This window comes from Eretmochelys imbricata, chromosome 3 (assembly GCF_965152235.1).
Source record: "Eretmochelys imbricata isolate rEreImb1 chromosome 3, rEreImb1.hap1, whole genome shotgun sequence".
In the NCBI taxonomy this organism is placed as follows: Eukaryota; Metazoa; Chordata; order Testudines; family Cheloniidae; genus Eretmochelys; species Eretmochelys imbricata.
Genome location: NC_135574.1, coordinates 101,037,600 through 101,157,387, shown reverse-complemented (window position 1 = coordinate 101,157,387; position 119,788 = coordinate 101,037,600). Strand labels below are relative to the sequence as shown.

General features: G+C 41.4%; 1 protein-coding gene across 1 annotated transcript; it reads left to right on the top strand.

The window, feature by feature from the left end:
- Positions 1-21,440: 21,440 nt before the first annotated feature.
- MOXD1 (monooxygenase DBH like 1) lies at positions 21,441-106,629 on the top strand. Its single transcript, XM_077811745.1, has 12 exons — positions 21,441-21,695; positions 41,630-41,776; positions 43,936-44,103; positions 44,232-44,315; positions 68,843-69,022; positions 72,283-72,385; positions 75,835-76,001; positions 77,617-77,808; positions 83,898-83,957; positions 93,803-93,945; positions 99,760-99,928; positions 106,465-106,629. The coding sequence occupies exons 1-12, from the start codon at positions 21,441-21,443 to the stop codon at positions 106,627-106,629; spliced, it is 1,833 nt and encodes a 610-aa protein (XP_077667871.1).
- The last annotated feature ends 13,159 nt before the right edge of the window (positions 106,630-119,788 follow it).

The window sequence follows — 119,788 nt, the reverse complement described above, 5'->3', positions numbered from 1 at the left end:
GTGCAAACAAAGGCAGGCGCAGTGCAAACAAAGGCAGGCACAGTGCCTCCTCAGTGAGCTTGAAATTGAATCTTAATATCTGTCACTTAAAGTGTAACACCTTGTCTCCATGGGGAAATTGACCAATATAGCTATTACAGAATATGTAATTACTCCAGAGATAGTGAGTTTTATTCTGAAATAGAATGCCCACACAGGGAGCTCTTCTGGAAGAGCTATTGCAGAATAGCTTAATTATCAATAGCTATGCCACTCAATTTCCTTGAAAACAATGCCCAAGACATACCACAAAAGCAAACTGTGCCTTAGAAACTGCAACCGTTTTCAGAGTGTAAGCATGCAAATAATTAAGTTTTCTTCTCTACTTTCTTTTCATTGAAGATGGGTAGGTCATACTTTTATTCAAACATTGTAAGTGTACAAAAGCTGTAACTAGAGATGTCCATAACTGTAACAAAATTCTGACTTAAAAGGTGGAGAGGAACATGTAATGTCTTCAAATAGGTCATCATAAAAGGACCAAATTTTGTCATAGGTTTTCTTCTTTATACCATTGGTTAGAAGCTTGTCCATTAGTGAGGTGCTGTCTATTTGTGTCCATTTCAGGGTGTACAGAGTCACTCCTTTGGTGCTTTCCCATCTTGCAATACTATTTCTAGCTGCTGTTAAAATAATGTGAAGGTGCTGGGGTTGGAAATGCAGCAAGATGTGTTCTGATCTCCATATGCAAGGGTGCAATGTTTTGCATAGGGGACAGTAGAGTGATGGTGACTGTCAGTCATATATATAATATATAAAACTTGCCTCTGTGCAAAAATTCAGTAGAGGAAGCAATTTGTGTGGGAGAGGTTGGAATCTCTGATAAAATCGGGGAATCTGTCTAGCGTCAAAGGCTTGTTAGTGCAAGAAAGTATTACACATTTGCCTTTTTTTTTTTCTTAATTCGCATATTGCTTTAACCCATCTTTGCAGGTGGAAAAACCAAGGCAATTCAATTTTGAAAATGGCCAGCAGCATTTTATTTTTCTTTACTCCATCGTTTCTCCACTCAAAGCATAGTGATTTACAGTCATGGTTTTCCCCCATTTCATCCAAGCCCTGGTGGTATTCGATAAGGAGTGTAACAAGTGTTTTTATAAGTGCCTCAAGAATAATTGCATTGCTGTGATTTAGCTATTTGGCTATTCTGGTGTGTCATTCTCTCATTTTGACCAGTATTTCCATTCAAAAGAATTCCCAACCAACTGTACATGGAAGCCCTGTCAGGACTTGCCCATGATTGAGCAGAAGAAGAGGTGGAAAGCATTCTCTTCTCTGATTTCAGAGCCTGGTCAGTTGCTCAGTCCACAAAAAAGGATAGTTATTCCAGCCCTAAAGTCACTGCAACTCTTGCCTACTAAGTGGTCCTAAATGAGAATACTGGGAGAGACTGAATGTCCTGGAGTTTGGGTGCAGGGAAGTAAACAGCTGATTAGCTTGAGCTGCTGCCTAGCTCTAAAATGTGCAAGCCAGCAAAGTATTATTGAAATAGCTTTCATAGGAGACTGAGGCTTCCTCTGTATCTGTTGCCTCCCAGGGTTTTTGCAACTCCCAATGCCAAGGATATCTTGAGATGGGTTGGGCCCTTAAGAGTTTCTTCTTAATCATTTTCCAATATTTTTCCTCTCTTTGATGTATATGTGACAGGAATTGCTTCCCATACAGTGTTTTAGCGTCTCTTAAAATTCCAGCTTCAGCCAAAGATGAAACTTGTTTTAACTAGCTTGGGAATTTTGTGTTTATACATCTTTAGGGTTTAACAGATTTTTTTAAATTGGCCTCTTTAATCTCAGTTCAGTCTGTAAGTGGAGTGTTATGTATTGGAGGGAAGAGCTATCTGGGGAATTCGTATGAATTTGGTTTGTAAAACACTCTGGAGGTTCTCCCCTATCGCCAGATAAAACGGAGTATTAATACCTGAATAGAAACTAGGCCTCAATACTTTCTTCTCTTCCACCGCCCCACCCCTCCACCCAACTTTTATAATAACTCTAGTTGATTTAAAGGAGCTTGAAAGATTCAAGCAGAACATATTTCATAAGGAAAAAGCTAGTGGATTAATTTTGTGATTCACCCACTTACAAACCCAGCTTTAGATAAAAATGTTCAAATAATATTTTTTAACCATATGCCTAAACCAGGAGGGCTCTTAAACCCCAGAAATATTCAATAAAGACCACAAGACTAAATGAAAGAGGACAATTATTTGGGGAGGAGATGACGCGGGGGAAGGAGGAAGCAATCTTCTAGTAGTTTCTACTTTAAAGAAAAGTGGAAACAAACAAAAAGTGTCTAGAAACTGCATGTGGCTCCAGAAGCTTCTGTATAACACTAAGGGATGTTGATTACTGCACAAAACAGTGACTGACTGTTGTCCATTAGAGGTGAGTCAAATGTTGAAAATTGCCCTTTCTGGATGGTCTCAAAAGGCCACCCTTTTCTGCAGCCAGAAAATGTACTTGCGGTTTTATTTTTATGGTTCGGGGAGGAAAACTACAATAGCATTTCTGCATATTGTATTTCATGTATATCTGAAAAGGCTTTAGTTTTCTGGTGTAATCATTTCTGTTATGATCACAGAAGAGGGCTCAGTTCCCTGAACTCTTCCTGACTTCTCTCTTGCTTATGTCCTTGCTGTATGACAGACATACCTTCTAATTGAAAAGATTAAAATGTTATAAGGACTTTAATAGTGCTGGGGACATGTGGCAGCATTAAGAGGACTGCGCTAATGACAACCATTTCAACTTCAAGAAACCAATTTATTTCAGAATCTGATTACCCAATGAATGAACATAAGGCAAAATATATTGGTCCCAAAATCTATTCACTTAACCTAACCAAATTACATTAAAAAAAAAAAAATCATGGACCCCTTATTTATTTGTTAAGCTCAGACAGCATCCTTGGTGTGGCACAAAATACAGAAGTAATGGTTTGTACTCCTTTATTTTTGTTTGTTTCCTAATCACCTTTCTTATATCTCCCTCTTGGCCCTCCAATTCTGCCTCTGTCTCTCTTTCCACAAGCGATTGTCAGATGGGTTTGATGAAGGAAATTGACTGAACCTGTTCCTGTCCTGTGCTTTCCTTGTGTTATTGCAACAGTGTAAAAATTGTGATTACAATCCTAGTAGCACCCTGCTATGACTGCCCAGAAGGGTAGGGCAAATCAACTTCACATGGTGCCATAGCAGTCTGCTGGCCCCTGAAGGTTTACTTTAGGGTACAGATGAGAGATTTTTCTTCCCCAACAAAATGTCCTAAGATGAATTCACCACTTAGTCACAAAGGGTCTAATTAGTGGAAGTAAAAGAACAGCATTATCAAACACCATTGGCTAGAAAATATTGTTTAATTCCTGAATAGGGTTCTGGAAAATAATTTGAGTCTTGCAAATTCCAAGTTGAGCATGCAAATTCATAGAGAAGTTTTCAACATAGCTATTTCAAGAGTCACTCTATTTATCCAGAGTTTAACTCTTCTCTGTGAATTTGTACTAGGGAATAACTTCATACTGTTCTGAACAGTACTATAAGAGCTTGCAAGTTGTCAAAGTACTAATTTGCTCTTAATAGATGCTAGAGTGTATGCTGTGAGCAATGGAATAAAATAGACTAACTGGGTGAAGCAAAGATATGAACCAGTCTGGGTTGGTGTGCAGGTGTCATGGCAGTACAGAGCCAGTTATCCAAAGCTGCAGCCCAAAAACATCACTTCTGCCAAGGTGGGGAAAACCTCCTCTACTGAAACAGTTGAAGTACCAGTGCCCAACTTGAGCAACCAACTGGTATCAGCTCTGGAGTGTGGGGGAGGGCAAGGAATCCATCTAGTCCATATCTAGGCCTTCTTTTTCCTCAGGGAGAGCTGGACACCAAATGGTCAGTCTGTTGATGGACCCTTCCATCCTCCAGGAAAGCACCTTGTCCTGCTTGCTGACTCTGGTCCCCAGGCCTTTGAATCAAACACTCTCTAGTGATGTGTGTTCTCCGGGATAGGGCAGCCACCTCCAAGGCTTGCCTTTCTCCCTTCCTGATTAATAACTGCAGCTGGGTGGACCTTCCTCCAGGACTGACACTTCTGGTAGGTGTTGTAGGACAAGGCAGATGTAAGTGCATGGGTGAAATCCTGGTCCCACTGAAATCAGTTGCAAAACTCTCATTGCCTTCAATGGGGCCAAGAATTTACCCTCCTGTCTCTGTTTTGTTGCCAAAAGCCAGTTTTTGCCAACAAAGCTTGCCACTGTAGACAAGCCCTAAGCCGCTACCTTCTCCTGCACTGGCCCAGTGTAGGGTCTATGCACCCCATTGCAACTGGTTTCTAAATGCTGTAGCTAGGCTGACTCTGTCATTTCTCTCATGCTGTGACAGATTCTGCTCTGTCCACCGTGTACTGCATGAACTACTTTTCTTACAGAGTCTGTTGTCTCCAAGATACTTCACAAGCTATATTATCACACATGGCCAATGAAATGCAGCCTCTCTGGACTGTAAACAGGCTTGGAAGGATTAGATTTTTATCTGTAAATGTTGATAAATGTAATTTCCCCCCACGCACACAAACAAATCAACAAAAAAAATTTCCATGAATAATTATCTAAATTTACAGACAGGCCAAGTTTAAAAAAAAAAAAAAAAGTATTCGTTTGAATTAAGGATATTTACTTTGTATATTTTGACGTGATGTTGACAATTCATGTTTCAATAGTTTAAAGCTTTAACTTTTGGAATCTCAACATCTATCGTCATTAAATCGTCTTCCCCCCATTTCCCATAACTGAGAATATATATCAATAAAAAAATCTTTAAAAATCTTTAATAATAAACATCAATATTACTTGTATGCAGTGGTGGTGTAGCTGTGTCAGTCCCAGGATAAATGCGAGACAAGGTGGGTGAGGGATTATCTTTTATTGGACCAACTTCTGTTGGTGAGAGAGACAAACTTTCAAGCCACACAGAGCTCTTTTACTGGATCAGCTGAAGAGCTCTGTGTAAGCCCGAAAACTTTTCTCTCTCTCCAACAGAAGTCGGTCCAATTAAAAAATGTTTTCTCAGCCACCTTGTCTCATCAATATTATCTGTGAAAATTATCAAAAAAATCAAATCCAACTCTGCCAAGCCTGGGCATAAGCTAAAGAAGTGAAAACATTACACAGGAATGAGAGAAGCAGACACTTTGGTCTAGGACAATGGAAAGCCCTTTTGAAAAATGTTCATACAGTTTTTAGGGATTTTTTTTTCCAGTGGATAGAGGCCCACTTACACATGCCCACTCTCTTTCGCATTTTCATGCCTACATCTGCATGCACAATGGATATTTTGAAATTGAAATACCCGTTTGCATGTGCAGTTGTAGTGACTGTGCGTGCAGCTGAACGTGCATTTTTTGGAGTGCCTCCCTGAAGTTTCTGGCTGTGTAAAGGGAGCATTTCACTACTATGCCCACAAGGGCCAGGGGGAAGATATCAGCGAAAGGAGGACGCTCAGGCCTAAGAATAGTAAACTACGCTTTATTGAAGGAAGGAAGAACTTACGCTCCAATCTGTGTGGGGAGCCCCTAGGCAGCGTAGAGGGGCTGCAGGGGACTCTGGCCATTCGGGACACCTGACCAGGCAGGACTCCGCCGGGGGGAGTCCTCTGCAGCGCTATATTCTCCGTGCTTATCTCGGGGTTACATGGGGTCACAGCTGGTTACATTCTTATATGTATGATTTATGCTTATTACATAAACTGACTTATTTACGGGCAAAAATATGCTGAGCTATGCTACAATATCTTTTGGCAAGGTCTGTTGGACAAAGTTGGTTGAAACTGCCTGCATCCTCCGCTTACATCCAGTCAGGTACTCAGTCCACCACTTAGCTCCTCGCCAATCTTCCGCAACCTTGCTCCTACAACTACTTTTGTAGGGTGCAGATTCTTTCCACTACAAGGAGGGCCTGCTCCACTGGCAGGTGCACAGAGGGAAGGGGATGGGAACCATATGCCTTCTGTGTGTGTGTCTCTCTCTCTCTTTCTCATTTTTGCAGTGTTGGGGAATGGGAGATACAAGTTCCCATACTGCCCTAAGCAAGGACAGTCCCCACACTCGATCCTCATGTAAGAGAGCAGGAGTGGAGAGGTTCCTAGTTTCATTTGCCTCAGTCCCCATTACCAATCATGTAGGGACCATGCAGACTCTGACCTGAAGCCATAACTTCTTGATACGCATTTTTTAAAGTGAATATCCTCTTGGAAAATAAATATTCAATCTTTATTTTTATTTGTTGGCTTCTTATATAAAAGAACTGCAGGCCCTGGCACTTCTAAGTCAGAACCACCTCTTCCCAGAACAGAATTTTCTCCACAACCTTGCAGTATTTTGGCAAAATAAGATATCTCTGTTAATGTTATGACTAATATATGAAGAATTTAAAGCCTTGGTTACAACAGCAGCCAGCAAAATAGTCAATTTCCTCTGTATGATCTTTTCTTCCCCCTGCAATTCTCTGTGGTTAGTCATCTGATGGGTTATACAATGGACATGGACCTAAATCAACTCACATCTCCACCACAAAGTATTAAATACGGGCTCAACTCAGCACTCCCTACAAATATAAGTATCCCCAGATGGATTTCAATAGGCATATGCACTGTCGTAGCTGTGTCAGTCCCAGGATATTCGAGACACAAAGTGGGTGAGGTAATATCTCTTATTTTACCAACTTCTGTGGGTGAAAGATACAAGCTTTTGAGCCACACAACAGAGCTCCCTTCAGGTCAGACCTGAAGTTGGTCCAATAAAAGATATTTCCTTATGCACCTTATCTCTTCAATAGGTATAGTCACATAGGGAAGGATACCTGTGTGAGGTTGCAAGATTCTACTCAACGGTTAAACCAGAAAATCTGTCCTTGATGAAAAATGAAATAGCATGTATTCATGCTTTGGACTGATATTGTGTGCCTACAAGCAATCATTTTTTTTTAGTTTTGCTGGGAAGATTCTGGCTTTGGCTGAGCCCTGACTGAAAAATATTTGTGCTTGTGAACATTAAAGATGTGCAACTGCCTCCTCAGTGCTCTTATTGCAACATTAGACAGCTGCTTTTCTTCTGATTTTAGCAAAATGTTGTCACATCCCTGGTCAAGCTCCTCCTGTTGGACAGGCACCAGGCTGCTCTGTTTGGACTTATGCTGGGTCCACGTACTTTTGGTTTTTTGTTTTGGTTGGGTTTTTTTAACAGCTCCCCTGCACCTCAGTGGGCTCCAGGCACTGTTGTTGGCTTTTCTGACATACTTCTTGGGCACAGATTCTGCCCCGTGTCCCTTTTTGGAAGTGGGACCCCTCAATCCCAAGACCAGTGCTGAGCCTCCTAAAAGCTTAAACATACCCTTTCCCAGAGCCCCAGTCTTGTGGGCACTCTGGTTTATAGTTTATCCCTTCAAGGACACATGATAATTGAAGTAAATAGACAAAGACTTTGCAAATAGATTTCTAAAACAATCACTTTTTACTTTATAAAGCATGAGATATATAGATCCATGCAAAACGAACATGTGTACCCATTTCCCTTCCTCCGTTTCCTGCAGCCAAATGTCCTTCAGCCCAGATAGTCCAGCATTCAGAAAGTTCCTTCTCCCTCAGGAAATATGCCCCTTTTTATTCCTCCCCCAAACTTCTCAGCCTCTGTGGGTTTAAAGGGCTGTATGAACACCAGTTCCTTTGTTCCCCTCTTGGGGATTTTCCACTTTTCCTCTACAGATGAACAGAGATCCAGTTTCACAGAGGCTGCAGCCTTCTTATTGTTCCGTCAGAGCCCAGCCTATTGACTTGTTGATAGTCTGTAATGACTCTCTTTCAAAGATAAACACTCAGTAGCCCCTCCCTGGTCTTAGCACAAGGAGTCTCTGTGGAAAAGAGAGGGGTAAACTGAGTCACTCATCTTTTTCATAAAATTTAGAATTTTCTCCTATTCTCCACAAATGTCTAAATTTTGTTGTTTAGATTTTTGATTAATTTTCCTGATAGTGTTTCAGATCATTCCCTGCATAGCATCTCTATTAATATTCTTGCTACAGGACCTCAAAATATTATATAGATTCTTAAAATAGTGTATACAAATTTGTCAGTACATTTATCAAAATTGTAGCATAAAATATTAAGAATAAAAACATATCACCAATATTTGTGTTAGGTTCTTCTGTGCCACCCTAGATGAGATTGGAGCCCTCTCTCAATCACATGGTGAGAACAGTCCCTGTGCTGAGGAGCTTACAGTCTAAACAAACAAAACAGATAAAGGGTAGGAGGGGAGAAAGAGAAAGGGACTTGGCTGTGGTCACATGGCAGGTGAGGGCAGAGCTGGTAGCAGAACGCAAGTCTCCTGCCTCCTTAGTCAGTGCCCTACCCCCTGTACTACAGTGCCTTCCTGCTAGGAAAATATAATCTAAAGCGAAGTGTAAATTGACAATTTTTGTATTGATAAACATGTTTTGTAACGATGAAGTTGATATATCAACTTGCATTCAGCTTTCAATTAAGGATTCTGAATTAAATATTGAAGTCTTCATATCATTCACAGATTTAACGGCCAGAAGGGACTATGAGAGCAATAGATTACCACCCATTAATTCCTGCATCTAGCACACAACTTCTGACTGAACTAGTTTTGAACTGTATCGCCTCAGTTTCCAGCCATTGGATTTTGTTATGTTTTTACTAGAGTAAAGAGCACTGTACTATGAGAAATTTTCTTCCCTTGTAGGTATTTACAGCCTATGATCAACTCATCTCTTAGACCTTTTACTGGCAAAATAAATTGAGCTTCCTTAGCCTCTCATGGTAGTTTCTTTAGTCTCTTAGTATAAGAGTTTTACAGAATTTGAATAATTCTTGTAGCTCTCTTCTGAACTTTTTTCAATATCCTTTCTAAAGTATGGACACAGTGCTCCAGTAATGGTCTCACTCATAATGCCTTCAGCCTTATACACATTAGTAATACGGTCACCACCTCCCTGCTTCTACTTTATTTTCCTGTGTTGCTACATCCAAAGACTGTGTTGACTCTCTTTGCTGCCACCTTACCCAGGGAGCTCATGTTTAGTTGGTTGTCTGTCACAACCCCTAAGTCCCTTTTTGAGTCACTGCTTTCCAGGTTGCAGTCCCTATCTTCCTACATTCTTTTTCCTTTAGATGTATGACCTCATGTTTAGCTATGTTAAAATGCATGTGTTCAGATGAGCCCAGTTTACCAGTCCTGAAGTTAGAGATGTTATTTATGTCAGTCAAAGTCACTTTTTTATTTAATTTTAGGGATTTTAACTTGTTTGACTGTTTTCTTCTTTTGCCTTATTTTTACCGTTTTAATAGTCATGCTTAGGATTTTAATCATCCACATGCTAATGAAACCTCTCTGCATAGGCGCCGACTTCCCCTCTTTTCCGTGGGTGCTCGACCCCTCCACCCCCACTCCACCCCTTCCATGAGGCCCTGCTTCTTCCCCCCTTTCCCTGCCCCTATTCCAACTCCTTCCACAAATCCCTGGCCCTGCCTCTTCCCCGCCTCCTCCCCTGAGCATGCCATGTTCCAGTTTTTCATAGATTCATAGATATTTAGGTCAGAAGGGACCATTATGATCATCTAGTCTGACCTCCTGCACAACGCAGGCCACAGAATTTCACCCACCACTCTTACAAAAAAAACCTCACACCTATATCTGTGCTATTGAAGTCCTCAAATTGTAGTTTAAAGACCTCAAGGAGCAGAGAATCCTCCAGCAAGTGACCCGTGCCCCATGCTACAGAGGAAGGCGAAAAACCTCCAGGGCCTCTTCCAATCTGCCCTGGAGGAAAATTCCTTCCCGACCCCAAATATGGCGATCAGCTAAACCCTGAGCATATGGGCAAGATTCATCAGCCAGATACTACAGAAAATTCTTTCCCAGGTAACTTGGACCTTAACAGTTCCTCCCCTGCGCCCCCCCAGAGCTTGCTAACGCCTCCAAACAGCTGTTTGGCAGTGGCTGGGTGGGAAACGTTGGGAGGTAGGCAGATGAGCAGGGTCGCAGCACGCTCATGGGGGGAGGAGAAGGTGGGGAGGAGGGGAGTTTGGCTGCCGGTGGGTGCAGAGCACCCACTAATTTTTCCCCATGGGTGCTCTAGCCCCAGAGCACCCATAGAGTCAGCACCTATGCCTCTCCGCAGTTCCAGCTGTCTGAGGCCAGTAACTAATATTGTCCCCATTTTACACATGGGGAAACTGACATAAGAAGGATAAGTGAGTTCCCCGGCTTCACAGAAGGGCTCAGTGTCAGATCCAGAATTTGTAATGGATGCAGATTACTAGACACCCCCAGCCACTCACTCATTTTCTTTCTATCTTATCTGTTGTTGTTCAAACACCCTATTTTCCTTCTTGCATTGATAGGTTTGCCGGCTGTCTGCTTAGATTCTCTTGTTGTTCAGTTTCTAACTCTTCAGAACCCGCTGTCACTTTTAGTGTTTCTCTTCTACTCTACTTTCTCTTGCAGAAGTGGGTGAACAGTTTGGCTTGAAACAGGAACCTGTCAGAACCACCTATGACCATGTGCCTCCTGAAAATTTCAAGTTACTGCAAGTACTTGGGACAGTGAACGTTGACTTTTTAGGGATGAACACTGCATGTGGGCCTATACCACCTTTCGGATATGTTAAAGTAAGCATGCCTTCAAGCCAGCAGACAAATGTCTCTCATGAACATGTATACACTTCTATATAATTCTCCTTTAAACCCATATTTCCTTATTTCCTTCCTTCCTTCCATAAATGTAATCTGTCCCCCAATTGTCCTTTTATCAAGAAGGCAAAATGTACTGTATAAATTTTTTTGGAGGAAAAAAGTGCTTAGTGCAACAGATACTGAAAGTTTAAAAAAAAACAAAATATTCTAGAATGTTGTTGTCCTCAAAGATAAAAGGAAGTTCCATACTTGCTTGCACTGGAAGATTTACCATTGATTTAGTTGGAAGCAGGATTGTGAGCAATGCTACCTTCTTTTAAAATAATCTGGAAACTTTTATGTGACAGACTAATTATATGTTAGTCTTCTTAACTTGTCAGTAAGACAGGTGCTGCCAGTTTTGTCCAAGGGATACAATAACGTATGATTCCTCCTTTCAAACAATTTTACAGGCGTATTCACAGCTCTTGCGTAATAAAGCATATAATTTCCTCTGGCTTCTCCAGAAGAGAATATATACCTAAATTCAACCTCCCTTACTGTTTGTTTAACCTTACTAACTGTAGTGTGTAAATAAGACATGGAAACTCAAATCCAGAGGAAATCTGTAGCTAACAGTCCATATGTTTTTTTATTAGTAAACACAAGAATCACTGATTGTCCATTTTTTTAAAAAAAAGTAGATGTTCATAAAACCGTGTGATGGCCACAGCCTGAAAAGATGTCCTCCTCCATCACCTTAAAGTTACACACCTTCATGTTCAGTAAAGCCATTCATCAATTCACTGCAGTACAGCATCATCAGAGAGCACTGGGAGAGACTTCTGACAACTACTGTCTCGGGCCTTGAGCCAGCAAAGTATTTAAGCATGGGTTTAAGAGCTTTGCTGGATTGAGACCTTGGCCAGCAACCTGTAGAGTGAGCATCTGAAGAAGACAAGGAATGTGAATGACTCTAAGGCAGTAGGTTTCTCTGTAGGCACAAACCGACAATCTTTCTGGGTTCAATAATATACCCTAGGTGATCCTGGATTTGGTCTTTGTCTGCTCATCCAACAATGTCTCTGCTAGTTCCCACCACCAGAAGAGGGGAAGAAACGGTGTCTAACAAATGGAGCTTACTTCTGATCCAGCTTTCCAACTTGATCTCAGGTAAACTAGAGATCTGCCTGCCCAAGGAATAAACTACGCCTCTATCATGAATCTGACTACAACCAACCTGCATTTTTAAAAAAATTAAGACAGAGGTTTTAATATTGTGTCATTAGTAAGCAGTTAAAGCCTTAGATCATGAGAGAACCTTAAAGGACAGCACTACCTGTGAGCAGCAATAAATAACATTTAATTAATCATGACAAGTCCCCTATAGTGATTTGGCTCTCCTCTCTCCCCAGTCTCATTTTGAGGAAAACCGACCTGGCGGCCAACTCTTCTTCCTACCCTGCCTGGCTTCCTTTACTCAGAATTTTATGTTGAAAATGAACATCTCTCACTGCACAGAAGTGATAGTACAGGAATCAAATTTTATATGTAGGAATGGAACAATGGCAGGGACATCTTCATAGTGTTTCACACAGAGATTAAGCATTTTCCATGGACATTTTTATTGCTACTTAAAGTTATGTGGCCTACATTTTCAAATGTGACTAGTGATTTTGGATACACAACTTACAGAGGTCTAAATTTTCAGAAAACACCGAGTCACCCTCTAAAATCAGTTGCACACCCAAAATTTGCGGTACCCAGAATCACTAGTTACTTTTGAAAATTTAAAGCATGTGGTTCTAACGTTAAAATATAGGCATTATGAGTGTGGTGAAAATTTTCACCTAATTTTGTGTGTGCTTTTAAAACTAAATATTTTAGAAATTTCCTCTAAACTGCAAACTTTCAGTTCCTTTTATAGGATCATAGAAATGTAGGGCTGGCAGGGACCTTGAGAGGTCATTTAATCCAGCCACCTCCGTCGAGGCAGGACCAAGTGTACCCAGACCATCTCAGATAGGTATTTGTCTAACCTGCTCTTAAAGACCTCCAATGATGGGGATTCTACAACCTCCCTTGGAAGCCTATTTCATTACTTCACTATTCTTATAATTGGAAAGGTTTTTTTCCTTCATATCTAACCTAAATTTTCCTTGCTACAGATTAATCCCATTACTTCTTGTCCTATCGCCAGTGAACATGGAGAACAATTGATCCACATCCCTTAACATATTTAAGACTTCTTTTCTTAAGACTAAACATGCCTAGTTTTTTAAACCTTTCCTCATAGGTCAGGTTTTCTAAACCTTTTGTCAGGTTTTCTAAGCCTTTTATCATTTATGCTACTCTTGTCTGGACACTCTCCAATTTGCCCATATCTTTCTCAAAAGTGCGGTACCCTGAATTGGACACAGTATTCCAGCTGCGGCCTCACTGGTGCTGAGTACAGCAGGACAGTTATCTCCTCTTACGTATGACACTCCTGTTAATATGAAGTTTTCGTTAACCTTGCGTATTACATCTGCAGCTGCCAGGGCTGGATTTAGGGGCTGGTGACCCAGGCTTGGGGGGTGCTGGGCTTGGGGTGTTGTTTTTGTTAACGACAAAAGGGAAAATAGAATGTTTGAAGTAAAATGTTTCAGGTATTCCGTATGTGAATTCATTTTTCACAAACCTCCTAGAATGTTCTGGACCTTTGTAGAATCTCACGGAACCTTCCAGACTTTGAGAACTACATTTGCCTCAAACCTCCTAGAATTTTCTCAGCCACGCCCTCGCCAGTCAGTCAGTGAGATATAAGAACGAATTGAAATGAAGTGAGAGCGCAGCTGCAATATTGTGAGCCTTATTTTACTGTGTAATTGTGAAAGTATACTTGTGTTTTGAGACTTGAAGGTGAGAAAAGCTACTTTTTGAACCAAAGGACTAGAGCTAACATTCTAAGGTTGTCACCTACTGTAACACTATTTAATACTGGTCCCAGGGCTGGCTCTAGGCACCAGCAAAACAAGCAGGTGCTTGGGGTGGCACATTTCTAGGGGCGGCATTCCGGCGCCGGCCATGCCGCCCCTAGAAATGTGTCCCCGCTGCCCCAGCTCGCCTCCGCCTGCTCCCCTGAGTGCGCTGCCACTGCTCCGCTTCTCCCCCCTCCCTCCCAGGCTTGCCGCGTATGAAACAGCTGTTTCGCGTGGCAAGCCTGGGTGGGAGGGAGGGAGGGAGGGAGGAGAAGCCAAGCGGCGGCGTGCTCGGGGGAGGCGGCGGTGGTGGAGCAGAGGTGAGCTAAGGCGGGAAGCTGTTCCTCTAACCCCCCCCGTTACTTCCTGCGCTCCCCCCCACACTCACCTCCGCTCCACCTGCTCCCCTGAGTGCGCTGCCTCTCCCTCACCTGAGAGGGAGGGGGGAGAAGCAGAGCGGCGGCATGTTCAGGAGAGCAGGCGGAGTGGAGAGGAGCTAGGGCAGCGGTTGCCGCAGGAAGCAATGGGAGCGGGGAATGCGGCACGCCTGGGGGAAGAGGTGGGGCCGGGGATTTGGGGAAGGGGTTGAGAAGGGGCGGAGTTGGGGCGGAGCTGGGGGCAGGAGGGGCATGAAAAAAAAGCGGGAGCGACCAAACGTTTTTTTGCTTGGGGAGGCAAAAATCCTAGAGCCGGCCCTGACTGGTCCACCCAATGTTGATGCACAGTTCAATTTCTTGATGTTAGTACGCTTCAGTTATTCTTAGAATTAAAAAGTTTCTATAAGCCTAGAGGAAACAATTTTTTATTTGATTATATACGGCATGAATAAATACAGATTTACAGATCCTGGCAAATGTATCATCTTATATGAAAAGGGCAAATTGTGCATCAAAGTGGTGAAATGCAAATGCAATAAAAAAAAAAAGGTATTCAAAATTTTAACAAATGGAGGGGGGTGCCATTTGGTCTAGGGCCAGCGCTGGCAGCTGCCATACGTAAACTAAATTTGGCAAATATTTAGTGCTGTGTGGAATACTTCCTGGAATATTTTAATTTAGTTTTAACAGTTAATATGAAAGTTTGAAAAATAAAAACTCTTCCAACTCTGATGCTAGCTGTTTTGCATGCTAATAAGCACATTCTGGCTGCTCTTGTATGTTGTTACAAAAGGGGGAGAGGATGCACTTATGTCTTCCCTCCTTGCTCAATCACAGAGAGGGCAGCTAGAACTCTGGTGCTTGAGTATCCTGACTACAAGGCACAGGAGACTAATAATGCTGTTTGGAGCACTAGTGTGCCCCAAGGAGAGGTGGCTGGATGTACTTAAGTGAGGTCATGGCAGTGACAGGGTGGTCTGCTCCTTTAAGGGTCAGAGGGCCTGTGGCCAGCCAGTCCTGTATGAATATTTAGACCCAGCTGGGAAGAGGTCATGTGATTCCTGTAACTCACTGAGACACCTCAGCTGGAGGGGAACTGCAGGTGCAAGTTTTACTCCTATAACTGGCCTTGGAGCAGAGACAGAGGTGGGGGTCTGGGCAGCCAGCCTGTCTCTGTGCCCTGCAGCCTGTGTTGTTGAGGGTAATAGATTTGTTTTGTGTAACTTTGGAGTTATTTTGTTTCAATGAATAAAACTTGCACTAAGGGGAGAGCCTGAAAGAGTTCTGGGTGTGGGGTTTAATCCTTCCTGGGCTCGGGAAACAGGCCTGCAGCCCTATCATCCTACTCATTTTCTGCATTCTGTACTATCTTGGACTCTGAGATACCCATTTAATAAGTGTAGCACTTGCCTATGCTTCCACAGAACACTGGATGCATTTCATTTGCCTCTCTCCTCCTTGGGCAAAATGCCTCCAGCTGCTGCCACTGGCCTGATGGCCCTCTAGGCACATACCACTGGTTGCACGCAGTAGCTGGTACAACCACAAGCTAGCTATAATATATACATATTAGCATGAATAGTTCAAGAAAAATAAAATATCGAAGCACATTGATTTAACCAAATAACTGTATTGCTCTAGCAGTGATGTGACCCTAGATTATTACGGTAAACATTTTTCAAAATACTATATTACACCTTTCATTACCCTTTTAACTTTATACACTTAGTCTCCCCCAACAAAATTAGCTATATCAAGCCAGATTTTGATGCTTGTGCACCACTTTGGTGATGCAAAGGGGATAAAGAACCATCTTAAAAATCCTGCTGGATATTTATGTTGCACAGAGGAGCCCTTGGGTGGAGTAAAGCCAACATAGCTAACTCTATAATACTTACTCCTGGCCCTCACCAACATAAAGGAGCTGCCAAGGATATCACAAGAGGAGGAAGGGATATGGCTGGACATTGCTCTACTTTCCAACAATGCTGGGCCAGCAGGAAGTCTCCTCGAGGCTGTTACTACCAGAGGAGGCCTAAGACTATTTTAATTTACACCATCACCAAATTAGCTCCCAGCTGCCTTGGGAATAGGAATTAGGAAATTTGTCAGAAAATTGTTTAAGCTATTTAATATTAAAGAAAATCTCCTGCAGTTTGGAACAACTTACCAAAAAATTCTGCCTGGCTAGGGGAATGGAAAAGGGTGTGACATTGATTTATAACAGAGCTTATTAAAACTAAACATGGAAAAACTACATTGCCACATTATTATATGTTGTATGTAATCAACTTTATTTATATATATTACATTCCCATTAGCTGCTACCTTTGTTCTGAAGAGGGCACTGACTAGCTCTGAGAGGAGAAATATTTGGCTTCTTTAAGTTTGTGGAGAAAAGATTCCATCTAAAAGCAGAAACAGCAATGTACTTGAGATACAGGATACCATAAATTTCATTTGTTAATCTGTTCTGTTTTAAATTTGCTCTGCTGTTTCATCTTTTAGTCTCTGATAATTTTTTATAGTCTGTTTGGTTTTATTTTCCCTGTTGGTAAGTGAAAATAGGCTCCCACCCCTAATCTTACATTGGAAAAATCATACAATTTGATTTATCCCTGTGAAGAGAAATGTTTTCACTTTCAAAATATGAAAACAACTTCAAAGATTGGCTAATATGAAGGAATTTTTTTTTAAGGATTTTAAATTGCTCCTGTTGACATTGTTTTTTGTCAAAAAAAAAAAAAAAAATTTGGCACTTGTATAGGGCCTGATCCAAAGCCCATTTAAGTCAGTTGAAAGAGTCATTGGATTTTGGATCAGGCCCATAGTATCTTCTATCCAATGAGTTTGAGTGCTTTATTAACATTAGTCAAGGTGGTGAGATAAAGTCTTTTACTGAACCAATTTCTGTTGATCAGAGAGACAAGGTTTTGAGCTACACAGAACTCTTCTTAATGTTACCAACATTAACTAATTTAGCCTCTCAATACTACTGGGTAGAGGGCAAACAATGTTATACTTAATTTACAGCCCCTAATTTACCTAATTATTCTATTCTGTTTGTTTGAATTAGTTTGTATCTGAGTTTAGATAGCAGTGAAATCATGACTGGTGTGGAGAAAGTAAATAAGGAAGTGTTATTTACACCTCATAACACAAGAACTAGTCGTCACCAAATGAAATTAATAGGCAGCAGGTTTAAAACAAACAAAAGGAAGTATTTCTTCACACAACGCACAGTCAACCTCTGGAACTTTTTGCCAAACAATGTTGTGAAGGCCAAGACTATAACAGGGTTCAAAAAAGAACTAGATAAATTAATGGAGCATAATAATAATAGCCAGGATGGGCAGGGATGGTTGCCAGAAGCTGGGAATGAGTGACAGAGAATGGATCACTTAATGATTACCTGCTCTGTTCATTCCCTCTGGGGCACCTGGCATTGGCCACTGTTGGAAGACAGAATACTGGGCTAGATGGACCTTTGGTCTGACCCAGTATGGCTGTTCTTATGTTCTTATGAATTTGGACATTTTGTCTCAGGCTCCAGATGCTGCAGCAGTGTTGGCTGAGTCTATTGAGATGACCTGAGAGGGCCCAGTTCTTTGGTTCATTGGAGTTGTGGTGAGCGCTGTGACTGTTTTCATTTGTTCTGGCTTGACTGGGGAGTCAAACAGAGGTGTAGACAGTGATTTCATGTTTTCTACAGCCATGTGATTGTACATGGAGCTTTGTATAGAGATTCTAAGAGTCCAGTCCTGTTCCCATTAAAGTCAGTGAATAATCTCACACTAACTTCAAGATCTGACCCCTAAAGTTCTGAAAAAGGATTCCCTCATTTCACTGGTTACCTAAAAAGATTTTGAAATCTTACATATATACTCACTGTGTTGCACAGGATTACCTGTACTGTCTTGTGTCTCTCTACAGTAATATCCTATCCTCTGTTCTGGGTTTTCAGAATTTGTCATTTTCAGATACAAACTATTTCGAACAAACAAAATAGAATAATTCAATTTTTAAATTTATTTTCTAGCAACAGAAAATTAAAGGCCAGATGGGACTATATGGCTGACTAAGACCTGGTCTACACTAAAAAGTTAGGTCTACCAGCTATGTCACTCAGAGGTGTGAAAAATCCACATCCCTGAGCTACACAGGTAAATTTACCTAATTCCCGGTGTAGATAGCACTACTGCCTATTAGGGAGATCGATTACCCTATGCTGAAAGGAGAACTCTTTCCCTCAGCATAGGTAGGGTATACACTGAAGCTCTACAGTGACGCAGCTGCAGCATTTCAAGTGTAGACTTTGCCATATCTGAGCTTTTGTATTTTTTCTTTTCTGTTTAATTCTGCCTTTATGTGGGTGTAACACGTCTCCAAGAGAAATGTAGACTTTGCAATCTCTGAGACATTTCTAACCGTAGAGGGATGGAAGTTGATCTACCAGTACTCTATTCTGATTGCAATTTGTGAAGTAATTAAAGCATCCAGGTTCACCTGACAGCGTTGGGATCGGGATTTTTATTAGGGAGAAAGGATGGCTTTGTGGGTAAAGGTACTGGCCTGGGATTCAAAATATTGGGGTTCAGTTTCTGGCTCTGCAACAGACTTTCAGTTTTACCTTGCGCAAGTCACACAATCTCTGTGTCTCATCAGTTTCCCACCAGTTAAATGGGGATAATGATGCACCCTGGTGTGCTGTATGGATAAATCCAGTAATATATGTGTAAGCTGCACAGATATTAGACAATGGAGAGTAGTGGTGGAGTGAAAGTAGAATATAGTTATCTTTTCTTAATTTTTTTAAACTGCTGCCCATCATCCTGGTATCTGAGCTCTTAGAATGTTTAAAATCAATAGCAGTAGTGAAGTCCCTAGTGAACCTCATGGAGTCTCAGGCTCTTCTCCCTTTTTGGAGTAAAACTGGGGTAGGGTTTGGGTTTTTTTAAATTAATTTTCTTTGTTATTGTCTGGTTGTATAGAAAAGGAGTACTAGTGGCACCTTAGAGACTAACAAATTTATTTGAGCATAAGCTTTCATGAGCTACAGCTCACTTCATCAGATGCATTCAGTGGAAAATACAGTGGGGAGATTTATATACATAGAGAACATGAAACAATGGGTGTTACCATACACACTGTAACCAGAGTGATCTAAAATCTGGTTGTATAGGTATTCTTGGACTCATACCCTGGATAGTCAAGTCATGGCTGTTGTATATCTCCTCAACACCTCTATGTGAGTGGATCTGGAATGTTGCTGAGGAAAGACAGAAGAAAAAGATAAAACACTGAGAATGAATAAGTATATTACCTTCCTGTACTAGCATGCCAGCCCAGTTCTGATGCGATCTTTCAATTTTTTCCTCCCCCTACGGCCTGAAATTACCAGTCTCCTCTTTTAAGAGGTCTCTTTGCCGCATCTCTGGATACCTCTCTGCATGATAATTGACTTCCAAACGAATTAACACACATGGCCAGTGAAGGATATGGAGTTTTAAAAGTGAGCGCAAGCCTGGTAGCTTGGAGGCAATGCTCTTCACAGCCTCATGGGACTTCCATTTGAGAACATCTGCCCTGTGTGATGAACCTACCAGAAGCCGCGAGAAAAGGGAGCCTGCACTATCGCTTTCAGATAAAGACCGCTGAAGATGAGCTGCCCTGGAACAGGAACGTTTCCTATATGGGAATATGTATTTGGGCAGCTTTTGAAAAACAAGACGAACTCAAAAACTTAGACTCTGCGTTAAAGGGGCACATGACAACGTGACTTCAGGCATTCCTATTGCTCATGTCTCATTTTAGCCATAAATAAGAAAGGGGCATAAGGTTGGCCGGTGGAGGGGGTTAGGTCCTAGGTACATTCCCTGTAAGAGTACCCACCGATTTCCTCCCCGGTGGAGAAGAACGATTTCCCTGCTTCTGCCACTTCGTCAAGTCATGCTATTCTTCAAGCTGCGCACCTTTCCAAAGGCGTGTCACGTTGTCTTTGGGTTTCCTTGACTAATCGGGCGTCAAATGTGTACATGGTAGTAGGGGCATGTGTTTTCCATTCAAACACAGAAGCCTTCACCTTGTGCATAAGAGTCGTGTTCTCCACCTTGCTTACATGTTCGCTACTGTCTCCGTACAAGCTTTTCCTGGGGGGAGAGGCGGCACTATGGAGATATTTAGATGCACATTTTAAGCAGGCGTTGCATGCAGGCGACCGCACCCGCTGAGCACCAGCCGCTATGTAGCTTCGCGGGGCCCCTTTAGAATCCACCTTCCTCCCAGCTGCTCGGTCACTCTGTCGCAGCCCTGAACAGTGACCAGTAAGCATCCGAACTCGAACAGCGTTCCCATTTACACGGGCTGGTGGCCTTATACCGGAGTCTCGGGGCAGTGCCTGGAGCTTCGCCGCTGTTACCCCAGTGTATCAGATGAGCTTACACACAAGCTATTAGCAGGAGCAGGGGAAAGTGTGTGGCCGGCCGAGGGGCTGCTCTGAGGCTGGGACTGTGTAAACCAGGTTGGTTTCAAGCGGAGAGCGCGTGTCTTGGTAAACGAGAGCGCAAACACTCACAGGATCACCCATCCGCTCCGCTGCAGGGAGGCTCCAGCCCCGGAGGGCCTGGGCAGGCGCCGGGGCTGAGGGAGGCTGGGATCTGTCCTGTCAGGCCGGGGCTGGTAGCTAGCCGGGCAAGGCGGCTCACGCACGTGTGTTGCCTGCGGGCTGCCCCGGCACTGGCAAGACTGTCTTGGCCGCCCGGCCTCTCCCAAAGGAGGAGAAGCCGCAGCCGGCCGGCCAGGGGCTCATGCGCTGGGCGTGTGTGTGTTGTTGGGGGGGGGGGGGGCGGGATAGGGCTCCTGACTCACCGACTCAAAGGGTGGGGGGACAAAACTCCACGTGGGTCCCCAGCCGCTTCTTCCCTGAACCCCTCTCTCCCCCATTCCTATCCTCCAGGACCCTTCCCTTCCCCCCGAGTGCCAGCCCCTCCCTTTCCCTGACCCCTTTCCCTGACCCCTTCCCCCCGGCCCTGCCTCTTACCCCTGCGTCCCGCCCCCACCAGCCCCACCTTCGTCCGTCCAGCCCCTGCCCTCCCCTCAGTGACCCGCCTCCGCCCCCCGCCCTTCCTTCCCTCCCTGCAGCCCACCCGCCCCATCACCTCGCCGCTCCAGGGGGGGACAAAGCCCGCCCCCTGCTCCCAGCCAGGGCTGGTGCCGCCCGCTGCGGGGGCGGGCTGAGCAGGACACCACCCCCCCCCCCCAGTGCAGTGCGCGGCGGCGGCTGCAGCAGTAGCAGAGCCCAGCGCCGGCTGAGAGGGGCTGGCTGGAGCCCGGCGACGTCCCCGCACCGAGCCCCTCCTGTGCCCGAGCGAGCGGCGCCCGGGAAGGATGCTCCGCTGGCCGCTGCTGCTGTGGGGGCTGCTGCTCCCCGCCACCGCGGCCGCCGGGCGCTACCCGCACAGCGCCGTGCTGGACGGGGCGGCCGGATACCGGCTGCTGTGGGGCCACCAGGGCAGCAGCATCTCCTTCCGCCTGGAGGTGCGCACTCTGGGCTACGTGGGCTTCGGGCTCTCCCCCACAGGGGCCATGGCGTCCGCGGACATCGTGGTGGGAGGCGTGGCCAGGGGCAAGCCCTATCTGCAGGTAAGGACCGCGCCGCCCCCAGCACCTGGCCGACGGCCCCAGCTCCAGCCAGCCTGCGAGCTGCGCCTGCCTTCGCGGGGCGCCCCGCACCACCGCCCGCTGCTGCGGCGCTGGGAGCAGCCCGAGGCAGCGGGAGAGGACGGAGCGCTGCGGACCGAGTCACGCTCTGCCCTTGCCTGTGCCCGCTCTAGTTCTCTCGCCTCTGCGTCTCTCCCCTTCCCTCCACACACCCTGCTTGCTCTGCGAGCCTCTGCCCTTCCCTTCCCTTCGCTGAGCTCCCTTTCCGCTCCGTCTTTCCCTCCCCTTCCAGCCTTTCCGTCTCTCCGGGTCTCTCCTCTTCCCCCCTCCTCTGCTTTAGGCTTTCCAGGCTTTCCTTTCGCTAGAACTAACTTTCTTTCTTTCTTTCTTTCTTTCTTTCTTTCTTTCTTTCTTTCTTTCTTCTGTCCCTCTGTCAACTTTTCCTTTATTAAAGCTGTCAGGGTCCTCCTCCTCCCGCCCCCCCCGCCCCAGGATCAAGAATAGGTAACAATCCTTTTTTTCTCCCCCTTTCCTACTTTCTCCGCGTTGCGTTTCGGGGCTGAGCTCTGTGCTTGGAGAAGTGAAGTGCAAAGGCGGGGCCTCTTCCAGCGGGATGCGCTTTCCTTGGCACACTGCTGCCCATGAACAGTTAACTGAGCGACAGTTAACTATGCTTCCTGCGGGTGGCGCAGCCTCCGTGTATTATAATCTTCCTGCCTTTAGAGTTTCTCCTTTCTAGTCAATCTAGGGGACCCCACCGACATTATGACCTCTTTATAATCGGGATGTAACTTCCCCAACTTTTAGTCCCAGATCCAGCCTCATCAACTGGAGCATAAACTGTCTCTGCCCATCTCTGTTCCTGCCATTATGTGCTGGAAGCAGACAGTAATGTTTTGACCTTGTTCTCACAACGGGGTTCAACAGCAGCAACTTTATGTTATATGAGTATTTGTACTTGTGAAATGTACCTCCTGGTAAGACAAGCTCCGAAGATGGTTTCAGTGAATCTCTCCAGTCCACTTGTTTTAATATAAGCCTGGTGGAAACATTTGCTAGGTAATGCTAAGAGGCCTAGCTTTGAAACAGAAGTCCAGGACCACATCCCCCTAACATAACTGGTGTTTGCAAACTAATAGAAGTGTACCAAAAATTACTGCAAAACAGTCATCTGATCAATTTATAATGCAAACAACAATCCATTCACAACAGTGTAAATCTGAAGGAACTATTTTGAACCCAGTGAAGTTAGATGATGTAAAATTGGGGTGAGAGAGAATCAAGCCTGGTATCTACAAATGATGAGCCAGATTCTGCCGCTCTTACTTGCCTTGAATAGTAATTTATACTCCCTGTAACTTCATTGATTTTAAAGGGACTACTCATAAAGTAAAGTACTAGCCAAAGCAAATAGGAGTGGAAGAATCAAGCCCTATAATATACTCCTGATGGCATCCTGTGCCAAAAAATTAAAAATTCTGTGCATAATATTTTAAAATTCTGCAAAATTCTGCAAATTTTATTTGTCAAATAAATGTGGAGGTTTCAGCATGGCATTGGGGAGCACAGGCCACTGGCTGCACAAAGGTGGGAGAACACTGTGCAGTACCCCACACCCCCCGGGACACAGACTCAGTGGTGAGGCTGCACCCAACCCTGACACATTGCAAAGACTGGGCCTGCCCCAGAAACACCCAAAGGCCCTACCCCTCTATGCCAGGTGCACCTGATGTGAGCAGGCAGGGTCAGGAAGGCAGGATCCAAGTATGGAGGGGCTTAGTGTGGGGGGATCCACATGTGGGTTGAGAGGGTTTTGTGTGGGGCAATCTGGGTGCGGGCAGCTCAGTGGGGGATCTGGGTGAGGAGGGGATGTGGATGCAGAGGAGATTGTTGGGGGTTTTTTGGATGTAGTGGTAATGGGAATCTGCAGGGGGGTCTAGGTGAAGGTGGTTGAGGCTCAGCGAGAGGTGGGGGAGTCTGGGGGTGAGTGGGGTCCAGATGCTAGGGGAGTGGGACTCAGTGGGGTGTGGGGATCCAGGTGCAACTGGTTGGGGCTTGGTGGGGTGCGGATCCAGGTGCGGGTGGCTCGTCAGGGTGGTCCAGGTGCAGGGTCTCCTCGGGGGGGTTCTGAGTGTATGTGGGGGTGAGGCTCAATGGGAGGGTCTGAGTATGAGCGGGTCTGGATGCATGGGGGTTGGGCAATGGGGGAGCAGCTCCCTGTACAGGGATTCCTCCCCTGCAGCTGAGGAGCGATGGGTGCAGGAAGCAGTGGGGGAGGAAGGAGTTTGCAGAGCTTCCTGCAGCTGCGGGGAGAAATCTGGGGATGGGTCTGATCCGGCCCAGGATATCATGCTGGGGAAGACTGGACTTCTCATGCAGGGGAAGAGGAAGTCCCATCTTCTCCAGCCCAGACTAGCAGCTGAGCCTGGCACAGGGTAGGAGCTACCAGCCGGTTCTTCCCCAGTCTTGCCGCCTGCCCCACAGTGATTTGCCTCTCTGCTGGCTGCCCTGGGCACCCGAAACATACTGCTGGGGAGGGTCACATGACTGCTCTTGTGGCTTCCCATTGCTTCCCTGTCAGAAAGTCATTTTTCTGCAGGGAAGCAAAGAAATCTACAGGGGACATAAATTCTGTGCATGCACAGTGGTGCAGAATTCCCCTAGGAGTAATAATCGTAGCCTTTCTTTTCTCCTCCAGGATTTACTAGAAGCATTTGATCATTGAAGTGACTTCATACAAATCGGAGGTGCTTTTATTTTAAGCATATGGCATCTCTAAAACTTCAGCAGTAGAAACCAAGTTATAAAATTTCTCTGTTGCATCAACTCAATAATCCAATAATAATCAGATTTTCTAAAATTAAACTAAATTTTGGAATATTAGTAACATGTTTAACATTAGGAATATTTTGTTATTTTACTGCATGAAGTACAGGCATATATTAATTGATAATTTCAGGTAAAAAGGGATTTTCTTTGCTCTTTCAAACTGAAGATAGATTTACATAAAATCTGTCTCTGAATAAAACACAAAACCAAAAGAGACCAGTTTAGTTATCTGGAAATGTATGTCCTAGGTTCATAGAGTTTTAGGGCCAGAAGGAACCATTGGATCACCTAGACCAGAGGTGGGCAAACTACGGACGACCCTCCTACCTGGGTCCTGAGCTCCTGGCTCGGGAGGTTAGCCCCCAGCTCTTTCCCTGTTGTCTCCCCTCTCCCACAGCCTCACCTCGCCGCGCCGCCGGCACAATGCTCTGCGCGGCGGGGCAGCAAGCTCCTGGGGCAGTGCTGGTGCTCCAGACAGAACGGTAAGGGAACGGTGTGGGGGGGTTTGGATAGAGGGCAGGGGAGTTCGGGGGCAGGGGTGTGGATGGGGTTGGGGTGGTCAGAGGGCAGGGAACGGGGGGGGTTGAATGGGAACAGTCAGGAAGGAGAGGGGGGTTGGATGGGGTGGCGGGGGGCAGTCAGGGACAAGGGTTCCGGGGGCGGTCGGGGAGAAGGGGTGGTTGGATTGGGCAGGGGTTCTGGGGGGGAAGTCAGGAAGGAGAGGAGGGGTTGGATGGGGTGGTCAGGGGCAGGGGGTCCGGGGGCAGTCAGGGAACAGGGATTGGTGGATGGGGCAGGGATCCGGGGGGGGGCTGTCAAGAAGCAGGGGGGGGTCAGATAGGGGGCAGGGGCCGGGCCATGCCTGTCTGTTTGGAGAGGCACAACCTCTCCTAACCAGCCCTCCATGCAATTTTGGAAACCTGATGTGGCCCTCAGGCCAAAAAGTTTGCCTGCCCCTGACCTAGACAGACCTGTATAACGCAGGCCATTGAATTTCATCCAGTTGCCCCTGAATTGAACCCAATAACTTGTGTTTGACTAAAGCATATCTTCCAGAAAGGCATCCAGTAGTCTTGATTTCAAGACCACTTCCTTGGCAGTCTGTTCCAATGGTTAATCATAGAATATCAGGGTTGGAAGGGACCTCAGGAGGTCATCTAGTCCAACCCCCTGCTCAAAGCTGGACCAATCCCCAATTTTTGCCCCAGATCCCTAAATGGCCCCCTCAAGGATTGAACTCTCAACCCTGGGTTTAGCAGGCCAATGCTCAACCTACTGAGCTATCCCTCCCCCCGTTAATAATAATAATTAATAATAATAATATAATCCTCCCTGTTAAAAATGTGTGCTTTATTTTTACTTTGAATTTGTCAGGCTTCAGTTTTCAGTCAGTGGTTCTTGTTATATCTTTCTTTAGTAGATTAAAGAGCCCTTTAGTACAAGGTGTTTTCTCCCCATGAAGGTGTTTATATACTGTTATCAAGTCATTGGTCAAACTTCTTTCCGATAGGCTAAACAGATCGAGCTCTTCAAGTCTTTAACTGTAAGGCATTTTCTCCAGTTTTGAAATAATTTATGTGGCTCTTTTCTACATCCTTTCTAATTTTTCAACATCCATTTTAAAATGTAGACACCAGAACTATATGCAGTATTCCAGTAAACCTTAAAAGAGTGTGCTCGCTGTCATGCACAATAAATTACAACTGAGATGAAAAAATGATATAAGCAACTTCCTAATATTTTTCGGAACTGCACATTTTATTCATAAACCTAGGCTAAGCCAAGTGGAATGACTTATTCTGTTGCAGTATGAAACAGAGTCTTGCTGAAATGCCAGTATCTATTTAGCTTGCTGACATCATCTCTTTTTCTCCATCATCCTTTCCCCAGTGCTGCATCCTATAACCTTTCTGTAAAATGGGGCAGAGTCTTATATAAGAATGGCCATACTGGGTCAGACCAATGGTTCCCTCTAGTCCAGTATCCTGTCTTCCGACAGTGGCCAATGCCAGGTGTTTTTACAGGGAATGAATAGAACAGGGCAATTATTGAGTGATCCATTCCATGTCACTCAGCACCAGGATCCAACAGTTGGAGGCTTCGGGGCATCCAGAGCATGGGATTGCATCCCTGACCCTTTGGCTAATAGCCATTAATAAACTTATCCTCCATGAACTTATCTAATGATTTTTTTCAATCCACTTATGGTTTTGGCCTTCACAACAACCCCTGGCAATGAGTGGACTGTCTTTAGGTTGACTGTGTCTTTTGTGTGAAGAAGCACTTCCTTATGATCTGGCAATGAGTTCTTTAGGTTGACTGTGTCTTTTGTGTGAAGAAGCACTTCCTTATGATTGTTTAAAACCTGCTGCCTATTAATTTGATTGGGTGACCCCTTGTTTTTGTGTTCTGTGAAGGGGTAAATAGCACTTCCTTATTCACTTTCTCCACACCATTCATGATTTTATAGACCTCTATTAGATCCGCTCTGAGTCGTCTCTTTTTGAAGCTGAACAGACCAGTCTTTAAATCTTTCCTTATATGGAAGCTGGTCCACCCCCCTAATCATTTTTGTTGCCCTTTTCTGTACTTTTTCCCAATTCTATCTTTTTTGAGGTGAGGCAACCAGAACTGCATGTAGTATTCAAGGTGTGGGCATACCATAAATTTACATATTAGTATTATTATGATATTGTCTGTCTTATTATATATACATTTCCTAACAGTCTGTTAGATTTTTTGACTGCTCTGGCACATTGAGTGGATGTTATCAAGGAACTACCCTGATGACTCCAAGATCTCTTTCTTGAGTGTTAACAGCTAATTTAGTTCTCATCATTTTGTATGTATAGTTGGGATTATGTTTTCCAATGTGCATTACTTTGCACATATCAACACCAAATTTCATTTATCATTTTCTTGCCCAGTCACTCTGTTTTGTGTGACTCTTCACAGTCAGCACTGAACTTAACTACCTTGACTAATTTTGTATATTCTTCAGACTTTGTCACTTCACTGTTTACCCCCTTTTCCAGATCATTTATGAATACATTGAACAGCACTGGTCCCAATTCAGATCATTTTGGGGAGCCTGCTATTCACCTCTCTCCACTGTGAAAACTGGACCTTTTTTCCTACCCTTTGTTTCTTATCTTTTAACTAAATATTGATCTATGAGAGGATTTTCCCTCTTATCCCAGGACAGCTTACTTTACTTAAGAGCCTTTGGTGAGGGACCTTGTCAAAGGCTGTCTGAAAGTCTGAGTGTACTATATCATAGAACATCAGGGTTGGAAGGGACCTCAGGAGGTCATCTAGTCCACCCCCCTGCTCAAAGCAGGACCAATCCCCAATTTTTGCCCTGATCCCTAAATGGCCCCCTCAAGGATTGAACTCACAACCCTGGGTTTAGCAGGCCAATGCTCAAACCACTGAGTATATCCCCTGGATCATCCTTGTCCACATGCTTGCTGACTCCCTCAAATAATTCTAATAGATTGATGAGGCATGATTTCCCTTTACAAAAGCCGTGTTGACTCTTCCCCAATATATCGTGGTCATCTCTGTGTCTGATGATTCCATTCTTTACAATAGTTTCAACCAATTTGCCTAACACTGAAGTTAGGCTTACTGGCCTGTAATTGGCAGGATCACCTCTGCAGCTTTTTAAAAAACTGACTTTTCATTAGCTGTCCTCTAGTCCTCTGGTAAAGAGGCTGATTTAAGCAATGGGTTATGTACCACAGTTAGTTGTGCTGCAATTTCATATTTGAATTCCTTCAGAACTTTTGAGTGAATACGATCTGGTCCTGGTGACTTAATACTGATTTATTTATCAATTTGTTCCAAAATCTTCTCCAATGACCCCTCAATCTAGGACAGTTCCTCAAATTTAATGTGGGCACTCAGAATCACTGGTCCCTTGTGAAATTTTTGGTGCTTATCTTTTTTTCCCTTAACCCTCTTTGCTCTCCCTTCTATTTTTAAAGAAAGTGTTTCAGGAAGAGAGAGGTCATTGTTTGAGAACAGACATTAGAAGCATAGCAAAATGACTGTAGTCAATAAGTGTAAAACCAGGTTCTGTTTATTGCCATGTGAAAGATCAATTCATTGGGGTGGAAGAAGACTGCAGAGGGTTTCCAGAGAGCAGAAAAAAATCTTTTGCCTGCCATACAATCTTCATCCCTACATGTGCACTCCACAGGCACCACCCCACCACTGGGAAGCATTTTCCTTAAATATATATATATATATTTTGAAAAATAGCATTTCAAATCCTGGCTATTCAACATAGATTTTACTTTGTATATTTTTAAATGTCTCTTGGACTTTGACGTTACAACTTTTGTTTCACCTGAGCCTTAATGCAACAGAAGGGATTTATGGTGGGGTAGCGCTAAAAGGACTTGAAAGACAATTCTGTTAACTCTCTCTAAGTACTGTAGATCAATCAGGCTGAAGAGTATAATTATATCATAGAAGGAAACATGATTTGAAAAAGTGTGGCTACGTGATTTGAATGATGGGGCAATAATACATTAGTGGCCAAGCATTTCAGGAGTTCAGCTATTGGAGTGGGAGCCTAGTAAACAATTTTGGGAAGGTGCAGAGAACAAGTCTCATGGCATGGTCACTTTAGCATACTCAATAGTATACTTGTATGAGGGACTGGAAAACTAGAAAGGGGAGAGATACAGAGAAGGCAGGAGAAGAGGCGGGGAACTGTGGTTATCAATAAGAATGTTACAGCCCGTATTCTGCCATGTTGCAGAGAGCATTGCAGTGGCATAGCTGCAGATTGCACAGGACTACAATGAACATGCTTGTTTTAAAAAACAGCAAACAGCAAAATAAAGCAATGGTGCCTGATGTAGGAAGGCTGGGAGCTCCTTATGACTCCATTGGAGAAACTGTTGAACCTGTAAAAATGTTACCCCAGTAATATTGCCAAGATCACTTTCAACCTGGATTATATGCCATGAAAGTGCTTGGGGCAGCCTTAACTTTTGGATCTAGCTATATTTTAAAAAAAGCGCCTCTCTCATTTGTGCTCATGAATTGACACAGCATGGATTTTCATGCTAAATCCAAGCCTTCTCCTTTGGTCTCCACCCCTGTCTGGAATTGTGCATCCTGACCCACAGCACGTAGCAGCTTAGAGCCCCATTTTGAGTAATCCTCCTTGATGAATGCCTATTTTATGCAAGTTATACAAGAGGGTTGCATTGTAAGATTCATCTGTTGAACTTACACAAAAATAGTCCTTACTCAGGGTGTAAATCATTAGTGAATAGTGGCTATGTGTCACTAAAAAGTACTTCATTATTCATTACAGAGTTGCTTGTTAACTCTCACCCAAACTAAAGAATATCTGTTATCAAATGTATCCCATAGAGTTAGCTTATTTGCTTATAGGAAAGTTCTTGGAATGGATTTTAAAAGACAAAAACAGTGAGCATTCTCTGTGCTTAACGATATGCTGCTTTTAAGTCCACTTATGCTAACAGCAACAAAAATGTGTTTAGAAAACAAGTTGAAAGGCAGCAAAAGAGATGCAAATTGTGTACCACCCTGACATATTTCAGTTGTTGCTTTGTTGAAGGTATTTCTTGCAACGTGGAAAAATCTCCAGATGATTATTAAGCCCCTCTTAGCTTGAGTTTGGGACATAAGGAGACACTGCACCATAATTAGCCAGGCCAAAAAATAATTTGAAGAGCAACTAGCAAAAGACACAAAAACTAACTGCAAAAAAAAAAAAAAAAATTAAATACATCAGAAACATGAAGCCTACCAAACAGTTAATGGGGCCACTAGATGATCGAGGTACTAAAGGAGAACTCAAGGAAGATTAGGCCATTGTGGAGAAGCTACATGAATTCCTTGCATCGGTCTTCACTGCAGAGGATGAGAGAGATTCTCATACCTGAGCCATTCTTTTTAAATCTGAGGAACTGTCCCCGGTGTGTCAATAGCGGAGGTTTTGGAACAAATTGATAAATTAAAGAGTAGTAAATCACCAGGACCAGAGGGTATTCACCCAGGAGTTCTGAAGGAACTCAAATATAAAATTGCAGCACTACTAACTGTGGTATGTAACCAATCACTTAAATCAGCTTCTGTACCAGATGACTAGGGATAGCCAATGTGACACCAATTTTTTAAAAAAGGGTCCAGAGGCAGTCCTGGCAATTACAGGCCTGTAAGCCTAACTTCAGGGCCAGGCAAATTGGTTGAAACTATAGTAAAGAACAGAATTATCAGACACATAGATTAACACAGTTTTTTGGGGAATAGTCAACATGGCTTTTGGGAAGGGAAATCATGTCTCCCTGATCTATTAGAATTCTTTGAGGGGGTCAACAAATATGTGGGCAAAGGTGATCCAGTGGATGTAGTGTATTGGACTTTCAGAAAGCCTTTGACAAGGTCCCATACCAAAGGCTCTTAAGTAAAGTAAGCAGTCGTGGATTGGATCAGTAACTGATTAGGACAGGAAACAAATGGTAGGAATAAATGGTCTTTTTTCAGAATGGCAAGAGTTAAACAGAGCTGTCCCTCAGGGATCTGTACTGGGACCAGTGCTGTTCAACATATTCACAAATAATCTGGAAAAGGGATAAACAGTGAAATGGCAAAATTTGCAGAAATTACTGAAATAGAAATAGAAAATTACTCAGGATAGTGAAATCCAAAGCAGACTGCAAGGATTTACAAAGGGATCTCATAAAACTGAGTGACTGGGCAAGAGAATGACAATTGAAATTCAAAGTTGATAAATGCAAAGTAATGAACATTGGAAAACATAATCTCAACTATACACACAAAATTATGGGGGCTAAATTAGCTGTTACTTCTCAGGAAAGGGATCTTGGAATCATTGTGAATAGTTCTCAGAAAACATCTGCTCAGTGTGCAGCAGCAGTCAAAAAAGCTAAGAGAATGTAAGGAACAAGATAGATAATAAGACAGTAGATATCATAATGCCACTATATAATCAATGGCATGCCGACATCTTGAATACTGCATTCAGATCTGGTTGCCCTATCTCAAAGAAGATATACTGAAATTGCAAAAGGCACAGAGCAGGCAACAAAAATGGTTAGGGATATGGAACAGCTTCCATATAAGGAGAGATAAAAAGACTGGGACTTTTCAGCTTGGAAAAGAGACAGCTGAGGGGTGGGGGATGATAGAGGTCTATAAAATCATGAATAAGTGGAGAAAGTGAATAATGAAGTGTTTCAGAGTAACAGCTGTGTTAGTCTGTATTCGCAAAAAGAAAAGGAGTACTTGTGGCACCTTAGAGACTAACCAATTTATTTGAGCATAAGCTTTCATGAGCTACAGCTCACTTCATCGGATGCATAACATCCGATGAAGTGAGCTGTAGCTCACGAAAGCTTATGCTCAAATAAATTGGTTAGTCTCTAAGGTGCCACAAGTACTCCTTTTAATGAAGTGTTTTTTACTTCTTCAAAAACCAGAGGTCACCCAATGAAATTAATAGGGAGCAGCTTTAAAACAAAGAAAAAGAAGTACTACTTCACACAACAGACAGTCAACCTGTGGAACTCATTGCCAGGGGTGCTGTGAAAGCCAAAACTATAAGTGGATTAAAAAAAAGAATTAGGTAAATTCATGGAGGATGCACCCGTCAATGGCTATTAAGCAAGATGGTCAGGGATGCAACCCCATTCTCCTCCTTGCAGACCTAGATTATTTTGTTATTTATAATGAAGGGTAAGGTTCTGTCATGGGTATTTTTAGTAGAAGTCAGGGACAGATCGCGGGCAATAAACAAAAACTGGTGGAAGCCTGCTGACTTTTAGTAAAAACTAAAGAGAAGAAGAGGGGAAGAGAAGAGGGCTAACAACCACAATGCTGCCAGGGGCTGACCTCTGTCAGCTGCTCCGCACCTGCTGCTGCTCTTGCAGCAGGGGCTGACCCAACCTGAGTTTCTGCTTCAGCCCTGGGGCCACTGATCCAGTGGCCCGGGGACCACTACTCCGGCAGTCAGCCTACTGGCCAGCTGCTCCAGCAGCCCTAAGGACCACTGCTTTGGCGGCCCCAGGGCCAACTCCCAGCCATCTGCACCAGTGCTCCGGGGCTGATTGCCTGCACTTGCTCCAGCCCCGCCACTGCTCCTGTGGCAGGGGCTGACCACCACTGCTACAATCCCGGAGGGGGCTGACCTAACCTCAGCCGCAGCTTTAGCTTTGGGGCTGATCCAGGGCTGACAGCTGCTTCAGTCCTGCCGCAGTGGAAGAAGTCCTGGAGGTCCCGGAAAGTTACAGAATTAGTGACCTCCATATCCTCTGTGATCAAATTGTATCCTTATTTATAGTACTTTTGTTGTCTTTATGAAACAAGGAGGAGATGAGATTTTTCTTACAGTTCCTTATTAACCCATACAGTTTCATACGTAGGACACAATGTGAACAAAAACACTTAAGTGGGAACACAAGAAATATAGTTATATGATATCATATATATATAATATGATTTAGTTAGCATTAAAAATAAGGATTTTAGATATATGGAGGAGATTTTCAAAAGCACCTAAGGAGTTTTGGAGCACAAGTCTCATTGACAGCTGTGCTCCAAAATCCCTCGGGTGCTTTTGAAAGTCTTCCTCATAATAATTTCAAGTAATTAAAAACAATACAACATCTACCTGTATAAACCTGGATCCAGAATGAGGGATATTCCTAATGATAAGGGACAGCTGAGAGGTATGCATAAATCTCCACCCTTAAGTCCACCTGAAAGATAGTCACTTCAGATGCTATTTGACTAGCATTTACTTCATCTGCAGACTAAAGAATCCTAGGTTGTTGTGCATCCCCACCCAGTGAAGTTTTTCCCCCTAAAGCATATTGTCACATGCTTTGTCTAGTCTAGTTTTTTTTAATGACAGTCCTGCATCCAGCTCTATAACTTACGGTTGAACAAGATGATATCTTTTAGACAGATAGCTAATCATGATGAAAAGACTCTAGGTGATGGAGAATTTACCAAATACCTTGGGAACCTGTTCTGGTGGTTAAGTATCCTCAATGTTAAAAAATTGTCTTATTTCAACTTCCAAACACTGAATCTTATTATGCCTTTGTATGCTAAATCAAAGAGCCCTCCAGTATCCAATATCTTCCCTCTCTGCAGATAATAATCAAAATATCTAAGTCTGATGCAAAATTTCATCAACTGCCACAGGGTTCCACAGAAACCAAGGAGTGTCTGCAGAATTTAGGCCCATCTTGCTGCAGAGCATGCAGATCCCTGACAGAACTTACCTCGATAAAAGAAATTGGATTTAGAATGAAAATTATTGACACCTTCCAGTTTGTAGGTTTATTTGACATATAAGAATGGTTTGTTTATATTTTGTTTGTGTTTGTGTCTGTGTGTACACACACACATACATATTATAAACATCCTTCTAATATGTCAAATAACCCTAAAAACTGGAAGAAGTTCATGTATCTCTTTTTCTCTCTTTCTTTTTTAAAAAAATATTTATTTGCGGGAAAATCTTTCCTTACCCAAATGATAGTTCCGCTGAAGTAGGTGGGCCACATTCACTTTGGTATACTTCCACTAACTTAATCAGAGTTATACCAGTAATGAATGTAGCCTGCTGGGACTGCTCATATGAATAAGATTTGGCTTTTGTAGTAGTGAAGCATAGTTTATTTAATCTAGTGTTTCTGTAAACAGCCATCGATAATTAATCATGAACGAACTGGTTATAGGTGGCAAATGAACTGGCTATTGGACAGTTACTTTGGACACCTCCTACAGTTGCTTGATTCTTGTCAGTCTAGGCTTTCTATGGAATATTCTTTTTCATTTGGGACCCGTTACATCATTGTCAGTCAACCAGAATGATCTCATAATGTTCTTACTGTGATTGAGGCTTGCAGACTTTTCCTTCTTGTTAGCTCTCTCTTGGTCACTCTACTTTATTTTTAATAAAATAAGAACTGAGTAGAGTCATTGCTCTAAATTCAAGCTGGAACTCATGTGAGATTGAAAAAAGTTTGTTTTGCTTATTTGTAAAATTATGTTCTATCTGGTTCCTGTCAGATACCATGTGAAAACAGCTTTTCTTGTGATATTATCCACTGGCTGCTGGAACCAAGAACTCCAGGATTCCATTTGAATGAAAAATAATATTAATAATAGTAATTAATAATAAAAAGATTAACCATGTGATTTAGAATTCCAAAAAAAGGGCTGGTTTGTTGCAGATTTAAGACAAAAGTTTTGGTCAGTTCTTACTTTTTCAAGAGCAGTTTGTCGTTCCTAGATATTCTGAGCCAGATTCTGTGCTGTACTTACTTCCTGCTAGGTTATAGCTCCCTGCTTCTCTCCCCAGCTCATCTCCAACTCTGTCCCAAGATAAAGCAATCTCTAATTAACAATGGTCTCTAAGATGGGAATAGCAGGAGTGCATCTAGCTCTGTCCATGCCTCTTTCCTATCGCTTGACCCTGACATGCCCCCTTATGCTAGTCTAATGAACATTGAAATTTGGTGATCTTTGAGGAAGAACATGGCAACTTTTATAAATGGTGCAGTCTGCTCACACATTGAACCCGTGGATAGGGCCATAGTCTGTAAATTGTTTTCTGATCCTTTGGATTGAAAGGTGCTATGTAAAATTTATTATAGGAAATGGATATCATAAACAAAACAGTCTTGGACATTGTAAAGATGTTGAGGGTTGCTTTTTTCTTTATAAACACCTGTTCAAGTGTGTGATGACAGCTGGTAATATTTTTTTCTCAAGATTCCTTGTGCAGCTGTGCTTACATTCTTCAAGGATAAAACAGCCTATTTGCAGCTTTTATTACATCTATAAGAAATTACTCTCCATACTGTTTTGTATAGTGCCAATCAGAAACATGTCTGTTGCAAAGCTCTTATACGAAAGTGATACAGGTCAATAGAATGTGAGAACCAATTTAACATCATTGCCTTCATCTGTTGTAAATGATACACAACAACTTGTATAATCTGTGTGATTGTTAACTTTCCATAAACTGTTTTAATTTCTAAACAGCATATTGTGATAATGCTATCTAAGTATTCAACTGATGTAAAGTCTGTGCTAAGGTTTGCTTAGACTGATTTATGCAATATTACTATAGAAAATGCAGGAAAATTGTGTTATGTTTAAGATACTTTAAATTATTTTAAAGGGTATAAAATATCCCAAAGAAGAAAAGTCTGTGCTATCGTATCAAGACTAATAATATTTAATTCCGAAGGATTCATCTATAGTACTGCAAGTTTTCAACAGAAATTCTATAAAGAACCAAAACTTGGTTTACCATTGGGCAAGGGAGCTAGACTTCACAGAAGAAATAAAGGGCCTGATTCTCCACTTGCTTCCTCCTTCTACAATCATTTACACTTAGTAAAGTGGGTATAAAACACTACCAGTCTGATTTGATAGCGTCTTTATATGCACTTTTCACTTATTTTGCATGGCAATATCCCCAGAGGTGCAAAGAAATAGAGACTCAGGCCTTAAGCCCTTATTATAATGGATGAATAGTAAGTGTAGAATCAGCAAACCAGACCATATCTTTTCCATGCTGTTAAGATTGATACAGAAATTTTATACTGAGAGCTTGATTCTGACTACAGATCTGTGCTTCAGCTCTCTAAAATTTAGAATAGCATGTACCAATATGGGCTTGTCAACAATAGAAAGTTTAGCTGCTTTAACTATAGCTGTATAGGTTAAGTGGTAAAACCCCGTTACTGTGGACACAATTATACTGGCATAAAACTGCTTATATCGGTATACTTATTCTAGTTTGGGAACTAGAATGAGCTATATCAGTATAAGACATCCTTTTACAACTATAACTGTGTCCACACCAGGGGTAGGTACAAATCACGCCCCTTTAACTGACATAATTTTACCAGTAAACTTGTAAGTGTGGACAAATCCTGTGCTACAGAGCAGTCTCCACACTAGTAACCTGAGAAGCCAATGGGAATTTTGATTCTGGTGGTAATGTGGGAACAGGCCTTAGATTGTTTATTCTTATTCTCCCACCCTAAAGAGGTGTATCTTCAGATCCATATGTCCTCCATGTTTGTGATGGCAGATCTTCCAAAGACTAAAACAGTGGTTTTTAACCAGGGGTACATGAGATCTGGGGGTACACAGAGATCTTCCAGGGGGTATATCACCTCATCTAGATATTTGCCTAGTTTGACAAGAAGCTACATAAAAAGCACTAGCAAAGGCAGTACAAACTAACATCTCATATAGACAATGACTTGTTTATACTGCTTTATATACTATCCACTGAAATGTATGTACAATATTTGTATTCCAATTGGTTTATTTTATAATTATATGGTAAAATGAGAAGGCAAGCAATTTTTCAGTAATAGTGTGCTGTCAAGGTTCCTTCCCCACTCTGAACTCTAGGGTACAGATATGGGGACCTGCATGAAAACCTCCTAAGTTTACTTTTACCAGCTTAGGTTAAAACTTCCCCAAGGTACAAACTATTTTACCCTTGGACTTCCACTGCGACCACCAAACTTTATCTGGGTTCCCGAGAAAACGTAGTTTGGACACGTCTTTCCCCCCCAAATCCTCCCAACCCTTGCACCCCACTTCCTGGGGAAGGTTTGGTAAAAATCCTCACCAACTTGCATAGGTGACCACAGATCCAAACCCTTGGATCTTAGAACAATGAAAAAGCATTCAGTTTCCTTACAAGAAGACTTTTAATAGAAATAAAAAAGAATCATCTCTGTAAAATCAGGATGGTAAATACCTTACAGGGTAATTAGATTCAAAACATAGAGACTGGGAGTGGCTAAGTCATTATGCAAGGTAGCCTATTTCCTCTTGTTTTTTCCTACCCCCCCCCCCCAGATGTTCTGGTTTAACTTGGTTTTAAACTTGGAGAGTGGTCAGTTTGGATGAGCTATTACCAGCAGGAGAGTGAGTCTGTGTGTGTATGGGGGTGGGTTTTTGGAGGGGGGTGAGGGAGTGAGAGAACCTGGATTTGTGCAGGAAATGGCCTAACTTCATTATCATGCACATTGTGTAAAGAGTTGTCACTTTGGATGGGCTATCACCAGCAGGAGAGTGAATTTGTGTGGGGGGTGGAGGGTGAGAAAACCTGGATTTGTGCTGGAAATGGCCTAACCTGTTGCTCACTTTAGATAAGCTATTACCAGCAGGACAGTGGGGTGGGAGGAGGTATTGTTTCATATTCTCTGTGTATATATAAAGTCTGCTGCAGTTTCCACGGTATGCATCTGATGAAGTGAGCTGTAGCTCACGAAAGCTCATGCTCAAATAAATTGGTTAGTCTCTAAGGTGCCACAAGGACTCCTTTTCTTTTTGCGAAAACATAGAGAATCCCTCTAGGCAAAACCTTAAGTTACAAAAAAGACACACTGACAGGAATATTCATTCTATTCAGCACAGCTATTTTCTCAGCCATTTCAAGGAATCATAATCTAACACATACCTAGCTAGATTACTTACTAAGTTCTAAGACTCCATTCCTGTTCTGTCCCCGGCTAAAGCATCATATAGACAGACACAGACCCTTTGTTTTTCTCCCTCCTCCCAGCTTTTGAAAATATCTTGTCTCCTCATTGGTCATTTTGGTCAGGTGCCAGCGAGGTTACCTTTAGCTTCTTAACCCTTTACAGGTGAGAGGATTTTTCCTCTGGCCAGGAGGAATTTTGAGGGGGTTTACCCTTCCCTTTATATTTATGACATGTGCTGTGACACTTGTATTTTTATGTCTGATTTTGTAAGCAAGTAGTTTTTAAGTGAAGTGAAACTTGTGGGTATGCAAGACAAATCAGACTCCTGAAAGGGGTACAGTAGTTTGGAAAGGTAAGAGCCATGGGACTAAAAGATTAAGCCAAAAATATAAATTGTTCCCAAGCTAATGGCTGGATACATTTGTTTAGTAAATACTGGGCTTTTTACATGCCAAAAGTGGTAAATGAGTGAATGGATTTGTAGAGGTAATGACTGAAACCAGCTTTTCTCTCCTTTGCTAGATGCTGAAAAAGACATTGATGTGGTGGTTTCAGAGTAGTAGCTGTGTTAGTCTGTATCTGCAAAAAGAAAAGGAGTACTTGGGGCACCTCAGAGACTAACCCAATCACCATTCCCCTGTAGAATCAAACTGAGACATCACTCACTGTAAATTGCGCAGATCTGTGACCATCCCTCTCCATTCATATAGGGTGAATGAAATAGTTAGGCTGATATTTAAATTGTCATCATTTATCCTTATTGGCATATTTTATGCCTAATTCAGTGATGCAGAGGACAGGATTTTAATATTTGGATGGGACTCAAGCAAAACTTGGAAGTGGGACCTCCACCCCGCTGCAAATCCATCTAATCCCTTGTGACTGTCTCAATGGAAAAAAATACATAGTTTCCACTCAACAAAAATATATTAATCACTGAACACAACACCCCAATTCCTCAAGCAAACCTCCACACAACACTCACCCACCCATCTGTTCCCCCAATACAGACCCCAAAGCAGGTCCATTAATTCCACCTTGTAAAACAAATCCCGTAATTCTGCCCCACCACACAACCCAACCCAACCCAACCCATCCATCTATTCCCTTCCTCTCAGCACATGTATATAGGCCCCAGGTTTCTCAGCTGAATCCTCTGCTCCTCTTCTCAGCTCACGATCGTTCTGATTCTGTGACTTTTCTCATCCACACACACTCACATACCCGTTTTTGAACATATACTCGTTCACTTGCACCTAGCCATGCATAGGGCTGGCCGGAAAACTATTTCATTTTGTGACAATGTATGAGGTTTTAACATTTGTTTTTATTGTGGATTGCACCCTGGCCTCATTCAGTGCACAGGACGGACAGTGGTCAGTGAAAAAGCAGCTATTCCATAATTTGTGTTTTCCCCATTGTTCAACGTGTGGCTCCAGGCCTTATTTCTGCACACCATTCAAACCTTGCTGTGCATACAGAACTGTGAATTTCTTCATGGACTTATCTGTGGTGCTCATCACTATAGTATCTGAATGCTTTCCAAACATTAATTAATTAATCTTCACAATATCCCTGTGAGGTTAGGGGAACATTATTATCTCCATTATCAAACACTTTAATTTGAAAGCACAGATATGCTGACTTCAGTTGCAATTGCAAGTTGTCAACCTCAGGGACTCAACTTGGACACCATAAAATAAAAAACAATGTCCATGTGCGAATAGTTTGGTGTAACTGACTTGCCAAGCATCACATGGAAACTCTGTGGCACGTGCAAGGATAGAATCCAGTTCTCCAGGGAAGATTCAACTTCCTTAACCAAGAGACCATCCTTTCTCTTCCTGCTGCCCTCTTCCACATTTGCTATACACCATCCAACTTCTGTAACAAATGAAGCAGGGTTCCTACGAGCAACACTATGCAGACTTGATTCATCCCCATAATGTGGTCCATCCTGTGCACTGAATGAGGCAAGGGTCCTGTGGAAAAAATAATATGCTCCTGTAATTAATAGCATAGTGAATACACACAAGAGGGACCAGTTAAGTTTTCACAAACAACGTTAAATCTGGCATGTCCTAACTTTGGAGTGCTCCACATTCAAGATCTATAGATGCATACATATTTATGCATATCAATCTATAACATGCATAATAAGCCAAATTCCACTCTCGGATGCTATGATGATAATGAGAGAAAAAGGGACACTTCAGAAATGAGTGGTGAAATCCTGGCCTCATTAATTAAATGTGAGTTTTTCTGAGGCCAAGATTTCACTTAAGATTTTGATTTAGTTGCTGTTGACCAGGAGCCAAATTTTCAAAGGGATTTCAAGTTCAGCCTCAAATTTTACACTGAATATAATTTCTAAACACTTGCATGTGCACTTTTAAAACTCTCTCAATTGCATATTCAGGTGAGAGATTCTGCCTCTGGAGACTGGAGAATGCAAGTCATAGAAACCACATAAAACTCATTTAGCCCCAGAAGCACATCTACTAGTTAAAAAATTTTGCTTCAAACAAAATCCTTTGGTAACAGAGAGAACACTAGCATGTGCTGGGAAAGCAGTTTTCTCTTGATGTTTTCCTAACCACAGACCAGCTGCTCCCCTCCAAGGTTCAGTGCACAGAGTAGCAAAAAACAAAAAATCTGCACAGAACAGGCCTAAAACTCAAAGAAGGGCATCTAAGAATATCCTGCTCCCCTTGTTCCTGAGCCTACGGAAGGCCTTTTTTATGAACACCACATGGTTGGGGCTCTGTCAATATGAGAGGTTGTGTCATCTTGAGGGAATGAGGCACAGCTAGCAAGCAGCTGCACATGGCAGCAAAGAAGTCAGGGGTGACGAGGTTAATGATGTGACATTATTGAAGCGATTTCTGCAATTATATGATATAGCTGTTACACTGAAGACTGTGATCTTTCTTTCTTTTAAAATAGTCACTACAAACATTAGAGTGGGCTTTTTAAACTGATAGATGTGTAAACAAGACTATGCCATTGTAAGATGAATTTTGCTGTTTAATGATAATTTTCCAAAAAACCCTACACTAGTTAAAGCTAGAGTGGCTGGTTCCTTTAGATTTTTAGATTTCTTTTAGATTTTTTTTCCAATTATTTTTTGTAAGAAAAAATAGTAAATACTAAAATGTGGGGAGAGAGGAAAAGGAAGTGCTTTTGATATAAACATTAAGTGAAATTAACTCTTGCTGTACTGAAATCGGTAGAGTTACAGTAAAGATGAATTTGCTCATTATCTTTTAAGTATCCTATTTGTTTTTTCTAGGTGTCTGGGCACAAGCAGTAAATTTATACCATTGTTAAAGAAGGATCTGCTTTAAGTTTCTGAGCCTCAGCTGTCTACTAGTAAGACTTAGGTGACTTTTTACTCAGAAAATTACCCAATTTCATTTACAATAAATCCTTTAGCAAACAATTGTTGTAGTTTCAATATTTTACATAAAGACATGTTTTGGATTTAATACCAGATCATTTTATAATGAATTATAGCAAGTTGGTTTTATTTTGTATTTTCAACAGGATTATTTTACAGATGCAAACAGAGCATTGAAGAAAGATTCTCAACAGGATTACCATCTTGAGTATGCTATGGAAAATAGTACACATACAATATTGGCTTTTAGCAGAGAGCTGCACACTTGTGACACAAATGATAAGAGTATAACGGTAAGGTGTTTTCCTTTTATATAGAGAGACACACATAGATCAAGTACATAAAAATATACCATGACATTGAAGCCAGTTATCAAAAACTCCTCAGATTATAAAAAAGAAAAAGAACTACAGAAATTAATCTACCAAATGTGTTTATCCAGCTATTTGACTTTCCAAACTTTCCAAACTTTCCATTTTGGGGCTTCAATTAATCATGTAAAATTTCAATATTTGGATGTATTTTAGAAGGCATGGGCAGTTAAAGTCAAATTCGAATTTCTTTCCCTCCCCTTCTATCTGTTTCTCAGACCTTTCCCAAATTCCTTTTGTACTGAGTCTTACATGCTTGACGTCAGTACAGAAAGATGAGTTTCTGGAAAATTTGTGCATATAGCAGGATAAACATATTTTATATTTGATTTTCTGTATTTTCTCTTTTTTTAAGCAGAGCAGTTTTTTTTAATATGTTTATTGTCCAAGTTAAGTTCTTTTATTTACTGCATGGTAGCTGCAATAGTCTATTTATTTCTTTTTATGTAGTTTTAAAATATGTACTCACTGACAATAGCATTAAAGATGACTGAACAAGCAAAAGACTTGCATCAAGTCATTCACTTTGGTATGTTAATCTTCTAACTCTAGAAAGTTTGCTATGATAGGAAATGCTTTTTTAATCAGTGTTGTAGAGTTTAAGGCCAGAAGGGACCATGGGATCATCTAGTCTGACATCATATATCACAGACCACTAAACACCACCCAGTCATCCCCACACTGAGCCCAACAACCAGAATTAGAACAAAGTATTACAGCCTGCAGGACACTAAACTATTGTGTGCCACAAGCAGAGAACAGGAGGGACCGAGATGCATTGTCTGGGTATACCGAAAGAAGGACAGGAGACACTTGATGTGGATTTAATCAGGCTGCAACTTTATTATATAGATGTCTGGGACTACCCGGCAGATAAGGTGTACGGTGCAGGCAAATCCATATTTATTAAAATCATTACCCAGGGCTTCCACCAGCCCCCCTTCATTTTCCATCCAGGTCCCCCCAGCCAACCCGTGGCTTGGATCTTACCATCCACCCATTCATAGGAGGGTTAAGGTGGCTATGAGAAGGGAGTTGTGGGAGCGTGGCTCCCTGATGTACCAATCATAGGAGTTCCCCAACTACCCTCCCCTCTCTGTTCCTTTATCCAGCACCTCCTTTTAAGTCCTTTACCAGGCCATTTATCTGGGGTCACTGGATGCCTTCCCTATGGGGTAACTGCACTGGACATCTGCCCCACACTTACAAAATAAATTACGACATATAGCCTACTTACCTTTTCTTCTTACCAGAAAAGGTCATCCCTGATGTCCACTGTGGGGAAGGCCAAAAAACCTGACTCCACCAAAGCCAATCTGGTAGTGTGGGGAAAATTCCTTCCCAGCCCCCCTTAAAAAGGAGTGACTAGCACAATGCCCAAAGCAGGTCCTAACCCACCTGATATTTGACAGTAGAGGATGGAGGATGGGTGGGTGCTGCCTTGCCTGCTGCATGGAACAAACGGGCTTCCCACGCCCAGGGCTTGCACCTTTATGTCCTTCAGACCTTACATTCCTGGGGGGCGAGTCAGCGCCCGCAAAGCTGACCACCATTCACGTTTTGCAGCAGTCTCTGACCGAACTCCCCCCCCCCCCCACACACACACAGCTGCCCTTCTTTGGCAAACCCAGCCAACATTTGCCCTGCTTTAAGTGCGGTGCAGACATTCTCATTCTAGCAGCTGATCGCAGGAGAAGCACTGGTAACCCCTCTAAAAAAAGACTTGCCTTCTTTACTTGTTTGTTTGCTGTTTAGGGATCTATTCTGCTTCCTGTGGCAGTGCATAAAACTTACTAACCTTCGTGGGAAAGACACATATACCTTGATGGCACTCATTTCTCAGTGGCAGAGTAAACCTCCAACTGAGACCAGCTGAGCCCTGCAAGGAGATCTCTGTGAAACATGTTTGGAGGACAGCCGTTGTAGATACATGGGGGTGGATTATAAAAACAGGGAAAGGGTGGCACCAGCAGAGCAATGACAAGTCACTACAGCTCTGGATCTGCCTTGGGAATGTTGTGAACTAAACTGTGAGGAAGGACTTCTTCCTATACCTAATCAGAAAAGATTTTGTTTTCAAGGAGAGCACAGTAAGGGTGATATGGGCCTATCACCACAAAGACATAGGAGAAGCAGGCCAAAATTATCATGGATCAAATCGCGGCTCAAAGAGTCTACGTTTACTGAACCCTGAGAAAAAGAATGTTATATCTGCCTCTTTGCCATACTTTGACTTGACAAACCAAGACGTAAGTTACTTTGGGTTTTGTTTTTATTTGGAGATACGTAGTGGTGGGGGTGAGAGGCGGGGACTGAAGCAACATGAAAAAAGTTTGACTTTTATATTAGTGTTTTCTTTCCCTTTTTATTAAGACAGGTGCCTATACCGGACAAAGACACAACATATTGGTGCCAAATGTTTAAGATACCTATACATCATGAAAAGCATCATGTGATAAAGGTATGTGACTCAGTCTGAAGAGTCTAATTTATACCCTCCTGTTTAGAGATGTCCAGAGGACAGCAATTCTGTTTCACAGCAACTTTCAAGGTTTGTTCTGCACTTGGACAAAAACAAAGAAACAAACAAGATCTTTCAACTGGTTTTGTGAAAACAGGAGTAAGGAAGGGTGGGTGTGTGTGTCTGTGTGTGTGTGTGTGACAGAGAGAGAGAAAGAATGGGTAAACCAGTTTGGGTAAAAAAAACAAAAAGCCACAGGCTTTTTTCCAAAGCTCACAGCAAATTCAAACTGATTTCAAAACTGCAACCAGTTAGCATTATTTCTTATATTATATATTTTTTAGCCTCTGTAACTTCTGGTTCAGGCTGAACCCAGAAGCACAAAAACACTTTGAGAAAGATGGTGCTTACACTCTTCCTCACAAAACCAATAATGTGATGTACCTTACATGTCACAAAAGAGCCCACTCTCATAATAATTCTGTTCTACTTTGCCAGACCAAAGTGAAGTAGATAGTTCAAATAAATATCCATCTGTTTGGGTGCCTATCTGAATCAACAAACACTTTTTAGATTCACTCCTCATTAATTTAAGGTATGTAATATGTAATCATAAAATTATTGTGTCAGTGTGAATAGATGTTAAAAGAACAAAGTAAGAATTATTTGAGAGAAATTTCAGTCTTGAGAAACAAAATTAGATGGTGCTAGTTAAAAGGAGCATGATCCTGCAGTTAGTAGTCCTTGACTTGAGTGGCACTATACAATTATTATGTATGAATGAGGGTTGCAGGATCAGGCCCAAGGTTTTAATTTTTCCTAAAGCCCATTGATGTTTCAAGTAAAAACATGAAGATGTTACTACTATTGTTGGGCTTCTCTGTTATGTTCATGCATCTCCAATAAGCTCGGTGAGATTGTAAGGGTCTAAAAACAAAAGGTACATCTACACTGCAAAAAACACCCCCAGCAGAGAGTCTCAGAGCCCAGGTCAGGCTGTGGACTTGTGCTACAGGGCTAAAAATTACAGTGCAGACATTCCTGCTTCGGCTGGAGTCCAGGCTCTGAAACCCAGCGACAGGCGTGGATCTCAGAGCCTAGGCTCCAGCCCAAGGCAGAATGTCTACACTTCTATATTTATCTCGGTAATGCAATCCCAAGTAAGTTGACCTGGGTTCAGAGACTTGCTGCTGTGGGGTTCTTTTTCAGTGTATACATACCCTAAGAGAACTTGACCCATTATCTCAAATGTGTATATGAGACATGGTTATTCTGCGGTACCATGGGTTTAATCAATTTTCCAGTGGATAAATCGTTAGGTCCAAATGATGCTGCCAGTTACTTGCATGTAAATCCCATTGAAGTAGGTGGTAACCAGTCATACAGGGGTATATGTAAAACAGAATTTGGCCTGCAATATTAATGTGTGAAAACTCCTTGCTATGTGTTTTCAAATGATATAGGCTCAGAATATTAAGCACCTATGCATGTCTTTCAATGCTGATCTTAATAGCAACTGTACACATGTATGCTTCACTGAAAAGACTGTGTAACTTGCCTTAAGATGCTTTGGATGACAGCTACTATAGGTGCACCATGTGAATGTAGTATGTGGCCGGTTGAAGTTTGAGAACTTAAGCTGAAATTCACTTATTGGTTGATTTTTTTTCACAGAAGTGTGGTGTTTCATATTCTGTATTTATGCTGTGATTTATAATGAATATTAGAATCTCATAAACTTTGAAAGTCTCCTGTTTGATATTTTATTATAAATAGCTGACAATTTTAATATTATTTTCAATGTTTTTCTGACTTGGGGAAGAAAGCAATGTTGTAATTTAAATGTTGTAGTACTCACTGACAGCTAAACTGATTACAGAGAGAAGGAGAGAAAAGGAATTGTGAAAATCCTGTTTTAGCATTTCTTTCTAAGGGTAGAACTTGAATTTTCAGATATGTCACACAGCTATATAGCTGACTTATACAGGCTTGTTGTGGATTTATACAGATGTATTCTTGCAAACACATTGTGCATTTCCAAATGCTTATTGATTACACAAAGGAATGGGATTATGGATCTCCAAAAAGGACATGGGCCATGCAAACAAAGATAGAAATGGACAAAGGACAAGCCAAATGCATTATCTGCTTTCAACAAACTGATTGGGCTATTTGGATGCATAAGTAGATGTTGATTCATGGTTTCTTCTGTTGTATACATTCAGCACAAACAAGGCATGCCACTTTTAGAAAGAGAAAAAGCCATGTGCATAACTTTAAGTACATAAGCAGTCTCATCAGCTTCAGAAGGACTAAACAATTAGTTATGTACAAATGCTTAAGTACTTTACTGGTTTAAGTCCTTAAGGTGGTCCAGCTCCAAGTTAAGTAGAATTTGGTTCATATAGCACACCTTTTCTTTCTCTCTTTCATTTCTTTTTGTTAATTATTATTATCCTCTGACTAATTTATTTTCAGATATATTAATTTTCATTGTAAAGTACAATATTTTCTCTAGACAAGACCTTAGGGAAATAGAGATAAAAGTAAAGCTAGGTAGTGAAGAATGTCAAGATTCTCTGATTGTAGACGGTTGAGTTGAAAGAGGTGAAGAAAGGGAAGTGATTATTGTAAAAAAAACCCTGTGAAGTGGTTCTAGTTACCCACAGTAGGAGACATCAGCCCCCCGTTCTCACACACAGAACAGTCCAACTCTGCTGGTGGTGAGTAGGCTCCATCTTTCTAAAAGATGCAGTGTTCATTCTCCCTGCATTCCCCGGAGAAGCTATGTGCTTCACGAGTTCCTTCCAGGCAGTGCAGTTCTGCTTCACCCCCACTGTAGGCCTGAAAGCCACAATCTACCCCAACCTCTTTTAGGAAATATGGTTTTCTCTGGGTGAAGAGCCTGCCAAATTGAATGGTGTTGGCTGTTAGTTCAAAGGCATTTAAGACTGCATTAGGTGCTGTTTTGGAGACTTGCATGTTAAGGAAGTTAGGGCCCAATCCTACAAACCTTTACTCATCCAAGTATCTACACTGGCATCCATTGAAGCCAGTGGGACTGTTTGTCTGGGTAAGGTGTTGCAGGATTGGGCCATTATTCCTACTACAAGGTACGGTAATGAAATAACATATGTTAGTGAACTAACAGTTCTTTCTATTAGTTCAGGATTTCACACACAATGTAAAATGCCACCTGCACTATTTTCATTATCTGGTACTTTGCCATATGTAGAAAAAACCCCCATAACATTCACTTTGTTTTCTGTGGGCCAGATCCTCAGAAATCAGCATTTCTCCACTGCCTCTATATCTTAGAACAAGATGCACCAAGTGACAGGTAAATTACGTGAGAGACAAGGTTGGTGAGGTAATATCTTTTATTGGACCATCTTCTGTTGGTGAGAAAGACAAGCTTTCGAGCTACACAGAACATTTCTTCAGGTCTGGGAAAGGTACTCTGAGTGTCACAGCTAAATGCAAGGTGGAACAGATTTAGGATAAGTAGGTAGCACATATTTTAAGGGACCATTCAAGGTAGAGTGACCTGTTAACACCTCTGCAGTCATAGGACAAAAAGAGGGAGTTAGTGGGTTACGGATGGTTGTAATAAGCCATAAATCCAGTGTTCAGTCCATGACTTTTAGTGTCTAGCAGAGTTATGAATTTAAGCTCCCAGGAATCGACATGGCTACAATTGCACTGCATACAACAGGTAAATTATGTAGCAGATAAGACTACTTCTGTATTCAACACTTAGCTACAATGAGGACAGGAGCAAGTAACTATGCCTTACACCATATCTGCTAACAGAGAAGAGAACATAAGTACGATAAAGGGTCACTGAATCAGGGTTAAAAGAAAAGAAGTACTTGTGGCACCTTAAAAAGAAAAGGAGTACTTGTGGCACTTTAGAGACTAACCAATTTATTTGAGCATAAGCTTTCGTGAGCTACAGCTCACTTCATCGGATGCATGCAGTGGAAAATACAGTGGGAGGATTTTATGTACACAGAGAACATGAAACAATGGGTGTTACCATACACATTGTAACGAGAGTGATCAGGTAAGGTGAGCTATTAGCAGCAGGAGAGGAAAAAACCAAACCAAACAAACAAAAAACCTTTTGTAATGATAATCGAAGTGATAAGGTGGGCCATTTCCAGCAGTTGACCAGAATGTGTGAGGAACAGTGGGGGGTAGGTGGGGGAGGGGAGGGGAATAAACATGGGGAAATAGTTTTACTTTGTGTAATGACACATCCACTCCCAGTCTTTATTCAAGCCTAATGTAATGGTGTCCAGTTTGCAAATTAATTCCAATTCAGCAGTCTCTTGTTGGAGTCTGTTTCTGAAGTTTTTTTATTGAAGAATTGTGACTTTTAGGTCTGTAAACGAGTGACCAGAGAGACTGAAGTGTTCTCCGACTGGTTTTTGAATGTTATAATTCTTGACGTCTGATTTGTGTCCATTTATTCTTTTACATAGAGACTGTCCGGTTTGGCCAGTGTACATGGCAGAGGGGCATTGCTGGCACATGATGGCATATATCACATTGGTAGATGCGCAGGTGAACGAGCCTGTGATAGTGTGGCTGATGTGATTAGGCCCTATGATGGTGTCCCCTGAATAGATATGTGGACACAGTTGGCAAGGGGCTTTGTTGCAAGGATAGGTTCCTGGGTTCGTGTTTTTGTTGTGTGGTGTGTGGTTGCTGGTGAGTATTTGCTTCAGGTTGGGGGGCTGTCTGTAAGCAAGGACTGGCCTGTCTCCTAAGATCTGTGAGAGTGTTGGGTCATCCTTCAGGATAGGTTGTAGATCCTTGATGATGCGCTGGAGAGGTTTCAGTTTGGGGGCTGAAGGTGATGGCTAGTGGCGTTCTGTTATTTCCTTTGTTGGGCCTGTCCTGTAGTAGGTAACTTCTGGGTATAATCAGGGTTATGATTTCTCATTTTAATTTTCCTTTATTTTATATTTCTTGGAACTTTAAGTTCCTTGAGATAGGGACTGTGTCTGCCTATATATTTGTGCAGGCTCTACTAAACCCTCCTGTTTGAAGGCTGTAGGAGCTACTGCAATACAAATAATATAATAATAAATAATAATAAATGAGCAATTTACCTGTCATAAATACAAAGTATACTTTCAACAACATAGAGAGGAAGCTATTTGAACCAGAGTCAGTACCAGGCACTAAACTGTATTTGTATACAGCTTCAAACAGTAGAACAGTATCTCCTCCTCTTGTTTCACTAAACTTCTAAGCGTTTGTTCAGGCTTCATCTATACCCACTCGATCCCATTATGAACTTTCTGGCTGCAGAACCAAATATCAGTGCAAGAGGCCAATTTTAAAAATCGCAATAGGTAGAACTGAAGAAGGGGACATGTTGGGGATAGAGTATGTCAGGCATCATCTAATCCACACGCTGGACCTGTAAGATGGCTGTACAGTAGCTCTGAAACCCCAAGATGAAACTGTCTTTGTTTATCAGAGCAGTGTACATCACCTCTGCAAAAACCTCCCACAGCTAGATGTGCATTTGCCTGTCTTGTTGCTTGCAGCTCCAAGATGTGGCATATGCTTGGGGCTTGCGGCCATGTAGTATGTTTTTATTTTTCCTATACATAGAAATTAGCCCTGAGTTTTCTCAAATGCAGGGGCTCAGGCTTTGTGTTGTATTTGTTACTCAAGACTTTCTAAAATATAAGTTTAAGTCTGTTGATTATTCAGATTCTTGCACTGCTCTAGATAATTATTAACTAGCCATTCTTGAAAATGAAAGTTTGTCTCACTTCTTTTTCTAAATGTGCTTTTATTGGAATGAGTACACAAAGAGTATCATATTCATAAGGCAAAGTCCTCTGCACCACATAAGCTTCTCACAGGGAATGAGTGGGGTGGGGGGGGTATCTGCAGATTGGGTAGTCCCACTGCCCTATGAAAAGGTCTCTGCATCGGTCTTGCATAAACCACATTGAGCATGGATTTTGTGTGCATGGATAATTGGCCTAGAGGGGCCACTGGTGCTATGCCAACCCTTAGATTGGGGTAGGAACTATGTCAGTAAGAGAGAGAGAGAGCAGTTCCACTCCCCCATTGCTCTGTATGCCACCTGCCTGGTGCCTGAATACTCAGGTTTTCTGCGGGTAATGAAAGGGTTAGTTTAGGTTATGCCATTTTATCTGGTCAAAGATTACATTTTTAAAAAATTCTTTTTATTATTTCTCATTCTATGTAAGAGTTCTCCCCTGGAGGCACATTGAAACTTCTGAAATCCATTTAAGTACCATCGTGTACTCTGATTTCCATTGCTTATCTACATCGTGTGACAACACATCTCTTTTGTCACGTCAGGTCTCAGCATTTCTCCCTATGGTGTTGAGGAGGCCTGGGGTAAAACAGGCTGACACTGGAGGTTTAATATTTCACATGGTTTATTTACAATATTTACAGAGTTGGCCCCAAAGCATCTTTAAACAAAAACAAAAAAATTACATTTCCTAACACCAGCTGGAGTACTGCCTCTTTTTATGTCACTACCAGTTGCCAGCCACCCTCTCTGGGTCCAGCTACATTGAGAACCAAGGCCCCCACCCCAAACAAAAGATTTCCGCTTATAGAGGAAAACAGCTCTTCACTACAAGAAACCTTTTCCCTTCACTGCATGCAACCCTTCTGCAGCGTGTTTGTCATCCATCCTCTCTTATCCCTCTCAATGGAAGAGATTTTTAAAGGTCACAGGCTGCCCTTCATTAAACTCAGGTGTCGATAATTAACTTGAGGATAACCTCTTTCAGTTCATAGGAAAAAGTGCTTTAATCATTTTAAGACTACTATACCTACCTTCAACCACCCTTCCAGAACTGCCAGGTCTGACTTTGTCACAATATATAAAAATGTTACCAGATCGCTTTCACTATTAATGCTTCGTATATCTATTATTTTTTGTCTTATTTTTCAATTTATCTGGTGACCTTATTTCTTGATTCTTTTTCTGAGCTTGCACCATACAGATGTTTGCCATACATATGTCATAAAAATGACAGTTTCAAATTCATTAGAAACGCTTCTACAGAAACTATATTTTTGAAGCGTGTTTTAGTGCTTTTATCTCTTTCTGTTCATGATTCTTCAGTAACATTTTTTTTTTTTTTTACAGTTTTTAGCTTAGGCCTCGGTGCTTTCTTTCTCCCTAAGACTTATTTTAAGTGGATTACTTACTAATTTAACTGCATCAGCCAAAATTATATTATACATTACTTTGGACCTGTGCTTCTTAGGTATAAATGCTGACCTCAGATCTCCCAAATGCAGCATTGTATTTCCTACTGCAATTAAAAAACTTAAATACAATATTACCTGCTTTATACAAATGTTCTCCCAACACACCTGGCATACCTCTGTTTCCCTTCACGTACTTGAGTGGTGTATACACACTTCTGTCAATTTATAACATCTGTTGATGAAAGAATGTATGTTTTAGAAGCCAGGAACTCCATAATCACTTTGCTTGAAGGTTTTTCAGCACTAAGTGTAACATGACCATACTAGTTTCAACACCCAATCCATTTTTCCTTCTTATTTGCTTAACCTCCTTAAAGTATCTTTTTTAAAATTTGTGGAACCAATCTTGCAACTCCTAGTAATAATAATCTCTACATGAATAGTAGTAATAGGCAGAAAAAAGTTGTCTGAGACTGAATATTGGTATTAAGGATATCTTCCATGGCTTGCAGTGTTGTAGTCATGTTGGTACCTGGATATTAGGGAGACAAGGTGGGTGAGGTAATATCTTTTATTGGAACAACTTCAGTTTGTGAAAGAAAAGCTTTCAAGCTTACAAAGTTGGTCCAATACCCACCTTGTCTCTCTAGTATTAAGGATAGTCAAAGCAAGTAGTATAAAATAAGAACTAACTTACCCAGAATTTGGAACCTTCACCCAGAACTTTGAACCAGCCTTGCTGAAGATACAAAGAAATCAGCCAATGTGTTTCTTACCCACCCCCCCGCCATTATTTTTAATATTCATGCTGCTTGGAGGTTCTGTCTGGGACCAGAAGCAGAATAGCCAAAATACTGGAAGAAAGGCTGCGCTATTTCCATGACCAAATGGCACCAGAAAGTATTACAAATCCCATCAGAGAGCCTGCTTTTATGAGATTTGCAGCACAATTTTGCAGACTCTGCAGAGATTCAGAGAGTATGGATGATATTTGGATACGTACTCAGACCATCTCTTTCATGTGTCTCCATTCATTGTGCAGTATCACTCATGAGAATGGAGCAAACATGTTGACCAGTGATGGAATGGGAGAAAGTACAATGTTTAGGGTTTATATGGGTAGACACATAAGACACAATCAAAAATACATCTGGTTGGTCAAATATCAAGTATCTCTGAGTGTCTCTTATAGCATATTGACACAAATAAACCTTTTTCATCATTATTAATATGTTGGGTGATAGAGAAGGTAGTGATAAAGGATTTTTAACTCAAATTTCTTAGGGAAGTAAATCACTTTGAGTCCCATTGATGTATCCTACTTCAAAATAAAAAAAAAACTGTTGTTTTTTTTAAGTCTGCTTTGAGGAGGTTTGGATTTTTTGCATAGGCAATTATTTTTTCTTTTAATCATCAAAGGATAAGTGAGAGGATAATCAAATCAGGCCATATATTTCACCAGGAAAAGCCTAGTTATAGAACACTGAAAAATGTTGAAGTACACTGTTGCATAACATATGTAACCAGTTTTCCAATACTGGTCTTACAACTAGAAGGGAATGCCTTTTAAACTAAGATTTATCTGCATTGGAGCTGGCTGGCAGCTGCTGGTTAAACTTCATTTTCAGATTCATAGTAATCTCTTATTAGAAAGCAGAATCCCTCAAAAATCTTGTTGCCAAGAGAGACTGGGCTTTTGGACATGGGAATGCTTTAGTAATACCAAAGACTCCAGTGTGAAAAACACAAAGGGACTCCAGTTTAAGAGACTGATTGATTAAAAGCCAGAGAGGCGGCTTGTAGCCTTTGGTACCTAAATGGGGGCACTGATTTTTATGTTGAATGATACCAGACAGTAACTTCTTGTTGTTCTCTGGCCTGAACTTTTACGTTTTGCTTAATGTCATAACTCTGGAAAATTGCATCAGACAGTCTGAAACAAAAAAGTTCTGTATTTTACATGTACATTGCATGTGCACAACAATTTCAACCCTATAAAATTAGATTGTCTGCAAAGTGTTCATCCTGTGCCACAAAGCTTGCAAGCTATCTGGCCTTTGACCTGGTGGGCTCTCGCTTCATTGCAAGCCTGAACAGGCACATTAGATTATGCAATGTCAAAAATCACTCCACTGAACTGGCAGAAGATTCAAACTTTTCCAAGAAAACCCCCTTAAATGTACACCTGGCACATTTCAAGCACTGTCCCTTCATGCTGTAGGTGATTGTGTGCCTCAGACTTGTGAGCAAAAATAGTAGTATCTATAGCCACATCAGAGTTGGTTGTGCAGCCAAACTCCACATTTCTCAGTGGAGTGTAATCCTCCCCTGAAGTTTTGTCTGTATTCCTTTCTAATAAGAAATATGTAAAGGGTACAGCTCCTTCTATTTAGCCCCATATTACACTGTACACTGATACCCCATTCCATTGTGGCTAGCTGCAGAACATGAACATCTGAATTCACCCACTCCTATCACCTTGGTCTTCTTTTCTAACTAAATTATCACCCAAGCTCTATACTGATGCACTCACAATGTGATCATGCAGTAGGCAACTACATACTCTATACAGGCCTTCTGGTTCACATGGACCACAACTTCTTCTTAAGAAGAAGACCAGTATCTTATGACCAGTATCATAACTTAAACTTTTTCTTAAAATCCAGCATAGTGAAGGGACACAAGTATGTGTGCCCTGATCCTCTGGGATTCAGCTCCCTAATCCCCAAATCTTCTAACTGCCCCTTTCCATGATGGAAGAATTTGTCTGCTTTGTGGGGTCATCATCTATCTATGCTTGATATTAAGGCTCCATTCCCACATTTGATCTCCTACTCCATCTGTTTCCCCTCCTCCCCCCACTCTCTGTTCTGTGTATGGTTTTGGGGATGTGGAAGTAGATAAAGGGAATTTGGATTCAGGCCTCTGAAATGAGCAGGAGTCAGGCTAACTCTAGCTTTAATAATGCGAGATTTGTAGAAGCGGGGATAGTGCAAAGCGAGTGGAAAAGAACTGTGAAAGAGGCTGTTGTGACCTTGTATTAAGAATAGAATGTAGACTATAAGAGAAATTGGTGAGAAAAATAAGATATCATGAAGGAATATGTATAAACAATATGCAGCTGTTATTATTGTCTGTAATAAAGATATAAATGCTTGCTCGAATTGTTTATCTTTAGAGATACCTGCCTAGGTGGGGGAAACCCTGAGTCCTAGTGCACTCTCTCCCTTTGTGCAATTGCTTGAGATAATAAAGTGCATCTGTCTTGCTGCATCCAACCTGAGAGGGAGAACTGTGTTTTTCTCCAACCGGGATATGGTAGTGACTAACCAATGCAGTAGTGTAGTTGAGGGTAAACAGAATTTACCCACTTCTTACTGGGAGAATATGGAGTTTAGTTTAGGGGTTTACCCATGTCTTTTTTTACTACTACATCACTGAACCAATGCACCAAAGATGCAAGGAAATCCTGTTATAGGAATGTCTGCAATTAGTCTGACTATTCTCCCCATCATGGTAGGTAATAAAACATTCCTGTAACCTGTAAATATATAGTCTGTAAATATATATCTGCCAAAATAATGCTGCAGTGGTCAGGTGTATACCACTCTTTGTGTAAATACCAGCATTGCTAGGCTATAAGTAGGTAATAAAATACCAATGAATGAGACAACTGAGCATGAGTAAGGATGGTTGTATCTGGACCATACTGAATAGCATGCCCACCTAAGTCCTAATAATACTGTGCCTATTTCCCTGGTGATCAATTTTCTAGATCAGGCAAGCCAGGTAGGTTTAGCATCCTTGCCAGAGCCTCCTTAGAAGCACTTTTGAGTACTACAGGTTTATAGGTACCACAACCTGGGGAATTCTAGTTGGTGTCAAATCCTAGTTATCTGGTTATTCTCCACAGAGTGAACAATTATGATTGGAGGATACCCATCTATCCATCAGGTAATGAGATGGGAACCGCTGCTTCCAGAGTATCCTGTGAATGATGTGTCATAGTGACCCCAAAATCCAGTTGTAAACTCATCTTTCCAATGACTGCTTATTTCAGGGGCCAGTGAATGAAACTGCTACTGAAATGCGGATCCATATGTTCCAATGAACTCTTAAAGTTGAACAAACAAAATTACATTAATATAACCATGGGAAAAAACTCAGGCAAAACCACTCTGCCACATCAGTCAAATTCCTGCTGAGGTCACACAAATATAACATCTCAATACACATTAGGTGACAGCTGGATCACTGTTGGCTGCTGAGTGTCCTTTGCACCAGGACCCAAGGGAAATTATACCTGGCTAAGTATACTCTAGCTCATAACATATTTAAAAATATAAAAACAAAAACTATCTCTGGCCCAATGAAACATACAAAGACAAAGTTGCTATAAAGCTTCTGATGCACCCTTCATCATTACATCCTCTGCCCCATCCCTCTCTTTCATTTCCCTTCTTATTATGTATGGACTAATTTTAGATGTTAAGATATTTAGGCATGGGCTGTGTCTTCCTCTTTGTTTAATGAGGTGCCTATCACAATTTTGGGTGCTGGAAAAGTTATGAATGATAGTAACAATATTCAAATAGTACTAATTACTTTGAAAGAGTAGTATTATCTGAAGCTGACCCTTATTATGTTTCCACTGATGCTGAATAGTACTTTATTCCACTGAAGTCAATGGGACTACTTATGGAGCAAGGAGCTACCCTATGCAAGGGTATCAGAATCTGGTCTAATATTAGAGAATGTGAATTTCATGGAATTAATTAACATTAATTAACTTTAACATGCTTTACCACACTACTGAGCCACATACAATTTGCGCCCTTTCTCTTTTCTATATGTTACTTCTTTAAGCCTTTGGAGGGCAGGGACCATGGGTAAAATGTTCAAAAGTGTTTGAGTGACTGAGGATAGAGTTTAAGTCCCATGTTCAAGAACCCAAGTGCTTTTGAAAATTGTATCCCATGTCTTTATTTTTTACTTGCAACAGTATCTAGTAAATGTTTAGTGTTACAGAAAGATTAGAGATGGGTGAAACTTTTTAAGTGAATAGTTTACTTACCAAAAAATGCTGTTTCAGGACAACTGAAATGGTTCATGAATTCACTTTGATTTGGGAAATAGTTTTGGCTTAGAGAACAGAAAAAATACCATGTGCCTAAACAGACTGATCACAGAGAACTGTCAGCAGTCATTCCAGAAAGTTTTTTTTTTTTAAAAAAAAAAGTTTCCCCCCAACAAAAAAGTCAAATATTGTTTAGCAGCAAACATAAATTACAGTACTGGTTTTTGGATCTGAAACATAAGAAGTTTATTGCTTCATTATTTTCACAGATTAATTTTGTGTGGTGTGTGTGAGCTGCACTGAAATCTAAGATTCTGTGGTCGTACTGTGTGTGTATCACAGCTACCAAGCCAATATGCCTCATGCTTGAGAAAGAAATGACAGGATGGCAAAGTAAGATAACTGAATGAAACATGTATTTTCTTGACCCAAACATTTTATCAGTTTACTCCTCAGGGTTGCATTTTTTACTCTGTTACTGCAATCTGTTATCTTAACAGTCTGAGGACATACCTGAGGGGGAAACAAGTCTTTGTGAGTGCTCATTGTGATGTATGTTTCTTTTGGATTGAGATGACTTTTAAGTTCTGAAACTCTTCCTAGGTAGTAAGTTCAAACTGGTTAGTTGGAACTAAAAGCAGAAATTTAGGAGTGGACTGGGTGACAGTTGTAATTGTTGTCCACCTGTGCTTATTTTGAAATCTTTGCTGTTACTATTTTGTTTTTGTTTGTTTCTTCTTACCCAATTAAAGTTATTTAGTTTATGGTTGCATGGCTGCTAATTGGGTATATGGAGGTGTAACAGTTATTCAGATTTTTTACTTTAATTATGATGATTTGGGGGGGATTGCATGAATTTAGAATCATTTAATTTAATTATGATAATCTTTGAGGAAATGGGGGGAACAGCATGAATTTAGAAATGCAAAATACAGAGCAGCATTTAGCTGCAACTGCATATTTATTCAAGTGAAAATCCTACAGTTTCAAGCTACAGTACAGTAATCAAGTCTTAATGAGGTATAATAGTGAAATTTAAATAAGTGTCTCTTATTACATTAAGCAGCATGGTCAATCAGCAAACAAATGTCTCCTTTTTAACCATAAACAGGAAATGTCAATGCTCTGAATAATATTTTCCATTCAGACGGTAAGGACATTGTTCCCCACAGTGATGACAGAATTTGTGTTCAGTAACCTTGCTAGATGGTTTAAATTACCCTCAGAAGCAGTTAAACCCAGACTCAACAACAGTTTATAAAATAAATAAACAAACAACACTGTTATTTCAATTCAGGATTATGTTCTTCATTTGAAACTGTCACTGAATACACTCTGCATGCACTAAGAAGGAATCATTCAAGTTTAAATGTCTGGAGTTGTCGTATGGAAAGTTTCCCATCCTCCAAGGGAAATTTACCTAATCTCATCATTTGGCTCTTTCTCCTGCAGGCTGGGCCTTTTCCTATTTAAGCGATCTTTGAATTAAATTGTTGTAAGAAGCAATTTATTTCAGTAACAACAAAATGTAATTGATATTTTCCCCACATCCAGGGTATGGCTAATGTAAGAAAATATTTAATCTGAAAAAATATCAAGATACATAGCGGTGCTCAGTGTCATATATAAATAGGTCTGAGTGGAACTATAACAGTGACTTTGTTATGCCTAGCACTGTTGACTCCAAAAATCACACACTTTTTAAAGATGCCTATATATTTGGTACCTCATAAATTCTGGAACTCTTTCTGGAGGGCAGAGTTCAGAACTGATTAGTTAGAAATAAGGACTGAATTTAACGTGGACTGCATGACAGTGTCACCAAAACATATGCACATGCTTAACTTTACACACAGTGATTAATCCATTGAACTACTCACAGTGTGTAAAATTAACATGTGTTTTAAGTCTATGCAGAATTCAGACCTATGTAAAAATTCAGTATTGAAGCATGTTTTTCAGCATACCACATGGGACATGGACAGATGCCCTGGCTATTCTGTGAGTTTAATTTCACAGCTTCTGACAAATGCTCTCCACAGGGTGGAGGTGTTTGCAGGGCTACAATGGGGACAGGAGTGTGGTCCCCAAAATCCTTGAATTCCTAGGAACTGCCATGAAAATAGATTTCAGGGGTGAAATCCTGGCCCTATTGAAATCAATGATAAAACTCCCATTGACTTCAGTAGAGTCAGGATTCCACCTCAGCTCTGCAGATCCAGCTACATAGGGCTTCTGCTCATTTGACCTGCTCTGGCTTGCATGGTGCTTTACATATGTGTATAAGAAGTGGAGCTGATCAGAAAATGAGGAAGGGGGTGTTGTGTAGAAAAATTAGACCAAAACAACAAAATACATTTAACCAAAATTTTCAGCAGAAAATGTCAACTTTTTGTCAAAAAACCCCTAAAACATTTCAGTTTTAATTTTCTGAAGACAAATCTAGAACTTTCAAGGGAAGCAGATACTTTCCATCAAAATTATTATTTACTTAAAACCCCCAATTTTTGGTTGAAAAAAGTTTCAACAAAAATATCTTCAATCAACTCTAATGAGAAAACATGGACCTTACCTTGAGGAGCTTATTATCTAAGTTGGACAGGCAGATCAACAGATAATGAAAAAAATATTGTTGATATTTGAGAAGGTAAAAGTAAACAAGAAAGTAATACTAGATGTCAAAAGCAAGAGGAGAGCAAAACATCTGTACGTCTCTCATTGAAACTGTCTGGTGAAAATTAGCCAGAGCTCATTTTCAAAAAGCATTCATGGGTTTGGTGAACCTGATTAGATAAAATAACTATCCTAAACCATCCTGAACACCAACAGTAAGTACACAAAATCTCATGTCACTTTTTCTAATCCAATTTTTCAGACGGTAGAATAGTATTCTGGACACTGAGCTGAACACTATGGGCAGCTGATGGTACCACATTCAAATGACTGTACCTATCCACTGCAGAGCTTTTGTGCAAGGCCATCGCCTTGCTAAGTGCCATTTACCATGGAGAGTACATCCTCCTATAGTGCCTTGCTAGCAGTGGTTCTGGGTATTACATGGTTTAATGAGATGTGGGTGATTTATACAGCTATGTACTCCATGGAGTAATGGGTCTCTTGTCAATCTTGATGCTGTAGAGGGACTGTTACTCCAGGAAAGTACCTGAATTCATTTTTCTATGTTGAAGAATCGCTGTACACATTTTCACAATGGTGCATGGTTCATGGTTCGTAAGACACAGGACACACCTATTCTGTGCAAGTGTGGCAGGGTGCTGCTTGAGAAGTCCTTCATCAGCTCCTGCCACTTCAGCCACAATCAAGGGGAATGGATTGGGGCTGGGTGAATAGCCCTGTGCTTCCCTGGTAACTGGCTGCATCTGCCAGTCTTATTAGCCCAGAGCTATAAAGGCTATGAGGAAGCCAAAGAAAGAGGGGAAGGTAAAGAGAAAGGTCAGGTATAGAAGGAGTTGGGAGCCCCTGAGTCTGTTGCTGGCCAAGCCTGTTGTAGGCAAAGTAGCTGTGGCACCTGTATATAGTTGTGAACTGGTGGTGGGAAACCTTTAGAGAATAAAGAGCATAGGTGTTGCACCAGACTGAAGTGTCCTTGACTCATTGAGGAGGGAGGAACAGGGGCTGAATACCCGGGGGTGCAGCGTGGACTCCATTACAGCAAAAAGAAAAGCCCCTTTTTGAAGCCTGCATTGTCAAGATCACTTGCTTTAGTGCAGGGAGTGTGGAGGTGCTTCTGCATCTGGCTAATGAATGTGGAGTCCCATGCAAGTCTGGTGCTTTAGGAACACTACTATGCCCGTGAGGGCGGGGCGGGGGTGTGTGTGGAGAGATACCAGCAAAAGGAGGACACTCAGGCCTAAGAATAGTAAACTACGCTTTATTGAAGGAAGAAAGGAAGAACTTATATTCCAATCTGTGCAGGGAGCCCCTAGGATGCGCAGCGGGGCTGCAGGGGACTCTGGCCGTTCGGGACAGCTGACCAGGGAGTCCTCTGTGGCGCTATATTCTCCGCACTTATCTCGGGGTTACATGGGGTCAACAGCTGGTTATATTCTTACATGTATGATTTATGCTTGTTATACAAACTAACTTGTTTACAAGCAAACATATGCTGAGCTATGCTAAGATATATCTTTTGGCAGGGTCTGTTGGACAAAGTTTGTTGGAACTGCCTGCATCCTCCGCTTACATCCAGTCAGGTACTCAGTCCACCACTTAGCTCCTCGCCAATTGGGCCAGAAGTGACTACAGAAATATGCAATAATGACAACATTTTATCTCAAGAATTTAAAACATCAAAATTAAATGGAAACCAGCTTTTGAATCTGAAGAAATGAATAGACTAGCTTTAGTTTTTGTTGATGTTGTTTTCATGTTCGTGTGAAGACACCACTGGAACAAAAACAAAAACTGATTGACATTTCTTTACACAACAAAGAAATTCAAAACTTGTTTTGCTAAATTTGGTTGACCAGATTTGCTAGTGAGACATTTCTGAGGTGGAGGATGGGATACAGTTTTCTGGCTTGGATCATTTGGAGAAACAGCCATTAATAACAAGCTACAGCTGTAACTTCAAGGAAGCAAAGCAAACAAAAAGAGACAGAAAATAGTTATAAACAAGGGTAAGCTTTCTTGTGAGATTTCTTCCTAGTAGGAGTCCTGACATCTTGGCACATTAGATCAATTTGAAAATTCATCCTGTTTAATGTTAATCCCATCAGTACCTTGAAGCCGGTTTGCAACAGAGTTGAATCCAAAACCCCTGTTAATAATGCTATGTTAAAAAAAATCAGGATATAGAAAGAAAAACAGTATGGTTGTGTTTGTAATATGTGAGTGGATAATTATGCAAAAAAGAACAAGAATTTATCTGAATAATTATCGGGCCCTGATGAGTAGAAAATCAAAAGGCCAGATTCTGGTCTCAGTTATTCCTTTGTAAACATAGAGTAACTCCATTCATTTTAATTAAGTGACTGTGGATTTGCACAGGTGTGACTGAGGTCAGAATCTGGCCCCAAATTCTAGTTTCATATTACACTGACAGTTCTTTAGAGTTAGTCTTGTGGCCATTGCTAAGAGGATACATTATGATGAAAGATGCTATAAAGAGGTGTAATGGCTCCCTAGTTAAAGAAGTTTGCTACTAGAGGAGGTTTCTAAGGGGTTTGAAGTGAATTATTAATAAACTCTAATAAGAATATAACAGTAGGGATCTATTATCGACCACCTGACCAGGACAGTGATAGTGATGATGAAATGCTAACTATCAAAATAAAAAACTCAATAATAGTAGCGGATTTCAGTTATCCCCATATTGCCTGCCTTTCCTGTCACCTCAAGACGAAATGCAGAGACAAAATTTCTCGATGCTTTAAATGACTGCTTCTTGGAGCAGCTGGTACAGGAACCCATAAGGGGAGAGGCAACTCTCAATCTAGTCCTGAGTGGAGTGCAGGATCTGGTCCAAGAGGTAACTATAACAGGACCGCTTGGAAATAGTGACCATAATATAACAACATTTAACATTTCTGTGGTGGGAAGAACACCTCAACAGCCCAACACTGCGGCATTTAATTTCAGAAAGGGGAACTATGCAAAAATGAGGAGGTTAGTTAAACAGAAATTAAAAGGTACAGTGACTAGAGTGAAATCCCTGCAAGCTGCATGGACACTTTTCAAAGACACCATAATAGAGGCTCAACTTAAATGTATACCCCCAAATTAAAAAACACAGTAAAAGAACTAAAAAAGAGCCACCATGGCTTAACAACCATGTAAAAGAAGAAGTGAGAGGTAAAAAGGCATCTTTTAAAAAGTGGAAGTCAGATCCTAGTGAGGCAAATAGAAAGGAGCATAAACACTGCCAAATTAAATGTAATAAGAAAAGCCAAAAAGGAGTTTGAAGAACAGCTAACCAAAAACTCAAAAGGTGATAACAAAATGTTTTTTAAGTACATCAGAAGCAGGAAGCCTGCTAAACAACCAGTGGGGTCCCTGGACAATTGAGATACAAAAGGAGCACTTAAAGATGATAAAGTCATCACAGAGAAACTAAATTAATTCTTTGCTTCAGTCTTCACAGCTGAGGATGTTAGGGAGATTCCCAAACCCGAGACGTCTTTTATAGGTGACAGATCTGAGGAATTGTCACAGATTGAAGTGTCACGAGAAGAGGTTTTGGAATTAATTGACAAACTTAACAGTAACAAGTCACCGGGACCAGATGGCATTCACCCAAGAGTTCTGAAAGAACTCAAATGTGAAATTGCGGAACTATTAACTATGGTTTGTAACCTGTCCTTTAAATCAGATACTGTACCCAGTGACTGGAAGATAGCTAATGTAATGCCAATATTTAAGAAGGGCTCTAGAGGTGATCCTGGCAATTACAGACTGGTAAGTCTAACGTCAGTACCGGGCAAATTAGTTGAAACAATAGTAAAGAATAAAATTGTCAGATACATAGAAGAACATAAATTGTTGCTCAAAATTCAACATGGTTTCTATAAAGGGAGATCATGTCTAACTAATCTATTAGAGTTCTTTGATGGGGTCAACACACGTGGACAAGGGGGATCCAGTGGACATAGTGTACTTAGATTTCCAGAAAGCCTTTGACAAAGTCCCTCACCAAAGGCTCTTACATAAATTAAGTTGTCATGGGATAAGAGGGAAGATCCTTTCATGGATTGAGAACTGGTTAAAAGACAGGGAACAAAGGGTAGGAATAAATGGTAAATTTTCAGAATGGAGAGGGGTAACTAGTGGTGTTCCCCAAGTGTCAGTCCTAGGACCAATCCTATTCAACTTATTAATAAATGATCTGGAGAAAGGGGTAAACAGTGAAGTGGTGAAGTTTGCAGATGATACTAAACTGCTCAAGATAGTTAAGACCAAAGCAGACTGTGAAGAACTTCAAAAAGATCTCACAAAACTAAATGATTGGGCAACAAAATGGCAAATGAAATTTAATGTGGATAAATGTAAAGTAATGCACACTGGAAAAAATAACCTCAACTATACATACATGATGGGGGCTATACATACATAATGGGGGCTGATTTAGCTACAGCTAATCAGGAGAAAGATCTTGGAGTCATCGTGGATAGTTCTCTGAAGATGTCCACGCAGTGTGCAGCGGCAGTCAAACAAGCAAATGGGATGTTAGGAATCATTAAAAAAGGGATAGAGAATAAGACAGAGAATATCTTATTACCCTTGTATAAATCTATGGTATGCCCACATCTTGAATATTGCGTACAGATGTGGTCCCCACATTTCAAAAAAGATATACTGGCAGTAGAAAAGGTTCAGAAAAGGGCAACTAAAATGATTAGGGGTTTGGAACAGGTCCCATATGAGAAGAGATTAAAGAGGCTAGGATTTTTCAGCTTGGAAAAGAGGAGACTAAGGGGGGATATTGTAGAGGTATATTATAAAATCATGAGTGGTATGGAGAAAGTGAATAAGGAAAAGTTATTTACTTGTTCCCATAATATAAGAACTAGGGGCCACCAAATGAAATGAATGGGTAGCAGGTTTAAAACAAATAAAAGGAAGTTCTTCTTCACTCAGTGCACAGTCAACCTGTGGAACACCTTGCCTGAGGAGGTTGTGAAGGCTAGGACTATAACAGGGTTTAAAAGAGAACTGGATAAGTTCATGGAGGTTAAATCCATTAATGGCTAGTAGCCAGGATGGGTAAGGAATGGTGTCCCTAGCCTCTGTTTGTCAGAGGGTGGAGATGGATGGCAGGAGAGAGATCACTTCATCATGACCTGTTAGGTTCACTCCCTCTGGGGCACCTGGCATTGGCCACTGTCGGTAGACAAGATACTGGGCTGGATGGACTTTTGTTCTGACCCAGGATGGCCATTCTTATGTTCTTATGTTCTTATTAAATCCTGTAACAAAGATGGACTTTTACAAAGTTCAGATGTGTGGCTATGTGAACAATTTAGAAAAACTTCATTTACCCAATCAAGGCAGGTCATGCAAGTCAAACATCATAACCCAACTATTTAGAGTAAATAGAATGCTCTGGGCATTCACTTGAAATACTTTAATCTTCAAGACTTGATCATCCCACAGAAAAGCTCCCAAGAAAGAGATAAGCCTTTTTTTTCCGCAGTATAAACAAAATTTGCTACAAACCATTATCAAGAAATTTTAGTGAAATGTTGAAAATGTGAGATTCAAAAAAGCTACCTTGTGGCATGTAAAGAGCTCATCACTAAAGCATTTTTTGAAGCTTAATAAATGTAATTATACTGATACGTACTGTGTAATTTTCTGAAGATGTATTGATTTACAGTAGTAGCTGGCATAAATCCATCCAGAGCCTTAAACTTCCCATGGTTTATTGTAGAAAAAAATCAGAACAATTGAAAAACCACTGCAATATCAAATAATATTTGTAATGGGTGGTAAAAGGAAGCACTTAATTGTGTATATATACTTACTATTTTATACAAAGTTAACCATTTTTTAAAAATCTCCTTCTTTCATTTGTGTGTGTGTGTGTGTGTGTGTGTGTTCATCCGGTGGCAGGGGAGATTACATATCCCTCTAATGAAAGGAATTCCTTCCATTTCAGGTAGTGGGGTATAAAACATGTACATGGGTATTAGTGTGGTCGTTCAGAAAAACCTTGTGCCCAAACATGCATGCTACAGGGGGGAGAAGGGGAGAAAGGAAGTGAGCATGAACGAGTGGCAGCAATAAGGAAGTGGCAGTTAATTTTTTTTAATTCTTGTGAAAAGTAGGCGTGATTAAGGACTTTTTAAAATACTTTATACACTCCTAAGGGTTTTAGGCATTTTGATTTGGGGTAAATGTGAGACTCTCATTCCCCAAGCCTCTGGTGGTAGGGTATGTGAAGCAGAAAATTCCTCTGCCTTGGGGGAGAGAACTGACTGACATGCTCTGATAGTACAATATCTCCTGCGGGCCTATTCGTGACGCAGTTTACAGATCAATTCTGACAGCTGCTTCTCACTTGCATTTCAGCAACTGCTAAAATACCACAGATAAACAACTAAAGAATAGGCAAAGTGGGGATGGTAACATTGTAGGTAACTAAAAATGAATTCCCCCTCTATCTCGTCTTTCTCTTTCAATAATAATGACTAATGGATGGCCAAATCTTGCTACAAGAATCGGGTAAGAATCAGCAAGGAAAGGTGAAGGAACCAAATAGCCAAGTCGAGTTGTGCCTAAAATGTTACAAATAAATGCCCAGAGTCTCATTTATGCTACAGCCCCTTCACATGGCTCTGGCAGTGCATATGTACCAGGAAGTGGGGCCTAAATGCAATTTTAAGGCTCATTTACAGTCTGAGAGCACAGTAAAAGGACTTTTGTGTAAATGAAAATCAGATCTAAAATTAATTAGTGACATAGGTCTGCAAAGATTGTTTAGTCATCACAGAATATGACTGACTTTTCATAAGTTTTCGCAGGACTTTACTCCTCTACCCAAATTTACTATGACAAATTAAAACCCCTTTTTCCTAAATTATTCCAAAATTTGGATTTCTCCTTTCTCATATTCACCATAATGAATTAGTAGCCTTCGACACTCATGAGCATAACACTTTTGCTGGAGTAATTGTTTTGTTTCTGTGACCGGTGTTTTGTAAAGGTAGAACTGAACCTAAGTAGCTTAGTTTCAGGTTCTTTGGCTTTTGGATTAAAAGGCATAGAACCAAATTTTAACTTTATACTTTAAAAAGTTCAAACAATTGGGAAATCAGAATTTATAAATTAATTGGTCCAAAGTTTCAAGTGTGTGTGCCTAAAATTAGGCATTATAGTCCATTTTTAGTCATCTAAATAAACATGGCCCCATTTTCAAAGGTGCTGAGCACCAAAGTTAACACTGATGTTCATGGGAGCTACAAGTACTCAGCAGGCCATTCTTATTTAGTGCCTAATTACGGTTTCAGCTGCCTAACTTTATGTACCTACTATAGCAAAGCACTTAAGCACATGCTTAAACTTCAAACACATGGGACTGTTTACATGCTTACATGCTTTGCTGGATTTGGGGTCCAAATCTGAAAATTTTGGTCATCAGTGTTTATGTCCTATTTCTCCATAACTGACTTTAAATGACATCCACCTCATGCTCATCCTTATTTTTTTATTTATCTAAATTGTAATGAGAAAAGCATATAATTATCATTGCACTGACACTTTTAATAATGTACAGTATATTCATAATTCTGTCTGAGGAGTACAAAACCTCTCACAAAATGAACTGCAGAGACACAACTGAAGGATTTTTAAATGGTTTGTTTTTGAAAGATTTTTTTAAAAAAGCTCAAAGCTGAACCAAAAATATCTATTTGAAATAATGTTATTGTTTAGATAACAAGATGTCAGTGACAGGATGTGGATTTCTAACGTTAGTGATGTCCTATTGCTTTGAAGAGAAATAGTTTTTGAAGTAGTGAGTGTAAGCACAGCAGGTGCTGGGGTCCTGCAGCAGCAGGCGGACGTATCACATGTTTGGACAAGTACCTTTATTTTCGTGGCATATACAGAGAAAACATTTCCCATAAGCTTTTCACTGAATCCATTCATAATTTATATAGAGATTCTGAATGCTGGAGGCACCTACTCTTCTGTAACTTCTGAGCCACAGTGGTGTGGGCAGTTTTGGGTTTTTGCACTTCTTGACAGGTATGCAGGTACTCTGCATGGAGCTGGGGCCGGGAAACATCAGGTTGAGGTAGAATTCTCATAATATAATCATTTAGTCCTGGAAAGATAATGGGGTGAAAATCTCATCACTGTGGGAAAACTGCTTGCATTACCGTCACTCCTTTTCCAATACATACATTTTGTATTTGTACAGTGGTTTGGGGAAGTGGCAAAGTGGAGAGAAAAGGGGAAAATAATGCAGAAGATGCTTCCACCCCAGGAAGACTTTAAGGCTTGCCGTCAATAGTAAACTCTCATACACTACCTGAAGATCCGGTGTAAATCAGTATAGTGCCATTGACTTCAATAGAACTGTGCTAATTTACATCAACAGGGGACTTGGCTTTGGTATATGCAGACTCTGTGTGGCCTGGTTTGTATGCGTTCATTTCAATAGTTTGAATAAGGGCCAGTGACATACATTTCTGGAGACTGGCTCCAAATATTTTAACAAGACGCTCTGACAAAAAATGTTCTCAGCCAGTTATGAGCCAGCTGTAACAAGGAGGCATATGTTTGCAAGGTGAAATTGCAGGACTTGGGAATGTGTTCACTTGTTTTCCCATTTGAAAAAAAAAAAGTATTCTCATAACTATTAAAAGGAGACAACACTACTAGGCAAACAAACATATTAAGCACTACATGCCAGAAGTGATTATATTTTTGCCCCTGAAATATATATACAGTATATTGATAGCATGGCACAGGGCTTCTCTTGTGTAATTTGAAAAAGGCTTGGACGGAGTGGGGTGTATACCTTGAAAGGGTAGTGTTGGGGAGGTTCTCTCCCTTTTAATATTTCTGGATAGCCTGACTTTTAGTGGAATCTGGTCTATTCAAAAAGCAAAAAAAATTGCTCTTCAGAAACGTTCATATTTTCCGCAGGGATGTCATCTCTGAGAGAGATGATTTAATAGCACCCAGATAGAGGAAGAACTCCATTAGACAGCAGTGAAATCACTCTAGCCTTCTCTTAAGTTCAGTGGCAGAATTTTAACCAAGGGCTCCCAGGCACTCCTGAGAACCCTCCAGCACATCACTGCAGCAAACATACTGCAGCATCTATTCTGTGATGGGTGACTTCATGTAAAACATTGTGGGTAACAAATACCGTGGTAACTGGAAAGTGTTTGGTTACACGCTGAAAGATGTTGGGTTTATTTCATGGTAATCAGCTTCCAAGACTCTCACTCTAGAAGTATGCAAATTATGGAAGATTCTGTTTCAAAGCTGACCAGTCATGGGTCTAGTGTTCCATGGATACTGTTGAGCGATCATGTTCTTTATCCTACCAGCAGTGCCTCTTGGAGTTGCACAGCACTGAAGTAGCTCTTCAAACACTATAACCAGGCTATATTTTATGACAAAGCCTTCTCCATTAAAATAAGAATCCACCATATTTTTGGATGCAGTCTACATATCTATATTAGTTGTTTCCTGTTACTGAAAATGATTCCATCCAAAATGTCATCTTTTTGTGTGTGTGTGTTAACAGGTCGAACCATTGATACAGAAGGACCATGGGAATCTGGTGCACCATATCCTACTTTATCAGTGTAGCAGCAGTTTGAATGACAGTGTGTTGGACTACGGCCATGAATGCTACCACCCCAACATGCCAGATTCTTTTCTCACTTGTGAGACAGTCATTTTTGCCTGGGCCATTGGAGGAGAGGTAGGATGAATGGCTCCTGGGATGATTTATCAATAAAGCTTTAAAGGAATGTGCATCACAGTGAAGGTTTTTCCATGCTGCCAATTAGTAAATTGGATTTCATATTACAGAATTTTGATCACGAGGACTTTTACCATATTTGCAAATTGTGTGAGATTGTGTTCTGCCATTACACACCTGCATAGTGGTGTAATAGGTAGTGAGAACGTGTGTTCCCCCCTTACATGCAGTGCAGCCTTGGCACTCAAGGATGTGCAGGGGCTTTGCCTTGAATGCCACCTCCAGGAAGCAACTGGTAGAGAGTGGGGATTAGGTGGAGTATGGCTCCCTCTTGGGAGCAGCTGTTGGGAGAGTGGGGATGGGGAGCAAGCGGAATCATGGCTCTCTCATAAAGTCATTAAATGATTGTTATAAACAACACCCCTCACAACAGAACATGAGCCCCGTGGTTCTTATTTTGATAGCCAAGATGTAAATACAGTTTTTCGGGAAGAAGTTACATATTATCTTAGCTGGTCACTTAGGCCTAAAACTACAAAGTTACTTAGGATCCTCCCCACCTAGAGTGGAGGCCATTTTGGGGAGCCCATTCTTAGTCGCCTATCTCTCCCCATGCATTGGATAGGGAGTCTAGGCACCTAACTCAGGATTTGTGGATTGCTGTGCATACCAGTGATTTTCTAGGCACCCTAAAAGTTAGGTGTTGCGATGCTCAGTGTCAGAAGGCCTAAGTTCCTATATGGATCCAGACCTTAAGCTCTTTTCCTTAAAGCATATATAGCCGTAATAGCAAGTGTCTCACCATACAATGTTAAATTGTATTGACCTTTTCTGTAAAGAACATGATAGGGATATTAAGTGCTAAGTTTAAAAGTAGTGAAAATAATGTAGAAAGTGCCAACGCTTGTGGAAAAAATGATTTGGGAATGTCGGCTTTGCCATATCAGACTGTCCCATCTAATCTGGAATCCTGCCTCCAGCAATGGCCACCACCTAATGCTTCAGAAGAAGATGGAGAAAACCAAACTGCCCATAGTTAGTGATGAAGACTAGGTAAGGACAGGAGGATTCTCTCCAAATAAACATAGAGATTAATTTCACACTGGCACAGATCCTTGTGTGCACTGCTGTTACTTTGCACCACATGGCAGGTGTAATTTGGCCGTAATTCTGGTATACCCAGACCAGGGCGTATCACAGAGAGGGTGATCCTGCACGAGTGTAAAGCCAAGATAGGGTCTTATATGCCACACACCTTTTCTACTGCAAGCATATTGATCATGTTTAGTCTTGAGAAAAAAGAGGGAAGATATGTTCATTTTTCAGATATGTTAAGGGTTGTTCTAAAGAGGATAGTGATCAGTTGTTCTCCATGTCCACTGAAGATAGGACAAGAAGTAATTGGCTTAATCTGCAGCAAGGGAGATTTAGGTTAGATATTAGGAAAAACTTTCTTACTATAGGGTTAGTTAAGTATTGGCATAGGCTTCCAAGGGAGGTTGTGGAATCCCCGTCATTGGAGGTTTTTGGACAAACACCTGTCAGGAATAGTCTAGGTTTACCTGGTTCTGCCTGAGAGCAGGGGGCTGGACTTGGTGACCTATAATAGCTGTGGAAATTGGATGTGACTTTTCAGCTTGGAAAAGAGATGACTAAGGGGGGATATGATAGAGGTCTGGGGTAGAAAAAGTGAATAAGGAAATGTAATTTACTCATTCACCTAACCCAAGAACTAGAGGTCACCCAATGAAATTAATAGGCAGCAGCTTTAAAGCAAACATAAGGAAGTACTTCTTCACACAATGCACAACCAGTGGAACTGCTTGCCAGGGGATGTTGTGAAGGCCAAAACTATAACAGGGTTCAGAAAAGAACTAGATAAGTTCATGGAGGATAGGTTCATCAATGACTATTAGCCAGGATACGCAGGGATGCAACACCATACTCTGAGTGTCCCTAGCTTCTGTTGGCCAGAAGCTGGGAATGAGTGACAGGGAATGGATCACTTGAGGATTGCCTGTTCTGTTCCTTCTCTCTGGGGCACCTGGAATTGGCCACTATTGGAAGACAGGATACTGGGCTAGATGGACCATTAGTCTGACCCAATATGGCTGTTCATTTGTTCTTATGACTATGGAAAAGAGGACACAATCCTGATGTCATATCAGTCCTAGGCTATGTTTTCAGTCCCTTGCAAATGTTAAAGTTAGGGCAGTCCTAATGGTACTGTCACACTGTGCAGCTGGAACTTCCAAGCCCACTCTAGCACCAGAATCAGAGCAGTCCAATGGACAACTTTAGGCCACTTTTCCACATCACCCCTGACATGTGCTTTGTGCATTTTGGCCATAACTCTACACTCTAGCATCATATTTGTAACTTTCCTCTACCTTGGTCCAAGTGAAGTAAGAAGACCATATAAATAAAATCTAGTTTAACAAGGTTTATCACAGTCTTTGCAAGGATAATCCTGTTAATGCACTGGAGTAGGAAAGGGAAGATCTGGGTTCTATTCTGGCTTTGCCACTGAACCCCTTAGTGCCTCAATTTCCTCATATGCAACATAAGGATGGTAATATTTATTGCTACCCATAGAAGTGTTGTGAGGTTTAGTTCATTAATGTAAACCACTAGAATGCTGAGATCCTAGAATGCGAAGTGCAAAAATACTATTTGTATATGAGAAACAGTGTAACTTGGCTTCCGACAGGTCTGAAGTTTGATAAATGACCTCTTCTAGTTGGTGTAGGATCAGTTTTAAGGCTCAAATAATTTTACTGAGAATGCAGCAGTTTGTCTAAGAACAGTCTAAACTCATATAGCCAACATATTATCTGGAAATTGTTGCTTTTAAAAACTGGGAACATTTTTACTTTAGATTCAAATGTTCATAAAAAATGTATTTTCCAACTAACCCACTTGATGGTGCAATACTGACACTTTTTTATTTAATTTCCTTTTGCAGCTCAGTCAACAAATGTAGGATGAATAATCTGCTAGTGAGCAACAGAGCTGAATATTTTATATAGGTTTAGTGGTTTGGTTTATGCATTCATTATTATTTAATGGGATATATCATTCCATGATGCCATGTCCAGTAAGATTTTAAAAAGAATTGTTGTTTGTCCATAGTTCACATAATTCTTATTTACATTGTTATATCATTGTTTTTAAATCAGTAGGTATATTGATCAAAACAAAACTGACATGTGGTCAGGACCGGAACCCTATTAACCAGATGTGCATGTTTGAAATTACAGGCCTTTACATACCCTCCTCATGTTGGTTTATCCATTGGCACATCAACAGACCCTCAGTATGTGCTTATGGAAGTCCATTATGACAATCCATCATATCTAGAAGGTATGTTCATTCACCCTAACCATAATATTCAGGATTTCAGAATGTACTGCATGTTGATATATCTCATCCTTTCACCAGAAGAGGAGAACCAAATTAACAGCAAAACAGAAATCCATTTTCCTCTGATATTGTCCCTATTCATTATCAGATCCAATCCTTCATTCCTTGCACACCAGAAGTCTCGATCGAAATTAATGGAAGTTTTGGATGCACAAAGAATTCTGAATCAGGCCCATCATGAACAATAAATAACTGTTTTATCACTAAATACTTCATATTATGTCTGTTTGTATCCTGTTCCTTACATTGATAAGTTTAGCCTTACTGAAAGATGACTAGCATTAATTCACTTGCGTCGAGTGACCTTGAAGCATACATAATGTAAAAGCAAACAAAAATTCAGTAGAGGAATCAGGGAACAAGATTAAAAAAAGAGTAAGTCAGCAACCACAACTGAAGGCAGTTTCTGAAAACTGAATATTCAGGATGCTAGACAAATCACAGATTAAAGGATGCATATCTTGAAAGATTTACTCTCCTTTTGTAATATTATTTTTTGTATTTTTTTCAAAAAGTTGAAGAAAGTTACTTAAGTTAAATAGAAGCAAAGGGAATTTTTGCTGTGAAACCAGAGACATTCCAGAATAATCTAAGACATTTCAAAGCTAACTTCTGACAAGATTAGTAATTCATTTTGGATCTTAAAAAAATATGTGCTGAGTTACCTGAGAATTTACTGTAACTGGCAAAATGCTAACTGGGTAAAATGTACCACAGCCCCTTTTAATTCTCTTAAGATGAATCATCATTAGTAAACTCATGTCCCTATTAAATCCTCTGCTCATAGCTTAAGAGACCCTCTCTCTCGTATTTTTGTATTAATACAGTCAAGTCCACCTAAAATACATTTATTTAACTGAGCAATTTCTCCATTCTGCAAACCTCTGCAAATCTCTCAGATATTGTGAAAACCAGTTTGCACTGAATACAAGAGTCCACATTAATATCATTGACATTTAATGATTTTCCATTAAATATCAGCTGAAAATCAGAGATTTCAGGCTCCAAGGAGAGCACTTAATGTTAATTATTCCTCACAGAACCATTGTTTTGTTTTAATTAACCACACTGTGTAATTTTATGTTTTTATTCTAAATGACTTGTTAAAAAAAAAAAAAAAAAAGGACATGGGCAGACTGGAATGATGATTTAACTTTGGAAGCCATGGGAAGGATTTTGCCTCCTGCTTTGGCCCCTATATGTTGCCATAAACAGCCAGCAAAGGACAAGGGAAAATTTGCCCAGTGGAGGCACAGTATGGATACCACCAAAGGTGGCCCTGTGCTGCCACCACCACCCCTCCCCCCGTCCGCCCATCACTACTGCATGCCCTGCTGCAGGAGGCATGCAAAGAGCAAAGGGGTGAGGGCCTATAGTGCACGATGCTATGGGAAGGATGCTGTCAATTAGAACAACTCCTGGCTACCGGACCAGACTAGAATCTTGAGGGCACAGAGTTGTCATAAAGTCACGTCTGTCCTCCCTCTTTCTATACTATATCTTCTGTGCAGTTCCTGCTGGCATTGCAGAACAGAATCTTAGCCAATGCCTTCACTGAGTGATTGAGGCCCCTGCAGTGGCAGGGAAATGATTAACTGAGATATACCCGGATAATCCTGGCAAGTGACTTGCACTCTATGCTGCAGAGGAAGGGAACCTGCCTCCCAACCCCCCGAAAGGTCACTGCCAATCTGACTTGGGGAGAAAATTCCTTCCTGTCCCCACATATGGCAATCAGTTAGACCCTGAGCATGTGATCAAGAACCAGCGAGCTAAGCCCCTGAGAGAGAGAATGCTCAGACCCACCTCTGAGCATTGGGCCACCCTATCCAGTGTCCCATTTCCAGCCACAGCCATCTCTGATGCTTCAGAAGAAGGAGGCCAAAAAAACCCAACCAAACCCAGAATACATTGGTGCTCCAAAGAGATGAGATCCTACAAGTAGCTCAGAAAGAAAAATCAATTTAGAGTCCCAAGTCCTAGAAGTATTAAAAATCAATATGTTGCTGGGTCCCTTGTTATCTCTGATGAGGTCGTAAGTCATGCACTGTACTGTAGATCAACAATAGTAACTGGTTATGTATAACATAGAAATTGAGAAATCAGTACATATCTTATACTCAGTTTGCTAACTCAAACTTGTCAGAACTGGTGCCCAAGATGATACCCCAGGTCCCCAAATAATTACACAGTTTAGATCTTGCATACTTTGGTGAATGAGCACTTTAGAAAAACTATTGGTAGATAGGGAAAGATCTGTCTTAACATATCCAGCTAATAATATTGTATTGACGTAATATATGGTTGCAGTCATCATGTCTGTTATGTTTCTTAGAAGAACTGTACAAGTCCCTGGAAAGTTTCTTGCCTTCTTTGACGTTCTTGTTAATTTACTTGGATTTTTAATTTTCTAAAGCAAATATTTCAAAAGGGGGGAGAAATCAAAGAAGGAAGTGACAGAAATGATCATAAAAAATACATAAATGTGACTATACATTTTGATGTATGAAATGGCCTTGGACAAATATCAATTTGACTCTTATAAATTGTCAGTCTTTATACATAAGGCTTAGCTTCCTTCCGTGACTTCATATTTATGTAGACATGTGCCAGGCTAGAAAAACAACATGTCCCTAGCACTTCCAGAGAAAGCTCAACACACACAGTACATTCACTACCAGAAAACAATGGTGTACACAGAGTATAGCGAAAATCTAGAAACGTCCCTGATTATAGCACCAAAAAATCCTTATCTAGTTCTCCCTCCTCTCTCTGGGATTTATACAGTGGATAAGCACGTTCATCATTAAAGGCTCCCTGAGGTGACAGGGATCAGAGAGGTTGCGAAAGAGGCTTGCTTGGTCTCCAATGACATGCTGCAATCTTAAAAGGCTTCTTTACAGTCAAACCAACACAGAGGAAAAATACCACTGGTGTTGTGAAGGGATAAAGAAACTTATAACTGGAGGAAAATAGATGTCTGTTACCTAAAAAAACCCAAAATGAGTTTAACTGCTTTTCAAATATTTTATTTTAAAATCACACATCCTGCCTTTTGAGATTTTATTATTCACTTTCATAGATTTCCCATAATCTGCCTTTGTGCCCTCCAATTTCCATGTAAACGACTAAGAGGAGCATGACAAACATTTTTCATACTGGTTAACTTGATTCAGATATCAACATACCTTATTTAACAACTTTCTTGTAAGTTACCTTTATTTATTGCTTCCCTGATTCCTGTAAAATATTTAACCCATTTCCAATTTAAAACTTCCCTTGCATTATTTTCATGTAAATATTATGAACAAATCTGAGAGAAACTCTGTGATTGACCTTTTTTAAAATCCTGATTTATAGCCACAGTTGACAGTGCTCTTTTGTTGCAGGTTTGATAGATAACTCTGGACTGAGGCTATTTTATACTACAGATTTACGGAAATATGATGCTGGTGTTATTGAAGCCGGTCTTTGGGTTAGCCTCTTCCACAATATCCCACCAGGCATGCCTGAATTCATGTCAGAAGGTCACTGCACTCTGGAATGTCTGGAAGAAGTATGTGTCCTGTCTAATACTATTAGGTTTCGGTCTCAATATTAATTTGTGATGGCATTTTTAAATTAACTTCTTGGGAAGAATAACAAATATTAGTTAAAGTCACTTGAGCAAAGGCACTAGGCACCAAAACTTTGGATCTTTTTGGATATTAGTACCTCCTTTTCAAACAATATAATTTTTAGTATTTTTTAAATTATGATTTTCTCTGTGCTGAGATTATTCTATGAAGTTGATATTGTAATATTCAATATTCCAGTTGTATATATTGATACATATAATGAAGTATTATATAAAATATTAAATTATTTTATACACTTTTTAATATAATACTAGATAAAACATTTCACTCTGCAGAGCAAAGACATCATTGTATAGAAAGCTAACCATGAAGAATTGTGGACAGAGATTAACTAAGATCTTTGCAAAAGCTAAAGGTTCTATGTATTGAAGTCACAGTCTGAAAAACAGTGTTAGGTTGATCAATGAAGACTGGTTAAGATACAGGTACTGAGGTTTTGCTGTGTGTCCCAAAGTATTAAATTGTTCAGTCTCAGTTTCATTAAAAGACCTTTAATGTAGTTTTGAGGAGAGGATTCTGTTCCACTTTGTGTTATTGAGATGTGGTATGAAACCAGTGATTAAGGTATTATATCATACTCTTGTTGATATTTTGTCCTATCTAAAGTTGGGACAAGTTTGAATGTATAGTTAATTTAAGCTATGGTTTGGGTTTAAGGCCAAACTAGAGCTAGGATTTGGGTGTGCAACTGACAGTACCAAGATGGGGTGGTGGTGGTGGGGGTGGTTGTAGCAAATTTCAACCTAAAACCGATAAGATCTGTTCTTGCGAGGTTGCTGCCATCTAAGGCCACGTCTGAAACGAATCTGGAAAACATGTGCTTTCCAGTTTTGGATCTAAACCAAAATCAGAACTACAGGGTAGGTTTGGATCTGTGTTTGAAACACTCACACCACTTGGAATTTGGGGATGTGTGTGCCAGATTTGTAAAATCTGATTCAGTCCTATCTTCTGTGCTAATCTGTCAAAGAATTCCTTAAAATTGTTTTGGCCTGGAATGAAAACTTTAGACTTAATTCTGCAGTATTCTGGTATCAGCTCACCTGCAGTTTGGCAGAAGAACGTCTTAAGCAGTATTTCCAAACTTTCATCTTAAACTGCCTGTCTATGCATGTCCTTTCTAGTAATGCGGTAAAACACCGCAAATCATTTGTCACAAAAAAGACACACTCATATGCAGCAGCAGCAGCCCATAGCCATGAAATGACTATACCATTTAAAAAACTGTATTTTTAAAGGTCAGATTCTATTGGCTGTGTACTCCATTAGATGTGGCACTCCAGTTAATTTTAATGAGAGCTACATGTGCACATCAGACTAATAAATATTGCTTAAATAATTGTTTTTATTGTACAATGGCAATTTGGTTATCATTTGGTGTTTTAGATTTGCTGTTTCTCCATATTGCACAGTGCTTATATTATTATAAACTGAGGAAACATACAGTGCATTTATATATTTAACATTCTCACTCATCTGTTTACCTTTTGTGCTTGTGATGTACTGACAGTTTTGTTGGTTTCCCTTTGTCAGGCCTTGGATGCTGAGAGGCCAAGTGGGATTCATGTGTTTGCTGTTCTTCTCCATGCCCATCTTGCTGGCAGAGCCATCAGGATGCGTCACTTCCGCAAGGGTGAAGAACAGAAGCTGCTTGCTTATGACGATGAGTTTGACTTCAATTTTCAGGAGTTTCAGTATCTAAAGGAAGAAAGAACTATCTTGCCTGTATGAATCTCTTCGTTCTTCCCCTTACCATAGTTTGTGAGCCACAGTGACTAATATTTTGTTCATAGTTAGGACTAATTTTGCTTGTGAAATGACTTTGCTGTCTTACTCACTTCCCGCCTTTCAAAAATCACATTAGAGTTGGGAAAATACTCTAAACAATATCCCATGAATATGTACCTAAATTTTTAAATAATTTTCTTTGACCATATTCTGATCTCTTTTGTGTTTGGTTTCCACAAACATTTGAGCAATTGAGTTTTACTGTCACAAATGTTTGTGGAAAGCACATTTTAAACTCTCATATGTGAGTGTCCCAGTTTTTTTGCACATTAATCCAGTCAGGGAAAGGAAACAATACCATATGGCTTTTATGACCAATTGTAACTAACACAACACATCTTGACTATCAAGTACTTGCAAAGAGCTGTTTATATTCAACCTCACACACCAGACAGGAAATCAGTCAACTAAGTCTTCCATTTATTTTAAATTTTTTATTTGTTGCTAAAGGGGAAAAACTTCATTACTCCATCATGCTCTGTATTGACCTTCATTGAGTAACTGAATCTTCTTAGGGCAAGAAATCATGATGTCTTATTTTCACTGAGGCACTTAGCACACTCCTGAACATTGTAAAATAAATAATAATAATAATAATGCACAATTTAAAAAAATACAAAAATCATCAACTTTTTTATAACAAATATATTCAATTCAATCACCATCTATTTGCAGACATTCCACGAGAAGAAAGAGTCTAAATTCATTACAGATTATTCACTCAGCTCTTGTTACCTCCGATTGGCACCTTTTTTGGCAGAGAGGCTACAGACTGAGGGCTCCAGGGCTCTGAGCACTCCAGTCATGATCCAGCAAAGTACTTCATCATGTGCTTATCTTCATGCAGGGGGAGCAGTCCCATTGACTTCAATGTGATGGCACATATTGGTAAAGTTAAGCACGTGGTAATTTTTTCAGAATAAGCCTATTACAGAAAGTGAGTTGAAAGTGGCAAGAAAAGGTCACTAGAAGTGACTGAATGTTAGCTTAAAACTGTCAGTCTTCCCCTCACAATTTTCTTCATCTCTATCTCTCCTCCCCCACATCAGGCTTCTTTGATACTTGCCCTTCTAAGGTAAGAAACTGAAATGGGAACCGTTATCTAGCTTCCAGTTCAATTTCTACAGCAAAGCCTGGCCACTTCTCAGATGCAGCTGTGCTTGCAGGGGAGAGCAGCTTTTTCCTTTTGAAGTCTGACTGCTAACAATCCAGTGGGACTTCAAAAGAGAAAGCACTACTTCCACATCCAGAGAAGGAGTACAGGGGTTTGGGAAGGAGAAAGTGGAGGCTGAGAGAGGATTAGAGGTTTGGATGCCTTTATAGAAAAAGCTTGTATGCAAATTATAGAGAAAAGTCCCTTTTAGATTAAAGAATAAACAGAAATAGATAGGAAAGAGACTGAAAAGCACATTTGCTTGAGTATATTATGAGCAACTCAAAAAGAGAGGGCTGGAATGAAAGTTGGAATTCAACCTTCTCTAAAGTGGGCTATGCCGGCTATAATATGAATCACCTGCATCTAAATTCTCATAATTTGCTACCAATGATTCCAATATTACTGCTACCACAATACATATAAATAATAATAATAATAACTAATAATACTGCTTATTGCCAGTATGGTAGAACAATTAATTCAAAGTATTCTCCTCAGACATTCCTATCAGTCTCTCTGTCTGTTCCTACATGTGCTGTTCCTTGGAGTTGTGGAGTTCATAGTATTTGTTCTCTGCAAGTATTAGAAGCTTCTGATGCATTTGAAACCCGAAGAGCTAATCACCAACCAAAGAAAGCTTTGCTGGATGTTCTGTAACTACTTGTACTCCAAGGGCCAGGTACTCAGCTAGTGTAAACCAGCATAGTTCCACTGACATCAATGGAGCGTTGCCAATTTCCATTATTCAAGTCATTAATGAAAATGGTGAATAGTACTGGACCGAGGGCTGACCCTCGCAGGACCCCACTAGATATATCCTCCCAGTTTAAACAACAAACCATTGATAGCTATTCTTTGAGTAGGGCCTTTCAACCAGTTGTGCACCCACCGTATAGTAATTTCATGCAGACCACATTTCTCTAGTTTGTTTAAGAAACTGTCATGTGGGACTGTGTCAAATGTCTTACTAAAATCAAGATATATCATGTAAACTGCTTCCCCCTTATGCCAAAGGCCAAAGAAGGAAATTAGGTTGGTTTGGCATGCTTTGTTCTTGACAAATCCATTTTGGCTATTCCTTATCACGTTATTATTCTCTAGGAGCTTATAAATTGATTGTTTAATAATTTGTACCAATATCTTTCCAAGTATCAGAGTTAGACTGACTGGTCTATAATTCTCTGGGTCCTCTTTGTTCCCCACTTTAAAGATAGGTACTGTGTTTGCCCTTCTCTAGTTTTCTGGGACCTTACTCATCCTCCAGGAGTTGACAAAGATACTTGTTAATCGTTCTGAGATTGCTTCAGCTAGTTCCTTAAGTACCCTAAAATGAATTTAATCAGGTCCTGAAAACTTGAATACATCTAACTCATCTAAATATTCTTTAACCTGTTCTTTCCCTATTTTGACTTGCATTCCTTCCCCCTTGCTGTTAATATTAATTGTGATAAGTATATGATCACATTTACATTTTAGTGACGGAGCAAAATAGGCATTTAACACCTCAGCTTTTTTGATGTCATCAATTATTAACTCTTCTTCGCCACTAAGTAGAAGACTTACACTTTCCTTCATCTTTCTCTTGTGCCTAATGTATTGAAAGAACCTCTTCTTATTGGCTTTTACTTCTCTTGCTAGGTGTATAACTCATTTGGTGCCTTAGCCTTTCTGATTTTGTGCTGTTCTTTTGTACTCGTCCTTAGCAATTTGTCCATCTTTCCACTTCTTGTAGGATTTCTCTTTAGTTTTCAGGTCATTAAAGAGCTCCTGATAGAGCCATTTTTGCCTCTTACTATTCTTCCTGTCTTTTCTTCACATCAGGATAGCTTGCAGTTATTGTCTCTTTGAGAAACTGCCAGCTCTCCTGAACTCCTTTTTCCCTTAGATTTTCTTTCCATGAGACCTTACCTACCAGTTCTCTTGAGTTTGTTAAAGTCTGCTTTTTTGACGTCAGTTGTCCTTGTTCTGCTACTCTCACTCTTTCCTTTCCTTAGAACCATGAAATCTATCATTTCCTAATCACTTTCACCCAAATTGCCTTCCACCTTCAGGTTTGCTACCAATTCCTCCTTGTTGGTCAGAATCAAGTCTAAAATGGCTGTCCTCCTTGTTACTTCCTCCACTTTCAGGAATAGAAAGTTCTCCCCAATACATTCCAAGAATTTACTGGAAATATTGTGTTTTGCCCTATTATTTTCAGGCAGATGTCTGGGTAGTTAAAGTCCCCCATTACTACCAGGTCTTGTGTTTTGGATATTTCTGTTGTTTGTTCTAGAAATGCCTCATCCACCTCCTCTTCCTGATTTGATGGTCTATAGCAGGGGCGGGCAAACTTTTTGGCCTGAGGGCCACATCAGGTTTCCAAAGTTGTATGGAGGGCCAGTGAGGGGAGGCTATGCCTCCCCGAACAGCCAGGTATGGCCTGGCCCCCGCCCCATATCTGATTTCTCCCCTGCTTCTCACCCCCTGATGCCCCCCCCCGGGAATCCTGCCCCATCCAACCACCCACCCCCTTCTCCTTGTCCCCTGACCACCCCTGGAATACCTGCCCGTGACTGCCACCCGCAGCCCCCCCTTTCCTTCCTAACTGCCTCCCCGGGACCCCTGCCCCATCCAACCACCCCTTCTCCCTGTCCCCTGACTGCCCGTGAAACCCCTGCCCCTGACTGCCCCCTGCCGCTCCATTCAACACGCCGTCTCCTTCCTGCCTGCCCCCTGGGACTCCTGCCCCCAGTCAATCCCTGTTTCCCGCCCTCTGACTGGCCTGACCCCTATCTGCACCCCCACACCCTGACCACCACCCCAAACTCCCCTGCCCTCTATCCAACCCTCCCTGCTGCCTGACCCCTTACCACGCTGCCTGGAGCACCAGTGGCTGGCAGCACTACAACTGTGCCGCCCAGCTGGAGCCAGCCATGCCGCCGCACAGCACAGAGCACCGGGTCAGGCCCCGGCTCTGCAGCTGCGCTGCCCCAGGAGCTCGCCGCCCAACTGCCCAGAGCATTGCACTGGCGGCACCGTGAGCTGAGGCTGCGGGGGAGGAGGAACAGCGGGGGAGGGGCCGGGGGCTAGGCCCCCCCCAGGCCAGGAGCTCAGGGGCTGGGCAGGAGGGTCCCGCGGGTCGGATGTGGCCCACGGGCCGTAGTTTGCCCACCTTTGGTCTATAGCAAATCCCTACCCTGACGTCACCCCCTATTTTTTACCCTTTATTCAGAGACTCTCTACAGGTCTGCCTCCCACTTCTTTCTGGACCTAAGAACAAATATGTGTGTGTGTGTGTGTGTGTATATGTATATATATATATATATCTTCAAAGAGTCAGAGTATAGTTAAGATGATGACTGCTCCTAGAACCAGAAAGTCCACTTTCTCCATTTCACAACTAATTACATAGTTTTATTACAAAGCTGTAAAGGTATACACACTATCAGAACTACATAGGGAGAGGGAGATTCAGACCTTCTGGTAGGTAATCCCCTGACCATTTCAAGAGAAATTAAATCAGCAGATAAGGGCTAAATAACTCAGCTATCCATATGCAAATAAACATAAAAATCCCCAGAACTGGTGTGCTCTGAAATTCCCCAAAGTATCATATTTCTAGTTCGATCCTGTTCTCTACTTCCACTTACAGGGAAAGTTGTAGGCTTTTGTTGTTTTTGTTTTGTTTTTTAAATCACTAAGGCCAGAAGAGAAATTTTATAAATCCACGATTCTATTTACAACCCCTTTAGCTTCCCCTCTTTTTTTGGGTGGGAGAGATGCGGGGGAGGAGAGGGGTTATTGCTGTCTAACAAAATACACCTTTTTAAGTAGCAGGCCTGTGCCCGGTGGCACTGAATTCTTCAGATCTTTCAGTCACAAATTTAGGACTACTTCGTGAGGGGCAGTGGCTGCAGCCACTCTGGCACTATCTTCTTTAAGGGATAAAAAATATTCCTCAAAAAAAGTAGGCTTCCCTCTTTTTAGTAATCATTAAACAACTCAGTCAATGAATAAACAAGCACGTGAGAGCCCTGAACTCCTCTAATTAAAGGTCAGACAAGAATTGCCCACAAGGCTAATACAAATGTGTCCAGTCAGTACTTCTGCACCCCTCATAAATCCGGTGTTATAATTTCTGATCCATATTGGTTTGCATAGGGACATGTAGACTGTATTTGATTTGGTATAGAAGATTAGTTACTCTGTGAGCTACTGCTTTTTATTATTTAAAAACATGGTAGAGCAATTTAGTAGTAATGAAAATGAAGAATTAATTGAACATACTAAAGACAAAAAATGTGCAACCTTCTCCAAATAAATCTGTCAATATTTTAATCATATCTCACCACACCTCCTGCCATACCAAGCTCGGGGTTCTCTTGAGGAGAGACTGCCAGTCATGGCAAACAATATGGTGCTTTTATGATGTGGAAAATCTTTTCCTTATTCACAGGGATAGTCCTATTGAAATTGGTGAGAGGATTTATCACAAACAAAATATCCGTACTCATAGAGTGTAAGGAATTTGGAACAAGAACCACATCTTCCTATGTGTGAGGGCCTTGGTGGTGACTGGAGCTTTTGGGTGCTAATGCAGTACAAATAATGGACTACGTTCTCAGCTGGTGTAAATTGACATGCCTTCATTTAAGTCAATGTAGCTACACTAATTTACACCCGCTGAGGATAATGAATAATGAATTAACTAAACCACCAAAGTTTTAGTCTGGGCTAATGTACTGATCCTCTGCTCCTTCAAAAATTCAAATCCCTGGATTCCAGTGTTCTGACCATTATTTGTTAAACCTTTGCAATAGTAAATCATCACCTGAACCAAATGTTATAAAACTTCATAACTGTGAACTTCTTATATTTTATGTTTCAGGGGGATAATTTAATCACGGAATGTCGCTACAGCACTATAGATCGAATACGTATGACATGGGTAAGGAAAGCTTCAAATGGGTTGACACTGAAGGCATATTTCTTTGAAATAAATACATAAGTGATATGTTCTCATTTGGAAGCAAAAATAATTTGGTATTGTGAAGAGTAAAGCATTATTAAGTGATAGCACCAAGGTTCCTTATGGATTTATGCAGCGATTACTATATATAATTTAACGTTCTCTAATTGTAACTGTACAGTATGCAATTAAGGCACCAGTCTTCCCTTTGGAAGTTTGATCTTTCATGGGACAATGCTTGTTCTGGCTCTTTTTTTATTCCTCATTAAAATAAGAAACAATTAATGCCCTTACTAAATCTATCCCCAGGCAAAACATCCATATATTAGCACAATGGGATGATATTTACATGCATTTGTCTTCTCCATATAATACAAAAGTGGGAAATTTGGGGGATTGGCATAATATTTTATTATTAGGTTGAGCAGTAAATACAGAATCAAAATATGCAATCCTAACTACCAAGTGTATTTAGTGCTTGAAAATATGTGTGCTCACAACTGCCTAATGTGAGTCAAATTCTGGAATCCTTACTTACTCTGTCCTCAGACAAAAATCCCATTGATTTCATCTGGATGTTTTGCCTAATAAAAAGACTGAATAGGGACTCCAAAGCCAGAGTCTGACTCATAGTAATTAGACAATTAAATGTGTATGTATGTTTCGGTACTACAAATTCTTGGTAGTTAGACTGTTGTATTTTGAGTCTGTGTTTACTGCTCAACCTAGTAATAAAGTATCATCCTAGGCTCAAATATACACTATATGGAGGAGAGTGAAAGCATGCAAATACTGTCCAAGGATCTAATTCTGCAAAGACTCACTCACATGATTAATTTTACACATTGTAAATAATACTATTGACCTAAGTACCTGAGTAAGTCTTTGTAGGATTGGGGTCCAGATGTGGCCAGTGCATGTAAAAGTGGGGAGCACCACCTGGATAACCTTCTGCAAAGCCTGTGGAAACTCCTACATGAGACTATTGTGTAGACAGGAGGGGGATGAGTTTTTGAGACATGTTGGGTCATGGAGGTTGAGCTCAAAGAGCAGCTACTCCAGAGGGCATGCTGCCTTCCAGATCCAGAAGATTTTCCACCAGTGAAGGTCTCCCTGTGCTTTGTGAGTCCCATCAGAGGGGGGTCCCAGAACACAAGGTGGCAGGGATATCATTGGCAAGATGAAGGAAGTGTGGGGTCTGGAGTTGTGCCAGAGGGGCTTCTACTGTACATGGATGCCTTAAGACCTTCAGCATTAGGACTGAGACTACCCACAGATCCTCAGGTGCAAACCTCTGACCTTTTCTGCTCTGGCACTGGCCCCTCTCCCTGAGGGTAAAGTAAGTCAGAAATTCCCAGAGTTGAAACCTGAGGAGCTGCATGTCTGTGTGTAGAGCAGGGTAATTAGGAACCTGGTTAGGGCACTCCAGGCAGTACATAGATATTAGGCTATTGAATGATGGTTTACCGTGACAAGTGAAATAAATATATTTCAGTAGAAAGAGAAGTAAACAAAAATGTGAGAATTGTGTCTTTTACAAAGATACCTATACCTTAGTTGAGCAATATCTACCATCCAAGGTTAGAAAGTAATGAGTCACTCTGTTACCTATTCCTTGGTTTTGCACTCTTAACTCAGAATTTAATAATTAATAATTATGTAATTATTTAATGATTAAACTATGCTCTCTGGTACTAACATACCTTTTGTGGTGAGAAAATACATCATTAGACTGAACACTTCAATTTTATTTTGCGTTCTATTCTTCCACCCTATTATGTCAGAGCAAGATAGTAATAATTCATATCTGGAGCTATATGAAATGGAATGCTAGTATGGAATTACACAATTTGAATTTGTCTTAGCAAAACATGGCTTAAGGCTTTAAGACTAGAAGAACAGAAAATGTCAAATGGAAAAATTACTAAACCATTGTTAATCTTTGTACAGAATTGAATCTGTCAGTATCATCTTGTTTATCAGCTGAAGGCAACCAATCAGGATTAAATTATTCACCTAGGACATATTTTTAGGTTTGTCTTCATGTACCAGTTTTCGGACCAGTTCCTGTTTAACTCAGTCCCATGTGTACTTTCACTGAAGTCTAGATACTCCTTTAAGTCTTTTCCATCTTTAGCTTCTGTGATTCCGTGAAATCAGTGGGAGTGCTTGCAAGCAGCATTTGACATTTAGTTATTCCAAGTTATCCAGGTTCCTCCCCCACTCTGAACTCTAGGGTACAGATGTGGGGACCTGCATAAAAACCTCCTAAGCTTACTTTTACCAGCTTAAGTTAAAACTTCCCCAAGGTACAAATTAATTTTATCCTTTGTCCTTGGAATAACCACTGCCACCACGAAACTCTAACTGGGTTTACTGGGAAATGTAGTTTGGACACGTCTTTCCCCCCAAAATCCTCCCAACCCTTGCACCCCACTTCCTGGGAAAGGTTTGGTAAAAATCCTCACCAATTTGCATAGGTGCCCACAGACCCAAACCCTTGGATCTGAGAACAATGAAAAAGCATTCAGTTTTCTTACAAGAAGACTTTTAATAGAAATAGAAGTAAATAGGAGTAAAGGAATCACCCCTGTAAAATCAGGATGGTAGGTACCTTACAGGGTAATTAGATTCAAAACATAGAGAATCCCTCTAGGCAAAACCTTAAGTTATAAAAAAGACACACAGACAGAAATAGTCATTCTATTCAGCACAATTCTTTTCTCAGCCATTTAAAGAAATCATAATCTAACGCATACCTAGCTAGATTACTTACTAAAAGTTCTAAGACTCCATTCCTGATCTATCCCCAGCAAAGCAGCATACCAACAGACACAGACCCTTTGTTTCTCTCCCTCCTCCCAGCTTTTGAAAGTATCTTGTCTCCTCATTGGTCATTTTGGTCAGGTGCCAGCGAGGTTACCTTTAGCTTCTTAACCCTTTACAGGTGAGAGGATTTTTCCTCTGGCCAGGAGGGATTTTAAAGGGGTTTCCCCTTCCCTTTACATTTATGACACAAGTAGATTTTGCTTGTTGCTGATTAGGATAGCTGAGTTCAATTCCAGCTTTGATAGGGATTTCTTGTGTGACCTTCAGCAAGTCATTTGAAGTTAGACTGTGGTGTCCCTTACATGGCTGCATAGTGGGGTGGGAGGGAGTAAGGCACACCCCGCCCTCCTTGAACAGACAGGGTAAGGGCTGATCAGAATTGCAGTGGATGAACTTAGGGATCACAGAGGCTACTATCAAGATGGTCCCCCCAGTAGATCTTGGCAGAAAAAGTACAGGAGGAAGATAGATGGAACCGTGGCTTTCCCCCACTTATTCACTGGACAGCAGAGCTGGCCACACAGGCTATAGGGGAGTATCTTGCAGGCCTTAAAGAGGCATTTCTTATTTAGTTTTGTACTTCTCCTGAGAAAATAATAAAAGAAATTTAAAAAACCAAATTAACACATTATTATTGTGCTCCCGGCTGCCACTTCAGTTCAACTGAGACTGAATGCCTTCTGGTGGTCCCCCTGTGTGCCAGTCCATCAGTTCTGCACTATCCGAAGCCAAACCTGGGGCTAAATGCCACACGTGAATTACTGATCTCTCTGTATCTCAATTCTGTCTGTGTCTGAAAATGGGGATAATACTACTACCCTACCTTGCAGGGGTGTTTTAAAGATAGATCTTCAAATACTTGGAAGGTGCTCAGATAATACTATAAGGGGGACCATATATATATAGAGAGAGAGACTTTCAACTGTTCTTTTCAAATATAGTAATGTCTTTTAGAATGGAAGTACAATTGGGTCCTTTATAATTTGAAGTTAGTGGTTGGATATGACAGTGCCACATGGGAGCACGTGCAATTTGGAGCACATTCGAGTTGGAGTAAACCTAAACTAAGTGCTGGCAACTTCCATGTAAGTCTCTTGGTCAAACTCTATGATGCAAAAGGTTACAGAAATAGTCTTCTTCATCTTCCCCTTCTCCCATTGATCAGGGTCAGTAGCTCTTGTTCTTTGTTTCCAGGCGCTCTTGTTGAGTGCCTCTTCCAAGCAGATACCAACCTTCTTCATGTCCTACTTCAGCATCTCAAACCACCCTTTTTTCTAGGTCTTCCTTGTGGTCTTTGTCCTGTGACTATTATAGTTCTTGTACTCTCTGGCCAACATATTCCACATCTTATTGTCGCACGTGACCCAATCATCTCAGTCGATACTCCTTCTTCTTTTCCATAAGGGTGACTTCCTGCATCCTGGCTCATACTGTTTCAGTAAGTAGCTTATCAGCTGTCATCTTACACAGCGTCCATCTGCACATTCTCATTTCGGCTGTGTGAAGTAGGAGTTCTCCTCTCTTCCTTGTTGGCCAGCATTCTGACTCATACACCATGGCTGGCTTAATCATGATCTTACACACATTGCTTTTAGTTTGTGTCATATTCTTATCGCAGAGAGTTCCCATCAACTCCCTCCATTTACATCAAGTGTTCTTCAAGCAGCTCCTAACATCCACATTTCCATCATGGCTCAGCAATGAACCAAGGTATTTAAATGTTGCACAGCCTTTAACTTTCTTACCATCTAATTTTAATGTCTTCTTGTTGTGCCTCTTAATGAAGCATCACATGTATTCTATCTTTTGTCAGCTGATTCATAAGCCATTTTCTTCTAATGCAGCCTCTTATAGTTCTAGATTCTTTTCTAATTCGTATTTATCTTTGTCATAAAAATAAAGGGAAGGGTAACAACCTTCCTGTATACAGTACTATAAAATCCCTCCTGGCCAGAGGCACAATATCCTTTTACCTGTAAAGGGTTAAGAAGCTCAGATAACCTGGCTGGCACCTGACCAAAAGGACCAATAAGGGGACAAGATACTTTCAAATCTTGGGGGGTGGGGTTGCGGGTAGGGGGGGCGGTGGCGGGGAATGCTTTTGTCTGTTCTGTGTGCTTGCCAGAGAGAGATCAAGAAAGCAAGCAATCCAACGCCATTAGAATTAGTAAGTACTAGCAAGGAAATGCATTAGTTTACTTTCGTTTTAGCTTGTTGTTTTCTCTGTGCTGAGAGAAAGGTGTATTCCTGGTTTTCTTTTTGTAACTTTAAAGTTTTTGTCCAGAGGGAAATCCTCTGTGTTTTAAATCTGATTGCCCTGTGAGATTAGCTTCCCTTCTAATTTTACAGAAGTGCTTCTTTTACCCTTTTTCTTTCTAATAAAGTTCTGTTTCTTTTAAGAGCCTGACTGATTTCTCTATTGTCCTAAGAACCAGGGGGTTGGGTCTGTGGTCGCTTTGTAACCAATTAGTTAGGATATTATTCTCAAGCCTCTCCAGGAAAGGAGGTGTAAGGGCCTTGGGGGATATTTTGGGGGAATAGGAACTCCAAGTGGTCCTTTCCCGGATTCTTTGTTAAATCACTTGGTGGTGGCAGCATACCCTCCAAGGGCAAAGAGTTTGTGCCTTGGGGAAGTTTTACCCTAAACTGGTAGACATAAGCTTAGGGGGTCTTTCATGCGGGTCCCCACATCTGTACCCTAGAGTTCAGAGTGGGGAGGGGACCCTGACAATCTTAATGATGCAATATAATGTTATTGGTGAAAAGCATGCTCCATGGAGCCTCTCCTCTAGTCTCCCACATCAAGATGAGAGACAGAGGCCCTTTGGTTCCATCTGGCAAAGGGTTCCCTGTTCCCTGTCAGCAACTCCTATCAAGGTTGACAAACTCACTACACCTATTGCTGTCATAGTATCTGTCCATAGAGTGTCATGTAGGATCTTAAATGAAAGCCAGGATCATGCTGGCCATTAATATAATTGTGGATCATATTTAAAAAGTTATGTCTATATACTGAATATGTCCTTATATTTTGTATCAAGTTGATATTCCCCTGCAGACGTGAGAAACTGATAAACATCTCTGGTCTGTCAGGAAATCAGTCTGTCTGTTAAAATGTAAATTGAGCATTGTTTTGTTCACAATCACCAACCTGAGCTAAATGCAGATTTAACAAGAAGAAGAGAACAGTAGGGGGAAAAGACTTGTTTGGGGGTGCACTTAAAAGGTTTACTTGCACTATAAGCTGGGGACAGGGATAATACCCTGTCATCCTGCACTTAAGGAATTAGCTGGGCAGCACAATTATATTTATGAAAATGGGATCCCAAGTTGACCTGTTGGAAATATTGGAAGGAAACTGCTTTAGACAAGGAATTTAACCTGTTACAGATAAGTTTAGCCTCTAAGAAGCATGTTTTGTTTTATATAATCATTTCTGTTTCCATTATTAATACTCACTATCTCTTACACCTTAATCTTTAATGATAAACTTACGATTGTTTCACTATATTTATATCTCCATGCTTTGGTAGTATAAAGGACCTTATCAATGAAGCTGTGTGTGTACTGTTTCCTCGAGAATAGCAGACCTGGTAATTACTGTGAGTGTTTAGTGACGGGGGCTGGACACTAGTGGGGTACACTTCAGAGGAGCTCAGGGACTGGAATACACCAAGTGTTAAGCTGCAAGGCAAAGTAAGGGCTGGCAGAGTCCTGTGGAGATTGTACGTATGGGTAAAAGACTGGGGATGTCAGGGAGCTGCCACCTTGTTTAGCAGAAATAGTCTGTTGGTGTCCATTGGTCCATCAGCCTCACAGAGAGCACCAATCACAAGGTGTCATTCATGTTGTTCTAGCCAGTCCTTCAGTCATCCGCTGGCCAGGCTGTCAGTGGCACCGGACACCTGATCGGCATAGCGCACCGCAACCCAGAACCCCTTAGGGATCCACCAGCCTCAGCCTCCCAAGTAGCAGGGATTACAGGAGCACCACTGTGCCCAACCCCAGGGTGTCTTTTACAGACACAAAGAAGAAAGGGCTTAAGGCTGATCCTTGATGTAGACTTACCCTCACTGTAGCCACAGCTGCTTCCCACTACCATTGTGCTACCCTCATCCATGTCCATGATCGTCTGAAAATATATCTGTAGCAGACTGTGTGACTGTAGGCACCAGCATCACAATTCTTTAGGCACTCTGTCCTAACCCTTCTCTAAATCCACAAACACTAAGTGCAATTCTTTGCATTTCTCCCTGTTCTTCTGCAATATTTGAGTTGCAAACACTGCATCCATGGCTGGCCTTCCTGGCATAAACCCAAATTGGTTGTCACTTATATGAGCTCGAGCTCCTCCCAAACTCTTTTCTCGGTAATTCCTTCCATCCATTTCATCATGTGACTCATTAACTTCATGGGGCTGTAATTACTACATTCTTGCCCATCTCCTTTATGCTTGAAGACAGAGACTGATGTGCTCTTCTTCCACGCATTGGGCAATTTTTCTAATACTGAGAATTAAGTTGAAAAAATTCATCATCATCACTACTTCTTCTGGCCTAATACTTTAAATGCCTCTGTTGGTACACAGTCTGATCCCTACATTTCATCATCTTTAGTGCTGTCTGCATCTCCACCGTGATGAGAGGTCTTGTGAGGTTGTTTGCGCATACTGTCCCCAACAGTTTCTTCACATTCTCTTCATTGAGTAGTTTCTCATAAAACTGCTGCCAACTCCTAATGATTTCACTGCCTTCCACCAGTACTTTTCCATTTTCATCTTTGACACACTTCTACAGCTCCCAAGTCTTCTATGTTTCTTTGCCTAGTCTTGGCTAATCTGTATATTCCTTTTCCCCTTCCTTTGTTAGAAGTCCTCTGCCTTGCATCTAAGGCTTTAAATGCTTGATGCTTAGCTTCTGCAACCATTCTTTTTACTGTTTTCTTGTATCACTCATAACTTTGTTCCATTCTGACTTTCTGCCATTGCTTAAGCCTTTTCTTTTTCTTTGGTGCCTCCTGCACATCACTGGACCACCACCACGTCTCCTTGCCGTAAAATTTCCCTCTTTTTGTTTGGCCACAAACAGCTTGTGCACTTTCTGTGATATGTTTGGATATTTCCCCCCCAACCTTATTGGTATCATCGCAGTAGGTTTGGTCATTGTCCAGCCTCCGTGGAAACTCATCCTTAAATCTCAGACTAACTTTCCTATCCATAAGCCTCCATCAGTTTATCCTTTGTTCCTCAACTCATATTTTGTCCCCCACTAGTCTTTTCACCCAGAGGTCCATTACACACAGTCTATGTTGCTCCTCAATTTGCTCTCCCAGGATTACTTTACAGTCTCTCATGTTTGTTTAAATCCCTTCTTCTTGTCAGGAAGTAATCAATCTGGGACCTGCTGGGACCACGCTTGTATGTAATTAAGTGCCCCTTCCTCTTTACGAAGTATATATTGACAACCATAGGTGCTGACTCCATGGTTGCTCCAGGGCTGGAGCACCCATGGGGAAAAAATGGTAGGTGCTGAGCACCCACTGGCAGCCCCTCTATCAGCCCCCCTTCCCATCCCCCAGCACCTCCCTCCTGCCAGTGGGCTCCGCCAATCAGCGCCTCTCCCTCCCTCTCTGTGCCTCCCACCCACCACAATCAGCTGTTTTGCAGCATGCAGGAGACTCTGTGGGCGGGGAGGGGGGGAGACGGGAGGAGCGAGGATGTGGTGCACTCGTGGGAGGGGCTGGAAGAAGTGGGATGGGGGCAGGAAGAGGCGGAGCAGGGATGGGGACTTGGGGGAAGGGGTAGAGTCAGTGTGGGACCTGGGGCAGAGCTGGGTGTTGAGCACCCCCAATCACATTGGAAAGTTGGCGCCTGTATTGGCAACAATCAGACCACAGGCTCTGGCTATCTTTAAGATATCCTCTCCAACTTCAGTTCTTGTTCCAAAGCCTCATCCTCCAAGACAACTGTTGTTGCCATCACTGCGTTCTCACACATGTTCATTGAGATCCGCTCCAGTAATCAAGTACTCAGCTTGTGGTACTTCACTTAATCTAGTGCTACCTGGAATTCCTCCTTCTCGGAATTGTACAACCAACCTGTGGTACATATCCACATATAACATTAAATATTTGTTCTCTGCTTACTGCTATTCTAACTTTCATTAGCGGGTCACTCTTCTTTAGAATGTCTAGGTACCTTCTCCTGTAATATTTCTGCTACCATTATTCCTACTCCAATCTTCTTTGCTACTGATTCATGATATATTATCTGGTAACCCTCACTGATATTGATGGATTTCAACCCCTTCCATTTTGCTTCCTGTACTCAGGCAGTATGCACTCTCTATTTCAACCTCTTGATTACTTCTCTTGATTTTCTGGTCACAGAAATAGTATGGGAAGGAAAAGGAAGCAAATGCGATGCTATAAGGGTAGTTCCACTGACTTGGCATTCAGTGGTTGAGTATAACAAGTGTGATTTATATTATCAGTGAGTTAAAAGTGGTCGACAATGGGAAAAGCAACTAATGGACGGGTGTTAATATAAAATACCCACAGCTGCACTTGAATCATCCCCATTGCCAACTGCTTCTTCCTGGTGCAGCAGGGTTCACTGCACTCCAGTGTGAATTTACCCTACCTCACTTCCATCTCACTTTGGAAAATAGTGTCAAAACAAGAGTTCATGAAAGACTACAAAGGTGTAAAATAGCAGGAAGGTTATTCTGACTTCACTGTCAGTAACATACTGATAGCTGCTTTTGCTGCCATTTATTTTTATACCTGATCAGAGCAATGAGTGGACCTTTAATGTATTTTGTTACAAAGGGACTACTGACTTTTGTTCCTTGATAACTGAATATGCAGAGTAACCTTGCCATATTGGTCCATTATTTCTTTTCTCATGACGGTTCACTAGCTAACATATTAATTATCATCACTGTCTTTTTCTGAGAAATCATAAACTTCCATTGCTAAAACGTCTTCATCTTCAGGGGGGTCTGAGCACCAGAAACGAAATGTGCCTGTCTTACCTACTGTACTACCCGAGAATCAATCTTACCCGATGTGCAAGTATTCCAGACATAATGGAGCAACTCCAGTTTATTGGAGTGAAGGAAATATATAGACCAGTCAGGTAAGTAGGGGAAATCTAACAGGGTGTGCACCTTGTAGTCATTCATTAATTCATTTTGGTCTGTGGGATTATTGCACACGCATATGATTTTTTTTAACCCCTTGTAATAACACAGTGTGTTGTCTCATCTCGTATCACTGGCACTACTTGAACTAAACACAAGAAATGTTACTACGTGTTTCCAGCATCTGATGTCTCATGATTGTTGCACTTCTTCTAAGGTATGTTTAGAGTAGAAAAAATGACACATTGCTGACCATGCTTGTCAGTCATTAGGCACCTCCTCCACTGGTATTGAAAAAGGTTTGTCGGGTAGTGTAGACAGAACACAGTCATTTTCAGTGTCGTTACAAAAAGCCTAATGGAACCACGTTACACTTAATTCAATGGTAAGGTCAGTTAACACTAGCAGGTAAAATGTTTTCAACACTAGCTGAGAAGGGGTTGAGGGTCTCCTTTTGCTGACAACCATTAAAACAAAGGTCATTTTCACAGTGTTTAGGGGCCCTAGTGTAAGGCATTGGGGACCTGATTGTCCTCGGATTAAATCAGAAGTCAAGTTAAACTGAAGTCAGTTGAGTTACATTGACAGAGAGGAGAATCAGGACCTAGAACTGCTGCTACATCCAAAAGCTAAGAACAATTTGAAAATAATGGCAAGAAAGGATGATGATGGAAAAGATAATAAGGTAGAAAGGTGATAGAACAGGAGAGTGGTGCATAGCAGGGGATAAAATGGAGATGGAAAGAGATGTGGAGAGAAGGTAGAGGCTCAGGAGGGCAGGACGGTAGCAAGTAGTAAGAGGAAGTGCAGGGGAAGTAGTAATGAAAAGGGTAGAGGAAAAGAGATCAAAGACAGCAGGAAGAGAATGAAACAAAACAGCAAACAGGAGAGGTAGAAACAAAAAAAGCAATATTTTTTTTATCATAGTAGAGAAAGTGCCTCTTGAGAGAAACCGCCAAGTGGCACTGTCTCTAGAACAGCCCACTCAGGGATTAGGAAGTTTAGGAGCAAAAGGAGGAGACAAATCAAGTGATGTAAGACAAAATATTGCTTCCAAGAATCTTGCCTTTTGTTGCTGGTGTACATTGTTCCTCTTCAAACCATTTCTGAAATGAAACTTGCTTGGGTGTGTGCTGCATAAACTGTGCCTTGATTTACCAAAATGCACACTTAGTGTTGCAAAGCAAAAATGTTTGTAGGAAAAAAATAGAGATTAAAAAAAAAAAAAGAAAAAAGGAAAGAAAAGGTTATTTTTTGTCAAGTTGCCAATAACGTTTCCCCTAAGCCACAATTTGTTACTGTTGTACTGTTATGTACACCACCACCACATTGAAGCTGCTGGAAGTAGTAAATGCCTTCAATTCAGGCTAAATAAGGGAACATCTAAATGCCCCTTTGTTTAGTGGCATTTGAAACAATGGAAAATCATCACCCAAGATCTAGACCGCATGCAAATCTGGGCAGTGGCTGAACCATGCAGCGCAAGGAGTTTCCTGGGTGTCTGATAACAAATGCAGGGACGGAGGATTGATTTGATTAGAACTGTGTGGGGTGAGAAGCAGCAGAAACACCAGAGAAGCGAGCAGAGAAACAGCAGACAGCCGAGGAGAAAGCAAGAACAAATACTGGGAATATAGCCCTGAGACAAAGCCTAGAAAGCAGGGCCGTGTCCTTACCCATACGCAAAGTATGCAGCTGCATAGGGGGTGCCCTGTGCAGCTGCGTGCTGCTCCAGCCCCTGCTCCAGCTCTTTTCCAGGACCTCCGCCCCGCCCCACCTCTTCCTGCCCCTGCTCCACCCCAGCCCTGCCTCCACTCCCCTGAGCTCTGCAGAAGGGCAGAGGATGCACTGACTGGTGGCGGGAAGTGCAGCCACCTGGCCCCAGCCGCGCTGCTGGTGAATGCTGGGGGGTGGTTCCCCCATGCCTCCCAAGCCAGCCCCGCCCACTGCAGGCCTGCCCCCCCTACTCCCACCCACAGAGGCCTGGGGCCCCACACTCCCCCTCCCCCGCGGGGGGGGCTGCGTAGGGCCCCAGAATAGCTAGGGATGGCCCTGCTAGAGAGAACGCTTTTTGGGTAAAGTGTTGGCTAAAAGAGGCTTGTAACGGTGAGCAAAGGAACTGTTTTCCTGATGTTTGATTCCTCCTGTGTTCAGGGAAACAGGCCTCTGCATATATTCTGTGTAAATAAACAAGGACTGAACCAAAGAAATACCTGGCGTGAACTGAAATCTGTCTCTCCTCCTAACAGAAACAACCTGCAAGGCCCTAAATATTGGCTACCTGCTCAGGTCAAAAGGGGTAACCTTGTTTTATTGTCAGTTCTAACCACTTTGGTGCTCTACAAATATTCAGCACACCCTCCGAAAAATGTCGCCCTTTTAGCAACTAAGGACCTCTGTCAAACATCCTGACATTCCGTGGAAAATTCAGCTGGAATATGTGGGGGAGGGGGGGGGGGAGTAAACCACCTGTCCCATGAATTTGCAGTGGGTGTGGCACTTGTAAGGTTAAATGATGTATTGTGGTTTGGCCATTAAAATGGCAAGGCCCTTACCCGCTTCACTATGATTGTATCAGAGAAAACAAAAAAGTTTCACTGCATATTGTTAGTGTTGGGAAGAAATTCTCTATAAACAGCCATTCATCATCATGACTAAACTTCTACATTACTTTTAAACTGAAATAAAAATAGCTATTTTTAAAAATCCCATTGGACCTGACTCCTACAGCTTTTGATTTCAATGGGACAACTTGCAAGATAAAGCATTGTTCTCTAGGAGTAAGGTAGAATTGGGCTTCCAGAAATTAAAGTTATATGTTTTCCAGCACAACACAACTTTTAGGTTTTGGTAATTAAAAGAAGAGGGAAGGAAGGTTCCTAGAATTACTATGAATAGATTTTTTAAAAATTAATAAACAGGTTTTTTTAACATTTAAGTGTTCCTTGTGGTGTTGTAAATCTGAAAAGCAAAATTGAAGGTCAGAAATTGAAAGTGATTATAAACCAAAAGGGAGAATGGTCCAGTCTAGTTACACTGCTCAAGTTGAGTGAACTACAGAAAAATAAATAATGAAATGGTGAAAAGTAAATTTCCATTATTAAAAAATAGTTTCAATAACCTAAGATACAGGTAAGGATTTTAAAATATGATTAATAACCCAATAGTGTCCTATTAACTTTACATTTTAAAATTTGTGATCTCACTATATATAAAGTATCCAGTAAACGCTCACAAAGGCTTTTAAGACTATTATTCCAGAGAGCTTTGATGTACAAAATTACTGATCCCAGTTCTAAACTCTGTCAGATGCACAGGAATAAGAAGAACCTCACAATACAATACCAGCTGCTGCTCTCATGCTGTCAGTATTCACAATCTTCCTTGACAGCTAAACAAACACATTTTCTAATTTAGTGCTAGCACAACCAGCTTTCTGATCTCCTGAACAAAATATTCTAATAAATGAAGTGTTATCTTGAGTGTTCATTCATAATCACTGTTCTTAACAAGAAAATGCGCATTTGGCCTGAGGAAAGAAAGATGTTTTGAATAAAGTAAGTAGGCAGACTCTCTGCCTGAGATGGAACAGTCATTAAAAGAAGAGATTATTAACGCTCCTAGTATTCATAACCTAATCTACAGTTCTTATTGCATTAAGCATTACCAGCCTAAGAGTATGTGGCCTGATGCTGATCTCACTTCAACCAGTATTACACTAGTATAACTCCACTGACTTGGTTAAGTTACTCGTGATTTACACCAGTGAAACTGAGATCAGAATCAAGCCTCTGATGGCTCAGATTAGAACTCTTTGTCCCTAATGTGTGTAAATCAGGAGGAGTTCAAGTGAAATCAGCTGTTACACTGTTGTAAAAGAGGAGTGAGAGCAGAATCATGACCTTCCATCTATGGCAGTGTGGTGCGAGTATGGCAGAGGAGGCAGTACAGTATTAATAACAAATGGGATATAGCTTTATTGTAGAAGGCATAGGTCTGATTAAAATAGAAAACATGAAATCATGCCTTCATCCAAAGAACTAATAAATCCGTGTTAAATAAAGTTTAATCACAATCAATTCTCCACTAACAAAATTCAGATTTCCGTTTAAAAGTATACCATACACCATATATGACTTTCCATTCCCCTCATTCTGTCTCAGCACCAGGGATTGTATCCCTTTAAAGAAGGCTAAAGTTATAGAAAAGATTTTCCTTATGCCTACCTCTTAGTTCCTTATACCCTGTCTCTCTCTTCCTTAGAAGAGTCACAGAAGATCCAGTTTGACTGGGCCAAATTTTCTATCCCACTCTATCACCTTTGCATATCTCAGACTGTGCACAGAGGACAGAATCAGGCCCTTCTCTTCTGTGGCGGGATCCCCCTGGCATGGAAGAGTCCTCAGAGGGCATAGAGCCAGCGTAGCAAACTTCTGCGCCATCCTTTCCCACAGTCCTTGGAGCAGAGTGTGTGCTGGGGGTCTTCTTGGAACGTATCAGGAGCAGGGAAGGAAAAGTGTCTAGAACCTGCTGTGCTCTGACTGTCCTCATTTGGGCCCTTTGGCACAAGTTAGATCAGCCCCCATGCAGCTCTAACTTCCTCTGAGGCTGGGAATAGGATGAGAATCAGGGAGCTGTAACTAGCTTTCTGACAGCACACATCCTCTCCTCTGTGCCAAGTGTCTGCTCCATGCAGCAGAAAATGTGACCCATTGTCTTTTGAGGAATTAAGAGGGGAAAGATTTGCACTGGATTTGTTTTCTCCTTTTTTCTAGATATTTTATCTAGAACCTGTGGTGATTTTCTTTTTGTTTTTTACTTGAGAAAAATTCCTTCCCTTTACCAAAGCCTGATGGGGCAGATCCTCAACTGCTATAAACTGTCACAGCTCTAGCGAAGTCAATGGAGCTATGAGAATTTACATTATCTGAGGATCTGTTTCCACATGGCTACAGGTAACATAATACAGTGGTGCGGCAGCACTACTATAGTTAAGGTTGTATCATGACTTCTGTTTAAAAGTTGACCTTTTTAGGTCCTCTAAAATCCACATTCTTAGTCAGATTCCTTTGAACTTCGGTGTGCCTGAGGAGGATGCAGAGTAAGATTAATGACCCAAATTAGGGGTCAAAGCTAGCAGACTACAGAGATGTAAGATCTGAAAAAAACAGCCGTTCTTCAAAACGTTTCTAGGTGTTTTTTGTTGCCTAGAACTAGAGATAAAACTGTTGATGTGATGCAGGACAACGTGGTCTCAATCTGTTGAGTTTAACCAGTGTAGTGCATGGCACCCACTAGATCTTTGGGGACCCAAATTGAGATGGTCTGGGTTTACTTCGTCCTGTCTCAGTGCAGGGAGCTGGACTTGATGACTTCTCGAGGCCCCTTCCATCCCTACATTTCTACGATTTTATGATTTCAACAACTGTGGGGGTTGGCAGAGTAAAAGGTGTGTTTGTTAACAGTGTACTGTACTGGGGCACTGCTGAAAGAGGGCAGAGTTAAGGTTGTGTGGGCAACCCTAATTGAGTGTTTCCTGGTTTTCAAAAGTTTTGAGTTTTTCTGAACTCAACATTCTGCAGAGGGATGACACACCAGCAAGCAACCTTAACTCTGTGCTAATGTAGTTTTCTGCCATTGACTATAAATTGAGTATTAGTCACATTCAAAATTAAATAAAAATAAATAAAAATTAAATAAAAATGATAGCACAAAAGGTTAATAATCAATTTGCTTTTGTAAAAAGGGTATTGTATATACCTTTGCTTATAAATGTTAATAACTTAGTGGGGAATTTTTCTTTTATTCAGGACATGGCCTTTCATTATCAAGAGTCCAAAGCAATATAAAAATCTCTCTTTCATGGATGCGATGAACAAGTTTAAATGGTCCAGATCAGCAGGTCTCTCCTACAATGAGCTTGTTCTTAGACTGCCAGTGAATGTGAGATGCTCAAAGACTGACAATGCAGAATGGTCGGTAAGTCTAATCCTGCATTAGCTGTCCAAGTGCTATTGAAGACGTTAACAATACCATGAATACAATGGGGTTCTCTCTGATCGAAGCATATGGGAGTTACTGTGCTTGAATTGATGGGGAATATGAAGTTGGTTAAATGCCTTTCCCCCCACTTCTCATGGCTGTTGAAAAACAGTTGAAAAAGTTTGGAAAAGTTGGAATATACTATCTGTATTTTCCTTTCTTGAGCACTGACAGGATATTAAATGACTGAAAAATCTGGACCCTAGTCAGTACATGGAATTAGTAATAGAATAAGGAGCCTTTCATCACCTCTGGGCCATAGGTTATGGAGTCTACATCTCTCACCTTAGGAGTTGGTCTTCTAGCTCAGTGATGAGGTGTGTTAGTAGGCCAGGGAAGGGAAATTCACATTGTTTGCCATATTTTCTCTGTGTCCGGTTGCAGGATTTCAGTCTCCAAGGATGTTCCTTTCTGATTCTCCCTGAGCACTAAATTCACTTAGAAATGTAAAGTAAAAAGTAATCCTCCACTGAGTTAACAGCAGCTCTAAATGTCTATTGACATTTTAACACTCCCTCTGGGAAAAAAATGAATGGCATGGCTACTGAACTTGCATTGACAAAGTACCATTAGAACACCAATGTAGCATCAGTGGAGGAGACATTGCAAAAATAAATGTGCTCTATTGCATATCTGACTCCATTATAAACAGATTCATGCATCAATTCTTCTCTGTATGTGAGCTCTGCTGAGCATGAGAGGGGAGTGCATCATGGACCCAGTTATGTGCTTGATTCTGTGCTTACCCAGCATGGGCATGAGTTAGAGAAGCCTAGATGCAGTTCTGTGTCACTGATGATATGATCTGTAAGCACACGGCTGTCAGTGGTGGATTGGCAAAGCAGTGCTCTCGCCCCAGCCCTGAATAGCTCCCTCCATCTCCCACTCCAGTAAGAGTGGGGACAACTGGCATAGGAGATTTATGCCATTGGGGGAGTTTCCATCCTCCAGGGGAATTCTCTGCTCACTAAAATCCAACCCCCTTATACCTCCTGAGAGTTTCAAAAGGGCAGGAGTATAATGCAGAATCCGGCCTTCAATGTCCCTAGAATTCTTAGAGTTATCATATTCATACATTATAAGAGAATCTAACATTGATCAGATTGGCGTGACTTTGGGATGGAACTGAAATAATTCATGGTTCATTATCAGTACAGCTCTAACTACGCATAGTATGATATTACTAGAACTATGAGATACCTTCATTGAAATTGTATAGTGTGTGAGAGATTTTTATGAGACATCTGTAAAATAGTTCTGATTTCATCCTAATATTTGCTATACTACTGAAATTCTATTAAAAGTAATTACAGACACTACACGCAAAATGTTCACTGTTCATGGTTAAATAGCTTGGCTGCTTTAATTTACTTAAAACAATAGTAAACATAAAATGCACAGCCAAAATAATTTCATTATTTATTTTTTTGGGGTTCTAGCGAAGAGGCTGGAAATCATATATGGAAATTATATCAGATATGGGGAGGATTTTCTATTTTCTCTACTCTTCACTTATTGGACAGCAATATTTGCAGCATTACAGACCCAAGTCAGTATGATCTCAGGAGGATCTGAGGGTGATTGACTCTATATTTTTATCATTAGTTTCTTTTTTCACCAAGTTACATCCATTAAAGCTAAGAGCAGGATATCTTTCTTTCTTTCTTTCTTTCTTTCTTTCTTTCTTTCTTTCTTTCTTTCTTTCTTTCTTTCTTTCTTTCTTTTCCATAACTAGTATTGCAGTTAGCCATCCTTCAACAAGATGAAGGTAAGAGCTCCATACTGGGTCAGACCAATGGTTCATCTATCCCGGTATCTTGTCCCCTACAGTAACCCATACCTGCACTTCATGGTGAGTGTACAGAACAGGGCAGCTGGAGTGATCCATCCCTTTCTTCCTCTCCTGGCTTCTGGTAGTCAGAGGTTTATTGTCTCCTCGAGCATGGAGCTGCAGCCATGCCCATCTTGATTAATAGCCATTTAACACCTCTAGTTCTTTTTTTGAATCCAGTTATACTTTTGGCCATCTCAACATTGCATGGCAGTGAGTTCCACAGGTTAATTGTGAAGTGTGTGAAAAAATACTTCCTCTTGTTTATATTAAAACATGCTGCATATTAATTTCATTGGGTAACCCCTGGTTTTTGTATTGTGGGAAAAGGTAAATAACACTTCTCTGTACACTTTTTCCACACCATTCATGATTTTATATCATATCCCTCCTTAATCATCTATTTTCTAAGATGAAGAGCCCTAATCTTTTTAGTTTCTCCTCATTTGGAGCCATTCCATACCCTTGATCATAGAATCATAGAAGTGTGAGACTGGAAGGGATCTCAATATGTCATCTAATCCAGTCCCCTGACTTCAAGGCAGGGCTAAGTAATAACTAGACCATTCCGGACTGGTATTTGTCTAACCAGTTCTTAAAAACCTCCACAACCTACATAGGAAAGGAGTACTTGTGGCATCTTAGAGACTAACCAATTTATTTGAGCATAATAAATGTGTGTGTGAGCTGTAGCTCACGAAAGCTTATGCTCAAATAAATTGGTTAGTCTCTAAGGTGCCACAAGTACTCCTTTTCTTTTTGCGAATACAGACTAACACGGCTGTTACTCTGAAACCTACATAGGCAATTTGTTCCACTGCTTAACTGCCCTAACAGTTAGGAAGTTAGATTAAGTTTTTCCTAATGTCCAAACCTAAACCTCCCTTATTGCAATTTAACCCATTGCTTCTTATCCTGTCCTCAGAAGTTAAGAACAGTTTTTCACCTCCTCCTTATAACAACCTTTAATGTACACCTCTACCCCGATATAACACTGTCCTTGGGAGCCAAAAAATCTTACCGTGTTATAGGTGAAACCACGTTATATCGAAGTGGCTTTGATCCACCAGAGCGCGCAGCCTTCCTCCCCCCCGCAGAGCGCTGCTTTACCACGTTATATCCGAATTCATGTTATATCAGGTCGCGTTATATCAGGGTAGAGGCATACTTGAAAACTGTTATGTCCTCACCTCCACCCTTCTGTTCTCCAGACTAAACAAACCCAGTGTTTTCAATCTTCCTTCATAGGTCATGTTTTCTAGCCCTTTAATCATTTTTGTTGCTCTCCTTTGGACGTTCTCCAATTTGTCCACATCCTTCCTAACTATATTCTTTTTGAGATGGAGTGACCAGAACTGGACACAGTATTTAAGGTGTTGGTGTACTATGGATTTATATAGTTGCATTATGATATTTTCTATCTTATTTTCTATCCCCTGCCTAATAGTTCCTAACGTTCTGTTAGCCTTTTTGACCACTGCTGCTCATTGAGCTGAAGTTGTCAGAGAACTATCCATGATGACGCCAAGATCTCTTTCTTGAGTGGTAACAGCTAATTTAAAACCCATCATTATATATGTATAGTTAGGATTGTGTTTGCCAATGTGCATTACTTTGCACTTATCAGTGTTGAATTTCATCTGCTTTTTATTGCCTGGTCACCCAGTTTTGTGAGATTCACCTGTAACTCTTCATAGTCATCTTTGGATTTAACTGTCTTGAATAATTTTGTATCATCTACAAACTTTTTTTAATTGTTTGCTCCCTTTTCCAGATCATTAAATAATTTGTTGAACAGCACAGGTCCTGGTACAGATCCTTGAGGGAGCCTGCTGTTTACCTTTCTCCATTGTGAAAACTGACCATTTGTTCCTACCCATTGTTTCCTATCTTTCAACCAGATACTGATCCATGAGAGGACCTTCCCTGTTATTCCATGACTACTTAGTTTCATCAAGAGTCTTGTCAAAGATTTCTGAAAATCCAACTATATTGTATCCACTGGATCACCCATATCCACATACTCATTGACTCCTTCAAAGAATTCTAATAGATTGGTGAAGCATGATTTCCCTTTACAAAAGCAGTGTTGACTCTTTCCCACAAATCATGTTATCTATGTGCCTGATCATTCTGTTCTTTACGATAGTTTCTACCAATTTTCCCAGTACTGAAGTTAGGCTTATCAGCCAGTAATTGCCAGAATTGTGTATGGAGCCCTTTTTTAAAAAATGGTGTTACATTGGCTACCTTCCAGTCACGTGGTACAGAGGCTCATTTCAGCGATAGGTTACATACTACAATTAGTAGTTCTGCAATTTTATATTTGAGTTCCTTCAGAACTCATAGGTGAATGCCATCTGCTCCTGGTGACTTCTTACAGTTTAATTTATCAATTTGTTCTAAAACCTCTTCTAGTGACTCATCAATATGGGACAATACTTCAGATTTCTCACTCAAACAGGGTAGCTCTGATGTGGATATCTCCTCCACATCCTCTGCAATGTAGACCGATGGAAAGAATTCTTTTAGCTTCCCTGCAAAGGCCTTGTTTTCCTTGAGTGCACCTTTAACACCCTGGTCATCCAGAGGGCTCCACTGCTGTTTGGCAGGCTTCCCGCTTCTGATATACTTACAAAAATTCTTACTATTAATTTTTGCATCTTTAGCAAGTTGCTTCCTAAATTCTTTCTTGGCCTGCCTTATTTTACTTTTACTCTTCACTTTCCAGAATTTGCGCACCTATCCTATTATCCCTATTAGAAGGATTTGATTCCTAAATTTTAAATGATGCCTTTTTTTCCTCTAACAATCTCCATTATTCTGCTGTTAAGCAATGATGGCATTCTTTTGGTCCTCTTACTGTCTTTTCTGATTTGGGGTATACATTTAGTGTAAGCCTCTATTATGGTGTTTGTAAATACTCCCCATGCTGCTTGCAGACATTTCACCCTTGTGACAGCTCCTTTTGGTTTCTGTCTAACAAGCATCCTCATTTTTGTATAGTTCCCCTTTGTAAAGTTAAATGTTACTATGGTGGGGGTTGGGGGTGTTTTTTTGGCATTATCCTCCCTACAACTATGTTGAATTTACATTATGATCCCTTTTACTGAGCAGTTTAGCTATAGTTTCCTCTTGGACCAGATCCTGTGTGCCATTTAGGTCTAAATCAACAGATTCCTGAATCCTGATGAGGGCTGAATGACCAAGAGGTCAGTGATCTGATACAAGAAAGGAAGAAAACCTTAATTCTGAGGGTGTTAATTGAAAATATTTATTCCCTCTTTAGGGTTGACATCTCAGTCTGTCTTAATTTTAAATGTTGTGTTTATTAAGATTAAGTGACTGTTTATTTCCAGTACTCTATGGAGAGAGCAACTTCAAAACCAGCCCATCAAGCCACAAACCCATCTGTTGCATTTCCAAAGGCTAAAAAACGTGTGTCCTAAGCTGCTGGAGTCTCATTTTTCATGGAACTCCTTTATTTATCTCAAACATATTCATGTTTGTTTTTAATTCAAGTTGTTGCTCATCTTAATGGGGAGTCCACTGCAGGAAACACACAACCAAACAGTGTACACCATCCCACTCTTATGTCAAAGCAGGGGCAGACGGGGGTTGTGGGAGCTGCATCACAATGACATTGAGGTGACAAGGAGGACTCTCTGAAGATTATACTCCATCATTTTTATTGTGTGCAACAGTCCCTTCCATTTCACTCTTTGAGGGGGATGTGCAGAGGAAACTGCAAGTGAGGACAGCATGAAAGCTGCTGCTCCTGAAGAAACCTGAGCTAGAGCCCCAAGGGGACTTAGGCACCTAAAGCCCAGTTTTAAGCACCACTGCCAATCTAGAAAGCCCCCACTCAGCTGCCACCTAACTCTGTAGGTGCCTAAACTCATTTTGTGCCCTAAATTTTTTGTTTTGGAAGTTTCCAAGATACCTAAGTTTCTGCCTCTGGGCACGCGCACAGCTGCCTCACTCAAGGCAGTATCTTCCACCTGAGCCCCAATTTGATCCACGAATCAGTGAAAGATCGACATCCTTCTGCCTATAGGGACCAATCCAGTAGGCATGCTCAGAGGCTATCTAGCGCTATACAAAACAGTCGGGGGGGAGGAGGGGTAGTCGTAAAGGAGGCCCCTCCCTCATCACCGTTAGCCCCGTGATTAGGGTGCTCACCTAGGATGTGGGAGATGCCCAGTACAAGTGCCCCCTCTGCCCAATGAGAAGAAGGGGTTTAAACTGGGATCTGCCGCCTCTCAGGTGAGTGCTTTAACCATTGGGCTACATGGAGAGACTCTTATTCTTTCTCTGGCCCAATTAGTATGTAATTGAAGTGGAACAACTTCAACAGAAGAGACTGAGAAAGCCCTACATTGGAATATCCCTGCCCCCAGCCCTTCTGTGTGGAGTTGCCCTTAATGGACAGGCTGCAAAGGAGTTATGCTGATTTATGCCAGCTGAGAATCTGGTCCAGAATATATGGATGGGTTGATTGAGTTTGACAGCTACGGAGGTGGAGGCACTACCGCAGTATAAATACGAAATAATAACGTTTCTGATGGACACACTGGACAGAAACTACCTATCTTCTATATGATAGAAAATCTGATCATTTTCAATATTGTTTTAATTGTAGATCCAAGGCATGACAGCTATACCTCCTGAAATTGAGAGACCGTACAGGACAGAGCCAGTAATATGTATCTCATCTTCCTATTTACATTGCAGTCTATTCCTTAACCTGTTGTTCAGTGCGTGTGTCACAGTCAGTACCCTTAGGAACAGTTGGCCCTTTGTATAATAATTTAATTGTTTTCATGTATGTTCTGTATGCCATGCAACTCCAGATATGTTTGCACTGTTGCTATTGTAGATTTATTTTTTTACATATTAATAAACCAAATTTACTAGTCCAAAATAAAATGTTGACTTCTTCTGAAAACTCTGTTTATTTTGTTTTTTAATGTACAGTATGTGTAAAGAACAGTAGGTACACTGCTACGTTACATTATCAAAATTGTTTCCCCTACAGTTTTGTTACAGCTTATCCTGGCTTTTCACACAGTGTTTCTAGAAACAGCTCTGTATCCAGATAACATTAATAAACTAAAATTTAAGTAGTTCACCTTAATCAACGTGGAGTGTGCTGTATTATTTTGTCTTGGTTCTTGAGGCTGATGTAGGGCTTGATCCTGCAAACGCTTATCAACCTGAGTAACTATACACACCTTGGGCTGACTCTCCCCCTGCTGCGGTAAAATTCCCAAGAGAGAGCTTTTGGGGAAGGAATTTCGGTGGGAAATCCCTTGCAGACTCTCTCCATCATAGTCCCTTTGAGGGGAGGTAAGGTGCACGGTTTGTCCTCCATGGAAGATGGTGCAGGGCAGAACCCCAGGGATCATTGTAGAGGCAAGAACTATCCATGCAGAGACACTTTGTCTTTGCATGGGCTCTGGCTCCAGGAACCCTCCCTCCCAGCTTCGGGCAATGGAGTGTAGTTTCTCCTCAGAGGTGTAGCACAAGCCGCCCCTCTGATCTTGTTAATCAGAGTGGCTTTTCCCTCCCAGCACGGATTGGGTCCTGAGTTCTTTGTTGCAATGTCTGGTGCCTCCACCCAAGGTGACTCTTCTCTGTGCCTGGGACACAAAGGGTGCTGTTTCAGGGAAACAACTAAGGGATATCTGCACTAAACTTGTTTCCTAACTGATTGGGAGCTTCTGGAATGAATCACAAAGACCCCGTATATCATTTTAAAGTAAGATTCCACAGACCACTGGTTTAATCTTGCAACTTTCAGAACACAATATGCGGCTTCTTCCTCTGTAGCTTACTGCCCTCTCCAGACAATACCAAAACCTGGGATGGACCGGTGTGACCCGGCTGCTATACTCGGTACTCTAAAAGACCGGCAAAGATCCCAGGCTGGATTTTCCACCAACACTACGGATTCTACAATGGCACAGCTGTAGCACTATAGCTATGTTCCCATAGTGCCATAGTACACAGACAGAAGGTGTTTTTCCATCGAAATAATTAATTCTCCTCCTGGAGTGGGGGTAATTAGGTTGATAGAAGACCTAGCTACATCTACAATGGGGGTTAGTTTGGCTTAACTGTGGCTTGGGGTGTGAATTTTTCACACTCCTGAATGGCATACTTAGGTCAATCTAAATTTTAAGTGTAGACCAGGGTTAATACTATACTGTTAACAAGGAGTATGACACAGTACACAAGAAACAAAATACAGTCATACAAATCCCAACAAATAAAATGCCACACCCAAAATAACAGTGTAACAAAGAGGGGTCTTGACTGGTGACAGGAAACAGAGGCTCTAGGGAGGGAATCATAGAATCATAGAATATCAGGGTTGGAAGGGACCTCAGGAGATCATCTAGTCCAACCCCCTGCTCAAAGCAGGACCAATCCCCAACTAAATCATCCCAGCCAGGGCTTTGTCAAGCCTGACCTTAAAAACCTCTAAGGAAGGCGATTCCACCACCTCCCTAGGTAACGCATTCCAGTGCTTCACCACCCTCCTAGTGAAAAAGTTTTTCCTAATATCCAACCTAAACCTCCCCCCTGCAACTTGACACCATTACTCCTTGTTCTGTCTTCCGCTACCAGTGAGAACAGTCTAGATCCATCTTCTTTGGAACCCCCTTTCAGGTAGTTGAAAGCAGCTATCAAATCCCCCCTCATTCTTCTCTTCCGCAGACTAAACAATCCCAGTTCCCTCAGCCTCTCTTCATAAGTCAGTTCCAGTACCCTAATAATTTTTGTTGCCCTCCGCTGGACGCTTTCCAATTTTTCCACATCCTTCTTGTAGTGTGGGGCCCAAAACTGGACACAGTACTCCAGATGAGGCCTCACCAATGTCGAATAGAGGGGAACGATCACATCCCTCGATCTGCTGGCAATGCCCCTACATATACATCCCAAAATGCTGTTGGCCTTCTTGGCAACAAGGGCACACTGTTGACTCATATCCAGCTTCTCATCCGCCGTAACCCCTAGGTCCTTTTCTGCAGAACTGCTGCCTAGCCATTAGGTCCCTAGACCCTATAATGTGTTATAGTTAAATAATATATACTTAAATATTAATAATACAACAAATTCCCCACCTCTCAACATTCACAGATATACCACAGCTCTCAGCTCTCCCCTGGCATCTTCCCAGGCAGGCGGAATGCATAGGATGAGTCCAGAGATGAGTGTATGGAGATGAGAGGAATGGTATCCCTAGCCTCTGTTTGTCAGAGGGTGGAGATGGATGGCAGGAGAGAGATCACTTGATCATTTCCTGTTAAGTTCACTCCCTCTGGGGCACCTGGCATTGGCCACTGTCGGCAGACAGGATACTGGGCTGGATGGACCTTTGGTCTGACCCAGTAGGGCCATTCTTATGTTCTTATGTAGCAGCACTGCAAACGGACAGTTTAGAGAACAAAAGGACCCCTCTGACAGTATTTTCACTCTTGAATGGGCAGGGTTCTCTCTCTGGTCTGGAGCCTTGTGGAGATCCCAGCTGGCTCTAGGTAGCTGGCACCAGGCTGGTTCACTGCCTCTCTGGCTACTGATCTCCACAAGCCTGGAACTGCCTGATCCATGCACTAGATCCCACAGCAGTTCACACCCTTTGTGGGGACTGGGAGCTAAGCAGAGACTCCCTGAGCTGTTCTGCTTCTTGCTCTGCTCCAAAGTTAAAAGCCAAAACTGTTACTAAAAAGCCTTGTTCCTTTGTCTCTGAACCAGGCTGTCCCCTCCCCCTGAGGGGGTTGAGCAGTCCTGTCTCCTCGTTGGCCCAGAAAACTGTCTGTATAAATCACCCCATGTTCAAAAGCCTTCCTAATGCAGGAGCTTTTCATTTACTCTGCCCTGCCCTGGATTCTAAACATGCTGGAAAATGATGTCCAGAGGCTCTGGAGCCAATTTTATTGTGGTCCATAGGCTAGGGCCCCTAGGATATGTCTACATGGCAATAAAAGAGCCGCGACTGGCCTATGTCAGCTGACTAGATGTTCTGGCTTGGGCTGAAGCCTGGGCTCCAGGACTTCATAATGGGGGAGGGTCCCTAAGCCTGGGATCCAGCCTGAGCCCTGAGCCCTACGCTGCAATTTTATAGTCCTGCAGCCCAAGCCCTGCAATTCCAAGTCAGCTGACGTGTAGGTCAGTGTAGAGACACCCTTTGAGGCTCAGTCCAGCATTCCAGGAGCTGATTGATATACTCCTAAAGGGGTTAGAGTAGCTTCTTTTTCTGCCTTAAAATGAGAGCAGATACTGAAAAGAGTGATGTCCTGTCTCTTGTGAAAAGATAACATCTCTTTTGGGAGGAAATTAGGACCAGACCTAAGCACCACCTTCTCTGCAAGGAAGATAAGACAATGAGGAAGAATGCAATGCAGTGCTGCTAAGTCTCCTGTGTAAAGAGCCAAAATGATGGCCATTGTGAACACCACTTCCAAATGAAGAGAAGCACTGAAGAATGGGTGAGAAGATGAGAGTATACAGGTGAACCAAAGCCTGATTTAGGGTTCAGGGTGTGTATAGGGACCTACCTATCGGGTGTAATGTACAAGGCAGCCTCATTTAAAATAAGACATTCTAGGGAGAGTTCCAAAGGGAACTTCTCTAATGCTACTTCTCAGTGATACAACCTGCACTCAGAAGGAGAAAAGAATCCTCATCAAATGCCCGAGGAATGTCTAATCCTGGAGCTGGGAAGCAGTGATACAGGAAGTCCATAAATGCCCTGCACTTTCCATGCAGCCACATAAATCACTAAAGGTGAACGTATTTGATTCACCTTTTCTTTTGGAAAAGAGAATACAGCACGAAATGAGAAAAGAAAATGGACGCCGGATGCATCTTGCTAAACACAGTGTGCTTTCTCGCATTTGCTAGTGGATGTGCGTTTCTGGCTTCAAGCCTACATGGACTTGCTTTGGAATAAAAATAAATAAAGCAAACATATGGTTATTTCCCATTCACGCAAAATAAATGGCTCCTATCTGATTTGATGCAGTTTCATATCGGAGAGGGGTTTTTTTCCAGGGGGACCTCACCTAATGATATCTTAAACAGTGTTGTTGCCATCCAGTATGTCATGCTATGATGTAAAATGAAGCAGGCTAGGAAGGGATGTTTGTGAGCTGTAACCACCAATACGCCAGGAAGCAAGAGTTTCCATATTCTCTAATGGATCATTTCTGCTTGGCCTGCCTCTGCTTTTAAGTGGCTAGAAGGGAGAGCAATGGAAAGTTGGCTTTACTGGTAAACAAAACATGGGTGAAGCGACACAGATTCAGCATGCTTCCGGCGAAAAGAAATGGGAGCAAATATGCATGTATGTATATATGTATTACCAACTAGATTTGCATGTATGTATATATGTATTACAAACTAGATTTGCAATGGAGAAAAAAAGGATGGAGACTGCCAAAAACCAAAACATGGGCGAAAAGTACCAGAAGTGAACACCGTGGCATTGAGAAGGTAAAGGTAGGGAAAGCATATGCGGCAGCGGCTAAGATCTTTTGGCCTTGTACACAAACAGCTTTCAAAAAGGAAGGTACAGTTTTAATTTCTATGGTTTGCTGCACGATTACCTTCTACTGCAGCATATATGTTTGCAATGTACAGCTACTTGGAAGTTTTATAGTAGTTGTAGTTAAATGAGAAATGCAGTAAATACTGAACTTAAAACATTCTCTGTGAGAGGAAAACGTGTGTGAAGAGGATATAATCAAAACAATCCTGTGTGATAATCAGTGATTGGAGAACTTCAGAAATTTCTGGAGCAGACTGTAAATCTCTGCCAGCTCTGTATCTGTAAACAGCTCTGTATAGAATACTTTAGTGTGCAAACATTTATGTTTTGGAAAAGAATATAAAAACACTCTCCTTCATCAGAACCCATGTGAAATATATATCAGTGGCATCCGCAAAATGAAATATTATCAATTTTTGTTATGCTCTTTAATCATAATAAAGCTTGCAAGTAATGAAAATGTGACTCATCTTAAACATCTGGGATACTCGGATGCACAGATATCTAGAATTCTTATTTGAAAGATTTTTTTTCACTTTATCAGAATACAAAGATGTAAAAAAGGTGGCATTCAGTATTTATATAGCACTTCAATTTTTGCCCCTATTAAGGAATCTGTCATTCCTCATTCCTACTTCTTCATTGCAAGGGCCTGTTATGTGATACGGACGCAATCCACTTGTGATTAAATCACAGTGACATCTGTGCAAAGTGCTTGTGTTGAGTGAGGACCCTGAATGGCCCCTAGTTAAAGTCAACTGATATGGTTTGGTAGGCCTAAAACCCCCTTCCCTTGGGAGGGTTGTCCATTTTAAATTAACTAGACTGGCTGTTTTACATTCCCATTTTTTAAAATAGAAATGATCTATTATAATCAAAATGTCCAAAAGGCTTAAAGGGAACATATTTAGCAAATAACAGAATCTGAGGCCACTATTTGTTTTTAACATTCCCTCACTCCTTTCTCCCACACTCCCCTATAACCTAGAATGTGACTAGACATACTTTGAAACTGATGACATTAACTGCAGAACATATGAAAATCTCCATTCCTCTTCCCATGCTCACCACATGACAGCATTTTGATGTTAGTATATTGCTTGCAAGGTCCTGTCAGATGGGCTGTGTGTTTGTTGTAGCTCTTTAATAGAGAGGGAGCAGGAAATGCTGAGAGAGAGAGAGAGAGGCTGGAGCTGGCTCTCAGGAAGAGTAGGCTAGGTCCCTGCCGGCTTCCTCATCTGTCAAGATGGAGGACTGCCTGAACACCAGGCTATCTGATGATTAATAAGCCTTAACTCTTATGCGGCGCTTTCCATCAGCAAATCTCAAAGGAGGTCAGTATTATTATAACAGTGCCTTAATGTGCTATGGGTGTCTATTATGCCCAGATCTCACTGGATTGTGATTTGGGGGCATTTCTGTGTGAGGGGCCTCCTGCAACAACACACAGGCAGCTCAGGAAATTTTCCTCCTTGGGGCCCCTTTTGCTGCAGGTAGCTGTGTCAGCTTCCTGCTGTACTGGGGTCTGACTCCCAGCAGTCCTTGTGTGGTCTGAAAAGGCAAGTGTAATACAGCAGAGCTGCCCCCTCCCCACCAAGCTTGGCAGCAGGAGCTGGATTCACATACTCTTTCCCCCCCCCCCCTCCATAGTGCGCAAAGGGGGATTAATGAAGATAGTAGGAGCCCTGGTAAAGACCCTTTCTTGTAGGCTGGAGACAGCCATGAGTTGTGGATGGGTGGGCCTACTGGGGGAGCAAAGGGCTGTGGGAGCTTGCAGTGTGGAGGATGCTAGGTGAGGTGGGGTGGGGCTGTGGATCAGGGACCCGCAATTTGGTGTGCCTAATTTATGCATTTAAGGTTGAATTTTCACTTATAAATGGTGCATATGGGAGATGGGCAGGAGAGTTCAGAAACCAGAAGGTGGTACAAAACCCATAATTTGCAGCTTGAGTAGTGCTGTGTGGGGTAGCAGAGTGGAAGGAGCGTATGGTTGACTGCTGCCAGACTGAGGCCCTGGAGGAAGGGCAGATAAGGTGGTAGGGCTGCCCCCACTTCCCCTGATGGAAGTGTCTAGCACAGACTGCAGTTTGCCACTGGAGTAAGGGACTTGCCTGGTGAGTGGCTGGACTACAGGCTACTGGGTTCCCCAAAAGTTGGGGAGACAGCAGTGCAGGGCACAGCCACAGGCCTGTGCCCAGAAGAGGATGCTGCGGGCTGGGCAGTGATGCAGGTCCCAGAGTGGTAGAGATAGCAAAGTGGGAGTAATGGTGCGTGACACACCACGGGAGGAGGGTGCCCTGCAGAAGGACTTGAGTTAATTCCAGAATGGCTATCGGGAGGTGCCATAGTGGTGAGTCCTACACTGCTACAGGGAGGAACTGAGCAACGTCTCAGCCCTGTGCTCACAGGGAAGGTTCTTCAGCACTCATTGTATTGCACCATGCCACAAGCAATGGGATTGCAATACCCACAAGTCAGGTAATGCTGAAACAGAGCTGCCAGTATTTCCAAGCTGAAGTGTTCAAAATGGGTTTATTTTCTTACTCTGTATGACTAGGCAAGTCACTTAGGGCCAGATTTTCAAAGGCATTTAATTTCATTAGAAGATGAGTACCTAAACTTCTTAAGTACTTTCGAAAATCCCACTACATACATCTTTAGGGGCCTAATACCTTTCGCAGTTTTGCCCTTAGCCTCTGTGTGCCTCCAATGGGAATAATAGCACATCCCGATCTTCCATGGGTATTAGAGACGCATTAAAGATTTTGTGCGCACAGATACTATGACAAAGGAGACCAAGGTAGATGAAGCCCCTCAAAACCTATGGAATCTTTTGTTCTCCATTATCTCTCTTCCTCCTCTCTCCCCCACCTCCAACTGTTGCAAACACATGCTTTTATTGTGAGTCTTGCAATATTTGGTGGGCTTTTAAAAGCTCTAGTTTCTGGAATCAGAGTGTATGTGAAAATCTCAACTTTTATTGTAACAGTTTTCAATCCATGTGGTTTGGCAGAAAAGCATGAAAACATGACCCAGTATACCCTAAAAGCTCACAAACTGGAAGATTTTTAGACAAATTAAAACATCCCCAAAATATTTTAAAGTCAAATTTAAGCCAATTTCTTGATTTTGGGGGTCCTGACTTAAGATTTTTGTGATGCTTGGGGTTGGTAATATTAGGTCCCTCACATTCCCCCTGTGTACTCCAGTCCACCTCATTTTCCTTCCCTTTTCCACCATAGACTCTTGACCCTCAGTTTCTCTCCCTGCTCCTTAATCAACCATCCTGTCCCCATTTCCCTGTTTTTTCTCTACTTCCATCAGCCTCCATCTTTCCTTCTCTCACATTTCCCTCTCCCCCACAATCTTTGTCTGTTTCCACAGTCTGCAACTCATCCCTTTCCCCACAACAGTCCTTTGTCCACTCACTGTCTCCTAAAACACAAGGGGCAGCCTGTCTTCTGTCTCACTGACAGTCAGTGACATTGAAACAATTTGTATAGTGGGGGTGTTGAAAGCCATTAAACAAAAATGTAACCCCTGTATATGATGGAAACTATTTCAAGCCAGGGGGTTCTGCTGCCCTTGTGAATAAGGGCAAATGCTGGTAATAGAGCTGGTGAGGAGTTTCTGATATATTTTTTTAAAGTCAGAAGGTTTCCCACACCCTAGCTGAGTGCCCTAAACACTTGGCTATAGAGTCAGTCTTTCCCACCGCAGGATTTGTTCTATTTTGGCTTAATATTCACTGGGCAAGAGAGACTGAATGTATAACCTGGTGGTTATGCACTCACCTCGAATGTGGGAGACCTGGGTTCAAGTGCTTGCTCCAAATGAGGTAGAGTACAGACTTGAACGTGGGTCTCCCACATCCCCACGTGAATACCAGAACCACCCAAGCTATTATCTGGGAGGGTTCTCAGTTACCTGTTCTTCTCCTCTCATGTCTTTCACACCAAAAATTCAAAAGGTTTCAGTTTCATTCTGCATCAAATTTTTTACGTGGCATTCTTGATTGCTGACCAGCCCTAGTTGACAAGAATGTGTCAGGACATCATGAGAAGCCTTTAGATAATCATCTGAAAATATGAGACTCATAATTATAGTGCAAGAGTTGGCAACTCTGTCTGCTCTTACACTGGCCTGCCTGCAGTTTAGACAAAATCATATCTCTTCCTCCCTGCCTACGAGAAGATCAAGACATGCTAAAATCATGATTAAATTCCAAGAGCTGACATGCCACTTCTTCTGAGCCACTGAGCAAGGATTAACCAGGATCACACAGGCATATCCCACACAATCAATTTCAGGTCTTCCCATTACCTGCCTTCGTTTGTATTCTATTTGTTGCTTCAGTATTTAGAGTTCTTTCTCCTTTCACTGAGTTATTTATAGATACACATTTTTCTCTTCTGGATTCATAGTTGCTTCTCCATTCCATCCGGTCTTTTTCAAGGTAAGATAAATCTATAGTCAATGCATAAGTGTGAAATCTCATGGAGGACCCTATTCGCTATTGCCCTGTTCCTGTGTAGTCTTTACACTTGTGCAAGGTGAGTGGGGAAAAATGCTACCATTCTGACAGTGTTTAAATCCAATTTGCACTGGTGTAAATGATCACAGACGGTGCAGGGCAATAGTGAATTAGACTCTGAGTATCTAAGGCAATAAGTTGCACTGGCAGATATTTCTCTGCGACATTTCACAGCTTGACAAAACACACTAGTCCATCATGAGTATAAAACTTTCTTGGGCAAGTGTGGGGTTCACTACCATCAACTTCTGCAGAACCCAAGCTGTTATTTAAAATACATTATGTTTCCAGTCCTTATGGCTTTGAAGATTACCCTCTAAATGTAAAGCTAGTGTTGTCATCCTAAGTCTGTAGGCAGACAGCTGCTGCTGCTGCTTATAACTTTGCCAAGGGATCACAGAGTTAAAACTGACCATATTCTTGTCAGTTTTCATTGATGCTATGCAAAATTCTGTATTCCTCAATGAAAATGGCAAGAATTAGGTCAGATTATCTTTTTGTTTTTTAAAGACTGTATTCTAAAACCCCACATAGACTTTACACTGAAACAGATTGTATTGCTACATTGCCAAAGTATTGCAAGGATTTTAACTGTGATTCCTATTGAATTTAATGGGAACTTCATGGCTGAAACTATTGTGTGGCTTCTTTGAAATGTAAGAGGTTACTGTGCAGCCCATTATAAACTAATCAAATGCTTTTTATAATGAAGGCTATTAGAGCTGCATTATGGGCACAATCTTGCTTCCATTGAAGCCATTGGGAATTTTGCCATTGGTTAGGCTTCCTAGATGATGACGAAAGGAGTTTTTGTAGGTGACTGGCTGGCTTGAACTCTTGCTGAAGTAATTATTTAATGCTGCTTTCTTGGAATTGTATTGGTAATGGGTGTCAGGGCACTTAGAGCCAGAGATAGGTGTCTTTTTAGTTATTTTTAAAAATCTAAATAAATAAAGGACCTTAAAAGGAGCAGGCCCAAAGTCTCTGACGTGTTGGTTATAAATCCCAAGACAATTAAAGTCAAATGGCAACACTCCTGAATCAGATGTAAGGAAACCATGATAGAGCTTCATTTTCAACTAAACCATTGTGCAGTGAATTCATGGGTTGGTTGCTTGACTAGAGGTTTTCAGAGTAGACAAAAAGGGTACAAATAGATGCAGTTTACAAATAGTAAAAAAGGAAACAGCCCCTCAGCTCATCAGTTTTATTTGAATCAAGATGTCTGTTTAATTTGCCATTTATTTTGTTTTTTTAATTGTTTAAATTCTGAATCAGATAATATTGTAACAACCAGCCTTTCTTGTCTTTGTGGCATCTTATAGCTAAATAATGTAGCCTTCCTTAGCTTTCAAAAGTATACTTTCTTTTTGGTATCCTCACCTGCTGTCTATATTGAAATACCATTACTTCTTTCAGAGTGGCAGCCGTGTTAGTCTGTATTCGCAAAAAGAAAAGGAGGACTTGTGGCACCTTAGAGACTAACAAATTTATTTGAGCATAAGCTTTCGTGAGCTACAGCTCACTTCATTGGATGCATTCAGTGGAAAATACAGTGGGGAGATTTATATACACAGAGAACATGAAACAATGGGTCTTACCATACACACTGTAACGAGAGTGATCACTTAAGATGAGCTAATACCAGCAGGAGAGCCGGGGGAGGGGTGGAGGGAAGAAAACCTTTTGTAGTGATAATCAAGGTGGGCCATTTCCAGCAGTTGACAAGAACATCTGAGGAACGTGGGGGGGGGGGAGGGAATAAACATGGGGAAATAGTTTTACTTTGTGTAATGACCCATCCACTCCCAGTCTCTATTCAAGCCTAAGTTAATTGAATCCAGTTTGCAAATTAATTCCAATTCAGCAGTCTCTCGTTGGAGTCTGGTTTTGAAGTCTTTTTATTGTAATATTGCAACTTTTAGGTCTGTAATCGAGTGACCAGAGAGATTGAAGTGTTCTCCAGCTGGTTTATGAATGTTATAATTCTTGACATCTGATTTGTGTCCATTTATTCTTTTACGTAGAGACTGTCCAGTTTGACCAATGTACCTGGCAGAGGGGCATTGCTGGCACATGATGGCATATATCACATTGGTAGATGTGCAGGTGAATGAGCCTCTGATAGTGTGGCTGATGTGATTAGGCCCTATGATGGTGTCCCCTGAATAGATATGTGGACACAGTTGGCAATGGGCTTTGTTGCAAGGATAGGTTCCTGGGTTAGTGGTTCTGTTGTGTGGTGTGTGGTTGCTGGTGAGTATTTGCTTCAGGTTGGGGGGCTGTCTGTAAGCAAGGACTGGCCTGTCTCCCAAGATCTGTGAGAGTGACGGGTCGTCCTTCAGGATAGGTTGTAGATCCTTGATGATGCGTTGGAGAGGTTTTATTTGGGGGCTGAAGGTGATGGCTAGTGGCGGTCTGTTATTTTCTTTGTTGGGCCTGTCCTGTAGTAGGTGACTTCTGGGTACTCTTCAGGCTCTGTCAATCTGTTTCTTCACTTCAGCAGGTGGGTATTGTAGTTGTAAGAATGCTTGATAAAGATCTTGTAGGTGTTTGTCTCTGTCTGAGGGGTTGGAGCAAATGCGGTTGTATCGTAGAGCTTGGCTGTAAACAATGGATCATGTGGTGTGATCTGGGTGAAAGCTGGAGGCATGTAGGTAGGAATAGCGGTCAGTAGGTTTCCGGTATAGGGTGGTGTTTATGTGACCATCGCTTATTAGCACTGTAGTGTCCAGGAAGTGGATCTCTTGTGTGGACTGGTGCAGGCTGAGGTTGATGGTGGGATGGAAATTGTTGAAATCAGTGGATGGATCATTACACAAAGTAAAACTATTTCCCCATGTTTATTTCCCCCTCCCACTCCCCACCACCAACCTTCCTCAGACGTTCTTGTCAACTGCTGGAAATGGCCCACCTTGATTATCACTACAAAAGGTTTTCTTCCCTCCCCACACCCACTCTCCTGCCGGTATTAGCTCATCTTAAGTGATCACTCTCCTTACAGTGTGTATGATAACACCCATTGTTTCATGTTCTCTGTGTTTATAAATCTCCCCACTGTATTTTCCACTGAATGCATCCGATGAAGTGAGCTGTAGCTCATTACTTCTTTTAATACTTTTTAAATAATTTTAATCATTTCTCCATTTGAAGTTGGATGTGGAATATATTTATCATTCAGATCCTTTAATAGCAGCTGCTTTCTCTATTTTAACCCTCCGGTATCTTTTATAATTCACATCTTTGTATTTAGGACTATATTAGTTACAGTAGGCCTGCTTTTTTCAGAGGTGCCGTGCACTTCCACATCCTATTGAATTCAATTAGATGTTGTGGGGGCTCATCTCTTGAAATTGGCCCCAGTGTTTTTTTTTTCTCCCCACTTTCAGTCCATCTCAGGCTCTGTATTGTAACGGCCATCTTTATAGCAGAGGAGGATTGGACAGAACACAGCCAGTTGTTCTTCAAAGGGGGATTCCGTACCAGGGAACACTTTAATTAAATGTTTGTGTTTCTGTTTTGGTGTTTTCTCCATTACTTTCCTTGTCATCTTTGTTAATTATCAATGTTTGCTCTTAAACAAATGTCGTCTTGTACAGCCCCACTCCCCCGCCCATTTTTCCTTGACATGAAGTCATATAATGCTGAATTTGGGACATCACATTCATTTCCATGGCAACAGATTGTGATTTCATGAACACAGGGTTTCACTGTTGGACTGAGGTGGGCTGTGATGGAGAGAACTCTGAAACACATACAATACCCTTAAAAATAGCCCTGGGGATTCAGAGTTACTGCAAAGTGAATTGCCTTTTTTCTAACTGTTCCCTCCTTTTCATATCCCCCATGGGGTTAAGTATATCACCTGGTAAATGC

Excerpts from the sequence above, each read along its gene's own strand:
- MOXD1 (XM_077811745.1), top strand. The coding sequence starts at position 21,441 with ATGCTCCGCTGGCCGCTGCTGCTGTGGGGGCTGCTGCTCCCCGCCACC. Across the intron at positions 41,777-43,935 it reads CAAATGATAAGAGTATAACG|GAGAGCACAGTAAGGGTGAT; the intron begins GTAAGGTGTTTT and ends TTTGTTTTCAAG. Across the intron at positions 77,809-83,897 it reads AAGAAAGAACTATCTTGCCT|GGGGATAATTTAATCACGGA; the intron begins GTATGAATCTCT and ends TTTATGTTTCAG.